Here is a 144,179-nt window from a genome sequence, read left to right on the forward strand (position 1 = left end):
AATGGTATCTACATACCACAGATGCCAATCTCCCCCACTCATTATAGAACTACAATTGCACTGGTATGATTGAGACTGCTCTTGGATATATAGCTGAGGGGGAGAAAACATTCTTGACAAGCGAAGTAATAGATGTGTATGGTTAATTTTAGGATATAAAATATTTGTCTACCGGTACTTTATACTACGCGAGGATAATACAGAATGCTTAAATGAAGTTTTTTTTTAAAACCAAGGACCACTATCTCACCATGCAAATGACTTCAAGTATACACAGATTACCCCTGGTACTGATAGTTTATTACTGTCAAATACCCTGCAAGGATCTACAGTCATTCATACCGCTGACCTAACTCCAGTTATTTTCCACTCATCCTTCCAACGTTCCTGCCATGATCACAGCTTATACACAGCCCCCTACCACCAGCAATGAAAAGTCACAGTTTACTGTCAAATATTCTGAATAATACAGGCTCTTTAGGGTTATGCTTTAATGGTAGAGAGGACATAGATGTCTCTTTGTTTACAGACTAAATTCTAGCACATGATAATATTTGCCTATCTGAGTTTACAAAAGAACAGGGCATGCATCAAGACAGTGAACCTTAAGTCAACTACAGGAATGACATCATAAGGTAGGAATTTAATTCATATTTACATTAAGGACAAACAGAGGATTGATCAGTCATTTCTGTAGTAGCAAGCATAAGTGTCTGCAATAATGTGGTAAAATTATCAAAACCTACATTTGGCATTTTGCTTTTTCGTATCATGAATTACAGACACCAATTAAAATATATGTAGTAACAACATAAGTAAATCAAACCAGTATGTAAGCAATTACCTGAATCAATAAATGATATATATATATATTACATTTGCGAATAAATTTTGAATATTTACATGTTAGATTTGATAATACACAAGTAAATACACATTTCAATGCCAAAAATGTGACATTTACAACAACAAAAATACATTATTCATCAATGTGCCATGTTTAGGTTTTCTGCACTAGACACAAATTTCACAACTGAGTTGAATACTATTCCACGTAAGTTACAAGATTTAAAATAAACATATGTTGTATTATAAACTTTACAGACAAAAGCACTTGCATTACAACCAGTCCTTCACAAATTAAACACACATTTGGCATGCTTTAAAAAATGAAAATAATTACTGATTGCATAAATGCATAGACATTTCTCATGAATACATTGATTTAGCAACTTGTCAACTCAAAATCATTTCTCATTGTGTTTGTGCATCGTAAAATTCTGAATTGGTTTACCTCATTCATTAACTTCCCTTGGAGAAATGACATTTTCCCACTTTTTTTCTCTAAACAATCATCCATGCCAATCGTCACAATTTGTCACTGATAAAAATGTGACCTGACTTTGCAATCTACACTCACTAAACTAAGTTTTGTTGGGTTTTTTTCCATTTCAATGACAAAACATTTATTTGTACCACTTGACTTCTATAACAGTATTACCTACCAAAGAAACTGCAATATGGCTCAGAACTGCCAACTCCTATTCCCCTTTCAGGGGTTTAGCTTATGGTAATATCACTGCAGCCAGGCTATTACATTCATTCAGCAATAATTCAGCCAATTGGGAACATCAAAATCACACATTTTCCACAAAATGTCATCCACATCTATCCACTCTCAACAGCATTTCAGCAAGCATCACAAGGTCAAGTAAACATGCATAAAGTTTAACAGTTGAGACAATAGACATGCGTTATATTATAGCTCAATAAACTATTCCCTTATATTTTGCTCTTTGTGTTGTTAGAGTCAGACAATGTATAAATTTGTTTTACATGGCTACATTAACTGAAGGCAAATTTATCTAATCATACTCTTGCCACACTTTACGAGCTATTCGAACCCCCCTGAAATTACGGGGCACTGAATACCAGAAACTAGACAACACAACGACACAACTTGCAAATATATTCATCAATGAAACAAATTAGAAAACACAACAAAACAACCTGCAAATATATTCATCAATGAAACAACCTTGAGTTTGACTCATTTGGCACAAAGAAATATCTTTAAAAAATATTAAGTTAACATCAATGTCAAATAATTGATTCTTATAAGTGACAAATATCACAAAGAGAGAAAGAGAAAAGAAAAAGAGAAAAGAAATGAATCTTTTCAAGTGCCTCCACTCTAGGCAATCTCTTCTCAATCTGCCAAACAACATTCTTTTCTTTTTTTTTTTCATGAAAACTCCTTTTCATTCTTTTGGATGCTGGTAGTCAATGTATGCAGTCATACACTAGCTATGAAAGGATTATTAACAAAGTCATGAAATGTGTACTCTGGATATCCCTATGATGTTCCCCTGTTTGCAAAGTCTCACCTTCTTTGCTTGGGCTACAATAACACGTACCTACTTGCACTGGCTTGTAATACTGACCTACTTACAAACTACACCATAAACCCACATATTGACATTAAATACTATGTTAAATGCTTCCAGGGCAATATGTCCATCTATGCTAATTTTAATGATGGACATAACCCAAAGGTCTAGGAATAACTGTCAGTATCACACATATTCTTTGCTTCAAAACTGTTTCAGAAGTTATGCTGTGTAGGCACAGTGTTTGAAAGCACTCCCAGACTGTGTATTTAAGTCTCACGCTAGAGGTATTCTTTTCACTGTCAAATGGAAATTATTTTCATGATCAAAGGAAGAATGAAGACATTGATATTGATAGGTTTACTTTGCCATCAATGTTCATAATCATTATGTGACATGGGTATATAAGCATTTACATTGAAGGGGAAGAACAAAGGAAAGCTCTATCACTTGATAGATATTTCTTGAAAATATTTTGTCATGGGTGAGAGAGTTATCTTCTGTATCTTGAAATATGTGGACACTTGTCTTTAATGGACACATATCTTTAAACATTTGACAGGTAACTGTAAATTATGAATTTGAAATTTGCTGTAGGTTAGTTATTCTACAGAAAAGAATATAAGATTTTCTTTTCTTTCTAAAAAAAAAAGTCACAGACATGTACACACAAATATGTGTATGTCTGGTTCCTAAACCTAAGCACTGTTTGCATGTAAGCATTGTCTACATGTCATCAATGTGTGTGTGTGTAGCCTACTATTAAAACATCCCTCTATCTGACTGCCCATAAAGATGAGTCCATGCACATTTCACGGCCTGGAACACCCCTTCATCAGTGGTCATAACACCAACAGGTGATGGGAACCATACCCCATTACCTTAATGGCTTAATGGGTGAATCCTTACGGGGGCAGAGAGCTGGGCATAATCGAAGCAGATACACTGACGATGTGGGAAGTGAAAATAGGGAGAGTCAGGGCGCCACGACAGACGGAGTCTAAGTTGATGGAAACAGGTAAATCACCCCTAACAACTATGCCGGCCTCTGATTATCAGCATAAAATGTTTGGGCACGTGATAATGGTAAATGAAAAACACAGAGGGGTAACAAATATCCAGAAGATGTCATGCTGGTTAAGGAAAATATTTTGGCAAAATTGAAGTCTGTCATTTGCATCCCAGTGTGCAATTATTCAAAGATACTTCTTCTGCTCCTTCTTCTTCTTTTGGGTAATCTGCTCCCTTCAATCCTGAAGAGTATTGCAGATAATTACCAGTAAGTTTTCTTTGTGTGTGTGTGTGTGTGTTTGAGCACTTTACCGGAATTTTACCCTGCTTATTATTATTAGAGAAATGAATTGGGTTCTTTAACATGCATAGAGTGCAGCTCCTCTTACACAAAGGACTAATGGCTGAAAGGCTCCTCCAGGAGACTTTGCAATGAGGATAAAGTGCCTTGCTAAAAAAAGGGTACTACTGCTGGGCTGGGACTCCACCCTCATAATGTGCATGGAAGCCTGCAGTCTTATCCACATGTTCTTCACTCGTCAACCACAAAAGCTCCCTTACTGTGCATCCATAAACATTATATTCCATTTCTAGTACAGCATGGGTAGTTAAAGGATATTTTCTGAGAAAAAGTAAACATCTAAATACTTCTACACAAGTCAAAACGTACGCATGATTTTGACTGCTGGACAGACAAAAAAAGAAAGAAAGAGAACAAAACAAAAACAAAACAAAACAACAGTGACAAAAGGAAAATGAGCTTGAGTGTGAGTGTACATGTAGATATTCTTTTTGTCTGACCACCAGAGCAAACGGTCACCATTGAAACATTGGCTTGTATGCCACCTTTGACCTGTCCAAGACTACTGACCAAAACTGGCACCAGCCCTAAAGAAGCTACATGACTGCTGACACTGTGGGCATCTATAGCCAAAGGTCAAACTTGCATCCATCATTGCGTTGCTTTTCTTTTCCCACAAAACAGGAGATTCTTTGTAATGGTCCCATTCCACTAATGAAACTCTCCCACCACTACAGTTTTTACATTTTCAACTGAAAAAAAGACAAAAGATGCATGGTTCACGTCCAGAATAGTGCAACACATTATGATAAAATATTCATCACATGACCCTTATCAAATCTTCCTGACTTTATTTCCGAAGAGATAGTCAGCGGGTTGGTTCATCCGCTTCAAGATACCTTCACTGCAGAAGTCTCATCCGGTTCCAGGAACAATGAGTTCATATGTGGTTTTTGAAAAAGGCATGTCTGATAAACATCAGAACTAGGAACATTGTCACCTTAGAACAGTTGCTTCTGAAGCAATGTTGAAAAGAAGAAGGGGGAAAAAACAACAACTTCCATTTGACACGGAAATGTTGCAGTCATCACTAAACTATTACATCCAAACAGCCAGATGGTCTGATACTGCAGATCTGCAAATTACTAATTTATGACCCTGCAACCTGTTTCTTACCTTGCATGTTTAAGTCATTTAAGGTAAACTTTTCCATGGAAAGTGGTCGGAAACCAAAAGCGTCACAATATTTTCGCAAACCAGGAAAGAAACCTGACACTTATGAGAGTGTGCCATCTTTTTCTTCCCTCGAGAACCATGGAACATAAACTTGGGAAGCTGGATACTATGTCTAGGTTCCACAGGTGTGAGAAAGATCTGCAGGTTTCATTCTTTGTATTGCCCTGACAAAATTATTTTCTTTTCAGACATGGCACAAACTACAAGTGGTCTGTAAGAACACTGTCAAAAAGACTGCTCAAGCTAAGACTATATCATAACCCAACCTTTTTCTTCTTTTGTTTTTTTCGTGAGAAAGTGAAGTGAAAAGAAAACATACCCGTTCATCTAACAAGATGGTTCGTTTCAGGTGAATATTCTTGGATTAATTTTCCTCTCTATGAAGATAACATTTACTGATCTTTCAGATATGGTTGATCTTGCTGAATAAAGGATTATGATGTGATATTCTAAGCATCACTGTGGTAAAAAAACAAAAAATGTAAAACTCAGGGCTTCTACTGTGTAAATGACCCCGTGACACTGAGCTCTAACTGGGAGCATGACACCTGGTATTTGGCACTTTTCTTTATTACTGGTAATGGTGAGTACGTGACGTGTATTAATGTCAATATCAGAATTTTGATAATGCAATTATGATTAACTTACACTCTACCTTTTTGGCAGTACTTAGATACTTAAGACATTTTCGTAGATATCTCAGGTGAGACTCGTTTAAGCTGTTTACAGAGTTGCCATCTTCACCTGGTAAATCTTGAAGGGTTATGCAAACTACATTCAGGCTGACATACTTCTAAATCTAATCTTTTTTTTTCAACAACTTCAACACAGACAGTGTCAAGGCCATTATCGTAATGTTGTTAGTGAAGTTTGTCATGTTTGAACATCACTCATGACCTGTTTGTATTGTGTGAAATACTACTTCCAACTATCAAAAGACTGTATTCTGCATGGAAAGATTTACCACAAAATCTAGACTCAACACAAGAGTTAATAGGAGGCACTTTTTGTACATAGTGTGTTGGCAGAGAGGGTGACTCAAGACCCACCTCAATAAGCAGGCATACAGCAATGTATAATAATATGAAGAATGCAGTTTAAAGGGACTGTACAGTACTGGTTGAGGTAGGGATTCATGTTTTGAACATTCCTAAATGAGATAATGAAAAGCGTCTTATGAAATATGAAAGAGCATGTAATCTTAAGAAGGATTCAACGTTTATTTGATGAAAATTGGTTTTCAAATGGCTGAGATATAAATAAAAAGTGCTAATAATAAAAGGCGACATGCCCCAACTTCATTAGGATCTCTTTGTTTCACGTTGTTTTTGTATATCTCAGCCATTTCAAAACCGATTTTCATCGAATAAACTTTTGATACCCCTTAGAACTGCATGCTCTTTGACATCTCATAGAGTGGTTTCTGAATATCTCGCAAAATGTTAAAAGCTAAATCTACACCTCGACCAGAACTGTACACACCCTTTAACAACAATGCCATACTAACAATACAAATCTCACAGCTAACTGCTCACTGCTAGACACTGGAGCAATCATTCCCAGATGTAGGCAGTCTGCACTGGACACATATCCATCCAAAAGCAGCTTAGCATTCTCTGTTTATCATCTGGGGATAGCTGCTTGGGTTTAGAGTCAGAACATCAGGGATATATACATCAATGCCAACAAAGCAAAGATCCACATAAATGGAATGACGACTGCTAAAAGCAATTGCACAGTTTATATCATAACAGCCGGTCTGCCCAACTGTCCAATTACAAAGCGACAGACCTCAATAAACAAAAACAAAAAGAAAAGAAAAAGATAATATTTCCCTGATAACAAATAAGTATTGGAGAGCAAAAAGGGCATTTCTTTGGTTTGCAACACCAAAAAAAGTTAATGCCTGTTTGCATCACAAAAAGAGACAAATTCCAAACACGGGGGAACACAAAATGCGCATACATAAAATAAAATGTGTTAGTTTGGCACTAGATGTATGGAGCTGTAGCACAAATTAAAAAATGCCACAAAAGAGTTCTGATTTCATTCTTTGCAGTAAACATATTTTCACCGATTTTTTTCCCCCCTCTATTCCCAGGCAACTGTAATGCCAACAAACTCAGAGAAAAGAAGGTACAATGATCCATGAGGGATTGACTATACAGGTATTGAGTGGGTGAGGCAGAGCATTCACTCCCCTGCAGAGGACCCCCTACATCAATCCTTTGTCAATCTACACAATCACCCATTCACTAACATTTACTGCACAGCAGGACTTGAACACCCATCTACACACCGAGAGTCATACCATTTTCTTTTCTTTTCTTTTTCCTACATCACATCCAGAGAAAAGACAGTGTCATTGCTCTTGATTGTTACATGACTTGACATCATGTCACAATGAAAGTTCAAATCTCAAATTCGTAACTACGCGTTTCACCACCAAAATTTTAGCTGCTGTGCTGGCTGGAAACAGAACAAAAAGCAGAGTGTTTTTAATTTGATTTTTGCATTAGTATAACAGGTTAGTTACATACCTTTACTCCTTCTTAGCAATAATAAATGAGGCAGACATAAGGACAAGACCAAACAGTTTCATGGATTTCAGCTTCATTGTGAACGCAGCTGCACTAAAAAAAAAGTATCATAAGTCATATTCAGGTTTATAGATATACAGGTATCAGATCATGATGGAGCCGTTAATGATGTATTTGGCATCATTCTCTATTAACAGCATTAATATAAAATCATAATAATATTGTCATGGCCCTGTGTAAACAACCAAATCATCTGTTCTCATAAAAACAGAATCATCAAACACAAACTTGTGCATTCTATAAAACAGAATATCAAATAATGACAGTAGCAGTAATAGAAAAAAAAATCAATAAATTCAGACAAAATAAACACATTCCCAAAATGAGGATATGCAAAAAAAAAAAGAAGAAAAAAAGAAGAAAAAAAGAAGAAGAAAGCAGCAATGAGACCGCGCAAATGCATTCAGGCTGCTCATTGTATGGCACATAAAATTCATATCATCTGCTCAAGAGGCAGTGTCTTCGATTGGATTTTGCAAGAAAGCACTCGCCTTCCTCACTAATACTCCATGGTTCTTTGGGGAATATCCTTGGGATATACCGAGCTATTATGCGTCAAAGATATAAAAGCTGTACTACACTATTGCCTTTCCTGTGTTGGCTAAATTTAAAAGAAAAAAATGTTGTACATGACCTTTTACCTGTTACTTATCTTCATTTCTATCACATATTGTTATTAAGCCTGGCAAATATGTTTTATTCACATATTTTGTATTTGATATTTTTGGAAGGCTGCACTTCATTTCTCAGCAATTTGATGTACAAGGTAAACCAGCAATATCAAACCAGTAATACCCGGGTCTCCCATACAAACTTCCTGTACCATAACATGGTATGCATCCTATTTGTTACACCCCCACAGTTAACCTCTGAATGGCTGCTGACGCAAGAAGGAACGCTCCTCTCAAACTGCTCCGTGATGTCACACACTACACTGCTTGGCATCAGCTACCACAATCTCACTTTGACACCCAAACAAGAGTTTTGCCAGTGACCTTTGACCTACTGATCACTCTGCTACATCTGTGGAAGAGAGGAGACAGGTGTCTGTCCGACTCCACCCTGCTAGACTTTGGTCTGGCTGCCCTCCGCCTTGCCACCCTTGCCCTTGTCACGGCCCTGGGGCCTGCGTCTTTCCTCCCACAACTCAGGCTCCCTCATCAGCATCTGGTTGATGGGCGGGGCTGTGGCGATGGTCAGGTCTGGCCCGGACGGGATGGCAATATCCGGCATGATCTCACTCAGCATGGGTACCACCTCGGCAGTGGCAGTGGTCTGCAGTCAAATCAAGCAGATTATCATTTTCATTAGCAGTTATCAAAATAATACACTGAACATTACAATGGTAACCAATGCACATATTGATAGCATGTTTAAAGTTAGAGTACAACCTGTGCAGAGAAATAGTTCAGTTTAACAATCTGAATGAAATGCTACTCTTTGCTACGTCACAGGATACAGTCACATATGAAAGATTCACATGAGGCTAAACATAATGCATTCAAATGATAAGGAAACAAAAATAAAATGCATTTGTATGGTGATGTCATGTGCTTTTCCGGAGTTTACTGCTCAGATTTTACACCAAATTGTATTGGGTTGAATATCAATGCAGCAAAGATCTAGTCATCTTCCTCTATTTGCATGAGCATCAAGAACTGGAGGTACATTAGATATAATTATGTCTGTCTGTCTGTCTCAATATGTGTCTATGTAATCTCAGGACCCTTGCAACTGTTAGATGCAGTTCTTGTATCTCCTAATGCTGCATACATGTAGTGAAAGCCAATCATCAACTAACTTGAATTTCATAAGTATTCAAAGTTACCACTGACTCTTTAAACTTAAAGCCTAGATTCTTTGAAAGCAGGAAATACTTAAACATATAAAAAAAGAAAGAAATAAGATATGTCATACAATACAAGCTCAAGGTATTAATACGCCAGTGTTCCTGTATCAATATTCTATGTATGATCCCTACACAATATCAATTATGGTATGACAACCCTTATCTTTTCCCATTCTGGCCCTACTTCTTCGAAACATAAGCAGGCACGTCAAAGTTATATGGTAAAAAACTAAATGATATCAAAACACTCAATAAAAAAGACATCACTATACACTAGGAGACATACACGTTTTGTATGCATGAAATACATGTGCTTACTTATCTGATTTTTATTTTTGCTCTCCTTTTTTGCCTGTTATATGTACTTGCATATGGGCAGGGTCAATAGTCATATAACATCTATAAGCACTCTGAGATACTGGTTAGACATCAACAAGGCATGATATATTGGTCTATGTAACCTTCAGACACCTCCACATACTCAAAATGCCTAGTGATGCCTGGCTCCCACAAAAACCCTGGCTGTCTCCCTAAGGACTAAGACAGGACAGACACCAACCAAGTTCACAAGGGGGTCAATCTTTCATCACCATGAACGTCGCCATGACACTGGGTCATTGGTCAAGTACATGGGTGACACAAAACCCTCAATATTATTCCAAAACTTAGCACGACCACACTTCATGAGTAAAATGAAAGAAAAACATATCAAACTACATTATTTACAGAATTAACCGCAGAAAATTTGTAACTGCCTCTGTACACAGCTCCCAAGTATCTACACGTTTTAGACTGAACACACACAGTCTAAAATCCAAAGATACATCTGACCCATCTACATGATAATGAGTCACTCATTTTGTTTCCCTCCTGTCATTTAATTCCTCAAGTTGCAATATTTTGAACACATTGTTTGTTGCTATGTCAGGTAATCTGAACACAAATAGGCAAGATTACAATTTGTAAGTGTAGATGGAGTAGAATAACTGTAAAATTCACTTGAATGCTCACAGAAAGTCTGCTACCATCAGAATGACATATCAAAGTGATCAACTTTTTTCCTTGTAGCATCAGATGAAAAAAAAAAATAGATCAATCACCAACTTTTCCTGAAAAGCATCATACAATAGTATACAAATAGTGAATGGTCACTAGAACAATGTACAGGATTTCATACAAAGTAAAAGGTAACAAATATCTATTCAATGAGATAAATCTGAGTAGGGTGATTCTGAGTAGTGCGCCTCATCTTTCACCACGTGCGAAATATTGTTCCATCACATGAGTAAAGACCATACACTATTTGTTTTATACAACATCTTGGATGTCAATGGATGTGGTCCACACCGACTCTTGAATTTCGTACAAAAATGGTAAAAATTTTTATGTGAAAGGGAAATGGGTGGCACTGTACAGTCTGTCTTACGCACAAAAGCAATCAGATGAACTTGTTGACAGTAAAATGAGTGACTGAATGCGTGCTTGTTACTGATTTAGTGTATGCGGCAAAGGTACATTACTGTGATGTCAGAGGCGTGGAATGGTGCAAAAACCTTGAGCTGGTTATGAGTTTAACATGACAGTCAATGTTAACTAGTGACATTAGCCATGCGCTATCCATTTTTGGTGAAAAAAAATTGTACTGCTCAACAGCGACAGCGTACAATGGTACTTTCAACTGTATGTCACGTGATGAGCAATCAGCCAATCAGGTAGGAAGAACCTTTTTAGGTGTTGTATATTTTTGATGAGTAACATATCATCCACATTAGATGTGGGTTTGGTATGACACAGGCAATCATTCTACAATGCACTAAACTATTCCAGTATTAGATAAAACCTGAGACCTGAAAGAAGATAACTCTGGCCCATATCAGACTAAAAACCTCAGAATAGTCACATGGTGTCTTTCTCATAGACTTCCTCCTCATGGTAAAAGGACCATGCCAGTCTCATAAAGTAATAAACTGACATTTAATCTGGGAAGATTATACTGCATGTGGCAGACTACACAGAGCATAGCATGATTTATGATTGTGTTTTCCCCACATCATATCAAATCTTCAATCTTTTAATTGCTTGCATGGCTTGCTATAAGTGAACACTAGGCCTATACACGTACATTTTCTATCAATTACTCCATATCAAGAGTTTCAGAGTGATACAATCTGTAGCATGTGATAAGTGTAAAGGTAAAGTGTGAATGGTAGTGATAAAGCCGATTAAATCTTTGAGGCACAATATACATTGTGTATATTCGATCTTAGCTACAAAAATGTCTTGATCTGACAGAGAATGTTTGAAAACCTCAACAATGAATCACATCTCCTCCTACCCCCTTTGTTTTAGCCAGTGTCAAAGACAAAGATCACGGAAGCCACATTTGGAATTTAATGTACAGAACCTCTCGTCTCTCATCAGTCACTTGACATCACAGTTTATTTGATCCTTGACTCACACTAAATCTTGCTGAATAAGTCATCTGCTTTAGATCCTAGATCTACCACTTGGCATCAGGCATAGGAAAGACCGGTGATACCACATTCACAAAACCAGTTGATAGCATTCTACTAAAATTCTTCAATTACAGCAAAAACGATGTGAAATAGAAAAAAAATAAGATAAACAAAAAATGACTGTATCTTTTTGGCCCTAATCCTCATGAGTTGCCCCAACAAATTGAATTGAATTGCCCTATGATACTGCTGCTGTGTATCGCTTGGGTAACTTTGAGTACAAGTTTCATTGTTGTCGGTTCTTAATGATTTTTGCACAGTCTGGACCCATGGCTCTGAAATTAGTTTGTTTTTCCAACATCTGCAAACAATGAATACATTTATTAGCATCTCACAAAGACAGGAATTAATGGGTCACTGTATGTGACAAGTGGAATTTGAGAAAAATCTTACTTTTTCTGCATGTCACCACAGAGATAATGAGTAAGGGAGACTGTAGTTATGCGGTGTGACATTTGTTGTAAATAGAAACTGAACCTTGGTAATTATTGGTCTAGTCTGACATAGAAATGTAAATAAAGTAGTGGAAAGACATTCACCTCAGTGTTCAAACAGCAAGGGATAAGAGTCTTAAAGGTAGGGGATACCTTTTACAGACCTCCCAAAATGCAGCAAAACATTAAAAATGAACCTCAGGGGACTTGTTTAGGCCACTGCTTAGAAATTTGGAAGTCAACAGTTATCTACAATTTGAATAATGCACAAAACTCAACTACTCAGTAGTTCTGTGTGTCAGCCACACTTACTTAAGCCTTTTTGTTGCAGTCTTCTGTATTTTTTATCTATAAACACAAATCTAAAAGTATAAGAGCTGATGTAATAACATATAGAGTGTGTGGCAAGAATGTATATAGAAATGTTTGTAAGTTTTGATGAACTTTCTTCACAAAATATACATGATGGACACACATGCAGTGCATGGGTCTGCAAAGGTAGCCTAGTAATGTACTGGAATTTATGGTGAGCCCCCACCAAACTTCAATTCAAAATCTAACGGTCAATAAAAATGTACTAAATGTTACCTTCCACTTTCAATACTTTATGGGAGTTTCTAAAATGATACTCTCTTCAACATACCACTGTATTTATACAACTCTTCATTTAAGGCATGCAAATGGATTCCCTGCCTTTAAAAGGTTGTTAAATGCTAATGAGTACAGGAGTTTACTGAGGTAAATGAACAGCAAACAATTATCAAGAAATGCTTTAGTCATATTCACTACATCACCAAACTAAAGTAATAATATCCAGCTGTAAACCACATCAGCTAGGACACAGAAGGGAGTATATTCTACCAACTCTATGCAGAGTCAATTACAATGCCCTCAAAGGAATGGTACAGTTTTGGTTGAGATGGAGCTTCAGGTTTCCAACTTTTTAAAAAGAAATGATAATTCTTTGAGATAATAAGCACAAAGTATGAGGATTTACACCCTCAATCAGTAAATGTTCATTGTGTCCCAGACAAAATTCTGCATCAGCCAGACCAAACTCTGCCCAGTTTCCTAGAATCACTACAGTATGGGAGAGGGCTTCCGTCACTGATATGGAGAGCTTGCTATTCTTTCAACAAACAGATAGACACTGCTTCATGTTGATATTATTTGTTGTTTTGCTTTGTCATGTTTCTTTGCAAGCCTCCCATGGCCAACGGTCAATAAATCGTAAGCTCGACAGACAGACAATGGCTGGGAGGTTGTGGTTGCTGGTTGGGTTACAATGGAAATGAACTACCAACAAATTCAATACAGGTTTCTCTACGCACTCCAGACTTTTACAAATAAACAAGAGGGGAAGTTCCTGCTTTCTGTGGAAACTAGTGATTGACGAGCCCGTATCATGATGGGGTCTGCTCATTTTTCGCTCAGGATGTTAAAGTGCATTCATCTTGGTTCTTATGAAGAACTCAGGGCTAGAATCAGAATTTTTCGCTCATCGTTCAATCACTGGTATCCTCAGACATGACATCAAAGCAATGCCATTGCCAGTATTGTCGCATCAGCCTTTGAAAACAAAAAAACAAAAAATGTGAACGGAAGCCAAAAAACACCATCCGCAGCTAGCGACGGCAGTGTGAATGGAGACGGCCATTGTATGATGAGAATTTTGCACGTAGACACATTGGCGAATCCATTGTACACAGAGGTGACTGTCTGAGCGCTGCTGATTTTCATTTCGTTTCGCACGATGAGTTCAGTTAAAAGTAAAGAAGTCAGAGAATGGAAAAGGACGAAGGCCTTCATGTACAGGAACAAATTTGAGAAGAATGAAAGCAATCTGTTATTTCCTGCATACATCAAAAGTTTCTAGCCAAAAGGGGCCTTACCCATCAAGGATAGGAGACATCCATAATACCCACTATTATCATTATTATATCTTCTTCTTTTTTAAATGAATGGCATACATATGATTTGGGTTGTGTGTTTTTTTCATGCTCATTCCTGAAACGTTTTCCTTCACAATTTACTCATCTTCCTCTTCCTATTAGTGGTGAACAAGATCAAGGCACTGCTTCATCTGCAGCACTTCAAAACACAGGTTAGAGTGAAGTGCATCATTAATCTAGCAATGAATGCTAAAATTGTTTCAAATTCAGTTTATACTGGTACACTTCCTTAAACTGAACCAGAATTAGGGTCCATACTGTATTCTTGATTTACCCAAGTAATTTTTTTTGAATAGATGAAAACAGCAAAATCTCACTCGAAAATTTGAAAATTTTGGTTATACCATCCTCTCTACCAGGCCAACATTCACTTTATATCACTTGGATACCAGCCTCAAAATTTTGTAACAATTTAAAGAGAATGTGCAGAAATATTTAGTAAGTAGACTCTATACCACATGTAGCCTACATGTACATGTATGGAGGCAAGATTATGCTAAGTTTTAATTCAGACAGAGATATTTGAAGCAATAAGGGTCAGCAACTGATAATCACTGCAAGTAATTTATCAAAAAGGTAAAAAATTTGTAAACCTCACCACATATCCTGCAACTCAATCTTTGATTTGGGAGTTATGGGGTTTTGCTTGGCTTATTTTGCTTTGGTTGTTTGTTTTTTAGTGTGTGTAAATATCAGAAAGATGCAGTACAGCTGCGTGAATATGTGGGCTGGTCTGCACACTCAGATTAGGACATGAAAAAAATTTATTCACACCACAGCTAATCAATTCCTTCAAGAGTAAATTTTTGGTCAGTGTTTCTTTAAATGCATTTTTCTTGGGAAAACAACAGCAGGGCCAAGAGTCATTCGCACTAGCTACATCTTGACTTTCTGCCCGAGAAAATCTTCCAAGAAAATTGGTCTGCCAGAGATTGCAGAACTTGAGTAATTGGAAAACCAACCGTGAAAGCAGCTAGTGTGTACCACAGAGAGACCCTGGAGAGGGGTGAGAGACAGCTAGCTGCCATGTTTAGGTCATGATCATAATCACAGTGCATGGCACAGACAAATACAGGTAGAATGACGTATCCTTGCCACAGGCGATACAGCTGAAGACCGACCGTGTACACTTTTGAGTGTGTTTTCACGGAAATGTTTTCCACAGCTGCGCCTCATATAAAGTAAGCGCTCTTTCAAGGGTTGGATCGTTTGTGTTTGTGCATCAAAGTCAGAGCATGAGAAAGAAAGGAATCAGGGGATGCTATCATTGCCTACCACCAGGACAGGAACAGGATGTCAGAAAAAGTGGATCAAATATTCATGTCTGAGGACAGTTACCTCGACTGGGCCAGGAGCTATTAGCTCGAGCCTCTAATTTCCAAACCATTCTCATCAACCACATTGCACTCCAATCATGCCATGTAGCATATCGTAAACATTTATAAGGGTATCCTGCTTCAATGTCATTTGAATACAATGCGGAGGGAACCTTCAATTTCCTTGCCAAAGACAAGCAAACATTCCCATGTTTTATTATTCTCAACAGACATGGTAAATGGTAAAATGTCCTCAAGTAATCAGACAGACAAATTTTTTTTTTCCGAGCCATGGACTGATTTCTGATGAGTATCATTAATGAAATCTGGCATCTTTAGTTACACCATGATGACATCATTTACAACATTGAAAATCATGATAACTTTTTTTTTCTTTGACAGTCATGCAATTTTCTAGACACATGAATTAATGGATGACATAACAAACTGATTAATTCATAATTGATATATTCTGTGTCAATTTTCACTGAATTTCTTTTTAATTTTTATTAAACATAAAATCAATAAGAATAAGACATATCATTTGCATGGAATATTAGTGTAGTCCTGTAATGACTTATAAAAGATGACTTATGGGAAGGAGGTTACACACAGTAGCTGCCTCAACAACCAAAAACACGATTCCAGTTATTAATCTTTTTTTGTTTGTTTATAAATCTCTTCCGATTTGCACGTACATGTGCATATGGTAGTAATATGTAAAACTTGAGAATTCCATAACTTTCTCATCTTTGTCCAACTTTGTCCATCACTCATTACCCATGAAATTCTACTTAAACTTGATGTACAAGTTGGACCTCAAATGCTAGTTGTAAGAGTAGGCCTATAATAAGTTACATACAATGCAGTACCAACAGCACAACCCCTTCTTGGCAGAGACAAGTACTGAAACAACCAAACATGATTGTCCTCAATTGCTCCATAGTCATTTCTCTGTTAGCTTTTTCTTTTTTTTCTTTTTAAACGACACTTTTTGACTATACTTGGGGCATTTTGTTCCATTTTCAGTGACCCCTATCAAGGGTGCAAGACACCCACATCAGGAGTTTGACTACAAATGACATTTACATCATCTCTTCTGGTCTTTGTTTAACAATAAACCCCCAAATCAAACATATTAACAGTCTGATGTTACACCTTCAGGACTCATAAAATTTCACAGCCTAGTTATTTTCCTTCTCTTTTTCAAATACTGCTGAAGAAAAAAAAATATGACTGAGTTGTCACATACATGCTATAAACAATATCATTATACATCCCTTTTGTACTGCAGCCAGTGTCTAAAATGAAGAACATTCCATTCCCTCTGTTTTTCATGATGCCGTTGTAAGCAGAGACGATTTACAAATTCCACCTGAGCTGGGAGGGTGAACTTGGTGTAACCCTTCGCTTTGGCCAGTAAATAAATCAGGCATTATTTCTACCTGAAGGAGAGAAAAAACCTCACTTGTCACATCGCCATGGCGACAGGGAAGAAGGAATCTGGAAGTGGTTCTTGGAGAGAGAGTTTTCAAACAAGCTCTGTTTGGATTACAGACTCCTCTTATCCACGGTGTTTGCTGTAACAGCAAAAGATTTAATGCTATCAATCTCAAGGAAATAAGAAAATGAAATGAGTTGATTGTCACATGTGGGGTAGAGTATATTTATAAGTGGGATGAAATATATACACTGTGACATTTACTCTGCATATCAAGCAGATTGAATATCAAGGGACAACCCTAAAAATATAGGTTCATAAATCTGCAGCAGATTTTGCTCATTTTGGTACTCATTGACGTTATGTTGATACATTTTGCCTGAGGAATATGAGACTGGAATTAAGTTATGGTGTCGGAAGAGATGGATGCATTGCTACTATTGTTACATCTCTGCAAGGTAGATATGGCATTTTATGCTGAAAGAATCATTGGACCATATGCCCACTGCAAGAAGGCTTCAACAGCAATGGTCAAATTAAAGACACAAAATAGTTGAGGGTTCATGAAAATCAGACCTAAAATATGAAAGTTATGGATATTTATTTCAAATTTTGATTTTTTATCAGACAATGATACTAGTAGCAAAAAAATGCACAAATTACTAATAATTGAAATGTTTGTAGGTATACTGTAATATTTTGCAAATTGGGACATGTAAGACATTCATACACAATTTTTTTTTTCAGGTTTTAAAACCATACAAAGTTCCACAGTTATAATATCATGGTACAGTGCACTGTCACTGCATTGTCCATCCACACTGAATTTAAAAAGTACATGTAGCACCATTAAACACATACATGTATATCTTTTCCACCAAAAAATCCTAATGCAGTAACTATGTTGGTTTTTCTCATTTTCCATGTCATTGAAAATGTTCAGAATGTAAAGTCTATAGAAGTGGAGGTAAAAAGGTTAGTATCATGACAGAAAGCCTTCCACCTTTCTTTGACTACATCTTAGAGCAAAGACTTAATATTGTAAAATGTTTTGAGGTCGAGTTACATTTTAAAGTTCATTACTTTTTTTTTCATTTTTTGTTGGGGGGGGGGGGAATCCTTAGAATAACTTACAAACATACAGAATTCAGAGAAGAGAAAAGAAATATGAAATCAAACAATATCTCTACCTGATGTTTGTGAGTGATTGTGAAAGATTTACATTGAGCATTCATGAAATTGATGTAAAACTTGGCAGAAGTTACTTCATCGTGTGTTTTAACATTGATGTGCTCTGTCAATACAATTGTACATCACTCTGTACATCACTAAGACAGGAAAGCAGGCTTAGTGTAATAGTTCCTACCACATCTTCTTGAGGTAAAATTTCAGTATCCATTCCTCATGTGGCACTTAATGTCATCTACTTTTAAACCAGGAGAAAACATGCGTCTGAGTTTCATACCACCAGTATATTTGCACGACTTGCCCATTCAAGCTCCTTGTAATGACTCCGGTAACAGAGAAGACAATGCACAGTATACCTGTCGACTGCGGATCTGGGTCTCAAATTACAGTGATACTCTTCCACAACTGTGTCAAAATGGGATTCAACTAAGGCTGTAATATCATCTACTGCATATGTTGGTTACAAAACACACACACAAACACATACACACAAACGCATACACACAAACACAATATTCTATTGTCAGAGCACCTCAAGTCAGCTAAAACACGTTAAGGAACTTAACTGGATTGGGATTGCTGAAAAAATAGTCAGTTTCACTCAATACTAGACAGAGGCATGCAGTAATCGGACCCCCCCCCCCCCAAAAAAAAAAAAAAAAAAAAAAAAAAAGATTGAAAAAATCTATATGGCTCATGATGCTGTAGCTCATACCAAGGAGTACCTCCTTGTTCACACCCTACATTTAACATTTGCTATATGGGAACAAGTATCTGATAGGAACAAAAAATGTGAAGTCGTCTTTTTACTTTTATTACTGTCATAATTGCCATATTCACAACTGAGGGCCCTGTTTCATAAAGCTGTTCATAAGTTACGAACAACTGGTGATCAGTTCTGATATGCTATACCTATCAGAATTTCCATAATTCAGCACAAGAACTGATCACCAGTCGCTCGTAAGTTGTTCGTAACTTTACAACCAGCTTTATGAAACACCCCCCATTTTTTAGTGTAGTTCTAGGGTCTTTTCTTCTTTTTCTAAATGCTGAAAATGAATCTTTAGATTATTTTTCTACAGGTGTGAAATCTACATCATGTTGAGGGCATCATATGAAAGGTCAGATGAATCGAAAATCCCCATCCTCCTCATTCCCTGACTGCCAGTTCTACATGTACCAAATACAAATTTGTGTGTGTACCTTGTTTCCTTTTACCCTAAATTGGAATGGCTATTATTGATATAAAAAGGAAGGAATTAGAATTCTCTTTTTTCCTGGCCTGGATACCAGGCCTAATCTATCTACGTAGGAGAGGGGAAAAAAAAAAATGATTCCCCTGTGAGGGTTAGATGTCATTCTTTTATAAAGTCCTCCTCCCTTTTAATTCTTCCTACATATATTCTTTTATCATGAAACCACGTCGCAGACTATTTTCCTGGCTGTCCCATGCCAATGAACAGCTGTTGCCAAGCCACTGTGACGTGACACTGATCGGTGCTTTCCAAAGAACACTGGTGCCATTTTGCGATTCCCATCATTATCCACAGGCACAGTCATTCAGTCATTCAACATTTTATGTTAATGGAAAATTTTGCCATATTTTTTACCTCCGCCAAGGGAGGAGGTTATGTTTTCGTTACCGTTTGTTTGTTTGTTTGTTAGTTAGTTAGTTTGTCCGTGTGCAAAATAACTCAAATAGTAGTTAACGGATTTGGATGAAACTTGCATGAGAGGTTTAGAATGATACAAGTAACAAGTGATCAAATTTTGGTTGTGATCTGAGAATTTTGGGGGAATTTATGAAGGATTTTTGATATTTTGGCAGGTAGGGTCAATGAACTTGAGAGTTCAGGCTGCGCGTATTTGAGGTTTGCATGCGCGCACTAAAGTGAGTGCTCTAGTTTCTGCTGGGGTGAGGCGCGCCATGCAGCTGAGGGTCTATGACGTAACAAAGGCTTCTATATTGGGAAATCGGGTGACTTTTAGCACACAATGCTATAAGTACGTATGGGTGGAAATCACTGATATCTCTCTGGAAGAACAAGATCTGCGGTGGAAATGAGCTGCATACTTGGCGGAGGTCTGCACTCTCAGAGTGCTTCTCTAGTTTATTCTTTTATTTTTTTTTTCTTCAGAAATTCAATATCATTTATTGAGAGAAACTAGCCACTACATTTTGGGTACACTCCAAAGAGTTCTTTCACTAGAAGTGAAGGCAGAGGTTTCCAGCTAAGAACACCAATTTGCCTCTTGATGGGGTTCTAAAGATCAAACCACAGTGGATCTCTGTTCAAATAATGCTTCATCAGTAAATGACATGAAATATGTGAAAGTGATCTGAAAAAAAAAATGCACTGTATCACTGGAATCACCTCACATGCCATAAAGTAGTGTGGTCTTGGATTTTAGTGATTACAGGTACAGTGGAAACTCGATATAACGAGATGGTCGGGACCGAGTCATTTTCCTCGTTATAGCCGATATCTCGTTATATCAGTAGGCATAAAAGAAAGCATAACATAAAGACATTAATTTGCACATGTGGGACTACCCATCATCTTTCAATCAATACTGATTACTTGGTGATATGTGTGAGGGAATTACTCACCTTTATGGGTAAGAAGATGTTTTTCGCCAATGAAATCCAATATCAAGAATGTGTTTCTTATCAATTGTAGATGTTTGAATTTGTAAATTTATATAGCTTGCGATTGTGTCAAGATCGTCCGTGGATTGGTATATGGTTATGGTATGGGTGTGTGTTGTGTGTGGAAAGCTTGAATAATGGTCTGCACAATGCTGTGTGTGTATGTGACACATTCTGTGTACAGTACATTATGACTGCATGTGTGTGTGAAGATGGGGAATACCCTACGTAGAAAGCCAATCACAGCATCAGATTGCCTCACACCTGCTAAACGTCACGATGATGTAATGTATACATACGGCCGTCCCACATTTTCTGCATGTATCACATGCGCGCGCACACACACACATACACGTACAACATGCGGTGCTAGCTGGAGTGCACTGAAGAAAATGTGTGTAGAAGACAGTTTTTGGCACATCGAGCTTTACAATCTCGGAACATGATAGCACAGGCGAAGTAAAGCTTTACCCGAAGACATTTTGCTTTACCTCGCTATAACAGGTTTGACTGGCTATGTTTTTCTTTGTTTGGAAATCACAAAATTTATCTCGTTATATGCAGTTATTTCGTTATAGCCAATCTCGCTATAAGAGTAGCATTTTACATAGACTTGTGTGGAAGGAAATTTGGGACCGGGAAAATTTCCTCGTAATAACCGATATCTCGTTATAGCAGTGTTCGTTATACCGAGTTTCCACTGTAGTACCTAACATAAATCACCTCTCTCTCTCTCTCTCTCTCTTCCCTGCCTATCTAGATGTGATTCTCTACAGAATATCCTTCCTCATACTCCATGATCTACACAAAATGCAGTGACGTAATCCAAAAGGGATTTTTTGTGATGACGGAAGCTGCTTCAGAGACAAGCTAAATGTCCTTATGAAATGGAATTCAACACCATCACGCCACCTTCATCAGTTGCCGGAAAATGCAACTACAGCACATCTGCCATCAAAAATTTAGATTTTTATATCTCAGTTAGACGTTATCTTTCAAGGGACTGTACAGTACTGGTTGGGGTGGAGATTCATGTTTTGAACATTCCTAAGTGAGATGATGAGAAACCTCTTATGAAATATGAAAGAACATGTTATTTTAAGAAGGATTCAACATTCATTTGATGAAAATTGGTTTTCAAATGGCTGAGATATCCGAAAAACTGATAATAATAAAAGGCGACAGGCCACAACTTTTATTAGGATTTCTTTGTTTCACCTTGTTTATGGATATCTCAGCCATTTCAAGATCGATATTCATCAGATAAACTTTCGATACCACTTAGAATTGCATGCTCTTTGACATCTCAAAGAGTGGTTTTTGAATATCTCACAAAACGTTGAAAGCTAAATCCTCACCTCAACCAGAACTGTACACACCCTTTAAGGACCACTGGGATTATACTTGATTCCCTTTGCATTACTGGATAGCCAAAATTGATAATGTTGAGAGGATATGGGGGAAAAAAATAAATCGACCTTCATTTCAGTTTTTACTGCAAAGTATCACTGTATTACAACTGGCAGTAGCATTGCATAGATAGCATGTAATGTGGACTTTGAGCAGTGTACATAACCCTTGGACTGATGGTACACACAGGAGACATCTTGGAAGTAAAATCTGTTGGGATTCCCAGGCAAAAACGAAATTTTTTCTTTCACTGTTCACACAAACGAGTCACTAGAAATGGTTTCACATCAGTAGCACTGAATACGGACAACCTCTACAGCTGAGCAAAGAGTTTATAATGTACCATTTTCACATTGTTTCAGAGGTCGTGAAAGGTGAAACTTACTTTCCATACGCCTGCAGAAAGCCCTTTTTTTTTCTCTGAAATGGACATGTGATCAAAAATGTGAGAAAAAATATGCTGATAGTACTGCAATCAGAAAAATATCTGATTGCATTTGCTACATAATATTTTATAATTCAAGTCAAATCATGCAATAGCAGTATCCATCGATCTTGAATATAAGAGTGAATTGCAGACAGCTTGTTAGGAAATTTTATACTACTGCTAAGGCATGATTGATCATCACTTAAAAAGTCCTGTTTACCTTTGGGAACAGTGATTTAAAAAATGTTCAAGATATCACTTCGGATGCATATGTGTAGGTCAGTTGTATCACAAAATATCCTACCATATAAAATGTTTGCAATGAAGCCTAAAATATAAGGAGATATCACTATTTTTCTCATTAAACCATACCTGTAGACGGTTTAGTCTGGAAACATTTGTATAATAACTATTGTCCACATTTTGTATATCTAACAATACTTAACATCCGATTATACCAGTTCAAATGTTTACATTGGTTGTTTCTATTCCTAACTCACATTAGAACTATTTTCAAGCACTAATGCTGGGTTTTTGTTTCATCTGCAAATGGTAAATTATGGATTTAACATTCTACCTACCCACTTCAGAACAGGGAGGTTGCTTCAGGAATACAAGTCTGGTACTTCAATCTAAATCATTTACACTTTTGACCTCAAAATACTCTAAAACAAGTCATTATCCTGGCAAACCACATCAGTCAGACAAGTTTCCTGGTATACTTATTTGATGTATTGCCAGCAAATTCCAAATGGTGGAAATGGAATTTTTAGCCCCTCAAAGTATTTTGTTTTACCTTCAATGATACATTGAATACACATGTACCATCCATACTGTCAGGTCCTCAAATCCAATCTCAAAAACTTGACTGTGTATATCACGAAAGAAACACAATTCAACCTTTAAAAAAAAGTTAAAAAAAACACTAAACAAAACAAAGTCGGAATCCTCAAGTTTGATCAATTCACAGGCGACCATGTATCTCTCATTGCATGCCAGGACATCTGGTATCATTAGAAACCTGACTATTTTTTCTTTACCTTGATACATGAACTGCTGTGATTTGAATAGGATCACAGAATGTGTATCAGGTCGAAACATGGGGCAAAACTGGCATTGAAGCATTGCAAAATGCTGCTTTATTGTCCAACAGTGCACTCTTCTTTCTTTGAAGGAGAGAATGTGATTTCAAAAGACGACTGTAGAGTGATTGTGATTACTGGCAGACATCCAGACAAACATACAATAAACTTTATTTCTCACAAATTCCTCTTTCATAGGACGGAAACAAAGACATCATGTAAAATCTCTATTCAGTGTATTTTTTTCTGAATATATGTCAGTTCATAAAAAAGGGGATTTCCAAATTCAATATTCAATTGTAGGTGGATGATCTGCATGTATGATCTACAACTCTGCATCTCTTCATTTGAATGTTCACAAGTTTTATTGTGTGCTATGATGGAACAGCATGCTTTTCTTTTCTGCAAAATCTTATGCAGGTGTGCTGATGCAGTGGCACTGGTAACTGAGTGTGTGACATGGCCAGGCTAATCCCACATATTGTCCTGAGTGAGGTTATGGTATGGGCTGCACAACCCATCCGAGCAATCCACCCAGAAAACCCATAAATTCATTGTCACAATAGTTAGGTTCACACAATGTTCCTAAACTTTAAGTTTAGGTCAAAAACTTAACTCTCAGTGATTGGCTTGTAGTTAGCACCATGTGGACGCACTCAAAAGTTAGCAATCTGAAAGTTTAGTCGATGATTAGAACCACGAGACATCTTAGGGTTTACGCTCTCTCTCTATGAGCCACGCAGGGTCCCCACTCGTAGCTTCGCTCTGTGTGGACACAATAATCAATGAGCTTGTGAGTTAGCGTGAACCTCGCGTCTCGTTTACTGTGCTGTTTTGTATGGACATGAGGTCATTGAGCAAAGACTCTGCACTTCCGTTGTAATCATCGAGTGGGGCTCGCTTTGTAAGTTGTAACTTAAAGTTTAGGTGTGTGTGTGAACCTGTGTCGTGAATTCACGAGTGGAGCTAACCATTGTCAGTTAAGTTTTCGACCTAAACTTCAAGTTTGGCGACTGCGTTTGAATGTAACTTATGTTAAAGGCCTTCATAATATATGTCAGATCATCTTGACTCTACAGGTTGGGCATCTACATCTTACAGAGTCAAGTCTTGGCCAGATTCTCAAGATGATCTTAGTACTAGAGGCCACATAATTTCATGACTGTATTTGTCAGCTGTCACACTGCTGTTGATGTCAATTGATTCAGACTTGCCTCCAGCTGAGAAGTCCTCGAACACTAAGACTCTTTCTCCTCCTCACTCAGTGCAAGTCAGTTTCATACTCTCCTCCTCGTCCTGGCCAATCTATAGTCTTTCTATCAATATGACTGAGATTTCATCTCGTTGCTGTAGGGCAGTCAGTACTAGCTTCCTTGCTGGCTTCCTTGCAGCCTTACATTGACAAAGATCAGCTGCATACAATTAGTTTCTAGCAGTCTGGTCCCTACTGACTACGTTGGATGGTTGCACAAAATCTCATTTATAGTTCTTGAAGACAGCTAGTTATTCCACAACTCTGAACAAGAAATGAAACCTGTCTTTTTGCATTTTCCCCCCTAATCATTGCTATTTTTTTTTTTCATTCTTCAGTGATTTGTTTTATTTGTGTATAGGGAACCATAGTCCCTCGATTTGTCATTTACATCATCAGTTTTCTGAACTTAACCTTCCATAATAGAGGTCATTGATATGTCATCTGTAAGCTGATCTCTGTCGTAGAGCCAGTGCATGTATCACATACATCTTCACATTAAAAAGATGTACATTTAAATTCTTTTCTGTTTGAAAATAAAAAAAAGGAGAGAAAAATGGAGTTCATGGGTGATTACCTGCAATGACCCTAGCCCTTTAAGTCCTTTTGTGGAATTACTATTTCTACCCTCAAAGAGAATAAGAATGAACACTGCATATATCAACAACATTTCAAAGATTATCACTACTTCCCATGTTCCGATTTTCAGTACTACAGTAAACTGAATATTGCTTTACCACATCATTGTACTAAACTGGATATCATTGAAAAGAATTAAGAATGTATTCACATTTGAACTATTGAATTTGTGACAGAAAAAAAAAAATCCCAGAAAGAAACAACAAAACTGACTTTCCTCGATGTTTTGAGGTATCATACAGCTTTGAAACATGATTCCCTATTTCCATACCCTGCTGTTTAAAGGCCTACATGCACTCAGCCTCTATACGTCACTAACACCTTTTTGTCACAAAGTTATGTGATAAAAAAACATGAGGTACATTCAGGATACAACCTCTCATGGACTCTATTCACTTGGCCTCTAGGGATGAAGAGCCTGCCCATGATGACATTTTTAATTTCCATTACTCATATTCATCATCATCACTGTCATCATGAAAGTCTCTTGTTACCATTGGCAACCACATCAACTTAGAGAACGAGGCAGGGTTTTAGATTTAGTACCAGTCTGTGATGTCTGACGGCCTCCCATCACAAATTAACCATTTGGATGCTAGCCACACTACTGCTGAATGGAACTTGGGTGCGCACGTGGAAAAATTGGGACTTATGGGTATGGCACTTGGGTATTAAGTGAAGAGGGAGATTTCCTGCACATTGAGGTACTACAATTTATGACAATAGCCTAACATCACAGCCTCTACGTCATGGGGTAGCTATGGTAGCTTGTAATCCTTTTTAGAAAAGAAAGAAAGAAGAATGAACTGCTGCCCAAAGGAAAATGTTTACAGATCCTCTTATAACTGCGCTGACAGCAAAATACAGTTCCAATCTATTCTTTTAGAACATGAAACACTGAAGCCCTGGAGATACAGCTTTCTTACTCTTTGTGCTTGTTCGAATTTTTCTGCTAGAACATGAAACATTGAAGCCCAGAAGATGCAGCTTTCTTCTCCTTTGTGCTTGTTTGTGACATAAATAATAAAGGATAATTTTGAATTCTTCAATATAAAACACTAAATAGTGACAATCAAAATTAAAAGATAGAGCACAAAATCACAGAAATTTAGGGAATTCTGGCAATCTTAATAAGTTGTGGATGAAGATACGGGCTAATGTGAGCTAATTCCTAGCTGATGCAAAAAGTTTACTAAAGCTCCCATATTTTTAAAAGAAAGTTTGGCATGAATACATTAATTTGATTATAAGAGAGCAAAACTGTCAAAACAAAATTAGAGAGGCTTTATTAAAATGCTAATATATTAGGTATTATATTTCATCAATCCAATTCCCCATAATATCAATAACACCTCTACCAGGGATCTGCATTCACATCCCTTCTGTAAGTAATTCACTCTTCCTTCACCGTTCTCTTTTACATCATAGCAGTCTTAATATGCCAGACCCCAGAAAGAAGAAGAATAAGAAGAAGAAAAAGAGGAACAGCATAAAGAGTCCAGTGTGCCACAAGCTAGATTTCGAAAGAGCGTCTCACCTCTGTGTGATGGGCCGGTGTATGGCGGTGATGAAGGTCAGGCGGTTCGTTCCACATCCTGCCAAACACTTCCAGGTCACTATCATCCAGCATTGTGGAGCCGTGCCCCTCACAGTCCTCTTCAGGAGGAGTGTCGAATACCTCCACCGCCTCGTCAGGCAAGCCAAATTCTCGCACCACGCGGGTCTGGAGCTCCCGCGAGACGGCCATACTGTCGGTGCAGCGCAAGGAATACGCCCTCTTTGCTGCGGCGGACCGCTGTAGCTCCTTCTCCCTGGCCCTCATAGCTTTCACTGTGTCTTCATCTGGTGCTAAGTGTCAAAGATAACCAAGGGGGAAAGGGATCATGTAATCTCAAGTACTTGAAATTATTCCCTGAGCTTTGTTTGATACTGATCTCACAATATACGACTCTTTTCTACACCACAGGGCCCAGGAATGCTTCATTGTCTGTAACACATAGGTCTTTTCTTGTGCAGAAATTGATATTTTACAATTAATTGATCTGAAGAAGCACTTGATATCACTGAAAAAAGAAAGAATACATTTGTTTTTTTCTGGTACTAGAAATGGGTACTGAATTCACCATGTGTCTCCTGTAAAAAACACTACTGCAATCTTGAAATTCAGTCACCAATTTTCTAAGCTGTTAGACAAGGCAAGTGCCGAATTGTGTCTCCCCCATTCGCGTAGAAGAAATTAATGTTTTTCTAACTCCTGAAAGTTCATTGATCCGCCTATGACCTTTGACCCTGTGGTGACCTTCAACTCCCCGAGGGACTTTACCATCCCAGTTTGGTCACAAATGGACAAAGGGATCAAAAGTTATGAGCCATAATCGAAACGTGCCGTACAGGCTTAACATTGGGCCCTAAAACTTCGTTGACCCCTGTCAGTGACCTTTGATCTTGTTATAACCTTCAACTCCCCAAGGGGCATCTACCATCCAAGTTTGGTCACAAATGGACATAGGGATCAAAAGTTATGAGCCATAATCGAAACACGCCATAAAAACTTAAAGGGGAAGGCTAGTAACTGATCAGTGGGAATCAGTGGAAATGCTGGGAGATGATTGTTCCAATCCTTATGGGATTCATTCAAGAGTTCATTGTATATCTATTGTTGTGTGAAAATGATTTGCTTCAGAATGGTCTCATATTCAAGTAATGTGAAGTTTAATGCTTCCAGGTTAGCGTCCCTGGTCAGTGACGGAGCATTAATCTGCACATTACTTGAATATGAGACCGCTCTGAAGCAAATCATTTTCACACAACAATAGATATACAATGAACTCTTGAATGAATCCCATAAGGATTGGAACAATCATCTCCCAGCATTTCCACTGATTCCCACTGATCAGTTACTAGCCTTCCCCTTTAACATTGGGCCCTGAAAGTTCGTTGACCCCTGTCTGTGACCTTTGACCTTGTGATAACCTTCAAATCCCCAAGGTACATCTACCATCCAAGTTTGGTCACAAACGGACACATACATCAAAAGTTATGAGCCAAAATCGAAACGCGACGTAAATATTTAACATTGGGCCCTAAAGTTCATTGACCTCTGCCTGTGACCTTTGACCTTGAGGTAACCTTTATGTTTGGTAAAATGTGTAACTTTGTATAACCACTCTTCCCTCCAAGTTTGATTGAAATTGAAGTCCTCAGTAGAGAGTTATTCAAGTTTTTGTAGCGTTACGGACGGATGACGGACGGACGGACGACGGACGGACAGACGCCACAGGCGATCCCTTAGTCTCCCCACACCTCCGGTGGGCTCAACAAAAACAACCTCTCTGATATCAGATACAGGATCAGCTTTCTACAGTCAGGTGTAAAGACAATGTCACTGCTGTAAATCATGTTGGCGAATCACGTGTTCCTGCAATATAAAATGTTCTTTTTTAATAGCTTCAATATCAGAGTTTTGTCTTGACCTGTGAACTATTGACCCAATATCTATTCAGACAGTCTTGGTGTGGTTACACATGAACACACAAAGTTTTATCTGGATGCTTCATACAATGTGGTATTTGATACCCTGGGGTACCATCAAAGAATTTGCTATTTTGTTGATTTTTTTTTTCAGTATTGTACCCTGGGTTACCATAAAGTGGGTGACGGTAATTTTTGGTGCTTTTAAAAGTAAGGAGATGCTGTTGTTTTAGTGTCAATGAATGTCTGCCAATACATCAAATAAGCGCCACAATTTAATTACTTAATATTTTTCTTTCTCTGATTACGATACCATTACGACACGAATGTTGTTAAATTCGTGAGTAGCTCCCAACTCATGAAAATAAAAACGTCATGAAATAAATGGCATGTACACTGGTCACAAATATTATTGGAACCTCCCTCTCTTTTATAATTGTCAAGAAGCAAAGTAATTCAAATTTGCATGAACATTACGGGGAAGTCTCCAGCACTTAGCTTTGTGACTCTTACCACTTTAATCAGTAGCTAATCTTGATTAGCAACATCAAATTAGTGTCTTGCCTTTTCCCCAGGCAGTGAAATGTAATTACGGATATTCTATAGTATGTCAGTCTCGCACTGGTGAAATCTCGAGAAGTGTTTATATAATGTATTATCACAGCAAGCACAGATCTCTGTAAAACTGTGTTTTAAACATTTAGTTACATTTCTTGGAATCTTATTCATAGTTAATTAATCAGCATTAACATTGTTTATTGTTGCCCTAGGTCTTTCTGCTGTCATTCTCATCAAAGACAGAAGGGCCTGACAGGGAAAATGACTCCTGTGTTCCCTTTCATATGACATTTGCGATGATCCAAGTTATGATATTCAGATCTGAGTCTTCCAAGGCAAAATCTTGTACCTGTAATATCTCAGTTCATTAGTTGTTGCAAAACTGATGCCATGGTAAAAACAATTATCATGCGATGCCTCGTGAACACAAGGCCTAGGTTTTCAAAAGCAGATGGTGAGAAAAGATAGCTGAAGTCCTGGTTTTTGTCCAAGTCATAACAGGACTGAGAATGAATCTGACATACAAACAAAGCAAACAGACGTAAGAAACGCAGACTGGCATGACACCAAAATTGAAGTTGAGTATATCATTGTGAATGTCATTTGACAGGATGTTAGAAAAAAACAAAACAAAAACAGACATGCTGGTCTCTGATTATCATGACTGCCATGACAGTAAGGTTTATGTTATGACCTACTTCTAGGAATCAGGGTTGGGGGGTGGGGTTGGGGTTAAGGAACATTATGAACCTGACCTGACATAGCAGGGTGAACATTATCCTCCAGCCTCTTCGCTGTTTGACTTTTCGGCAAATCAATCAAGTGAGTCGTGCATCAAGGCACGTACAACATCAAAGCATCAGACATCATCCAGGATGCAGAGTGACTGAGACAAAGGCATGAGGCTCTCTGTCAGCCACAATAGCTTCCCCAATATAAATAAATCAATTCCACATCTTCCCTGCACTCTGTCCTGAAATGATCTTCCAGTAGCTGTTTCTAGTCTCCTCTTTATCTTCAGAGTGCTATCTGACAACTTGTGTTCTTGACAATTATCTGACAGCTCTATTTTGACCCCTTTGTGTTATATACAATGGTCTTTACATAAAAGGAAAGAAAAAGAATGCTAAATTGTCTACTAACCACCACAATCCACATCAATTTCATATTGCTTTTGATTGGCATGCATCGAATGATTAAAAAAATATTTCTGTTCAAAATATATGATGAACTGGATATTACTTGATGTAGCACTTCTGCCTATGATGTACACTTTGTATGTCAAATGTTCTTACACCTTTTAATGTTACAGATCGCATGAACCTGCTTGTATAACTGAGCTCATCAAAAAACAAAACAGGGAAAAATAGCACACAAGACAAGACACAGATACATTCCAGAGGATAGAGTGGTATCACATTTACCCCTGCTCCTACTCCCCCCCCCCCCCCCAATCATTTCATGTTCAATTGGTAACAAGCTGATGTATTTAGAATGAACCAATGCTTACGTCTTTTCAGGGCAGAAGAGGAAATAAATCTTAAAATGTAGATCACTCTGATATTTTCCCTCTTCACCCATGAGGTAAATATCAGTACATTGGTGTTAAATGACCTATACACACGGACTGACAGACAATATCTTACTGATGTTTCAAAGACAATATATCACCTGAGTCTGAACGTTTCAGTCAAAAGTAGAATAGCAAAGCACTCTAACCTACACCCTCTGTGTGTTTACAATCAGATTTTTGGAGGATGGTGTCCTACATAAATTACGGGTATGATTTGGAGAAACCATACCACAACTAATACAAAATTATCAAACTTAGGGTTTCTTCTAATGACTGCAAAAAAAAGAAAAAAGAAAGAAAGAACAAAGAGAAGATACCACTTAATCCTTGAATAATAAAATGACCAAAATTTGGTCAAATTCAACTTACTATCTTTCCAACGTGCCACATCAAACTACTGATTCTATCAACCAATACATGTGCTGGTGCATTTAAGTGTATATTGTCTTCACCTCTCTTTAATTTCTATTCATTTATTTATATATACATATATTCTTCTTTTTTTGCATTCAATGTGATCAAGAATGTTTGGAATTTGTAAATTTTGACATAAAGAACAAAAGTTATCCAGCTTCTTCATTATCATATTCAGATATTTGCCCAAACTTAACTGTGACTGTCAAGTGGAAGTACAGCTAAAGAAAGCTAAGATATTCCAGGGTTCATTGCCAACTTTAAGCAAATTACAAAATGTAATCTCTCACTCTACATATTTTTCCTGTTATCCAAGAACTGGGTACTTAAAAAAAAAAAAAAAAAAAAAAATCCATCTAGAAATTTCTCATAAGATCCCTGGATTACATTCTTTGAAGGTTTAAGTTTAACAGACAGTTCCATGAACCAGGAACTGTGAACTCAAAGATGATAATTCTCAATGCCACCATGTCACCACAAGATCCGAAAGACAAACGTTTTCCACAAATTTTGGAAAGCAAACAGGAAGGAGAGGTTTCATCTTTCAGGATTTCAAAAACATGCTCATGTTTGATGTTCGGAAGACATGCGCACCCATGACAGGATACAGAGCGCTTCTGGCGACTAACGCAAGGTTCCTCTTCCCCAGGACCAGCTGAGTGCACACCACACCTTTGTCTCTCCTGATGGTGAAGGTGAGGCTAAAGACTAACCCATCCAATCCTGGGAGAATTCTTCTACAAATATGATCATCTTGACACCTTTAAATTGGCAACACTGATTTTTTACTGCAGATCCCACATCAGAGAAATAGTTAGATAGTAATATATCATACTGTTGTTAAGCTCATTATTTTAGCACAAAATTAGAAACAAAGATAACATGAGATAGAAACAAGATTTCTTGTTTCCCATTCCAAATTTAGTTCTATATTCTACAATAGAAGGCTTTTCTGCATCTGAAACCATTTCAGATGAACACAAAAGCATTTGAATGAGAGAATTTGTTACTCTCAATTACAAAATATTGACAATGAATCAATAGTTAAAATTATGATTGAAGAAAAAGCACGAAACCAGAGAAATACATTTTTTTTTAACTTGACGGGGTAAGGGCCCTCCACAGACATATTTCTACCATGCCTCCATAGCTCATATGGATTTATCAACATTATTATTAACTTTATTAACTCCATTTATAATCATGATTAACTGCAAAATGTGAAGAAAAAAAAAACAATTTTGCCATGAGCATTTACATCCCATTCGCAAAGCAGATTTGTAAAAAAAAAAAAAGCCTTTACTGCAGTTTCATTGTGCCATATATCATCTTTAAATGACGATCCCAAATAGTGGAGAGGTTAACTTGAGGCCCTTCTAATGTAAAGCATAGCATCACATTTTGAACTTAAACTCCTTCTAGCGCTAACAACAGGAACTAGAAATCTTGTTTACAGGGCCATGAGAAGTTACATAGTTTCTCCAGATGGGGGCGTGTGAAGTACATTGTCAAAACAGATCTGTCTGGAAGGCAGTACTCTTGCTTTCCCACCACGACATTTTCTACCATATCAAGGAATTTAAAACAGAGCAATGTTTGTTGCTCACATTACTTCTATATTCTGGAAAATGAATATCAAAAATTGAATTAAATGATGAAAAGCTGCATCAATGCTGAATGCCATTAAACGGTCAGTGCTTTTTTAATCTTTACTAAAAATTCAAAGGGTGCATTCTTCTCATACATCCTCTATAAATATAATTTTCAGCATCTGTTCCAGACACTGCTACTACTGAACAGTTCTGCAACAATTGTCACCCTACAATGTGCAATGTTTCGATTCCAAAACTTGCGGCTGCCACCATGTGATCCTTAAAAAGAGTCATTAATGGGTGGTTCAGTGATTGGAAGGATGTGTGTATAACTCACAGCTTCAAGTGGTCTTACAAACACAATCATTTCAAAAAACAGACATTATGTACATATCAAAACATGTATGCACATTAGGTTTAGACTACAGTCATCCTACCATGTACAACACACAATATAGCCTGTCCAAAGCTACAATCTCTCTTGTTACCCTATTGAACATCAATTACAAAATACATGAACAAGTGGCATTAAAGTGGCACAAACTGAGCGGACATCACAAGATGAATTGTAGAGGTAGACTTCACGTAGAGATGCACTGTCAAAGATGAATAGTGTCAAAGATGTATAGTTAGTAAACTTTACCAATGTTGTAATTGTACTAGTTGATCTAAGAGGCTCATTTGAAGATAACAGATGGTGGGTATTGTGCCTGTGGCCTAAAGGGATGGTATTGTATTGGTGGAGATGAGAATTGGGCTTCTAACTTTTTGGCAGATACACTGTACCAAGAAACCACTTATGAAATAGTACAGAGCATACCATTCTAAGAGGAATTCTAAGTTTATTTGATGGAAATCAGTTTTGGAATGGCTAAGACATCCAAAAATAAAGTAAAACAAAGCGATCCTAAACCAATTTTCATCAAATAAACATTGAATCCCTCTTAAAATTACATGCCCTTTCACATTTCATAAGAGGTTTTCTCATTCTCTCATCACAAAATGTTACAAACCTGAAGTTAGGTCTTAACCAAAACTAAACTATCCCTTTAATCAAATGTATTGTTGAACAATGTTTCAAGTTTGACAATTTTGAGCTATGTGTTCCCACAAGCTGCCAGTGTCTTTACTGTTGTGTAAAAATGAAGCTACCAAAAATTGCAGCATAAAATAATTGCTAGAGTAAAATCTGTGAGTGATCAAATTTACTGTAATTTTCCAGTAGACAGGAGTGGTAAGATAAACAATATACACAGTCTATCAGCCAGGTGATGTTCACTCTTACATACAACATGTATCTTGAGGGTGATGATATAACTTTTAAAAATTTGCACATATCTGAGTGTTTTTTGATATATTTTGAGTATCATTATACAGCTCAGTCAGCTACATTTGACAACTTTTTCAATTGAGCCACATTTCAGCCCTCAAAAGAATCAGGCACAAATTAGGTTCAGTAGCAATACAAAAGGACATCATACATCCCTCCCAGGCCAGCTGACTGATCTAGAATAATTGTCCACAAAATTTATTCAGGCGGCATATGCCATTAGCTTAGTCCCTCCACAGAGGTAAAGAGAGAGGTCGAGAGAGAGAGGTAGAGAGAAAGTCATCTTGTTTTTGTCCAGTGCAAAGGACATGTAACCCTATCTCACCCAACCACTGAAGTGAGATTCCCAGGCATCCCGAGGCTGTTTTCAGGCCCTTAACACTTCTCTCCGGAAGTGACCGACATATTATGCTGACACACTTGACCCACAAAATATCTTTCTTCTTATCTATAACTCTTGTGTACCTTGTATAAAGGATGAGGCATGAAATACTAAGCAGTAACTAGAAATGTCGCTACAGCGACTGGTTATACCCCCGCCAAACAACATTTCAAAAGCTTTGGTCAAAAAACTGAGGAAGTAGTTAAATCCGCAAGATCTTTCCTTATCTTCTGCCATTAATATGCCGTTACCATGGCAACGTACTTTCGGGTATTGTCGAAAAATGCGTCTTGCACATCTACAACCAAAGGCACACATCTGTACCAAATTTCATGGAAATTGGGCAAAAACTGAGGAAGTAGTTTGCAACACAAAATTTTCCATCATTTTGGCTCATAATATGTGAGCTGTTACCATGGCAACATACTTTTTGTCACTGTCAAGAAATGTGTCATGCTGACCTATATCCTAAGACAAACATTCAATATTAATTCCATGAGAATTGGAAGAACACTGATGAAGCAGTTTTGCCATGAAGCATTTTGCCCTATATTTTACCAATAACATGCCGTTACCATGGCAACGCACTTTTTGCCACTGCGGAAATATGTGTCTTGCACATTAACATATTCAGATGAACATCTGTACCTAATTTCATAAAAATTGATCAAAAACTGTGGGAGGAGTTCGCGACGCAAGATTTGTACCCATTTTTGCCCATAATATGCCGTTACCATGGCAACGTACTTTTGGGTACTGTCAAAAAATACGTCTTGCACATCTACAACCCAAGGCACACATCTGTGCCAAGTTTTATGGGAATCGGTTGAAAACTGAGGAAGTAGTTCGCGACGCAAGATTTGCAACAAACCGACCGCCCGACCGACCGCCCGCCCGACCGACCGCCCGACCGACCGCCCGACCGCCCGACCACCCGACCGACCGCCCGACCGACCGTCCGCTGATTCCTATATACCCCCTTCAAACTTCGTTTGGCGGGGGTATAATGAAACAGGACATGTAACTATTCAGTAATATACCCCCTAACCTGACAGAATTCACTCATCTTAAAGGGAACTCTCCCCTAGAATTTAAATTTGAGAGGTGTGAGAGCATGTCCTCAGAACTCTAGAGAAAATTCTATCCCATCACAAAAAATGCCCAAAACTGTGAAATATTAATTTTAATAAATCAGCACGCACTAGTGTGCACTCCAATAGTAGCCAGATCTGAAAATAGTAGCCGTGCGTAGACCATCGGTGTGTGCATGTTTCCTTCATTCGCCTCTGTCTGCACACAGCTATATCGAATCCTGTCTATCGGTATCGCCTCATCAAGCCATATATGCATCCGCATGAGCAGATGCTGCCGCGGCTGCCTGGTCAGTGGCCCGGCGCGGCACGGCAGCACCAACCTAGATGCGTACGTGGACATCTGCGTGCATTTGCGTGTTTTGAGAGTATCGTAGTACACTGATCGTACAGAAAATCATCGATCTACGCAATCAAATGCAGTCGATAACGCCAGCGACTACTCTTAGATCAAGGCGCATGTAATTTTTGGCATTTTAGAGATTGCTCTATGTCTCTTTATATATTGCTATAGCTCTGTATGTGAGTAACGTTGCACTCTTATATTTCATAGGGATATTACCAGTACAATAACCTACAATGTCAGAACGCTAAATTTCTGTGTACAGAAACACTTTAACCCATTCCCCATGAGATCCTAAAATCTCCATAGATTTTGCACAAGAGGTCATCAGGTTCCATTACACAGTGGGTTACTACTGCGACCACGAGTATATTCAAAATGCTTGGTTTTGATTGTTCACCATCATATAAGTTTGTAGTCATCGCATACTACCTTTACTCCAAACATTCTCCGGAAACTCAAGACACCGGATTGCAAGCATTAATCACAGAATTTTCTCACCTCTGCTTCCCTCAAAATACACATTTCATTGAGTCACAAACCACCAAAGGCTTATCATTCACCATATAAAGGCAAAGAATACTTTGTCAGACAGCAGTTAAAGAGGCATTAGGTCACCAGTGGCAGTATTACACCAGTACAACTTACATGCTCAGAGATAATTACAAATACTTAACATCAATGACTAAGATCAAAATCCGTACTTCCTTGAGGTTACAATTACTGGAAAAATATCAATATTGTGAACATGTATGTCATACCTAGTTACATCCATCAAAGTATCTATACTTTGCTTGCGGCCAGTTGACTCTATTTTGAGAGAGGGAGAGGGAGGGAGGGGAGAGGAAGCTTTAACAGGTAGTTCTAAACTCTTTATCTACTTCATGTGTTGTCCAAATATTGAAGTCACAATTCTTCGTTGGAAATGTCATTCGAAGCTTGTAAAAGGTACTGAAATTTCAACTCCCTTCATCAATTTCTATTTATAATTACAAATGTGATAGTACTGACAGTAGATCTCGCAACGATAATTACAGTACTGATTAGATCAGTGAAAACTCAAATACGGATTTATAAACAGATAAACAGATCACCATATTTTATGCCAAACGAAGAAATAAAATAATATACAGTAATAATAGGTAAGAATAAAAGAATGAATATCTTTATCAAAATAATAAACATTTATTACTTTTTATATTTTTAGATCATTTGGAATGTATCCATCTAGGTGTTTAGTGGTGTGCATGCTTTCTTTCTTTACATCTTTTTTGAGAAGGGGGAATTTCCACTGGGTGGAAGCTCATTAACTGGCTATTGAACCAACCTCTTAAGACGTGGCTATCAGACAAACAAGTCTCTTCCACTCATCTAACTCTGGTGTGCTCATCGTCACTTGCCCATCTCTCAAATGCCAATGACACAGCACAAATTTATGACACGGTCTTGTCGGGAGTGCTACATCGCATCCCCGTCCCCCTTCCCCTTTGGTTGGCTCCTTCGCACAAAAAGGTCACATGATGAAACAAGACTCACAAACAGGTAAGGTTTTCTGCATCTGCTCTGCCTATGCCTACCTGCTTTTCTCTTCTATGTGTGAGCTTTGAGAACACTTGAGATGTGTTTATATTTCTTAAAGGCATTGTTTACCATTGGGAGCAGTGATTTCAAAAATGTTCCGAGTTATCATGTTTGATGCATATGTGTAGGTCAGTTGTATCACAAAACATCCTACCATATAAAGATTTCACAATGAATCCTAAAATATAAGGAGATATCACTATTTTTCTCATTAAACCATAACTGTAGATGGTTTATTCTAGAAACAATTCTATTGTAACTATTGTTCACATTTTGTTTATTCAACAATACTTAACATTGATTATACTGATTAACATTTTTACATTGTTTGTTTATATCCCTTACTCACATTTTAGGACTATTTTGAAGCACAAAAGCTGGGATTTTGTTTCATCTGCAAATGGTAAATAATGCCTTTTAAGGTGAAACATAGTCCTCAAACCCTTGAAGAAACTGTTGGATTCTATTTTAGAATGGAGACATATGTGTAAAATAACGCTGTGATAACAAGACTTCAGCTGGGTATTTACGAAAATGTGAAATATTACCCAAAAAAATTACGCCAGAAGTATTGCAGTCTCAGAGCATACCTGGTCGTGGTTGCTACATGTTTTACACTCAACCAGGCCTGACTCAACTACGTACATCAAGTACATATTAGGCCATAGCAGTATCCATCGCACAAGAGTGAATCACATGCAGGAGCTTGTTAGCTGCCAGCGATTCAATACTTCTGCTTGTGCATGATTTGATGATAATAATAATAATAAAGGACATTCATATTGCGCAGCTCACATGACTAGTAATATTCTACCAACCAACTGCTGAATATTGAGGACATTTCAGGAATAAAAGTGGTGTATTACAATCAAAATTATTTTCCACTTTTGATCCCCAAATACTCCAATTAAAAACTCAGTATCCTAACAAATCATGTCAGCTAGACAGGTTTCTTGGGAGACCCTTTGATATATTGCAAGCAAATTTTAAATGGTGGAAGATGAACTTTGCGCCCTTTTGAGAACGATGTTTTAGCTTTAATTCTATTTATAGTAAAGCAACATAGTGATGCCAAATGGATTAAGGCAGACAGTATTGAGTAGTCTGTATAAAGGCTACACAGGACATAGTAATTTCAAGCATTCAAACAATTACTCTGGATGGAGACAACACTCACAGCACATGATTACTCTACCAGAGCACTACCATCCATCATTCTTAAAATGTTCAAAGAGCATCTAGTCGTGTGTACCATAAGTATGTCATGTCTCCAACATGTGCCATCTCTTAAAATATATATGTCATTCTATGAATCTTTGTTACAATAATTTTATAATCTATATGTGTCTCCTTTCTCCTAAAATCAAGGTATTTGTGTGGAAAATCTGAAAGACAATTGAGTTAAGTGTACAAAATGTCCCGTAGACTACAAAGAAAAATTTAGAAATTTTGCATCTGGACAAACTAACACAGACACACACATAATCAAAAAGCACAAAGAAAAACAACAGGCACTTACACTCTTAAAAACATGTCATAAAGGGAAGGAGAAAACATTTTTTTAAAGGACAAAAGTTCATTATGACATCATCAGACAAAGTCTACCTGGGCATTGGCTGCCTTTTGCTTACATTTTGGTATTGTTTCTTTTTTTCTAAGATGAAAGAGACAGCACAGGGTGTAACAAGACCAATTTGAAGGCAATGCATGAATTTATAGTGGTCGACACATACAAGACAAGAGCATTCCCAGTCTGTTAAAGAAAACCTAGGCCATGCATATAAATGTTTAAATAAAACATGTCTGATAATTACTCTCGTACAAAACTTAAGATTCACCTCTCCTTAATTTTCATGGCTTTCTTGTTCCATGATTGTAATATATAGATTCATTACACTATCCCTGTGTTTGATTTTTTGCTTTATACTTTAAAAACTTTATGCTTTGAATGATTATTTCCCCTAACGAATGATGCCAATTTCTTTAACAGAAAAGAAAAAGACAATTGTTTCAAGCTCACTGATTTATTAGGGAAGAGCAAGACGAGCACAATGGTAGACCATTGACCTTCCACTGAACGTGGCCATTTTAGAGCCAAAAGGGATTTCTCTTGGTATTACACAGATATCTCCCTGATGATAACAATATACAGGTGTGGCAAATAAGACACAAAAAAAGATACCTGTTGACCAGTTCATTTCACACCTTGCCCAGCAAATATTTGATGTACTAGCGTGACCTGGCAAATGGAGATTTTAATCCACAAAATCTTGGGGCGTTTTTTGCCACACAGATTATTATCCTGTCCTTGTTAACTTAGCAATCATAGATTTTATTATGTATATCATATTGAAGAAAAATTAAATGGTAAACACATCAAATCTGAACAAAATTAGATCCAAAAAAAAAAATCAATTTGGGAAGGAATATTAATTTTGATACTCTAAATTGAGCTATCAATGTAATGGTCTATTGAATAAATTCAGTAATTTAGATATTTAGATATGTTGATATTTCTTCAAACAAAGTAAACAACATCACAATAAATGTATGAACAAAACAAAGATCAACTTACAGAGATTTTGTTCCATCTTCTGAAAATAACAAGGCATAGTATATGATATACTAAAACAAGGTAGAACCAAAAAGAAAAAAAAAATCAGTTTCTGAGACTTGATTGGTTAAGTTATATTTCTTGTGTCTAAAAATGTGTGGGCTCAGCTCTGCAGCACCTGAGAAGAGTAAGGCTTTATGGGATATCCCGTACCAGTATCTTTTGGATTTCAGGGTTTTACTGTAGGTGGCATTAGTATATCAGCCTATAACTGGAATGCCCTGGATAACTGAGGTACAGAGTGCATGACATAAAAAAAAAAAGTATCTTTAATTGAAGACATAACTGCTTGTAATAACAATGTAGCCATCATTACTTCAGTTGTAACTCTCATTCTACTAAAGTAAAGGAAATGCATATCATCGCTGTGGTACAGCAGGCCCGTAACGGGAGTCTCCCCCCCAAAAAAAAAACAAACAAACAAACAAACAAACAAACAAACAAAAGAAATATAAAGAAAAAATGAGTCATGGAACCTCTCTCTAGGCAGTAAAATGACCACTAAATACAAGCGCACAAATTGTCCCCTGTCATGATGATATGCGGTTCTGTCAAAGGTAAAATTAAGCTTTGGCAGATATCTGTTTTTGCCGTTAAAATAGTTGCAAATGAATATATGTTAACTGTCCCTTTGCTTTGTCCTACATACGATCCTCAGTGGCAACCGCTACTCCGTTAATTCTTTCTTTGGGGGTTTACGCAGTCTGCTCAAAGCAGCCATAATATTTGCCCAGTTGCTCGGTTGGCACTGAAGCTGAAAATCTGTTCTAGTTTGTCCCATGATTTGTAAGGTTTCTAGCAGTCCCTGGATCCCTCTAGATGTGGTAAACAAGTCGGCAGATGGATTCTTTATCCCGGGGTCAGTGGAACCCCACATAGGGTCACAACATTGCAGCTCACTTCACAAGCCCAGGATGCCAGCGCACCATATTTTTTGGGCCATAGCCAAAAGCTATGGGGGGGGGGGGGGGAGGGGTTAGAGGGGGAGTGGCAATTGACGACAGTAAATGGAACAAGCACTCGCATAGTCTCCAACTCTCGATATACTGGATGGGCTCCCTCTATTGCTAAGTGCAAGCACAGCTTGTGCCATAATCAACAACAGATGGCAGCATTGACAAATCATATCCCAGGTACTTTGAACAATTTCATGAACAGACTTGATGAAGCTGTTACATGGTAGTTTATAGTACAGAATACCCAGGCTGTCACTCACCGTTGAACATTTGAATTAGCACCCTTGGCTTCTCCCTAATTATATGGATTAAACGCAGTGATTTTATCAAATTTTTGGAATATTTTCACCAATATTAGCAATATGCATCATGGAATGCCATTTCTGGTAGCACTAGCAAAAAACAAAAAGTGGGTATACATGTTGTAAATACACTGGAAAGAGAATGGTGCAAGTAGTACATTTAGATACAGTGATATAGTTAGTGAAGTCATGGTAGTAGAAGAAATAGTAGTATACATCCATGTAGTTTATTGTAGCGGTTGTGGTGGTGGTGGTAATAGTAGTGGTAGTGTTGTTATCATCACTGCTATCTTTAGTAGTAGTAGTAGAAATAGTAGTAGTTGTAACAGCAGCAGTAGTATCAGTAGTAGTAGTAGTAGTAGTAGTAGTAGTAGTAGTAGTAGTAGTAGTAGTAGTAGCAGCAGCAGTAGCAGCAGCAGCAGCAGTAGTAGTAGTAGCAGCTGTTATGGTGGTAGTAGTGGTGGTGGTAGCAGTAGTAGTAGTAGCAGCAGTGATTATAGTGGTAGTGGTAACAGTAGTAGCAGAAGTGATAGCAGAGAAGCTTCAGAAATAGTAGTCATGGTAATAAGGGCAAAAACAATAATAGGAGTAATAACAGAAGGAGCAGCTTCTGTTTTGGTGGTTTGGGAGCTGTACCCCTTTAAAATAGACCTTTGTTTATGCTCCCATTTGGGGGTGTGACTTAAGGCCACCGCACACTACACGATCAGACTGGTCTTAAAGTCTTAAGCCAAGCTGGGTCTTAAGACCAGTCGTACGACCAGACACCGCACACTATACGACCCGACTGTAAAGCGCGTGCAGTGCGCACTGCGTGCGCTTGCATTTTACTGCATTGTGAATGGCTGAAAGCTCACGACTGGTCGTAGAAATTCAACATGTCAAATCTCTACGACTGGCGCTAAGACCCAGTCGTACGACTAGAAAATGGCAAGACTGTGACGTCACACTTCTAGTCTTAAGGTCTTAAAGACACTCAGTCGTGGCGAGTGGTTTGTGCGGCACGGAGACGAATGCAACACGCTGCCTCCCCCATTCTGTATCAAATGTAGTGACCCCCGAATGAGAATAGCGCTGGCTCAATGGGTCAGCGAAAATACGGTAGGCTACAAGAGAGCTCCCTGTGCTTATCTCCTAACCCAAAATGGCTGTCCCAGCGAGCCACGAGAGCTTCCGAATGGACGCACACTCTCAGTGCGCATGCGCATGAAGAGAGGCCAAAAGAGCCACGCGTCTTCTGGCCTCTCTCCTCCAATCACCGCAGCTCGCGGTGACAATATTTGTGTATGATGCGTATACACACACGCACACACACACACACACGCCGCAGCGTCTTCTGGCCTCTCTCCTCCAATCACCGCAGCTCGCGGTGACAATGTTTGTGTATGATGCGTACACACACACGCACATACACACACTTGTCTCAGTGGTAGCATTGTCCCACACGTTTATGGATATAGCGCCGAGTCTGGCATTGCGCAATCGAGTGCATGCACAAACTTCGGTCGTTCGGAGTTTACGTACCATTAGGGATGGCGATCGGCTGCCTTTAAGACCGGTGAATCGGGGCAAAATCGTGTAGTGTGCGGCGGGCTTAAGTCTTTGAATACCAATGATACCACAAGTTATTGCACTGAGTATCAATGACATCACTGTCACCTGAGCTACCAGCACATTATCAGTAGGAAAAGAATGACATCCTAAAGTTTTTGTTTCCTCAATATGTGCTTGTTTGCTAACACATATCAAGTATCACTACAGTCCTTGGATCAGTACATAAAATTGCCAATTTGGTTTACAGATCATTAAGATTAACCATTCTTATCAGACATAATAAGCTTGCGCACTGTTTTCATCGTAAACCCTGAGCTCAAGTCCAACAAAAAAATATCAGGTGCAATCACATATGCACCAAAACGTGAGCTTCAGAGCATAAGCATTTGAAAATGCGTTAAAAACATGACTATAAACCTGAACTTAGTGGTGTCTGAACTGCAATCTGAAGGTCAATGTTTTATATGTGCAATAAGACAACACAAGCCATATATCATCAATTCTCCAGGAATAAGCTTGCTGCCTGTCACAAAAGAGTATGTCCATTGATATGAAGCTGTTTCTCTTGCTTTTGATTCTGACGAATCACAAGCACTGAAGTTACCATGAGTACACAATGGTGTTACCTGATGGTATTATAAAATATCTTGTGTCAAGAAACTCGCATTCATTTGAAGAAAAAAAATGCACTAATCTAATACAATTGTAGCTTGGGATATGGTCACAGCTTCCCTAGTAATTATGGTCTTTGGGCTCAACTTGCACATACAATATCAAAAGTAAAGTTTGGAATATATATGCTTGGACAGGCCATATTGGGGATGGGGTGGGGTGGGATCCTGCAACATTGATTATTACGCAGGGGAGGCTGTGAAGGAAATGAGGTACACTCTGGCTGCCTTGTTTTTACTTATTTTGACCTAAGAGACCTCAACTTAAAAAAAAAATAACCAAATACATGTCTCTGGCAACTGCGTATATTGGTGCAGATTGTATTTTTGCTCAAAAGAAAAAATTGTTCATGTGACTTTTGCAGGAAACAGTACATTATGGCATATTGATCTTTGTTTGTTCTTGTTATTGTTTTGTGTCTGTTTGCTTGTTTGTTTTTTAGGAGTAGCACCTTTGATAATCATACCCAGTGTTACTGGACTAATGGTACTTAGATCAAAGATGTGGAATCAGCCTCCTCAGTTACCAAAGTGATTTGTGTTTGTGTGTCTAAATCTTTATTGTCATGACAACTGAAGCTCAAGAAGATAATATAATAAATTCATGAATCCATGCACAGATTTCAAATGTACAGCCATGGCAATATTCATGGAAAGATATACTGTAGGTCTATAATTTTAGTTTAAATGCTATTCTGTATTTTTCAAAGCAACAAAATAAAGAAAAGACTGCTCCTCATAAGTGATTGATAGCTCTGCAAAGTAAAATGACAAGGTTACAGGGTGAATACAGTGTACATGGAGAACTTCCCCTTCCAAAGTCCACTCATATCAGACTTTGGATAGTACTGTCTAATCTACTTTGCAATCTTATCATGAACATGGGATGGGTTATGCTCATTGATGAAACATTAAATGCACCATAAAGCAGTAATACTATGAAGGCAAAGACAAGGTATGCAACATTTTTTTTTTTTCATGGGTGTCAAAATGTATAAAGTATACAAGTTTATTCTTCAAAGGGTGTTTTTACAAGAGGTTACAAATTTCATGGGGAGGGGCAATAAATTCAGAAATTAATTGGAATGACATGACCTTTGTTCATCTATTTCCCTATCTATCAGATATGCAATCTGTTAAAATGACTTGTCTAGTATCGTGGATAATTAAGAGAGAAAACATTCTGTCAGCTGATTGATATCTAGCAAATTTTACAACATGCCTAAGCATTGCCCCCCCCCCAATAACGAATGCAGTGTACTGTAAACGTGGACATTTTCGCATAAGAAGAATTTTTCTCGTTCAGCCAGGTAAGATGAATTTCACGTTTTCAAATTCCAATCAAGATATATATGAAATAACATTACATATAGCAAGCAAATTATTTGCAAGCTTTTATTACCATGCTAGTTTCATGTTTTACAGAATGCATGACAATTTCTACCCCAAAAAAATTTCCACTTTTACAGTATATTGTTCCCGAAGTGGGAACTTTTGATTTCGCTCCTTGAACAAGGGTAATTCCAATTTTTTCACTCCATCATTCTGGTGCCTGATCATAAAGGCCTTATGAGTCCTGACGCATAACCGTTATAGTGATCAATACTAAACACTTAGACCCTATGCCGGATGTTACGCATGTGCATGGGGTACTGAACCATGATAAACTGATTTCACATTATTCCCAAGTGATGACAAGTTTTCATGACAAGTTTTCATGTATCTTTCTTGAATATGTGATTACATCTACCCTGAGGGAACGTGCCATACTTGGGGGGGGGGGGGGGGGGGGGGGGACGACCTTGATGATTTGTTGTTTGATATGCATGAAGGTTCATCTACTCACCAGGGAATGAGCCTGCAATGACTGAGGGAGGGTAGGACCGCACCCGACTGGTCCAGCGCTCTGAGCAGGCCCCTCTCTCATCCAGCATGTAGAGGGCGTCGGGCACATAGGACATCCTGATACCTCGCTGGCTGGAGTCCATGTCAGACACCACTGGCTCCTCTAGGAAACTCTGACGGGTGAAGATTGACACATGGTTAGCGCTCTAGAGTAGAATTCATTGTTTACAGGAATAGGAAATGGCCTCACAGTGTATTGCAAAAACCTCCTACCACCCCCAATATAAACACATCATTCTGAATGAAAGCATGAACTCAACAACAGTAACTTACAAACTCCACTTACAAACTCCACTACAGTCACATCAGTGTCACATAAACAGTGGTCTCAAGTTGTTTTATACTTGAACATTTATTTATCTTTCCTCAAAATAACATATACTTTGTGCCAACAGCATCCTATCGTCACTAGGTTTTCACAGAGGAAGTAAATACCATCATGCGAATGAAAGAAAAATCTTGCTTCTCAAAACTTTGTCCACCATGCATATGAGAAGTGTTATGAAAGACATCAACTTTGTGTGACCAAGACAGCTATTTAGCATTCTAGTGTTGAGATGTGACTTGTTACACTCTCCATATGGCAACACTATATGGTATAGTCCTTAGAAGGACTGTCAGGAGGAAAAAGGATAATTGAATGGAAACTACAGAAGAAGAGGCCATTACTTTGCTATGATTTAAACGAATACACTAGGCTAATGGCATGTTGAAGTCACAATCCTTGGAGTGAACTTTTCATCAGGTTTGAGTGACTGTCACTGAGAAATGTTTGCAACACAAGTTCCCTAGATGATAACAAACTGAATAAAATTAAATGAAAGTTTTCCATCTGTCACTACCTCGCAAGGAAGTGGTTGGACTTAAATACCCCCTGACTACTGGCAACTTGTGTGAATCGAATTGAATGAAATTGAATTTGATTGAATTGAACTGATTTGTTTTACTTGGTTATCAGGGCCAATAAACCTTGTGAGTAAACAACCATAGATCTGATGGCTTGCTTTATATTAGGGTCACAACTGCTGCAGCCAGGGGACTTGAACAAAGGACATTGTGATTGATAGTCTGTGGTCTTATCCACCAAGCCACAAGAGCTCATCAGTTTGTGTACACTGTTAGCACGAGTATGAGGTGGTGGGCCTCAAAGGGTTAAAGAAGTCCCAATCTGATGTCAGTAACCGAATATGGATGACACCTCATGGAGCTGTGGGAGGGTGTGCATGAGCTGCTACCTTCAAATGGCAGGCTTCACACCAGATCTGAGATAAAGTATGGCACGCTCATCGGTGTGTGAATAGCTTTAGTTGTAACTTCAGCCTCATTTTATTCATTAATCTCATTTTTAGATATCCAATGTTCATTACAGTTTACTTATTATTTGGAGAGGATTATTCAAAACGATGTAGTAGCAGCAGCAACAAAGGCCCAAGCAAAAACAAGTGAGGAGGGTCCCTGAAACATTGATATTTTCACTCCTTCAGAGGTAGTTCACTGAGAATAGGTACTGTGTTGAATCCTGATTTAATCTTGTGCTTTTTCTCTCATTTCTCCTTGTCATAATCAATTTACTTATTCTAATTTTTCATTTGAAAGACGAAGAATGCTACACTTGAGCAAATGTGCAACAGTTACTAGGTAGGCTGTGAACATTAATAATTGAATGACATGAAATGTCAAGTGTAAGGGAAGGATGAACACATAAACACCTGTTCCCAGCTGAGCCACCACTTGCATCCATTGAGATGACTTACAGCCATGCCATCAGATCCATCACATGTGTGTCAGCATGTGGCCATCACACTGACATCTACCTCGGACTAGTCTCGTTTCAAGGCTGTCAACTAGTTTATTCCGATCTCCAAGGTGTGCATATGGCAAATGTAATGATTGTAGAAGACGATGGTTCCAACTCACATATCAATGGTTCCAAGAAGGACTCACAGAGTATCAAGGAGGAGAAATGAAGAGGTCAAATACCTGAAAGCTAAACTAATGACATTGTTTGATATAGGAATTGGATTACAAGAGGAGTTTTCTTACTTTGGAGTACTTAGGGACCCGGCTGAAAAGAGCCATCCCCTTCTGAATCACTATCTGGAGTAAGATTGTTGCTAGTCGCAACAATATACATCATATCTCCACAAGCCTCCTTTGGGCACAGAAAGATAACTTGATATAGTGGGAAAGATACAGTAATCGGTGTAAGGTTTATACCTTAGCTTCCTCCACATAGGGTGTAAAGAGCCTGGGCCTGGGGTAGTGACGCCTCCCCTTCCCTCTCACCCATGGGTTGACTCTGGCAAGCTCATCTCCTGACAGCATGTGGGAGGGCGGGGTAGGTATCAGACCCCTCTTCACTGCACCCGTCAGGGCCTGTGTGGAAGGGAGAGACAGACAGGGTTGGCCTGGGTTATCATATGGTTGGAGATGATTTCCACTACCCTTCAAGAGGAATGTGAATCATAAGTTGCTCATCAAAGATATAATGGCAAAACTTATAAAGGACAGCTTTACTCATGATATTGCATGCACAAAAGTGACCTTGCTCATCCTACTTTTCACAGCTTGATTGACCATTTTAGTGAATCAATGCACACACCACAGACATACATAAAGCCTGTTGAAAGACTTTACCATGCTAATTAACAGCTGCAGATGCCTAACTTCTTGCTTCATGATGTTGCAATAGAATAAAGTGTAAAATTCTCATGGAGGACAAATAGTATTTCTCTTGAATCTGAGGATTACAGCACTCAGTGCTCAGAAAATATCACACTACAGTTTATAATCAAAAAGTCCAACTTCTTCAGGCTGTATCTCGTGTGCTTTTGAATTGGCATGCATCTTTTTTACAGTATATTCTACATTCCTTCAGATTCAAAATATTTTCTCTACATTATAGATTAAAATGAAACTAGAAATGTCGCTATGGCGACTGGTATGCCTCCGCCATAATGCATGATTTTCCTAATAGGTCTAGATAGTACATGTGGACAATGTGTGATTACATTTTCACAAAACTGGCAAAATATTGAAATGACAAGTTTGTCACAAATGTGTTGAATGTTCACCTTCCTTGACCTTGGTTTAATTGGATGAATAGGAGAGCATGTATTTGGGGATTTAAGGACTTTAACTTGACTTTGACCCATTCATACATTTATGCATTGAGTAATTTTCATGGTACCGGTATGGAGAAAAAGTGCAATTTCTGTACTGAATAGTAAATTGTTACCATGTTCATCTGGCCTTTGACCCTAAAATTCATAAGATACTAGTAATTACTTTCAGGTAGAACATGCATAAATATGCAGTAAGTTTCACGATAAATTGAGCCACTTCTGAGATATGGAGGAAAAGTTAGTTCAGCACTTTCACTTGATCTTTGACCTTTTGACCTTTGAGGCAAAAAAAAGAAGAAAAAAAAAAAACTCTCCAGAGAATTTCTATTAGGTTACACATGCATACACCAAGTGTAAAAAAAAAAATAATAATCCTGCTGGCATTGCATGAACATGAGGGAAATAGTAAAAATTTGAAGTGTTGCACTTGACCTTTGACCCCTGACCTTTGACCCCATGAACCCTACATTCTCTAGATAATCACTGCCAGTCAGTACATGTATATACTATGTTCCATGAAGATACCTTGAACAATTTTCCAATTTACAGAGAAAAAAAGGAAGTTTTAATACTTTTACTCGACCTTTTGACCTTTGATCTTTGACCTCATGACCCAAACTTTCACCAGAGAATCTAAATTGGGTAATACATGTATACACTAAGTTTCAAGAAAATATCTTCTGGCATTGCGTAGATATGGTGGAAATAGTGAAATTTTATGTATTTGACCTTGACCTTTTGACCTTTGACCTTGAGCATGTGCACCCAAAAGTTGATAGGCACAACTTCACCCCCTAATACACATACATGCCAAGTTTCATTAGGATACCTCAACAGATTTGATAGTTACCTTGTCCACAAAATTCATTACGGACGGACGGAAAGACGGACGGACGGAAGGACGGACGGACGGAAGGACGGACGGACGGACGGACGGACGGACGGAAGGACGGACGGACGGACGGACAACCCGAAAACATAATGCCTCCGGCACCACTTCGTGGCGGAGGCATAAAAAAAAAAGGGTCAAGTGGTAAGGGTTCTCCACTCAACAACATAATTTCGTTCTATCACAAATGTTAAGAATCAAGTTCTGCTCATACATACACCTTCCAACAAACAAAATGAGCTGACATTCAACTAAAAAATTTCAAAGACAATTGTAGGTAATTTCTTATACAGGCCAGGTCACCCTCATGTCAGAACAGACATCAAAGATTGTCTATAAGAAACAAGAATAAACTATGCACACACATACACATGCACACACATTTGATACAGGAAAAAAAAATGTATGCTGTTTATCTATTTCTATCTATTCACTTAGCTTCAACCTCCTTTTAAAGGGATGGTATAGTATTGGTGGAGATGAGAATAGGGCTTTTAACTTTTTTTGCGAGATATCAAGAAACCACTCATGAAGTAGTACAGACCATACCATTCTAAGGGGAATTCGAAGTTTATTCAATGAAAATTGGTTTTGGAATAGCTGAGATATCCAAAAACAAAGTAAAACAAAGTGATCGTAATCATTATGATAGCTCTGTTTTGGATATCTCAGTCATTTCAAGACCAGTTTTAATCAAATCAATATTCTTCTCGGAATCATATGTTCTTTCATATTTCACAAAAGGTTTCTCATTATCTCACCATAAAATGTTAGAAACCTGTAGTTAGGTCTCAAATGAAACTATACGGTCCCTTTAAGTAAAATAGACCAAAACTTTTGACTCTTCCAGGTGTGGCCAGAGAGAAGGAAGGAGTGCATGTCTGTATTCCAGAAGAGGAGAGATGATGATACACCATGTCTCAGACACGGGCCAACAGGTGGTATCTCCTGGAGTCAGCCCAAGACAATAGGTGCAGTGGCTTACCTCATGGTCTCTGGGTATGATATGCTCCAGTCTGACCAGGGGTAGGAGACTGCTGATGATCTCCCTCAGCTCCCCTGTATCCAGGTCCCTTCTCTTGATCCCCTTCCTGCTCACACTATGCTGGGTGTGGCTGACCAGGTTGGGCTCTGAAACGCACATCAATGGTGAACATCAATTACACCATGCTACACAAAGCTAATCACTTCATTCGAAATGCAGCAAAGTGGTTGCAAACACCACCAGTCATACCATCAATTTCAGCCGATCACTTCATTTGAAACAGAGCAGATTATCATTGACAAGTTACAGATCAATTTGACTAGTTATAAGAATATTGCTATACTCATCAACCTACTCTCACTTAGGATGCAATAGTTTGATCACTGCACAATCATGGTAATATCCTCATCATGACTTGAGTTCAAGCATTTATTTATTTATTCATTTATTTATCAATTTATTTATTTATCTATCTATCTGTTCATTTATTTATTGGCTTCTATGCATTTATCTTTTTTCTTTCACTTCTATATGGAAGTAATTTCTGTAACGTTAGCCTAAAAAGTTAGTGTCCTAGCATATTTCGCAATGAAACAACTTTTCAGACTTAACATTAAGCCATCTACAGATTCAAGTTGACAAAGTGCGGGCAATGTCTATGAAGTGGGTTATTTCTCTAGATGAGACAATATAATCAAATCATAAAATACAGCAATCATTGCAAGTTCTTAATGTATATTCAATTTCTTCTGCAGAAAGCTATAAAAAGGCTGCTGCCTGTGAAGTTCATGACAAAAAAAAAAAATCTATTCAGTGTACATGTATCAAATTTGTATGATGAGTTGGGATAATAACATTAATTAAACTAATCATCTTTTTTAATTCACATACTTTAAACCAAAACCAAGAAAATGTGAGTATTTTTGTGATCAAGTCACTGCTTTTGTAAGCAACTGTTTTTTGGGTTTTTTTTTTTGTGGTTTTTTTTTTTCAATGCTTAAAGGAAACTCTGGTCTGTGCTGTTAATCACATTAAGAGGACACAATGCAAAGAAACTAGTTCAGAGACACAGAATATTGAAACGCATGATAGAATTTTTCCAGATAAACAGGCACACGTATTAGATGTGTTATATTACTGCATAAAACTTGAGCGAACTGGGATGAAAAAGTCTGGCAAATACACTGTATGCTGTAGATGAGGTGACAATTTTAGCCTACAGCCCAAGGGATAAAAGAGTAAAAGTCTGGTTTCTCAAACCCTGATATAAATATCTCTAGCAGGGAAAATTGGATATCACTTTTGATAGGGGAAAAATACAATACACAGTGAATATGCACAACAAAGGCCAGAATTGCGCTGCAGTCTCGTATTACTGCACTAACTACTCCCTTGCTACTGCTCATTTACTCACTCCCGTCAGCAGTATAGCACTCTAATGCAGCACGTAACCCAAGGCAAACTAAATATTACATCACTTCATCTCTTCCACCATGTTAATCTTCAGGGGTCTCTGATAGTACAATGAACCCTAACACATATGTTGGCATTTATGCTCCATCATTTGCCAGAGTCAGCGAGAGCTGGGTGCTTATTAAAGTAACATGATATATCCATTACTGCCTAAGCCAAATTATTACTTGAATTTCCCTACAGCAAAGGCTGCCGCCTCCCACAGGTTTTGAGACCACATTTTCTCATATATCTAATTGACAGAATATAACATAGACAAAATTATGGAACAGCCACGCATTTCATCAAACTTCCTGTGAGCAGAAAACACCTAATACAGGCAAAATTTGGCATGAAATACTAGTGAAAACAACAACATTGGAGTTTTGGTTGGTTTTGAAATTGAGTTTGTCACAGAATTGACCAAAGGGTGACACAGAACGTCTTTGGGACATCCTGTGTGGTCAATCCATAATTTTCATTTTTGGACTCCATTTTTGGTTGGGCTTATTAGAGATGTCTGCCATCGTATGACAGAATGGCCACACACACACAAAAAAAGACCCATGAATTGTGAATGATGCATGCCATAGAATTCTCTGGGACAAAATAGATTCAATACTTCACAATACACTGTACCTTTTAAACAATCAGTATGTAAAACCAAATTTTCTGATCAAATGTTTTTGTCCTAGTTAACAGATGACCCCTAGTTCTCTTGTTTACACACAGGAAAAAGCATTGTGGTAGTTTGAAAATAGGAATTCTTAACTTGTTGCCATAGGAAACCTGGTGTACCATGCAGACCAGATACAAAATTACCTCACATCTTGCAAGTATTGATAAAAAGGGGGTAGAAGTTTTACTACATAATGATGGACAGGTGTAGAGAGTCAACTATGAGTAAACTTGCATTGGTATCATTATTTTGATATGATGATGATTACTGTTATCATCAGCACTATCACTAGTGGCAGTATCATTTGCATCATATAATCATTGTTGACTGTGATTTTCAACATTACTGAATCTTTGCATTATCAGAATCAAAAGTATTATCACCATTATCATTATCAATAGTAATGATCATTGTTCAATTCTTATTTCATGCAGTTGAATACAGATTATTATTGATGCATCCGCCAAATGGACTGACACACACGAAATAGTGCATGAAACATTGACTTCCAAAACTCTGAGGATAAATGGAATTTAGTTGAATGCAACTATGAAAAGTATCACTGAGCTGAAGTGTTTTTCAAGTGTATTGATATCAAATATATATTACAATATGGGACCAGCACAAATATCAATTTCTGTTTACAATGAAAATATAGCAATAGTTTAATCCAAGCAAATCTAATATTCCCATGCCCTTATGAAGTTAGGCTGAAATCAGTGCAAAAACTACTGGTAGGAATCTCGCTTTTGTAATAAAGGCAGTCACAAAGTCACCAGTCAATCCAATCAGAATGAGGCAATCCTACTCTACTTGTTATTTTCCCCTTCAAATATCCTGGGGTGATATTACATGTCTGCAATTTCGTTTGGATGGAATATTGCAGAACACTGGATCTATGACTCCAAACATTTTTTTTTTTTTTTTTTGCCATTTACAGAAATATCTCGCATGCAATTTTAAAGTTACTTGTGAGTAAGAAGGTTAAGTTCAGCAATGAATAAGGGAATTCACACACCATTAAGTCTAAAATTGTGTTTTGTGCCTTCAGTTCTTGCACAACAGAGGACAATCCTTTGCCAAAGTCATGGCAAAATAATATGGCAATGTATGAAATATGGACAGGAAAAGGATTAGCTGTCTTTCCTTTTCAATGTTGTAAGCTGTGAAAGAATTCCCCCCACCACAGTCCTGCACAATTGATTTCCTGTAGAAATTTGCGTGCAATTCTACAATGTACAATCTCGTGCATAATCGCAGGATGACATTTCATCCCACTCCATTATCACAGCCAATCCAATCAGGGAAGGACAGGAAGTGTTAGTTAGGCGACAATTTCACTCCCCAGCCCTGATCCAGTCAAAGCCAATGGTGCGTGGGGGCACACTTCGTCAAATGACTAAATCATAGCTCACTCATTGACACTGGCTTGCCAGAAACTGGTGCTGTGACCAAATGTGGACCTCTCATCAACCTAGTCATGTTAATATTACTAGAAAGATATGCATGGAACTCTGTGTCCATATGTTTTCATGTTTCATATCGTATAATGGAAATATAGCCTTTCTTTCTTAAATGAACTCACATGTATGAACTTTAACTGATCTTATGATAGGTGTAATCATAACATGTTTGCTTGTATGCAAAGACATTCAGCTGTGATACGCACTATCATACAATTTTATTTAGCACATACAGCAGAACAGCTGCCAGTTAAGCTGACCACGCTGGCATGCATCCATTTCTGATTTGATGATCTATGATGCTGGTGAATTATAGAGCAACCTCAATCACCCTCTGTTAATATAGTGGTACATAATGAACTAATTTCCCTATAATCCAACAATTCTGAAAACCCAATTCGATGAATTCAAAGCTTCTGACTAACAAAAGCTAAAACCACTTTTTTGCCAAATTTTTTCCTTTCAGGCCCCTCTCATGAGACAAACTCATGAAAATAAAATCCAATTCAATGTCAAACACAAGAGTATTTTCACAGCTCTGTAATTGATAGCACATGTGATTCAGGAAATAAACAGCTTTTTACAATGTCAACAGCGTTTTTCATTGCCAACACAATACAGCGTCTTCAAGGCTACTTCTGAAGTGCTTTGTCTTTTCCACTTCTTCCTTTGTAGGGATGAGTGGTGATACATCATGAAAAGTCTGAGAATCCAGACTTCATTAGGTTTTAAACTCAATAGCTGTATCATAAGAGGAAAATATACATCTCTTTTACAAGGACCATTCATACTGATGGTGAAAAAATTACATTAGAAAACTATTCCCATTAAAGAGACTGTAAAGTACTGGTTGAGGTGGGGATTCATGTTTTGAACATTCCTAAGTGAGATAATGAGAAACCTCTTATGAAAGATGAAAGAGCATGTAATTTTAAGAAGGATTCAATGTTTATTTGATGAAAATTGGCTTTCAAATGGCTGAGATATCCCAAAAAGTGATAATAATAAAAGGTGACAGGCCACGCCTTTTAATAGGATCTCTTTATTTCACCTGTTTTTAGATATCTCAGCCATTTCAAAACCGATTTTCATCAAATAAACTTTGGATACCCCTTCGAATTGCATGCTCTTTGACATCTCATAAAGTGGTTTCTGAATATCTCGCAAAACGTTAAAAACTAAATCCTCACCTCAGCCAGAACGGTACACACCCTTTAAAGCTGTTAATCTACTGAGCGAAATACTAACTGAAACATTGCCAGAAATGTCACATGTTCCGCAGTACCAAGTGTGCTTTTGTGATTTGCAGTGAGATCCCCTATCACAGAAAATTTGCTTGTGACTTCCATTCAATACTTTTTTTCATGGTCATATGGAAACAGCCAGGCAGCCAGGTAGACTATGCATGCAGGAAAGAGCAGCGAAGAATTTCCAAGTATTTCTCAAGCGCAGTAAGATCCCTACAATGTACTTTTCAATGCAGTGTGCATTGGAGAGATCAAACATGGCAAATCTGAAAGTTGCGATGTTTTGCAGTGAGAATGGGCCTTTAGATATAACACACTGTTTGGGGCAAACCAATCGAGACTTACCTCTTTCTTCCATCCTCTTGATCAACTGGTACTCTCCCCACCTCACCACTGCCTTCAAGATGTCCGCCTCTGCCACCTAATCAAGACAAAGATTCAAAGAGGTAAAACAACTTGTTATAATGAAGGATGCTGAATGCAGGCATTTTGTTTTCAAGAATTGTGACTTTTCCATGACAAATAATTGTGAATATACAGTTGAACCTCTATTATCCGGCCTCCCTTTATCCGGATCTCTCTATTATACGGACGCAATCTCGCCGTGATTTTTTTTTTTTTGGTATTATAATTACGGGAGGAAAGGGGGATTCCCAACTCCATGAGAACTCCTACACAAACACAAATGAATTACATATACTTGATACATTTCTTAATAATCATTTATGTAAATCATCCCAAGAATTTATAAAAGAAAATGATTTCATTCTTGCAAACACAAACCTCTATTTTGGGGTCTGTTACTGAGTGTAACAATGAAAAGGTTGCAGTATACACATTAACACATGTGGTACTACAATGGGCTACATCAGTACATGTGTATGTATATGTACATGTATAAAGCATTGAGTCTCCCATATCCGGCCAAATCCCTTATCCGGATGAGCCCAGGTCCCGACTTGTCCGGATACGAGAGGTTCAACTGTAATCACAGAAACAAAACAGAGACATTGAAATGCATGTAAACTAGATAATTACATGGAAGGTATGACTGTAACTTTTATCTGTTCAGTTAATCCTTGCATGGAATCTGTGATTGTTGTGTTACCCGGACTTCTGTATCAAAATCATTTTATGTGTAAGTTTTCAATCTTTCTCCTTCAAACTTTCTCCATGAAATTCTCCTCAAGAAACATAAAAGTCAAATTTTTACACCTACAAGATAAATCATGAATCTATCCATAAAAATACAAGAAAAGTACAATTTTGGACAAATGATTTCTATACCAATTCCTTCATTTAATGTGATTTTTTCTTTATTCACTGTATATCTAATTTGAAAATTCAGAGAAAATTCCCCTTTAACATACATAAAGTGTAATGGACTACATAAAGAGTACAAGACAGCCTGCCTAAACCAAGCAGGTAACAGGTAACTTGTTGGGGGTAGGACAACAAAAACTCTGAAGGCATTTATGGCTTAGAGCAGTTAAAGGACAAGTTCACCTTCACAAACATAAGGATCGAGAAAATGTAGCAATATTAGTAGAACACATTATTGAAAGTTTGAGGAAAATCGGACAATCCGTTCAAAAGTTATGAATTTTTGAAGTTTTTGTGCAGTAACCGCTGGATGGGAAGACTACTGCAGTGTACGATGTCACATGCGTACAACAATATAAGGAAAATATAAAGAGAATTTCACAAAATTGCATCTTTTGAAAAAAATACACATTCCCTTGACTCGTTACCGACATATGTCATGGGTAATATTATTCCCCCTACCTTTAGAAAGAGGCAAGTCAAATGCTCTTTTATTATGCGAAAAAAATGAAAATATGTTGAATTTTCTTTACATTTTCTTTATACTGTTGTACGCATATGACTCACAAGCTGTAGTAGTCTCCTCGTCCAGCAGTTCCAACACAAAAATTTAAAAAATTCATAACTTTTGCATCGATTGTCCAATTTTCCTCAAACTTTCACTGATGTGTTCTACTAATATTGCTGCATTTTCTCAATCCTTATGTTTATAAAGGTGAACTTGTCCTTTAATTTGTAATATGAGCATGTAATCCTTACATGCACAGTTAACAAAAATTAGAGTTTATCTTTCAATTGCCACAAAGCTGTGAAGCACTGTTTTTCATCTTTTCTTTTCTTTTTTAAGATGAAAGTCTGGCAGTGATGGATACTTCCCTTAAATGGCAAACAGGGAATAAGTCACTGACATCACTGTCAAAGACAAAAATAGAAGTGACCGTAAAACAGATTATACATCAAATTTCTCTGAAAGCAGCACACACTTAATCTACCTTTATGAATCATCAAAGGAATTGATGATTTGGCACACCGGAAAAAAAAAAATACACAGTGCACACAATGAATGACAGCAAGCTCAGGTGAAAGTATCAATAGATGAACACAGACTCTACATTATACATTAATAAAGAAGAGAGAAGAAATTGAAACAAACGAGGAATGGGAATATACGACGTATCTGTGACTTTATCAGGAGCTCTTTGACAAGCACTGCAAGAAGTTGTCGTGAACACAAGATGTGGCCAGTGAAATGCAAACATTCAATCAACCCACAACCCACGCGGGACTAAAGCAATCCTCAGATTGAGCGGTGGTGACAGCACTATCATACTTGGATAGCAAGATGGGTACAGCACAAGGAGGGTTATCAACAAAGAATGATACATCAAACATTGATTGCAAAATCAGTCATGTACCACTTTACCAAAAAGAAATAGGGAAGATGGATCTTCAAGATTTTGTATTCAAAGAATATCTTGGTTCAATAAAACATTACATGCTCTGAACTATGATTCTATAAAGGGCTTTTTACACTTGTAAATTTTTGCTTAGTCCCGTACCAACGGTGGGGCTAAGGGGGGGGGGGGGCCTTAGCCCCACCGTTGGTACGGGACTATTCTTAGCCCACTTTCTGTTTACACTCGTTTTTGCCAAAGTGGGCTAGCCCCACCGATAGTCCGGTACTATCTGGCCCTGCAAAATAGCAGGGTTAGCACCGCAATTGCGGTGCCAAGCAAGTGAGTGTAAACAGAACGAAAAAATAATCCTGGGCTAAGCGACGGAGACGAAGTCCGACCCTCACTGACCAATCAGAAATGAGGTAATCAAGTGCTGCTGGTGTGTGCGTGTACGTGTACAGTACACAGCGTAATCATGAATATTCATGTGGTTTGGAAAGTCCGGGGCTAAGAAATACGAGTGTAAAAAGGTCAGTTTTCTCCTCAGCCCCGGACAAGAGATAGTACGGGACTAATTGGCGAGTGTAAAAAGCTGAAAAAATTGGTACGGGACTAACGATAGTCCTGGGTCAGAAAAAGTCCGGGGCTAAGAAACACAAGTGTAAAAAGGGCTTAAGAAAAGGGGGATACACAAAGCTAATCTCCAAACACTTTTTTTTTGCCATAAATAAAAAACAACAGTCATACACAAAATCAATATTTTCAAATTCGTGCTGTTATTGATTTCAGAGGAATTGATGGTAACACATTGTTGATTCCCTTCAAAGACGACTAGGAATGCAAATGATAAACAAGTTTAATATTACCTGTCCCTTCTACGAGCTCTTCATTCCATCAAAACATGAGCTGCTCACTCAATATTCATTCTCTGCCTCACAGATAAAAGTTTACAGTGCACTAACAAGACGGACTCAGGACAGTGACTGCCTTGCATTTTTTTTTTCATATCCTAATTGTCTAATTTCAAGTGTGGCACAGGTTCTTTCAAAGGTTATTGCACATTCATCATTTCAAGGACATTCAAATGCATGATATATACAAAGGAGTCACTTGCCTCCAAGTTTTCATGAGAAAGCAAATGGGCTGATCTTCAAAGAAGAACCGAATCAAATCAATTCTACCTCAATACTTCTTAATCAAATGTAGAATTGGAAGTGACTGCCGCAGAATCAGCAATCAACAGAAGAACGCTTGCTCAAGACTCTCCCTCTGTCTCTCTTTTTCTTTATGACCTCTCTCTCTCCCTCTCTCTCTCTACTGAAATTTTGTTTAACCATTTGAAGATGAATGTCATGAACAAACATCTTCACTTGATTAACTTACCTGGTGTATTTGGTTAACATTCATACCTAACTTTTTAATTTAAATGTCATCACTGCTTTATAAATCTGAATGAAATTTGGAGTATTAGTATCTATTACATGAAAGACGTCAGTTATTACAATCAACATATAAGCCCTGAGATATATTACTTCTTCCTCTCTGGGAGTATCCTCATTATTTGGTAAAATTTTTCAGAATAACAACAACAATGTATTTACGTCACGAACTAAATGACAACACAAATACACTGTATGTACTGAAGGTTTTGCTTTAAGAAAAAATGCAAGCCTCAATACATTTCATCAGTTTTCACTGCTACACTGTGTACATGCTTGACTGATTTACTAAATTTTCTGCTACTGTTCCTACATGAACACCTCAAGAAATATTTTGCTATTCTGCCATATTTTCAAACACACATGGCCTTTAATGTTGAATGTGGTCAACATTCGAAAAAGAGATTCTCTTTTCAATATCAAAAATGACTGGTTAATGCGTAAATTGAAACTGCAGTTTAGACAAAAATGCTGCTCTGAATCAAATGATTTATATCTAAACAACCCTAAACGTTGTTGTTGTTGTTGTTGTTGTTGTTGTTGTTGTTGTTGTTGTTGTTGTCGTTGTTGTTGTTGTTGTTGTTGCTGCTGCTGCTGCTGCTGCTGTTGTGGTGGTGGTGGGGTTTTTTTGTTAGATAATGAAGACTTGTTTTGTTCAGCATTACAAAATTCCTGCCAATCAAAGCAACCAATACAGGTTACAGAGTAACGTGTTTTCACCAGCAGTTTACAACTTTGATATTTTGCCTTTTATCTGAAACAAATATTTGTGTTTCATTGCCTGGAATGGGCACAGTGATACAAGATATTATAGTGTTAAATACATGTGTTTTTTTTTTCCAAATATTGAACTTTATTCAACCATGTAGAGGAAATTTGTTCACTCTATTTTGCAACTATTCAGTGTTCTCGCAACCAATTAATTTCCTTCAAGGTTGGTACGCCTAATTTGATAATGTTCAAGCTAATGGTCCTTGACTTGGATAGAATTAACTTGAATTCATGTCTAATTGTTGCTAATTTGACAAACATTTCAAAGTGAATGCTGAGAGAGAAAAAATAGAAGAAATGATTCCTCTCTCTCCTGTCTTAAAAAAATATTATTTCAGGACTCAGTAATGACTTACACTTGTATCACTCTCAGCACAGAACATCAGAACATAATCAGGGGATAAACAGTTCATCACACAGGCTCTGATAAAGTTTCACAGAAAACACTTTGATGTTTGAATTGAACTAACCACTAGTTTTTATGTCATCTCAAACTGATTCAGATATATCTTAAATCTTTCTGGAGAATAAAGCAGAATGTGTGATTTGTTCTTCTGAGACTATGAGACCAATTTTTGAATGCATATTGCCTTTTAGGTTTGTGATCTACTTGGAAGTATAAAAGGAACATCTTTAAACTACAAGCTGCATCAAATTTTTGAGAACAAGGAGTTTTGAGGTAAAGTCAGCAGAGACTGAACTCGCTGGATTTCCATCTAAACAAAGTGCTCCGTTGAACCCTGGGATACCACTTGAAACCTTCCTGGGCCTTTCCTTCCACCACACATCCCGTGCCAAGGCGAAAGGAGAGACTGACACATCCTGCTTCAAGGAAGGTGAAGTCTCCTGCTGACCTCTAGATCTCACCATCTTGAGAAAAATCTTTGGAGGGCAACTTTCTGTCATCTTGAATTTGTCTTCAATGCCATGAGGGACATTGAAATGGGGGAGCTGCCAATACAGTGAAGTCTATCTCAGCTAATGATCTGCCACGGACTTCCCTATAACTAAAGACACATGCCAACACTTTACAAAATCTAACAAAGCAGATGAGTTCAACCAACTCTTGTGCCATGAGACCATGAAAAACTTACTAAAAGGGTACCTTGCAACAATATCTACTACCACATCAACAGACTATCAGATTTTTAGAACTCAACAGATCATTTTTTCCCCTTTTTAGCTGCTGGATACTGCATGTAGCTATTATTGTATGGGTGCAAATGCAGTGAGGCCCAAGAGGAACTTCTTGATACTTCTGTAAGGAGACAATTCAGATACCACCACAAACTCTCTCCTTTCTCTCTCTGTCACTTTCTCCCCATCTCTCCAAAAACATTACCTTTTACTTTAAATCAAGACATAGTCAATCGGCAAATAATGCAGGATATTTCCATGACAATACTAAGTTGTCAGTCACAGACTTCTGATGATTATTCATATTGCCAGCATAGGGCACAAACTGTTCTCTTGACAGAACTTATGGGTATGAAGAGCACAACCAGTGGACTGATCAATGGGGGTTCACCTTGTGCTTACCAAAATACCACTGGCTTCAGAATGACAATACAAATACTAGCATTCAAAACTCCTAGAACTTACTCTTATGACATAATCTTTATTCCATTTTATCTGACAGTTTAATCAATTAATTAAGAAATAAGGTTTATTTTCCAGCTTTCATTTTCAAATAATATTTGCAATAGTAAATATTTACTTATGTTCACTAATAAAACAAGAAAATGCCATACATCAAGACTCTTTTACTACAATTTTTTTTTCATTTATATTCTCATTTTCATGAAAATCTTTCTGTGATCACATCTTAAATACTACTCATAAATGCTGTGAAGATTACTAACAGCCACTTCAAACAATACAAATCCTAATTCCGAAATATTGGTAAATCACATACCTGCATGTATTGTAATCATACAGACTTATGCACTGACCCATATCAAATTTAACTGCAGAAGACCATGTGTGGCAAAGTGTACTGACAAAGACAAAAGCACGTAAAACCAAAACATTTTTCATCTCAAAATGTTCAGTAGACACCTGCAATGTAAGAGTAAATCCTGCCCTCTCTGAGCAATAGCACAGTCTAAAATCTACAAGCACATGTATAACACTGTATTTCTGTGAAAAAAACAGAAAAGACATCATTTGAGCATGGTGTAAGAATATTCTCTGACTGATCTTCAAAACCTAGGTGTAAGTCAATTGCAGATTTGATTCCTGTAGAACACTCCAATAATTTATGTTTGATTAGAAGGAACCACCCAATACTGTATACAACAAATATTTCGCGAGGTTTTTATTTTCACGAATTTTGTGAGTCAGGTGCTATTCGCGAAATTAAAGACACGCAAAAATATTGACTCTGATCCACATGTGAATGTGACATACGCGTATAATACACTTCTCCGTTCAGTACAGGACTCCACGATCGCGAATTTAACCGCTCGCAAAATCGTTGGGAATTCCTGATTTCCAAAAATTCAGACTCGTGAAATATATGGCGTATACAGTAGTCTAATCTAGAATATATCTTGCCATCATGTAAATTGCTGTATCTAGAGGTTGAATTTTCTTGATGCATCACTACAAGCAACACATGAACTTGTGATAATTCAGTACGGGAGATTCTACTATAAAACATGCTGCTCTGAAAATGCCACATGTATCTTCATTTTCACTTCAAAGATTGATAGATAAGCTTTAAAAATATCATCTTCTCTGTTAAACAGGATACCTAAAAATATTTTGAACAACAGCATAAACAACAAATTATGACTCATTCATTTCTGCTATAAATACTGCACATGGAGTACCCATAGTTTTGTTTTGGGTACTTTAAACAGCATTCGAGTGTAGCCTGGAGGTGAGTTATGATGGCCCATCAGTGGTCTCATACAATTAGCCATACTCCTGTGTGGTCAACCACAGAAGAATGTAGTGGACAATAGCAGCTAAGAATAGAGCATGGAAAGTCATTTGATCCCAACAAGACACCTTTCAGCACTGGGCATTATTATTGCAGCTACGTACATATTCACAAGCACACTACTTGTTTATGTAGAAATGCAAATATGTGTAAACATGTTTTGAGGGGGCCGCTGCACAATAATACAATTTATAAAATGGGTTCAAGAATGTAGCCAATAGGAAGCGCTGAAATGAGACACACCTCCTTCCTTTACTTCAGTACAATTGCACTGCCTGTAATCCTATGGTAGATTGCCGATCGTCTGTGCGCGCGGCGGCTCCTTTGATGAATTGCATGCATACGCGCTGTCAATCCTGTAAACAACTTCTAGTTCGGGCTGCCAGCCGGCCGGCCTGTCTTCCCTTGTGCATAACATGTGTGGCGTACGTACGTATACTCTACTATACGTACACTTTGTACAGTACAGTAGACCAAGCGTTATGGGACCGGACGCGTACATGGAGTCACTTTGAAGAGCAAATCCAACGATTTAGCAGGTTAATTCTCACGCCGTTTTCAGAGTATGTTGTCTAGTAGGCCTATATGAGGAGTCTATATCAAGTCTTTAAGGTAAAGGGTGCATATTCTATGTAAAATAAGTAAGTTTTCATGCGGGAACTTAAGTGTCCGGAAACCCAACCCCCCATTATACTTATACTGTATGTGCGGGACTTCCGCGAGTGCGACGTGCGTAAATGTTTGGGACGAACATCCTCGGACGTCTTGACCCACAAAGGTACGTGAAAAACGCTGAAAAATGATGTTAGTTTTCGAATTTTCGACCCATTTTATAAAACAAATGATGCACAGGATTATTTCGTGGCGTTAGTGGAGGCGTAGCTCACTCTCGGGTATTTACAATGTAGTGCAACATGCACTCGGCTTCGCCTCGTGCATGTTTCACAATTGTAAATACCCTCGAGTGCACCACGCCTACACTAACACACTCTATCCTGTGCATCATTTGTATAACAGTGCAAACATGTGATGTACATTATGACTACCCTAGATCAAACCCAACTTTGACCTTTTCTTTTTCTTTAGCAAGATCATGAATAGGGACTTAACTGAAATGGATTCCATTAATCAATAAGTGAAAAACAAAACAAAACAAAACAAAACAATACCACTATTCTGCCTTTACATGCACGCCTTGTAGCATTTTCAGAGTGACAGTGTGCTATTATCATTCATCATGCAAACAAGTTGGGAACACCAGTCCTGAGCATGAGGAGAATTGATAGTTGCAGTCTTAGAATAATAGCATATATATCTAGGGTTCATGTCCTTTTTGTCGTCCTGAGCAGCCCTGAAAGTTTGTCCGAACGTGGTTATCAGCACAGTGGGGGAAGGAGGGGGAGGGAGGGAAGAGGAGAAGGAAGAGGAGAGGAAACTGGATGGGGAAGTAGAGGGAAGGAGATGGGGAGGAGATGGGAGGAGATGGGGAGGAGATGGGGAGGAGAGGGTGAGGAGATGGGGAGGAGAGGGTGAGGAGATGGGGAGGAGATGGTGAGGAGGAGTGTATAGATGATGGAGGAAGAGGACACTGAGGAGGAGGAAGACAAGACCTACCTGGAGGAAATCTGACTTGAGAGCCATGATGAGTTGTGACTCCCGGAGCTCAAAGAGGACCGGTGAAGCTGCCACGGCACAGAACTCCTCTTGGAGGTACTGCTGGGCCTGACGATGGACCCAGTGGGAACCATGAGGCTCTAGGCTCCACGTCAGGATGGACACTAGGTTCTCTGTGGTGATGCTTCGGGCAATGATGTCTTCACATGCTGGTAATAAGAAGAAAAGAGAAAGGGATCGAACTAGGATGTCAACGTACTGGCCTGGACACGACTAATTCTTATGGAGCAGGTAGATTAACAATGAAATATTAACTTCTGGATATAACTACCTGGATAATCTTTGTATGAACAGAAAAAAAGAAAAAGACTAATTCTTATGGAGCAGGTAAATTAACAATGAAATATTAACTTCTGGATATATAAACTACCTGGATAATCTTTGTATGCACAGAAAAAAGAAAAAAAGACTCATTCTTATGGAGCAGGTAAATTAACAATGAAATATTAACTTCTGGATATATAAACTACCTGGATAATCTTTGTATGAACAGAAAAAGAACAGTACAATTATTATGTCAAGGGTATTGCTTGCATTTTGAATACATTTACTATAGATGCACTTGGTTCAAAGATGTGAGATCTGTTCTTGTGAAAACAAATATGAATGAATAATCTACATGTATGACTTCACTTTGTAACAAATATTAATGGTAATGTATTGTACTTTGCTATAAACATGTATACACAAGCTTATGAATCATCAGTGTGACTTCAGTTTAATACACACACATTTTTAACAAATGAAGGTTATGCACAGTAACTGAAAAACCATATCATACATGGACGTTTCAATACCTTGAGCCATTGTTGTGAAGTCCAAGAATCTGGCGATCTGGTATAGCTCCATGGCCTGTTCCACTTTAGTTAGGGGTGTTCTCCCTGAAGCCATGGCTTGAGCTTCACCAAGGCTTCCAACACTTGGGCTGTCTGGCAAGACTAGGCTAAGATCCACTGTATCCTGGTATAGAGCAAACAGCAACACATGGACATACTTCTTGGGTATGACAGATTCATCTAGCACAATTCTGGTAATACTTGGTAACGTTCTTACGCTTGAGTCACTGCTCGATTGCTGCCGTCGTTGCAACACGCTATGAAAGAATGGTGATCTGGCAGCAAGAATTGCTTTATGGCACTTGACAGAACTCCCTACTACTGTTCTTGCAGTTTCCGAAGCATGCACACCTGATGATTCTGCATCACAAGAAAACACAAGGGCTGCATCTCCGTAATGACCCGTTTCTAGCAACATTCTTAGGTCCTGTTCAAGAGCATTTGGGGTTCCAAATCGCTCTCCAAGTCTTATCAACACATCAAGGTTCTCCAGTTCTGAATCTTGAGTGTTGAACTCACCCGTGTACAGGTATCTCAGCAATGCAGCAAACATATTTACTGTCACCCCTGACCAACCGAGGTCCACCTGCACTTCAGCTCCAACAGTCGGATTCCTTCGCAAGAGTTCCCTGAAGAAACTGCACCTTGCAGAAAGGATGGCACGATGACCAGGGAACACAGTCCCTTTGAAGATAAGGTTGACATCTGCACAGAGTCTACTATTGAACAACTGCAGCAGGTCATTTTTGAGAGGCAGTGCTGATGGTCTGGCCAAGTCTGTTTGGATGGTGACTTCTTTCAAAGCTGCAAGGGCATCGTATTCCTCGATGAGCGAGCACACATCTAGAGGATTCCATGTCGCTATCAAGTCTCGCATTGATCGCGCATGGTCCTGAAATTTCCCTGCAGTTTTCCTGCGCACAATCTTTCGCTTTAGAGAGGAGAAACTCGGTGGCTTCTTCTTCTTGACTTTGTCAATCTTGGAGGGAGATGGCAGGGTCTGGCGAGGAGTCTCAAGGACCTCATCCCCTAGAGGACCATGATGGCTGGAGGGGAGCATCGTGCCTGCATGCTCTCTTGATGATGTCCTTGGTTCATCACCAGGGGACTCGGGGGAGTCCCTCTGACTAGATGGGTTACTACCCATTCTTCACCTCTTGTCGCTCCTCAACTTTCAAAATCTTACATTTTTCTGCCAAATTCACCACAAACTGGTTGACTATGGGGTGGCTTGCTGTTGCAGATAAAACTCGACCACAAGCACACAGTGTTGAACAGCACAAGATCTTGAGGAGACTGGGATGAGAAATGCTACCAAACTGTCAGCGATGGGTAATAAAGCTGTCTAGATCATACATTAATTACATCCTTCCCTGATCCAGGTCATAATTTGCAAACACGCATGGGGTAGCCATGCTTCATTAGCAGTCTGAAAAGGTTTCGCGTGCTCTGCAGGCAGGCATACCGGTAGCTTGATGACTTAATGTCCTGCCGTATCTAAACCTCAGCAATCTTCCCAATCTAGCCAGGGAGGCTGACGGATGATCAAGATCATGTCCAACCCACTTTGCTGTGACTCATCGGATATCTGCACAAAGAGGCAACAAAAAAGTGAAATACAATCAATTATCTCGTTGGCTGATTAGAATCGCGTAAGTGGTGAAATGAATAATGCATCTACAGTGATAAAAAGAGGTATGTTAAGTTTGACAAAATAAAGCATACAACTGCACCTCCTTTAGATACACATAGAGGTCTTCTTTTGTTTAAATAGCAGCAGAGATTTGTTCAGGGCAGTTGAAGGTACTCTAAATGTGCATATGGTATTAGTAAAAGTACTTTGCCATGGACAAATATTGCCAGCTGGATATGGCAGAAACTGTCAAAAAGCACATTACAACATACAGTGTAAGGCAATGGTTAGCTCAGCTCACTTCATGTGTCTGTTGTCATGGTAATAAAAGCCTTGCAATTTTTTTTTTTTTTGGAATTTTTTTTTTCACCCCAAAACCTTTAAAGAAGACACATTTCCTGTCATCATTACTATTCATTCAGCAAAAGGAGACGTAACAGAGGAGAATATTTCTAACTGTAACAATAACATACAACCCTGAATGTAGAAGCCATTAAGAAATCAATATCATACCATTAGTGCAGTACTTACACACATAACTTTGAGACATTCTTCTGAAGGAGCTTGTGCATTAGTGACTGAACATGGTGACCCGACACCATTCTGAACATGATTGATTTTTAATCAAATATTTGTCAATCAATTCAAAAAAATTCAAGAGGTGAGACATTTCCTAAAAACCTGTTTTTAAAGTGGTTGGCATTTGCTGTACTGAATATCTCAACACAACATGGCATTTTCACAAATAAGTGCATGACTTATCACAGAAAAAGAAAACACAATGTCCTTGTTACCTTCCAGCATTAACAATTTAACCTTGCATTTTCCAGTTTTTGCCTACTAATCATGACAAATATTCTACGTGCACTGTATTATAGCCTTGAACAAATGTTATACAATGAAAATTATATCTTATATACCCTGGGTCTGACAACAAATTGTAACCCTCATCTGTATCAAATGACCATACGTAAGCCTACCAGCACAAGTTAACAACACTTAATCATCAACCTTGCAAGACCTGAAAATGAGCAAGTGTTACATCATAATGAACACTGGTTGTACCCGTAACACTGGTTGTACCCGTTACTTCATCAGCTCCTGAAAGACAAGTAGTGGACTGCCACTCCTCAAATGGTGTCCTTTGAGACCGATGGACCTGGCTAAATTGATGACTAATACTTCAGGTCACTCTCAGCAAAGCACTGACAATACATGTATTTGTCGCTGTGGCAGATAAATTAGCGCAGAGACCCTTTCCCCTTCATTTGGGCTGATTTAGTAACACAAGGCGATCCCACAATACAAAGAACATTACAATTCTCAATTATATACTGCTATTGTTAGTTATTTCAAATTTTCTTCATCATTTTACCACCACTACAAAAGAATAGAGATAGTTACATCAGTTATAAAATGTAAATCAGTCAGAGCTAAAAAACCAAACGATCGTAATCACAAGAATGACCAATATCCCAATGTCCTTACCCTTATATTCATGTATTTTCCTTAATCACACACATTTGGTTTCTAGCCTTTTGTCTATCAAAGTGGGTATTAACAATGGGTCAGAACTCACACAACCTATCTAATCACAAAGTTTGTTTTCTATCTGTTCAGGGTACAAATAATGTGTCCTGATCTCTATTCATTGTATGAGTCTATGTTCACCACTATGTCACAGTGAATAAGGTGAGTGATTTACATGAAGGCACCATTACTGCTTTATTTTTGCCTGAAAAAAAAAATTACCTCGTAATTAAAGCTAAGAGTTACATATCATTTCATTATGGATCCTCGTCATGATACAAAACTTCTACTTTAAACACTATGTGCATTTACTAGCAAGCAAACTAAAATTCCCAGGCTTTTGAAAGCAACAATTGTGAAAACATGGAGAGGACAAAATTGCACAAAATTGAGGAGGTCGACTAGCAAGGAAGGATGAGTAAGGTGGATGAAAAAGAGTGAGCAGTCTGATGGAAGAAAGAGATGGGTGGGATGCTGAAAGGAAAGCCTACATTATCATAAACAAGCAGGCGGCAGACGATGGCAAAGACAGGTTGATAGATAGAAAAACAGCGAGAGTAGGTAGCAAAGTGGTAGCACCAGAATGAACTCTGGCATTATGGAGAAAAAAAAAGAGAAGAAAAAAAGATTATACACTGTTTGCATGGTTGCTGGGAGGGATGGTGCACCAGACTAGATAACATCCATTATTCGCATGCCACTCGCCTGGTCCAAGACTGCCGTTTTGATTAGGATGGCACAGGCAATGTTCGTATAAATAATCGCGCAGAAAGACCATATGAGAAAGTGATAGGGTAGAATGATATTAAAACTCTTGGTCTATGCAGCAGGTATGGTAAAGTGAGAGGGGGTTTCAGACTTACAAACAAGTTTGTTTATAATCACATTTCGTAAAAGTGTTTGTAGTGCGTGTGAAATCAGTCTCCCTATACATGGGTGTAGCCACTACAAATGATATTCCATGTGACAGCTGTGTCTCAATCTCTAGCTCGTCAATCAAAAAAGCAACCGGTGATACAATTACACGAAGCAGTGTAAAGTAGGCCTATGTATAATGTGCACATCATGGCTGAAGTGAATACAAAGTCAAGAAAAGTTTAATTGAAAACACCTCAAGACCGCAAATTTGAACACATGGCCTGAGAAATATGTTTGAAACACCTACAGACCTACAAACAAAATGTATGACTTGATTAACATTAAACATGTTATATTCACAACCACATGCACAAAAGCGATCTTTTCCAAGTCTGAACCCCACCCCCAAGTTCTTCATGTTCAAAGAGAACACTTAGACAACCATAAAGAAACTTGTGATCTGATAAACAAGGTGCATACACACACCCAGTATACAGCTTAACATGATTAACTCACTATGAGCACACTTTTAAAGAAGATTCGGTTTTTATATGGAATGAGGAGAATGGGTACAGAGCAACCTTTCAGACATCTCACATACACATACAGTACACATATTTTGAATAACAGACGTACATTGTATGGTATGATTTAAAAAAAAAAAAGATTAATGTGCCTACAATGTATGTAACAAAACACAAGTGCATTAAAAGTCACCTAACCTATGTTTAGAAGAATAGTCCTACATGTCAGTGGAGCTGTGGGGTGTGCTAATTGGCACTTTGTGTTACCACTCCCCCCCCCCCCCCAAACACACACACACATGCACACAATAAATACTATACACACATGGAAACTCAATTAAAGGGTTATTTTAATAATAATCAAGGACAGAGAGCAGTTCACAGAAGAGAAAAATCTAAATTCCATCTAGAGAGAGGGTGACAGCCATGTCTAATTAGAAGTCTCCTACAATGGAGAAATTCAAAGAAAGGATGATTTAGGCTTTAGTAACCTTTTGAACACACCCTGCCCAAAGTCACAGGATACAACTCTCAGCGTGACAGTCTTCCTTTTTTTCCCTGTATTGTGATTTCTGGCTTACATGAATCATGAACCATGTGAAATACTCCTGTGCTGTTTTATCACTGCTTCCCTTTTCTCTGTCACAACCACCACACATGTGTCAACGGGGAATGAGCAAAAAGTGATACCTTTGTCAGCGATATGATATTCCCTCAGGAAATTGTCAGATTAATGGTAAGTGGTAATGCTGGAGATTCCACAAACTCCAATGATCCACAGTGTTCCTCTACTCCCGGCTTTCTCTCCTCTTTCTATTTGTCTTCTTCTGACAACTTTTCTCATCCTGTCTAGTTGTGTTACATCTTGATGCCATGCTCTTTACTTCTCTACTCTGTATCTCTCCCACTACTGAAAACAATTGACAAGTCTATTAAAGGACAAGTTCACCTTTATATACATAAGGATTGAGAGAATGCAGCAATATTAGTAGAACACATCAGTGACAGTTTGAGGAAAATTAGACAATCCGTTCAAAAGTTACGAATATTTTAATTACCTGCGCAGTCACTGCTGGAAGAGAAGACTACTACAGTGTATGATGTCACATGCGTACAACTATATAAGGAAAATAAAAAGAGAATTTCACAAAACTTTACTTTTTGAATAAAGTGCACATTTCTTCGACTTGCTACTGACGTATGTTAAGGGTAATATTATTCCCCCTGCGTTCTGAAAGAGAGAAGTCGAGTGTTCTTTTGTTATGCGAGAAAAATGGAAATATGTTGAATTTTCTTTATTCTTTCTTTATATCGTTGTACTCATGTGACATCACAAGCTATAGTAGTCTTTTCATCCAGCCGTGACTGAGCAGAAACTTCAAAAATTCATAACTTTTGAACGGATTGTCCGATTTTGCTCAAACTCTCACTGATGTGTTCTACTAATATCGCTGCATTCACTCAACCCACATGTCTGTGAAGGTGAACTTGTCCTTTAAAAAACAAGGAAAAGTAGAAATTACGCGGTGCGTAATATATGTCCCCGCCGGAAGTAGCATTTTGTAGCAAAATGTGCAATATAGGTAAAAAATCAAGGTCAAAGGTCAAAGAAGTCAAAGGTCAAAATTCTGTGTAAAAGTTTTGAAGCCCTCACCTAGTGCCATCACATAAAGCAAACGGAATCGAAATCGGGTTAGAAATGGCGAAGGAGTAGCATTTTATAGCCAATGTACAATACAGGTCAAAAATCAAGGTCAAAGGTCAAAGAAGTCAAAGGTCAAAATTCTGTGTAAAGTTTTGAAGCCCTCACCTAGTGCCATCACATAAAGCAAACGGAATCGAAATCGGGTTAGAAATGGCGAAGGAGTAGCATTTTGTAGCCAATGTATAATACAGGTCAAAAATCAAGGTCAAAGGTCAAAGAAGGCAAAGGTCAAAATTCTGTGTAGAAGTTTTGAAGCCCTCACCTAGTGCCATCACATAAAGCAAACGGAATCGAAATCGGGTTAGAAATGGCGAAGGAGTAGCATTTTGTAGCAAAATGTACAATATAGGTCAAAAATCAAGGTCAAAGGTCAAAGAAGGCAAAGGTCAAAATTCTGTGTAGAAGTTTTGAAGCCCTCACCTAGTGCCATCACATAAAGCAAACGGAATCGAAATCGGGTTAGAAATGGCGAAGGAGTAGCATTTTGTAGCAAAATGTACAATATAGGACAAAAAATCAAGGTCAAAGGTCAAAGAAGGCAAAGGTCAAAATTCTGTGTAGAAGTTTTGAAGCCCTCACCTAGTGCCATCACATAAAGCAAACGGAATCGAAATCGGGTTAGAAATGGCGAAGGAGTAGCATTTTGTAGCAAAATGTACAATATAGGTCAAAAATCAAGGTCAAAGGTCAAAGAAGTCAAAGGTCAAAATTCTGTGTAGAAGTTTTGAAGCCCTCACCTAGTGCCATCATATAAAGCAAACGGAATCGAAATCGGGTTAGAAATGGCGAAGGAGTAGCATTTTGTAGCAAAATGTACAATATAGGTCAAAGGTCAAGGTCAAAGGTCACGACTGAAATTCTGTGTAGAAGTTTCAAAGCTCCCATGTAGTGCTATCATATAAAGCAAACAGAATCAAAATTGGCTCATAAATGACAGAGAAGTAGCAAATTGAAGATTTTGATCACACACGGACGCACACACGGACACACGGACACACGGACGGACGGACGGACACACGGACGGACGGACACACAGACACACACACGTACGGAGCCCGTTTCATAGTCCCCTGCTCGAACTCGTTCGGCGGGGACAACAACCTTAAACAGTACCCTACCTCTCTCCATTCTATCTGAACTAGAATGAGGGCTGATGCTTGGTGAAAATAAGTAGAGCACTGGCTTCATTTGATTCAAGTACACAATACAAAATTTATCATTTATCAGTATTAGTAGCCTCTACCCCCCCCCCCCCAAAAAAAAAAAAAAAAAGAGAAAAAAAAAGTTGGTGACTTTCAAAATATTGTTATGCTTGTTTATCATCAGTACAACAGTGACTACTGCCAAAGCTGATATAGAGGACTTAAAAAGGAAACTGAGTCCATAGAACAAATATGAAATCATAATTTGAAGAATTGACTGTTTTGAGAGTTTCCTACAATACCACAAATATTGTACTAGAGAACATCTTTTAAATGGTAAATTGGCTAGCATTCTAACTAAATACTACTGATCTTCCCTTCCTCATTATCTTAAAGGTCACTCCAGACCAGTTAAAAGTTAGTCTGAAAAAAGAATAAATTTTACAAGCATAACAGTACAAATCTGATTAAAGTTAGATAAATATTAGGGATGTTATGAAATTGTGAACTTTTGCTTATTTTCACAAAACAGTTCAATACAAATTTGTAAACAGTCAATAAGAGTATGCACACAGCAAGTTGATAATGCCATTGCCCATCACTTGCTAGTTATAGTTTCCACATAAAATCACACAATTTCCAGATTTTTTGTTTCAACACAATTATGCCCCAGTCTAATATACTAGAATCTGACAGATCATTTACTATTTTGAAGTTGTTCAGCCGGGAATACATGTAACATTATGTTTTATACTTCTATTGCAGAAGAATTAAATCTTCATCATTCTTTGGCACACGATTTGTGGGAAATTCTGAGGTGATGACTTCATCAGCTTACTCACTTGCATATTCATACCATCTGTTTGAGATCTGCTAAGCAAAAATCAGCGAATCTTTCAAATTTCATAACCCGCTTACTTTGAATCCCATTTAGATAAAATTTTCACTGTCGTGCTAGTAAAATATTACTCTTTTTTTTTCAGACTAACTTCTAGCTATTTCAAAATCCCCCAGTCAGGATTCTGTTGAGGACGAGTCCCGAGTGTACTCGGGCAGGCGTCTATGGGAAATACGTGTTGTAGCAAATCAGTCCGTCCTCAACAGGTTAAACAGCTAGTCAAAGAAAAGGGAGACTTCATACAAAGCAACCCACAAGCCGTTAGGTGAAACCCTTCCATTGCCGTCTGTTCCCATCTTTCCTGGTAGCAACCAAAAGTCTCCACTCCCTCTCTTCCATACTTCCCTTCTATCTAGCAGCAACAAGAGGGCCTTGGGGTTAGGCCTTTCACCGTATCTACGTATTGCTGCTTTTTTCTTCTTTTTTCTTTCAGGCTGTGCTCTCTCAACACTGCTAGCAATTTCATCTTGATGTAACCATGGTGATGCGCATCTTTACAAAATGTCTTGATTCTCTAATCTGACTGAAATCAACTGCCAAGGTGATTGCAGTAATAATACTAACAAAGGCATATTTCTGGCAACAGGCACTGAAAAGGCATCTTTCTTCAGAGACTAAGGAACCATGTACAATGTACCTACCCATTAGATATTATTCTGCCTAGTTTCTTATATTTTCATCAAGCTTCTCCTCTGAGAAAAACATAATAAGTAATACAGCTTTGCAAATTGAGAGGTTGAGAAATACCATTTCTCTTTCATAAAGTACTACATGATACCTGAAATGATAAATACCTGAAATAATAAACTAAATCAATGTCTACCAGGGTGGTCCACGAGCAGTTTCATAATGTCACTGCAACATGCTCAAATTCTTGTGCAACATCCTCAAAAGCCTGCACCATGCTTATGCAACATCCACAAGAATTTGCACCAAGGTCGAAATAAAATGTATTCAAACATGTGAAAAACATGTGCAAAACATACAAGCAACATCAAACTGCCTAGTACATTTGTCTGCAAAACATGAGAGAGAACATTGAATGTAAGCAGCACAAAGAGAGGTAAGCTGCAAAATATTGCATACTACGTGCTCGTGATGTGCTCTAGGCACACACACAATTTCTGCAATATTCTCAGATTCTGAGCTTGCAACATGCTCAAATTTCATGTTGTGGACCACCCTGGTCTACTAGCAATCAATATTTCTTTTCAAAATCTTAACAGCAAAAGATATCATGTGAATATATTTTCACTGATCATATGCTATGAAAAGTGCTCACTCAAATTTCAGATTCAACAGTGGGACATTATTTTGAAATGTGGTACTATTTGACAATGATGATCTATCACACAACAAATGTGATCTAGAAAACAAAATTTTACAAATGAAACCTTGTCTACTTCATTTAACAGAAATGTTTCTCTGAATAGTACAGAGCATGGATTTTATAGGTCTATTATACAAATGAAAATTTCCTTTCTCAGAGATATGTTGACCCTAAAACAAGTGGAAAAGTGCATGGTGTAACTTATGTTCTGCTGCAATCCTAAAATTTGTAGGGTTGGGTTTCCCACTTTTACGCTCAGCTCAAGGGTCCTCGAAGCCAGACTAGACATTCAAATTAAATACTGCCTGTATGTTATGAATCTACAGTGAAACAGATGTAGACCCTCTACATATGTCTGAACACATTTCCAGCCTCCCAGTGGGATTAAATTTGTAGAGGAACTACCCTTCATCAAACCAGCTGAGTATTTATTATGACAGTCACATGGTTTCCCCAAAAGTTTGTAGTACTTCCAGTACGGTTCAATGCTGGGACCCAGAAAAAAGTCCACCGTATCTACAGGTGTGGGACCTGCAATGTCACTGCACTTGGGAAAATTTTCTGATCCCATCAGACCCTCTGCTGAAAAGGATGGGAAAATGCACGTACACATAAAACAAGTTCACCTACAGACACTTCCCGATATAAAAAGTGTTTGAGTAGAGACACACACACAATGCTGCTGTACTCATGTTCATGCCTTGTTCTCCTCGTGACTTACAACATCTTACAAAATTTTACGAATCATCTCATCAGCTAATGAGCATCTTCACACAAAATTGTCAATGACCAGTCAGATCCTTGACAAGGTTATCCAATGAGAGCCTTAAATCTTGGCCATATACCAGAGATACAGTGTATTACCTGTGCTATATCCATGCATCATTTATCTTGTGCATATTCTGACTTATCATGCCATCAAAAGCAACATCTGTTTTTACGTCTCAGTTCAAGAATACCATGAACATTGTTTTCACTATATCTTTTACAAGATTCAGTCTTGAAAATTCTACGAAATTCATGTTTTCAAGATGAAATTTTAAAAAAGGTATCATGATTAAAAAAAAAAAATACTGCATTTTGAGGTATACAGAGTCAAATACTAAATTGAAAGGTTCCCCTTTTCCAGAACTCCTTTAGACAAGACAAATGCTCGCTATCGCCAATGACGTAAAAAAACTCCTGCGCACGCTGAAGAGCTCTGTCACAGGTGCACTGTGGGATTCCTCGGTCCCTTGTTCGCTTCCGGTTGTCTCACGCAAGTCGCAGTTCCCATACAATTCAATGGAGTTCTTTGTCTGTTTTCCGTTGTTAGCCCTTTTTTTCTTGGCTATAATTCAGCTTAAAAGCGTTGAAAGTGTCTAAGCTTTAATGATTTGCGGTCACTAGAGTCATGGTTCACTACTGCAAGGCTTCAATGTGCTGGTCACATGATGGAAAGCGAAGAAATCTTGAACAAAAAAATACCTCTTTATAAAAGACAGAGCGTGATGTAAGTGCATGTGCAGCCAAAACAGGGGCAAGTTTGTCCCATGAGCTATCCCATAATGCATCTAAGACACTGCTCTGTGCACGGCACCTAGGTATTGGCAATACCCTCAATTGCCAGACATTTCAAATGGTTCTACCTCTCCCAGAACTGGTGACATTCTGCATAAATTTCCCTTAACCTACTGCTTTTCTCTCTCTCTCTCTTAAAAAAATAAAACAAACAAACTAAAAGCAGCTTCTTCTTCGCAAAGAAGCCCTTGATCATTACATCTATTACTCTGATGCAGGACATTTCTTTCCATCATGCTGTCATTACTCACTGATATCTAAACCTCTCCAATACGAGTCATGTACTCTAAAATCACACATTTGGATCTTGACCCCAGCTCTTCCTGTCACATTTCCACATCTTGGATCCCTTCCTGTCATCTCTCTGCTTGCTACTGTCTACTGTCTTCATGAGTTCAGAAGGGTTAATCATATCAGGAGAGCAAGAAAGCCTGCCTGGGTTCAAGGTCTGAGGAGCTGACCGGATTGAAGGGATGTACGCTCCTTTCAAACGGGTCTTTGCACAAGATTACACCCCTTCACCCCACATGTACACCCACGTTTGAAGGATTGCCTTGGTTAGGCCGGTGTCCACGCCGCTGGCTCTGTACAGGACGCGTGCCAACCATTAGGCTTGAGGCTTTACCTACAAACCTCAGATTATGCCAGAGATGACTTTGAATCACAGCATGTAAGTGGATTTATCAGCTCTAGTGTACCTCAGTGCGAAGGACCAAAGGCTTTAGGGTGATGTACCACCAACTGGTCACTGTATTATAAACATGATACAGAAGACGTGTGCTATTCATGATCAGCAGTCAAGTAAAGCATCTTTACTTTGCATGTTTACCACACTAGATCACTGAGTTTTTTTCTTCTCCATTACAGCCGAGTATAAAAGGAAACTGAATATTATAAAAATGTGTATAGTTAGTATGGATTTTATTCATATTCAATTTCAGTGAATATTCATGATAAGTATTGCTCAGAGTATTTTAAATGCATTTACTGCTGCATATTCTTGGTCTTACTCTTAATGCTCCTAGATAATCTGGATAATATTAATGTGCAATGAATTTAGTTTCTAGTAACAAAATATATTAAAACACACACACACACACACACACACACACACACACACACACACACACAGATACAAAAAAAAATTGGAATTGCAACAATGCAGAAAATGCTTGTTCTTAATTTTTGTGTTCTGAATTCTGTTCTGAATGATGTATCAGCTATGTTTCTCAAAAGACAAAAGATAGCCCTTCCCTTTTGCATTCCTTCCCAAATAGCACAGAACATGATATATTCTACCAGAATGACAAGACTATTGTAAATCTATAACATTTATGTGATATTAGAAGGTTGTTAGCTGTTAAAATTCAAATAATGCACCAAACGCTCACCGTATCGTATTATGTGTACTAGGCACAGCTGCATACATCAATCCTCCTGTGGTTGTAATAATTATACTTATACTTCGAACAAAAGATATATGGTATGCATATTAAAGCTGTCAGCTAGAAATGAAGAATTCACTAGCTTGTCTTACTTTGTTGTCGATAGCAAAAAACAACACACCACTTACATGAACTACACGTGCAACTAAGTGCATCACACAGGTATGTAAAACTAGACTAGTAGTTTAGATTTGTAATTTTTGTGCAGTACGAAAAAAATATTCAAATCTTAACGGTCAATTTACTAAACAAATAAAGACCTTCTTGAGTTCAAAATTTACAGGAGGTTTCCAAATAATGTTTTCTTCAATACCTAAGTGTTCTCACCAATTTTTCAAAAATTTGCACGTAAAAGGGATTGGCTGTCTTTAAAGGACAATTTCACCTTCATAAATATAAGGATTGAGAGAATGTAGCAATATTAGTAGAATACATCATTGAAAGTTTGAGGAAAATCAGACAATCCGTTCAAAAGTTATGAATTCTTGAAGTTTTTGTGCAGTACCCGCTGGATGAGAAGACTACTGCAGTGTATGAATAACTTAGATGTCACATGCGTACAACAATATAAGGAAAATATAAAGAGAATTTCACAAAATTCCATCTGTTGAAAAAAGTATACATTCCCCTGACTCGTTACCGACAAATGTTATGGGTAATATTATTCCCCCTGCCTTTAGAAAGAGGCAAGTCAAGTGCTCTTTTATTATGCGAAAAAAGTGAAAATATGTTGAATTTTCTTTTACATTTTCTTTATACTGTTGTACGCATATGACTCACAAGCTGTAGTAGTCTCCTCATCCAGCGGTTCCAAGACAAAAATTTAAAAAATTCATAACTTTTGTATCGATTGTCCAATTTTCCTCAAACTTTCACTGATGCGTTCTACTAACATTGTTGCATTTTCTCAATCCTTATGTTTATGAAGGTGAACTTGTCCTTTAAGATGAAAGCTGTCCCACTCCATGATCCACTCCAGAAAATTTCAGAGTACATGAAAACACTTCCAATCTTCAGAGAAGGGAACAATTCGACCTAGACTTAAATCTGATGCTGAATGCTGCCCATGGGGTGAATCTTCTGGATTTGTATGATGATGTGCATCTGAGGATTTATCCTCTGATGCAAGACTATGGACTGATCTGATCCTTGTTGTTATACCAGCAGCTCTAATGCACTGCTGCCATAAAATGTGATTGCACTATAAACTCAAGTAATGCACATCTCTTTTTTTAAATTTGTCTTGAGTTTAGAAATCACTCCAGTCCTCTGGCAGCGCTATTTATTTACTGCATTTTAAAAGGCCTTCCGAACAAATATTGCAAAATGTCACAGATGTTCACCTCAAGACAGCTGTAAGGGTTAGTGCTTTCAGGATTCTCAGCACACATGCCTCTACCCTATCAGAAATGAATCTGAAATTGGATTTTTCATTTCATTTCCCGTCTCCCCTTGCAGTCAGCTGCCAAAAGCGCTCCAATCGGGTCCTGCAGGAAAGCTTGCAAATGGATTTTCCTCATGAGGCTCGGCTAGAGCCACACGGTGGTGAATATGTCTGGTATGTCGGAGTGTGCTACAAATTTCTCCCCTATTTTTCCTCATAGAGCTGACAGAAAGGCCATTCTACCTTGCAAAACAAGATGAATAAATAAAATATTCAATGTCGATACAGCTCAGGATCTCTGGTCCTCATTTGCAAGATCTCTCAATTTCTATCAAATGTCATCCAAAGCTGGCACTTTGTGTCAAAAACAAACAAGTGCCAAATTTGAGCTCCAAATGCACTTCAAACAGAAATTTGTCAAGAATTTCTGATTACATTTCAATGAATACTATGCAAATCTCAATTAAGTGACCTTCAACAGACCATGGATTCTGAGTTTTCAATTTGAAGACCCATCTCCCGACCCTCTCTACCTCCATCCCACTAAAAAAGGAATAATCTGCAAATGAGGGCCACTGATGTCAAGAGTAAGAGAGGAGGAGGGAAGGAGGGAGAGAAAAGACCATGAGCCCCTAACCTAGGTGAAGGTAAGAAAATGGTGAGGAGAGAGATTATCACAAATAATGGGTGAAATGAAATAATGGATTACTGAATGCTACATGATTCAAATCACCCTGGTATCAGGCTACCTTAATGTGTCTTGAACATGGACTACAACAGTACAAGTCTCTCAAGCGACAGACGAGTCCCATATCTAGCAAAGCATCGTAACATGGCTTGCTGGAAGGTAGTATGCTCACTGTCTCTGAAATTGTATTTGCAACTACGGTGTGCAGTTTTGTTACAAGATTGACAATCCTATTCATGTCCTCATTTTGCTCAGGGCCTGGAATATTTTTTGAAAATCAAACAAAAATCAGAGGAAATCAGTTTAACTTCCAGGCTGTACATATATTTGAGTATGCCTGTATGTAGAAAAGCTTACATTGCTTGAGAAAAAAATGAGTAAAAAATACAAATAAATAAATAAATAAATAAATAAATATATAAATAAATATATATAATATATATAAACAAATAAAAATGAATAAATATGAAAGAGAGCTTTGGAGAAAACCTTTGTGAGAAGATTAGGAGTATGATTATTTTTGTGGTTATACACATCAGTTGGGTTTGATATCATCACATATGTTCTATGTGAAATGCATTATCAAATACACTGCTTTTATAGGAAAGGGGAAAACACAAAAGACATTATCTTTGCCATATTTTAGTGTTGTTTCCCCTTTTCATATACTGGAGCCTGGAATGGCTTCTTTGGAACAGAGAGTCAGTATTCATTACACATGCCCTAGTGTTTACTGCTTTGCAGTGCGACTGCTTGTGAAATTGGCAACAAACACATAATTGTAAACAATCTGTGCTAACAGACTGAGAATGCAAACAAAGGGAAAGGGGCAGGGGGGCAGAAGACGAGGAATGTAGGCTTGTTTATCTGTGTCAGGCATAATACCGTAATTTGTGAAAGACTGTGTGAATGAATGACCATGTTAAATAGGGAAACAAGAGGGGGGAAGTCAGCTGCAGATAATGCCTCCACTTGCCTCATTATTAGGTCACAAAGCATCCTTACTGCCTCACTGTACACACACAGTGAGTTGGTGAGTACATACATACTGTAAAACATGATATATTCGCGGCATGAATTTTTCGCGAATTGGAGCCGACAGCCTTTTTCGTGGCATGAAATTTTCACGAAGCGCCACTGGCGTGCAATGCATATAGTGTAAACAAGGACTTTCGCGTGCATTTTAATTTCGCGAATCTTGGCGCTCGCGAAATTCGCGAAATTATAGTGCACACGAAAATTCCTTGTTTTACAGTAGTATGGCAATGGATAAATCAAAATTAGCAAAAAAGTAGGTTGGTGAACACAATGGGATAACCACAAAAAGAAAAAATCACAAAATAGTACTCAGGAGGGGCAAGAGATGATTCATACACAAAACAGTCTAGCCATGATAAATCAAAACTAACAACTGAATTTATGTAAATTTCTACCTTTGCCTTGGTGTACATGGTATTTTCAACCAAGATAACCTCAAGAATACACTATGTACACCTTCATCATATTTGGCCAAATTGCTCAGTAAACTGCTCAATGATACAAGTTTATTCAAATGGCACTTCTTGTTGAGTTACAACTTTACTGGTTCTCATAATGGATGAACTGTGACATGTTGGATTTTTAAACTTTGGAATTTCAATTTTGGATCATTTACTTCACAGTAAAACTTAATATTTAGACTTTGACATAACTCCTTCACCAGGTCGTCATCTTGAGCCAGTTTAGTGTATGTCACGATTCATCCAGCAGATGGTTAAGACACCATACCTTTACACATGCTGAACACTGTCTCAACCAAGAAATGTTAGAATGTGATCTGGTTTACCTGACCCAATGACCTACTACTAAACTTTTACCACAACTGAATTTCTTGATTACCTTCTCATATTCCATCCTTTTATATCATCTCATGAAATTGAACACTATGTAGTTACTATGCATGCATTAAATCAAGGTATTACGGGAGCAAAAAAATCCTACGCATGCAGCTTCCATGTTTGTTGCTCACGCATAGTAAATAAGTTCATGTTAAAGATGCAATATCAAAGGGACTGTACAGTTCTGGTCGAGGTGAGGATTTAGCTTTTAATGTTTTGTGAGATATTCAGAAACCACTCTATGAGATGTCAAAGGGCATGCAATTCTAAGGGGAAAAAAAAAAAGTTTATTTGATCAAAATCGGTTTTCAAATGGCTGAGATATCCCAAAACAAGGTGAAACAAAGAGATCATAATAAAAGGCGTGGCCTGTCGCCTTTTATTATTATCACTTTTTTGGATATCTCAGCCATTCGAAAACCAATTTTCATCAAATAAACGTTGAATCCTTCTTAAAATTACATGCTCTTTCCTATTTCATTAGAGGTTTCTAATTATCTTACTTAGAATGTTATAAACCTAAATCCTCACCTCAACCAGTACTATACAGTCCCTTTAACCTCCTCTTTCCCTTCCCCAATTATCTTATCTCCAGATTGAACAAAAAACAAAAAAACAAAACCAACAAACAAAAGAAAGAGAACTTCCCCTGCTGAAGCAATACCTCAACTCCCTGTCCATCCATTATACGGTAACAAGGCAAGTCATATTTTATCTGTTGAATATTTCATCAGAAGTGAAATCTTCTTCTGCAATATCATCATCCTTCAAGGTAATAAAATGACCTATCAAAGGTGAACATTAAAAAAAAAAAGAATTCTTCCATTATGAATGGTCACTTCCTCTGGCTGATGGCACAGAGTTCAAAAAATATAAAATGACATATGATATTTAGGCCCTAATATAAAGTAAGATCACACACTCTACAAAGATAGATTGCCAGTATACAGGGAAAAAGCTGAAGGAAATGGCTGCTAACATCCTTGGTGCAAATAAAAGGCTCCACGCGGAGAAAACACATCACCCATGGCTATCCCAGGTGAGAAGGGCAAATATGGGAAAATAAGTATGCTGTAGAAATATGATTACAGCATGCATCAACCACCTTCATCACTTTGTCCATCTGCTGGTTGAGTTTGCTGACCCTCACACATAATGAGCTTCAGTAGTTGTCCAGTAATGGACAGTACTACCCATGACTCAGCCGCTTTAAGAGCATGCCACCCCACCCCAAGATCTTAACCACTCTTGTAAATTAATTTGGATTTCTGGCAAGGTTGCAGTATCGATGGAATATTCCTTTGGTATGGCGTTTAGTTCTCAACCCTTATTTTCACACACACTTTGGAAAAATATTGACTTTTCATCTCTTTCCAATATATTGACATCCCAGTAACACAACTTGAGGGAGAAAGTGTATTTTACTTCACTGTAGCTGAGTGACCCATCCTCAAGAACTGAGTGATGCTAAATGAGTTAACATGATTTCTGTAGGGCCTATATTGATAAAACCCTGGGTTAAATGTTTGTTCAATCAGAGTTAACAATGAGCAAAGTACCACTTTCACTAAACAATAATCTAAAAGGAGACATGGTGTACATACTGTATATTTCACTTTTTTTTTCTTTTGTGAGCTTTGTAAGTCAGGTGTACTAGAAGCAACAAGTATTTGTGAGTTTTTTAAATATGCATGAAATTATCAACACTGACATTGATATGAATGTGATGTGCACGCGAATAACATGTGGCTCCCTTCATTACTGTGCTCCACAATCACAAATTCAACCACTCGCAAAAATTGTTGCAAAATCCTAATTTACGAATAAAATAGACTCGCTAAAGCCATAATAGTGATTTTGCCAGAAGGGGTTTAGAATTATTTCTTTCAGCAATCTTTCGGTTAAATCTACATTTTTCTACAAATGTGTGAAAGCAGTAGTCCCAATACAAATGTATGATGTTAGTATGTGTTGATAGCTCTTCAAACATCCCTATAGTCTCCACCACATTACTGCTAATCCTGTTACCAAGGATACTGTTGTATGATTAACCACTCAAAACAAACTTTAGACAGCTTCTCCGCACATGCTGTGGTGTAACTTACCTTGGTGACTTGCTTTATTAATTTAGATGCTTTATCAGCACTTGTCCACTGATAAATTTAAAAACAAAAAATAGAAACTCCAAATTACTCTATGACTTTTACAAACCACAATACTCCAAATTTTAACTAATAACTCCAAATTTTATTGTCCGAAAATGGAAATTCTTTTTTGCCCAATTGATCGTGGGCCCGGCAGCCACTGAGCAGCCCCAGATCGACGTTGCTCTAACCTTTTCAACTGCTGAACGGCAAACAAGGTAGCAGCAACTCCCATCTTTTAACGTCTTTTGGTATGACGCGGCCGGTGTTCGAACCCACGACCTCCCGACTGTGAGGCAGCCGCTCTACTTACTGAGCCAACACATCGGTAACCTTAAAGGACAAGTCCACCTTCATATACATAAGGATTGAGAGAATGCAGCAATATTAGTAGAACACATCAGTGAAAGTTTGAGGAAAATTGGACAATCCGTTAAAAAGTTATGAATATTTTAAGTATCTGCGCTGTCACTGCTGGAAGAGAAGACTACTACAGTGTATGATGTCACATGCGTACAACTATACAAGGAAAATAAAAAGAGAATTTCACAAAACTTTACTTTTTGAATAAAGTGTACATTTCTTCGACTTGCTACTGACGTATGTTAAGGGTAATATTATTCCCCCTGCATTCTGAAAGAGAGAAGTCAAGTGTTCTTTTGTTACGCGAGAAAAATGGAAATATGTTGAATTTTCTTTATTCTTTCTTTATATCGTTGTACTCATGTGACATCACAAGCTGTAGTAGTCTTTTCATCCAGCCTTGACTGAGCAGAAACTTCAAAAATTCATAACTTTTTAACGGATTGTCCGATTTTCTTCAAACTCTCACTGATGTGTTCTACTAAATATTGCTGCATTCACTCAACTTACATGTCTATGAAGGTGAACTTGTCCTTTAAGACTTAAAAAGTGTTGGAAGACAATATTTACACATTACACATGCAAATGAAAAAAAAATATCCACTGCAAAGCAATGACTACAAATTCAAATAGTTCTTATCTTCTACAAATACTCTTGTCAGCTAAGTTTTTTTTTTTCCATTCTTATCTAGTATCTTCAATCCAACAGAAATATGATGCATAAGGGAAGCCTTCAACATGCTCTTGCCCTTTCAGGTGTCAATGAAAAGCACACTGTGTAGCCAAAAATGCATCCATACTCCTGCACAAACAACCACTCACACATTCTAAACACCTGTTGCTGTTGCCAAGGCAACCATAAAGCTGTTAAGACTGCTGCATGACTGTACGTATTAATTATGAAATGCAAGAAAGAGATTCTGAGGACACTTTCCACAGTCAAACGGGTATAATGCCATTATATCATAAATCACACAATTCTCATGCCCTTTGAAACCCTCAAATGTGACACTCTATAAGCATAAATAACTCAGCAATGTGTAATATGAGCACCAGGCTCTGCTGTTCAGTTTTGCGGTCTGGACTCAACTTGGCAATATCAGATTCTACCACCACCTCACTTCTGTGTAAGACAAGATCACTCTACTACACACACTACACTAGGATAATGCTCTTATGCAGTGGTTTCACACCAGATGTTGATATAAGTCTCATATCTTCTTTCCTAACAACAACAAAAAAGAAAAAAAAAAGAAAAAGAAAAAAAGAAAACATTCTTTTAAGTCCATGATCATATGCAGACACCACCATTTTCTATAATCCATGGTGTGCACTTATTCATGCAACATTACACAGACGAGTTACTGTAGTTAAGCTGTACAAGAAATATCCACCTTCAAATGTGTTGTCATGGCAATGTGGAAGTGATATTCGCATACTTGGAAAATTTGTGATGAAAGATTGGCCACAGGAGCCCTGACATGATGTCTCCAACAAGAGGCATTGGCTGAGACGGAGATCCTCCTTTTCTCTGAGTCTCCCATCTTTGCAAATACTCCTTCGCAGGACTGGCTTTTAAGACGCATGACTCATTCATTTTGTCAGTCAGTGCTGAGTGGGAAGCCAACATAGCTTTTGTTGTGATCTTTGTCAAGCTTTATTTCATCTGCCAAACAATGGTGGCCTCGTCATCTCAGCTGGCCTAAGGAGAGCGGATCACACGTCTCATTGCAAATACTTCGTCTTGGTGAAATGGCTTAGCTTTTATCAGGCTTCGCCTTACTTCATGTCTCCTTAACTCACAGCTCTACACACCAACTATCAATTTGATGATAGCTGTTGGGACTGAAACAATGAATTCATGACCATTAAAGGATAAGTTTAAGGACCCACTTGATCATCCCTGTATTCATATGAATTCCAAATTGTCTACAAGGTGTATATTCTTAGATTGCAAAATATAGATCTTTTATTGTATGATGGCGTGGGGAGGAGTTTGCAAACATAACGCTTTCTCTTGAGTTATCACACCTAATCTTGCCTCAATCTCAAGTCAATCTTCCCATAATCCCTGCTACACTTCTTGAAAATAAATACAAACTGTTATATACTGTATACTGTTCAAAGAACATTCTTGCAAGTACATTCATAGATAACTTGTAGAATTATAACATTGTCCAAAAAAAATTATTCTCGGCAAAAAATGCATAATATTAAAAAAGCAAAAGGAGTTAAAAAAAGAACTAAATGTCTAAAAATGTCCACATTTGTTGTATTCTACTTACATATACACCGTGTACATACAAAACATAGTAAACCTAAAAGAATTTCCAAATAAACTGTCTTCCGCTGACAACAAAGATGGAATCCAGAGCCCAGAAGAAGGCAATCATCTCCCTTGTCAAGATCTATAATCTTCATTTAACCAAATAGAAAACAGGGCAATACTAACAAATTGAACAGCCTCCTCCTCCTGCATAATCGTCCAATCTAGGGAGCACTTAATGAGTGAAGGTTGCCATGCCACTACAGAATGAGTCACTCAGCTCCCATTGTACACTCGGTGGATGATACAGGTAATAATGCCCCTCTCCCTACCTCCCTCGGGGTACCCTCACGAACTGGGCCAGTGTGGAAGTGTGCTCTGTCTGTTTTCACGCATGGTTCTCATCTCATCTCCTCCCTGATTTGCCAGTTTATGGATTCAATTTGTTTCTGGTTGGATTGCCCATGTTGTAATGGCCTGTATCTGTCTCTGTTTCAACTAGAATGAGCATGCCACTCTCTAGAGACGGGACGGCTGTAGTCTCAGTCATCAGCTCAATGTCAGTGGCAGAACCAATACTCTTACACCATAAACATTATGACACAACAACAGCACAGTACAGGATATCATGACCGATTCCAATCAAAATACTGAAAGAGATGGTCACAGGCAGTATTTGGTCAGATGAGTGTAAAGGAAACTCTTCGTTCACAACAATTTGGCTTTGGACCTTTGCACATATACCTGATTGTAACACTGTAATACTACATTATGCATAGTAAATCAATGGTCAAGGGTGTTGATAATAGAAAGGTTAATGGCATTACTCCTATCACTTTACATCAAGCCTTTGAAACTGTTCACTGCAGGATACTTTTCTAAAGCTAACCCAGGACAGGTGCTTTCACAACAACCTACAGTGGTTTACTTGGCTGTCATAAAGAGTAATATGTAGGCCCTATCTCTCCACTCACTCAACTCAAGGCTGTAAGCAATCTCCAACAATTTTCTTCCGTGAAAAGAAATGAAGTGCAATGCTTTCAGTGACAAATTGATATGAAAATGGCTCTTCCACATACTGCAAAGCAATTTCATTATAATGCTATGTATTCACACAGATATAGTACCCTCGCGTTCAAATGTTCATAGTCATACACATTGTACATACAAGGCTGAGGTGTATGATGCAGAGCCTACAATTGACCTTATCAGGCTTGCCCAAAGACAGACTAAATACTGTCAAAGTGGACATTTTTGCAGCGACGAATTTTTCACGCATTTCGCAAAACCAGAAACTACCACGAAAGATAAAAGCAAGCAAATATTTTTGCTTCAGATATGTTCCAGTAGTTGAGGTCTCAACTCCGCCGAATTAAAAACACGCAAAAGTCTTCTCACCTGGCCAAGCATGAAAAATAACTCACACAAAAATATCCACTTTTACAGTAATTCTACAGATGAATTATAAATGGTTACATACCATCCTGCACTTTATTTTTTGTGTGTTTCACTAGCACATACCACCACACACGGAAAGTCCTGCGGCCAAATTTGTTCATACATACAGATCAAACATGGCTTCATCAAACTGCTCAATGTAACTACTACAGGTGCCTTGAGTGGGGCCTCAAGCCTGGAATACCCTCAAAATTGACTTCTACCCTAATCAAAGTGCCGAGAAAGAATTCAACAATTTCGTTGGGCCTACATTGTATACGTTACTTTCCACAATCCAAATTTTATGAATACTTTCATCATAAATGTTGTTTGGCCGACAGTTAGGCAATTTGCCCGAGCTTGCCTGTCTTTAGCTACATGTGAATATGCATGCATTGCCTACTTGATTCAGAATGTGAATTAAAATTGTTCATTCACATGATATAATCTCAGGGAAAGCTGTGCATTTATCATTTAAATACAGTAGTAAACTAGCCTATCAATGACTAGACACTCATTTTCAGACAAGTCTCTCACAGTTCACACTCAGGAGAGTAAGATTATTATATTGAATACCTGCAGCTGATGCTTTTGAATCCTACCATCATCAGGAAAGCCTGATAATTATTAGCCATTTACAAGTGTATACCTCAGGTTCATTAAAGGACAAGTCCACCTTCATATACATAAGGATTGAGAAAATGCAGCATTATTAGTAGAACACATCAGTGAAAGTTTGAGGAAAATTAGACAATCCGTTCAAAAGTTACGAATAATTTAAGTATCTGCGCAGTCACTGCTGGAAGAGAAGACTACTACAGTGTATGATGTCACATGCGTACAACTATATAACGAAAATAAAAAGAGAATTTCACAAAACTTTACCTTTTGAATAAAGTGCACATTTCTTCGACTTGCTACTGACGTATGTTAAGGGTAATATTATTCCCCCTGCCTTCAGAAAGAGAGAAGTCGAGTGTTCTTTTGTTACGCGAGAAAAATAGAAATATGTTGAATTTTCTTTATTCTTTCTTTATATTTTTGTACTCATGTGACATCACAAGCTATAGTAGTCTTTTCATCCAGCTGTGACTGAGCAGAAACTTCAAAAATTCATAACTTTTTAATGGATTGTCCGATTTTGCTCAAGCTCTCACTGATGTGTTCTACTAATATTGCTGCATTCACTCAACCCACATGTCTATGAAGGTGAACTTGTCCTTTAATGTTTGCAAAACAACATTATACCCACCTTGATCAACATCTGTCAGGCATGGTACATGAGCACACTTGTGTAGACAGTGTTGAATTGTGGCTGCTCTCTGCCATTAGCACACCATTTCAGGCTCTGCAAGAATAACAGTGAACACATTACAATTGCAACCCTAGATCTTTAGGCCTATTCAGCATAAACACACAATGTACCGTTAAGAAAACAAAGCAACCTTTATCTTTATTTCTTCCCTATCATATCATGTCAGGCCTTTGTTGATCACTCTTTTTTATGTAAGATATCTATGAAAACGAACAACAGCACAAGACATGAATTGGAAATGGCCCATACAATCCAAGAAAAAAGCTAGACAATGGACTATTCCACTACTAAGTAGTCTTATCTTTCAGAAACCATCGTTGACAAGTATCAAACATCAGTATAACTCCGAACAGATCCTGACTACTCGCTAAACACCACCATTATAGTATATCAATCTTGTATGTTGGATGTTCCTCTGTTCTGTATATCCCTAGGGCTCAATGACTTTGCTACCTTATGTACTTGACGGAGTATAGAGCTGAGGGATTAGCAGGTAATGAAAACTGGTGCAAAGGTTAATGATTGAGCATGAATACAATATACAAACTTGTAGATTGGAACAGATAATTCTCAGTGTGCACATACAGTAGTATACAATGTTTGTGTGCTGTTCATCTCTTGAATGATCAATGTGGAAGTAAGAGCAGGTGTTTGTACAATGTACATTCTTGCATGCCTTTAGCATTAAAGTGACACTGAAGAAATGCAGAGCCCATCGCTCCCAACATCCCGTCATCACATCTGTGCAATTATAAAAACATTCACATCAGAAGGTGAAATTGTGTATCTGTTGCCCATGAAGAAAAGCAGTGAGACATTTGATTATATAGATCTGTGAAAATTTGTGAGGAATAGGCTGAAGAAGAAGCAACAACCGAAAGCTTTAACCATCTAAATGTCAGTATATCATCACACATTACATCTTCATGAGCATCTAAAATAGACATCCTGGTCATATGACTCCTTAAACTCACTGGATTTTCCCACAGTAAATCCCAAACAATACCTGTTGAAATTAATGTTTGAGGAATATGTTATCATAATCTCTGTGATATTATGGAGATAGTATAGAAAGATAGACACTTCTACAACTACACTTGCCATTGTTCTACTTTAAATGAATATTACTCTTCACTCGATGTTCCAAGAGTTCTGATAAATTAACTGTTTTGAGATATTCATAGGATGCAATGTTAAATGATTTCCTTTAAACATACTATCTGACTTCACTAAAACCTGGGCAGATTTTATTCAAAATACAATGTGTAACCTTCCCATACAAAACATTCTCCTTCAAATGTATGAATGGAAACCATTTCTTGAATTCCTTCACAATGTATCTGCCATCAAAATAACCTGAAGTTTGATTCACTCTGCTCTCGGTTTTCAAGGACAAAATAGAACATCAATTAATGAGATACACATATTCGGGTGTGGGTTTCTTTTTCATAATACCAGTAGTTCCACATCTGAAATACTTGCGCAATATTTCTGACATTCTAATTATGTCTTTTTTTTTTTCAACTAATCTTTTAGTTTCAACAAACTAAATTAATGCTTAAAAAGAATTGAAAGCAATGTAGCACACTACAAATGATTAGCCCAGCTTATATCGTTCTCAAAATAACATCATAAACAAATAACACACAATTCAATGCAAGTCTTTAAAAGACATGTTGTTCTATTCATTGATATCCAAGAACAGATTATAATAAACATAATAAAATCATGTGTCATAAAAAAAACTATTGCCAAAGCTCAATACCAAGTTCATGGTCAACTGATCATTTTATAGTATCATAAAAAAGTTGCAACATAAATTCTAAAGTCACATGTTTCCTGCGTCCTCTAATTTGATCACAGGTCCATATCTCTGGCACATAAAGCAAATGGTAAAAACCAGCTTTGTGGTCTTTACTGAGATTGCCAAGCAATCCTCATGCCAGTATTTATTACCATGAATTAACCAGGACTGACCCAATTTACAAATGGATCTCCATTCTTGCTCACTGTTTAAACTGTAATAAGTGCTGCACAGCTGTTTCCTAAACTAATTACAGGTAGATAAGTTACCAATCTTTCTTAAAAAGGTATGACGGTATGTTATCTGTGTGAACTCTCTGAAAGCCTAGAATACATAGCCTTCTAAATGCGTTCTCCAGGCTCATATGAACCAAAATAAATCTTCAAATCTGTACATATTATGCTGGGCGTACATGCATTTTGCACAATTCCCCAGCAAACTTATGACATTTCTGGACAACAAGCGAGTGCTGCAATCGTTTTGATTTGGCATGCAACACTTTCCTTAAAATCTCAGCATCCTAAACCTCCTCCCATGAGCATTGTGTATAGCTCTTGCGACAGATGTATAATGACATTATCACATGACTAACATTTGTACTAGCTGTGGTACTTCATCTACAAGCCTCAGTCGAGAAGCAAATCATCATACGATGATTGCACAATTATCCTATGTGTTTGTTTGGGGGGTTTTTTCTGACTGTAGACTGTGATTGTCAACCTTGGACGTTCATGTCCCTTGTAGATGTGAATTTAAATATCTTTAGAAAGTACAATGTGCCATGTTGTGGTACCTAACAACTTATACATGTAGTACGGTAGCTCAATTTAGTGTACTAGTCCTATATCCTACATTACATAGGCTTGAATACAGTAAGCCATGGAGCTATACATAATTGTAGCTCCATGAATAAGCACATAAATCTTGTCCATCAGAAGAATCATGATCCGTGCTTTTTCACTGGCCAAGATACATCATTAAAATGATAGAGCCATTTAATGTTCTTTCTTTTTTTTTACATAAAATAAATCCACATTCAGGGTGTTATGACAGAACTTACTACTCAAAATCACAACATACTTTGACCAGATTCTCTCCATGCCTGAAAGCTTGTTTCAAGACCATGCTACAGTATATGTATTTTTCTGAAGGTCTGCAACTTAAGTAGCCGTTTTTTTTTTAAAACCTACATTATATGAGTGAAGCTAGGTGAAGCCGAGCACATCAATGAGAGCCCCTTTTGATATCTGTGAATATGATCAATATGAATGACTATGTGAAAGCTTAACCTACGAACCAATGGAACTGCAAGATTTGCCCACTAGCCATCAGTGTGAAATGCATGCATTAGCTCTTTGGCACAGAGCTCTGTTGCTTGGTTGTGAATTTTGCTACCAAATGCTGATAGCAAAATTCTGTAACTTTACAGGTGTAAAATATAACAATAATAATAAAAAAAGTGGACAGGTCTTCAAAAGCTCTCTTACTGGCGCTTGCATTTCATTAGGCCTGTCTTCGTCACACTGAATTTTCAAAACAGCACGGTATTTTGTGGTTAAGAAATTAGCGTGATGTCAAATTAATCCGCTATTTATGCAATGAAGATGCAAATAGCATACTATTTGATCAGGAAAATTTTCCCCCAAATTTTGGTCCAGTTTTGTGAAATAGCACGCTATTTGGGTTGAGTCCCCATCAGCCTTTCTCGATCCTATCATTCAAACCACGTGCTAAGCCCACAGGACTCTACATAGAGTTCTTTGGCTGAGCAAGTCGAGCCGAATAATGATGCAAAGTACCATACATATATGCGTCAACTTCTAGCTAATTCCGAGTCGATGAAGGTACACATTCATAACATCCGGCTATTTTCCTACACCGCAACATAGCCCTCTAATTTGAACTTTGGTGTGATGAAGACACGCCTATTGTCTGCATGACAACCCTCTGCTTGCTTCTCTTGCAATTACTACAGCAAGAGGGCCTTTGAGGGAGGCTACCACTTGTGCTACTGTACTTCATGTGTACATTGCCATTCTGGATTTGCACAACACTGATTAGTGTACAGCCAGCAGTCCAATTGGGCATTCAGTGTGAACAAAGATTGGGGCTCATATCAGCCATACAATGGATTTGTGTAGGAATACATGATGACAGCTACCAGACAGATCTTTACGTGACATTTGAATTTCTCTCTTTCATGACGCACTGTGACTGCTGTACCCTATCTACAACTGTGCAGTGATTTGTGAGTTGTGGGATCTTGTGTGAAAATGTTGAAACTCATCAAGGCACATGCCAAACAACAGTTTCATACTCCGGTTGGTCTTCAACCAGTTTTGGTAGGAACTCCTATCAATGTCCAACAAAATACTGAACATGATTTGAAAATCAGTTGTAAATTCATATTCATATTCCATGCAATTTGGTCTTCATACAATGTACAATTGTAGATTAATAAATCATGACATTTGTTTTGTTTTGTTTTGTTTTGTTTCCTTTCTTTTCAGTGCATGATTGCAGATAAATAAATCATGACATTTGTTTCTTTTCTTTTTTTGTTTCCTTGCATGAATATCTCACTATGCCCTCTTTATTGATCAGCACTTCTGGTGGGCTATCTTTGCTGATCAGCACAGATGTTCAAAAACTTGCCATCAGTGAATGGGATTGAGTAATCCTCTTAATCTCTATTGTATCATAGTGGCTTATTGTGCAGGTCTCCCACATCGTTTCACATGAGTGGGTTTTTTGTTATTGTTGTGGTTGTTGTTGTTGTTTTTTGCCTCTGATACATAACGGCCAAGTTTGGGTGGAATTACAAATTGAACATTGTTTGGCATACATGTATTACATCTACACCCATGGGCACATACAGAGTTAATATATATGAAGAGATACAAGTATAAATATGCAGTCACACTGACTCCCTATCCAGGGAGGTGGGACCACCTCCCTGCCCTATCACAGACCATACAACTTTAACTAGCTATGTTCACACAGTTCAAATGGCTCCTATCATTCATCATTTATATGAATGAAAATTTGGGTCTTGAAAACCATACAAAAAGACTGTCAACCACGTAAACAGAATCACAGTGAGAAGATGAATGCATCCACAGTCAGCATGGCTTACATACTGTAAACATAGTGCTCAGCATAAGCCAATTAAGTGCTGTGCAATATTTATCACAATCAGCCAGAATCCAAGTGCGGCCACAGGGACAACAACATTCATTCACAGTCACACAATATATAAACTATCACCTTCCCACAGGATCCAATCTAACAGTACTTTGAACCTGAATCCCTGCACTATTTGTCAGTACAACAGCCAATCTGCCCAACACATCCCCTCCTGGTCTACAGACTGATTAGAAATTTAGAATTCATTTATGGGTATACCAACAGCCTGCTGAAATCAGTGATGCAGGAGATAACTTGCTCCATGCTTCAACCTCCCATTCCTGTGTCCAAGCCACTGAACTGTCAGACAAAATCCCTGCACTCTAACCCACAGAATTCTCCCCCAAATAAACATGTCTTCCAACCCCTATCCCTGTCCCACAACTGCAACAGATTACCATGCCTCTGTACCCTAAGTCCTGCAACTGGTGAGGGTGCTGCCTTCCTGAACTTTATAAAGTCTAAAATGATCCTTCAAGCCACATGCTAAAAGGTCACTTTCAGCACTGCACCTTCCTATTCTTTCAGCCTGGGCCTGCCCCTTCCTTCCAACCTGTTGAGTGGCCATATTACTTTGACCTCTCCACACAAGGTCACTGGGTTCATTGGGGCCACTGACAGCCAGTCCCACTAATAGTAAATAATGAAGAAATCTAATATTTTCTTTCCCCTCAGTCAAGTTAAGTCAGGAATTCCTTCTCAGCTTGGTTTCACTTGCCCCTTAGGGTAAGGGCTGTCGTCATTATGTCAGAAATCTCACCATGGCTATTACACGTTTAATACTAGCTTCCAGTTGCATGCCTCAGCATTCTAAACTGTTCCAGACTGAGAGGTATGTGCAAAACTTGGTTGAAATGTGTATAAGTTCATAAACTAAAGGGTTAATAAGTTGACAAGGATCTGGAATTTTGACAGGCAGGGTCAAATGACTGCACAGTTTTTATATTTGCTTTTTACCTGGTGAATCAGTTGTATGCTCTCAGCAAATTCAAGCATTCTACTCAGTATCAATGGCTAAGTCACTACAATGCTAACATTTACTGTACAGGCCTGGCGGTATGGTGCAATTAACTCTGCAATAAGAGGCGAAAGTTTTTAAATTTGCATTGATCATCGAAGCACTGTGCGAAGCGCATCTTGAAAGTTCACCTCCTTGTAACTCCCTTATTTCACCACCAAATCCCTTGAAACTTCACATATCTGATATCATGGATATATTATCCTCCAAATGAACTTTGGGTGAAAATGCTGATGTATCTTTCGAGATATTAGTATTTTTCTGTTTGAGTGGATCGTGGGAAAGGGTTAGGATTATTTCCCAACACAAGTCTGCCACAGCATGAATATGCATTTGATTAACATCATCCTTAGTCTGTTTACCCCAGACTCATTATCTGTGAAGTTTCGTGTTTGCGCAATTAGTAGTTAGGTCAAAATCAGAGCAAATGGACCACCAAGTTTATGAGAAAACACTGGACATGAACAACTAGATTATCCTTTTGTGCATGCATTCTCTACTGGTCAGCACATGCAATAGTAATAGCCAATCAGCGATGTCAGGTTTATAGGTGACACGGTTCGGTCTCACTGTTCGGTCCACAGGGCAGAGGGCACAAACCCTGCAAAGTGCTTCAACAGTTGGATGCAGCATGGAAAATAATACATTGGACTGTGTAACACTTACGCTATATAAGTTTTATGATGGGCCACAAGTGACGGTGATCTCAATTTTTTCCCCGACATTACCGTGCGACATACATTACAGAAAAGATATTTGGAACAGAGTATAGACATACTACCACAAGCCATATACTGTATACGCTATATATTTCGCGGGGGTTTTATTTTCGCGAATTTCGCGAGTCGGGAGCTATTCGCGAAATTAACAACACGCGAAAATATTACCTTCCAAAATGAATCCCTTGCCTTGATGATACGAACATTTCAGTACTAGTATCCATGTCACGGCTTACCGAACAGACCATACTGGCTATGCGCTAAGCTTGTTTACGCACGTCCACGTCTACTTACGAATACTGTAGAGAGCCAATCCATTATCGCAAGGGGACCACTCGTCAGAAATCTAGCGCGATGGACTTAACCACTTCAAAAATGTTGAATTCTAACTTCCTAGTTCGCAGAGTTTGGTAAGTTTTTTTTTTTCATGCAGTGTATAACTAGTATCATTCTTATTTGCTAGTAAGTTGAAAATTCACACTTTCTTTGCCACTTCATATTTTCTCTGGTCCCCCAATCGCGAATTTAACCACTCGCGAAAATGTGTGATAGCGGCAATTCGCGAAAATTTATGTACGCGAAAATTATAGCGTATACAGTACTGTAAAACACAATATATTCGCGGCATAACAATTTCGCGAATTGCTGCTGGCATCCAATGCATATAGTGTAGGCAAAAACTTTCACGTGCATTTTAATTTCGTGAATTTTGGCGCTCGCGAAATTCGCGAAATGAAAATGCACGCGAACATTCCTCGTTTTACAGCACTGAAGTTCCATTCTTGGGCAATAAAATAAATGTGAGAAAATAACACTTTTTTAAAGACCAAATTGTCTTTTTTGGAAGCTAAGTTTCGCCATTTTTGGAAGCTAAGTTTTCTCAGGTTTACCCTCAATATAATCCCAAATAACTAGCATAGCAAGTTAGAGAATAGTTTCTCCTTCCATTTGCTGTATAGATTTTATACTGATAGTAGATGGCTTCTGAGGCGAGATATTGCGATTGTCCTGCAACACTTCCCCAGTGGTTTTGTGTAAACATGTTGTTTACCTTATGCAAATTAGGTAGCGAGGGCGAAAGCTTTTGGCAAGTTACGATTGTAATTGCACCATATCGCCAAGCCTGTTTATGGCTGTCCTTTCCTGAAAATTTAATAATCAATTAGATACTATTTTCAATGCTTTCTACTTACAGTTGAACCTCTCGTATCCGGACAAGTCGGGACCGGGGCTCATCCGGATAAGGGATTTGGCCGGATACGGGAGACTCAATGCTTTATACATGTACATACATACACATGTACTGATGACGCCCATTGTAGTACCACATGTAGTAATGTGTATACTGCAACCTTTTCATTGTTACATTTGGGGATGTTTGGGGATGTTAAAATGTCTGAAGGTAAGCAATTTGGAAGGAAATTTGATGTAATGTATGTTAATCATGTTGGAAGTAATGGGTAAGTCATGTGTGTTTGTGTAGGAGTTCTCAAGGAGTTGGGAATCCCCCTTTCCTCCCGTAATTATTAAAAAAAAAATTACGACGAGATTGCGTCCGTATAATAGAGAGATCCGGATAAAGGGAGGCCGGATAAGAGAGGTTCAACTGTACTTTTATTAAGTTGTATACCGTACATATTAAATCAAACCCTGGGAGTCCATTTTGCAAGCATTAGTTGATCCTGGATTACTAAGCCCGTCTACCTTCTAATACTGTTAAGAGAACATTTTTGTGCAACATGAAACCAGTATGAAAATATAAGCATTTAAATTTTTACCTGTTAGGGTCCTAAATGTGATACTATTTTAGAATTTGTTCCTGGAGATTAAAGACACCAATGAAATTTATCTTACCATGCAGAGCATGAAAAATTACTCACATGAAAATTTCCACTTTTAAAGTATGGTACTTCACTCACTTAGAACTTCTCTTTGCAAAACTCAAGCCACCATTTATGCCAACTGTTATATGGTTTAGAAACTGAAGCAAGATTCACTGAAAGTTAAAATGATAACTTGTCCTATTTAAAGAATAATAATAATACTAGAAATGTCGCTATGGCGACTGGTATGCCTCCGCCATAATGCATGATTCTCCTAATAGGTCTATAGTACATGTGGACAATGTGTGATTACATTTTCACAAAATTGGCAAAATATTAAAATGACATGTTTGTCACAAATGTATTGAATGTTTACCTTCCTTGACCTATGTTTAATTGGATGAATAGGAGAGCATGTATTTGGGGATTTAAGAACTTTAACTTGACATTGACCATTTCATAAGTTTATGCACTGAGTAATTTTCAAGGTATGGAGAAAAAGCGCAATTTCTGTATTGAACAGTAAATTGTTATCATTTTCATCTGGCCTTTGATTTATAAGAGAATCACTGTCAGGCAGAACATACATAAATTCAGCATGTAATACTTGTAGGTTTCAAGATAACTTGAGCCACTTCTGAGATATGGAGAAAGAAGTAAGTTCAGCACTTTCACTTGATCTTTGACCTTTTGACCTTTGACGTTCTTGGCAAAAAAAAAAAAATCCCAGAGAATCTCTATTGGGTTATACATGCATACATCGAGTTAAAAAAAAAAAATCCTGCTGGCATTGCATAAATATAAGGAAAATAGTAAAATTTCAAAGTATTGCCCTTGACCTTTGACCCCTGACCTTTGACCCCATGAACACTAAATTCCCTAGATAACCACTGCCAGTCAGTAGATGCATATATACTATGTTCCATGAAGATACCTTGAACAATTTCCAAGATACAGAGAAAAAAGTAAAATTTTAACATTTTGCTTGACCTTTTGACCTTTGACCTTTTGACCTCATGACCCCAAACTTTCACCAGAGAATCTTAATTGGGTAGTACATGTATACACTAAGTTTCAAGAAAATATCTTCAGGCATTGCATAGATATGGGGGAAATAGTAAAATTTTAAGCATTTGACCTTGACCTTTTGACCTTTGACCTTGAGCATGTGCACCCAAAAGTTGATAGGCACAACTTCACCCCCTAATACACATACATGCCAAGTTTCATTAGGATACCTCAAAAGGTTTTGGTAGTTACCCTGTCCACAAAATTCATTACGGACGGACGGAAGGACGGACGGACGGACGGACGGAAAGACGGACGGACGGACGGACGGACGGACGGACGGACGGACGGACAACCCGAAAACATAATGCCTCCGGCACCACTTCGTGGCGGAGGCATAAAAACTGAAAACTTTATTCACTTCTTCTAGAATAACATGGGACACAAACTAGAACTACTTTGTATAGCTAAATTTGCAGTCTATATGCTGAGGTAAATCTTTTTTAACTTCAAAGTTTCACTTTCATTTAAACAAAGTTCAGGATGCAGAAAATGGGCACAGGAGCTTTGCCATCAGTTAGTCAGGTCACATGGATTCATCACAAATAAGAAGACGATTTGCAAATGGCAGCTGAAACTTTTTTTTCTCTCTGAGACATTACTCAACAGCAATAGAGGAAAACCCTTGATATCATATAACACATAAACAACACTGTAATCTCATCTGTTGGGCAGAGGCAATCATGCTGACAATGCACAGAATGTATGTAACCAATGGGTAGTAGGATTTCTGTCAAAGTCCATGTTAATCCAAACAGCTATTGAAGAGTGTGCTGACAAGTGAACACTTTCCACTGAGGAAGTCACACGCTTGTATTTCCATATGAGAATGCGATACAGGATGTGCATCAGATAATATCAGTTGTGTTTATCGATGTGGCACCAAGCTTTAAATGAAATAAATATCCAATATCCTTGAAACCAAATACCTTAATGACAGTGAAAAGGCAAGTGTGATTCTCTGTCGACTACAAACGTCTGTACACTGTCATCAAAGTGTAGTTATTGTAGAGAGTGAATGCATTAAGTTGATGAAATACTTATTTCAAGTGCTAAATATATCTACAGCAACCATCAACCACAAATAGAACTTGTCCTGAACATTAGACAAAGTGAAAGCACAGAATATAACACAAGAAATAGGACAACTCCTGGGGTTCAGACTACTCTAGAAAGCCCTAGACAGCTGCCTGTTTAAAGCATCTCTCAGCTTCCATGGAAGGAACTGCGCCTGAAATATGGATAGCGAGACACACAAAACAGACCCAGGAAGGAAACACCATCGAAAAGATCGTCCTAACATTGACAGGACATGCATTTCTGTACAGGATATACATTCTAGTAGGCTGACAAGAACAAAACAAACCAAACCATGCATTACATTCACCCAAACTTAGATGCTGGTTTTCCCAAAGAATGCCTACAACAAACTTGCAGGACTGGAGTAAAATTGTTTACTACAGACCTTACAGCATTTACGGTAACTGAAACCAACAATAATGTGTACTGCATCTTACAATCTTGCTCAATGTAACATCTAGGCCTACACATAATGTACTATGGAAGGTAGAGTATGCTATGGAAAGTAATAACAAGTACTTGTACCAAGGTACATTTTCAAATTAAAAGTGTAGATATGTTTTATTGTACAATGATGTTTGAACGATGTACTTTTGTAATTGACATCATACTACAATGCACTGACACACTATCAAAGCATTCAACATAATGCACATGACATCATCATGTGATGCTTGAGCTCATACTTCCAATTTCCTGAACTTCATCCTGTGCTATAAAGAACAAAAACACAAAAACACAAAAAGCACATAGGCCTACACCCCCCCCCCCCCCCCCACACTTCATATCGACCTCGGGCAGGTACACATACATGTACATTGTACCAGTACTTGTACGTATATCTATACTGTACTTTAATACTTTATCATGTTTGAGCCACAGAATGGGCCTTTGAATAGCCAGTAAAGTGGGGATGCATGTTACTATGGATATGAATGTACACTTTTGAATGGTAACACTTATAAAAGTGAATATCATCACACACAAAGCAGGCATTTACATCAAGACGAGCAAGAGACTGAAAGCCGGCTGCTCATGAATGTGCTGATAAGAGGGGCAGACTTTCACTTCTCGGCTGATACTCATCCAGGGGTTGATCAGGTTACAGAGTCAACAGATGGGAGTATGCTGACAGAACCACAAGACGGTGTCTATACACCCCCTGCTTATTAACTTCTCCACAAGCTTAATGCATTTCCTTCTTAAAAGGTATGAATTCTGTTTCCATAAGAATCGATATGAAATTTTGAGGAAACATCCATGCATTTAATGAAATCATTCAAGCCCTGTTTGGCTGTGCTTGACAGGCAAGATGTGATACTGACTTCAGCAAAGACTAGAATTTGATGGTTACATTTTCCTACACGTCCCTCGCTGTTTAATTTAGGCATACCCTCAGGATATCTCCAAACTGAACTGCTTGTAGCAAAGATAGATCTGACCAAGGAGGTATGAGAGTTCTCTCATACCTCCTTGATCTGACAAAAGAAGTATGAGTACTCGGCTTGCCCATAAACTCTAATACTAACAAACCTTCAGGCTTGTATGGGAGGGAAATGAGGGAAAAAGTGTACATGCAAATAACTGATCTACACAGCATACAATAAACTGACCACATACACTGTCCGAAAGAGTGGCAGCATTTGAAAAATCATAAGCCTTATTCATAGTACACAAAATGCATGCTATCAAGTTAAAAGAGACTTTCATAAGATTTACTATATGTACTGAGACAGCAGTTTTTGTATACAGACATAAGAAAAGCAAAATCAATGGAACTTTATCATTTTTTTTCATGAGCTGTGCAAGGTAACAATAAGCATTACAGATGATCTGGCAAACATTGTGATCTCTACATGTATTTTTCTGCATTTAGAGTTTTTGATACAGTTATGTAGTTGCACAACTACAATCCATAAACCTGAGAGGTACAAACTGTATAACCTAAAATCTTACAGTGTATATCCAGTGTCTGTTCACTCCATTACAATGATACATTACATGTACACTAAATTTTACAAGGATCAGCTGATTTTTGACCTACAAAATGATGTACAAAGAATCATCTAGAACAAAAATGCTACATCTGATGTACATTGTATTCAACTGCCAGCTGAACTTCTCTCTTATCAGTCACATATTTTTATTTGAATGCATAATACAAATTCTGTGAAAGAGCAAAATGAAGTAAATCACACAATACACTTTCAAAATTTAGGGATCACAGCTGTGCGTACAAATTTTAGATGTTTTGGCAGAATTCTGATAGAGTACCTAAGGATAAGAGACACACGTTAGAGTACTTATATTTGAATATCACTTGGACCCCGTTTACAGTGCGGGGCTGGGCCGAGCCTGGCCTCAATTGCGGGGCCGAGCCCCGCAATTCTGTCTGTTTACAGTGCTGGGCTCGGCCCTGGCTTTTAATTCAAACACTTCAATATTTTGTCGTAGTGGCGCTCTGCTTGTAAACAAACGCAATTTGGTAGAGTCTGGTTTCCAGACCCTTTACCAACTGGATTCCGTGGCGACAAAGTCGCCGTTCGGTAAAGGCCTTTGCCGAGGGAAAAATCCTTTGCAGGACAAAACCACCTTAAACTATACTAGTTTTCGACGTTGAGGGGGTTAATATCCTGAATAGCGAATAAGTACGGGTAGAGGGTCTGGAAGCCAGACTAAATTTGGTACCGCATTTGGCCCAGTTTGCGTGTACACTGAGAAAAGGCCGGGCTCGGCCGTGGCCGAGACCACCTCCAGAGCGTGGCCAAATGCGCGGCCAATTTTGGCCCCGCATTTGGCCTTTCGCGCGTTTATACTGAAATGAAGGCCGGGCTCGGCTGTGGCCGAGCCCGGCCTTTTTGCTCACTGTAAACGGGGGTCTAAGACTACTCAGGGTGCTTCAAACCTGTTCCCCCCCCCCCCCCCCCCCCCCCCCCGATAATACAGACCAAGTCTTTTTTCAGTGCTGCTGTCTTACCCATGCTATTATCGGCAATACATCTGCACAGGTGGCTGGTAAGCAAAGACAATTTGCACATGGACATTTTGCTCCTTGAGTCTTAAAGCCTCCTTCACTCAAACACTTAGCCTCCAATATGAAACTTGTCAAACAGGGCAGTTGACATTTGGGGCTTGGGTAGGCACACTTCTTCAAAATTTTGTGTTTTCATAAAGAGAGCAATATTGCATGCTTTCTCACAATAGCATGTTGAATTACAACATTTTTATTCACAAGAAAGGTATCTGGAAAACTAAAGAAACACAAGGATGAACACTTAGTTTTGAAGGTTTCATCAAATCTCATCAATCATCAGTTCATGTCAGTGCTTAGTGAGTCAACTCTGTGGGCAGACATCATGGCTGAGGGAATTGCCCATATCTGCAAGCCCGATTTGCCGAAATGTCACATCTGCGAACTGAATACTCTGGATCCAAGAGAAAATCATGCAAGATGCCACGCAGTATATCATAATAAAAAACTGCCTTGCTGAGACAGCCAACCTATGCACCTTAGAGTAACACACCAGACAACATCTTTTTCTTCTCTCTATGCTTGGATGAAAATTGATGACTTTGATCAAGTTCTGAACCATGTCGCTGCAAGCAAGATCCCTTGCACACCCTCGTATCACAGATAACCATAATGACCCCATGGCATGGCTAGAGGTATCCGGGTGATTTACATTGCATAATTGGCACTTTGGTGCTGCAAAACGTCAGCTTTCTCCCAATCCACATGACAGTGAAATTGATCTTCCTGTCCAGAATCCAGGCCTGTCAGATAATCCCAACAAGACTGAAAGCATCACGTATAGAAATGGAAGCTTTTCACATGCAACACCTCTTCAGGAATTCTTTCTTCCCTTCAGCACTTGGAAAATGGACACGATTTCCAGGACAAAGACAACCACTGTTCCTGATTTTACTTACATTGTATACACACACACAAACATACACACACACACACACACACAAACAAACACACAATCCCAAATGTGGATACCCATTCTCCAAAGATATTTTATCTTCACAAACATTGACGAATTGCTTTGAAAATTTTCATCTCAACTTGAGACCACAAGCCAGCAATACTTTGTGTCTTCTTAAGCAGTACATGCTATCATTTTCTCCTCCATTTACTTCAGTGATGTCATCATGTACGAATACCTGGATGTAGGAAAGATCCACGTCCATTAAAGAGAATTTTTTTGGGGAAAAAAATATTCAAATTTGTGTACATTTCAATTATTAAATGGGAATGTTATGAATACAAATTGAATTGTACAACATTCATTTGAATGATTATAATTCACACTTTTGTACTTCACAAGGAGTCCCAACAGATGACTAAATTTGGACTCAGGCCATTCTCATTCAGGTATCCATAAACTACTAGTGTACTTTAATAATTGACATCTCATGCTTAGCGCATGATGAGAATACTGCTGAAAAACATACAAAAGTGTAGCAGACTTATCATTGTGCGCACTCATTAAAATGGGGAGACAACTGCTACACAAATTATAACACATCATGTGAGAATCCTGTTAAAGGCATTATTCTATTACGAAACGGCACACTAATGAGAGAAGAAAGGTCCTACCGTTTGGCAACACACTCCTTAAACTTTGATCTGAATGTCTTTGTACAGCCGTACAAAAAACAAAACAAGAAGCAATAGAAGTTATCCTACAGGAATGTAGATTGTTAATAATCACCATTCTGGTCATATCAAACCACTTCTTTTTGCTCTAATTCAGTCTAAATGGGGACAATGCCAAGTATACTCTACAATGTGGCAACAAACTACTACCTGCCTATTAACATAGAAAGGAAAATCTGATGATTGTAATCAACATCACAGATTTATTCTAACAGTAAAATCAAATTCCCCCCTGCTGAAAACGCTTCGGTGGCAATGAATCGAACAAAGACTTAAATACCAGCAATGTATAATGGTTTACAAGATTTTAAATGACAGAGTGCCGGCTTATCTAAAACCACTCATTAGCATTAGACCAGGTATACTACCACACCAGATACGCAGTCAACAGCCCCCTAAAATACATGCTAACGTCCTTTTCTTACCAGGGAAGTGCAATATTCAACACTTAACCAGTATTCTTACAAACTTGCCCCTCTTTTGAAAAATTTAGAAAATTATGCCGTCAGTTGAGTTATACGTTTTAAATAAATAGTTATCATGATACAATGGTTATTCATTTATTGTTTATGTCGTTTTTAATTACTTTTCTTTTTGGTTCCACTAACCCCTTTTATGGTATTTTAAACTCAGTTTTTATTTTTGGTGTGTCATAACAGTAATTACCGTATGTCCCGAAAAAAATTACAACGGGGCCCTACGCAATGATATCTTTAAAAATATTGCATCAATCTACATACAAATTCAGGGTATGAAACTATAACTCATTGCCCACATCTTACAGAAAACACCATTCGATTTGCTTCAGTGGTCAAAGAGAAATGAGGAATTTTGTAGAGGATGTCGAGAATCTCTTTTGTCCAAGTTCTGTCTATTGTTCACACACAAAATCATCGAAGTGCTAAACTTGGAAGAATCAGACTCATGACATGCTTTACTACAATCCCCATTTCTCTGTGACCGCTTAACCAAATCGAATGGGGATTTCTGCAAAATGGAGCTAAGATGTTATATTTTAAGACCCTGACGCAGCATTGAAAAAAATAATCATATTGGATGCTATCAATGCGAAAATCTTATTGTAATTTTTGTGGGACATACTGCAGTATGTCCCTCAAAAATTACAATCAAATTTTCGAATTGATAACATCCAAAATGATCGACCTGTCTAAGTGCTACGTCGGGGCCTTAAAATATAACATCTTAGCTCTATTTTGCAGAAAACCTCATTCAATTTGGTTAAGCAGTCACAGAGAAATGTAGATTGTTGTAAAGCATGTCATGAGTCTAATTTTTCCAATTTTGGCAATTCAATGCTCTAGTGCCTGAATAAAAGACAGAACTTGGACAAAAGAGATTCTCGACATCCTCTACAAAATTCCTCATTTCTCTTTGACCACTGAAGCAAATCGAATGGGGTTTTCTGCAAGATGTGGGCAATGAGTTATAGTTTCATACCCTGAATTTGTATTTGGATCGATTCACTATTTTTAAAGATATCATTGCGGGGGGTCCCGTTGTAATTTTTTTTGGGAAATACTGTACAGGTTTTTTTTTTTAATAATACACTTTGTCTATGCTGAATTTAGTATATATTTTATGTCAGTCTCCATGATCTAGTATCTTTTTAAGCATGTATTGTTCTGTGTATATGTGTTTGTATGTGATTTTTTATGAAGTTTATTGTAATCCAGTGTTTTATCATGTATATACAGTACACAGGGCTCCCCTGGAAAGCAGTTGAGAAACTGAGGGGACTACCCTGTTTAAACATGATGGAATAAATAATACATGAATAATAAATCAAATCTGTTTGTTATGTAACACATTGTATCTGAAAGGTATTATGAGGCTATGCAACATGAAATAGGCAATGAATGTGAGTAATGAATTTAATGGACTCAACAATAAGCATGTCCACAGTTTTCAATGGAAAGAAAAAATAGTGGGTAAAAAGAGGACAAGAGCTACAGAACTGACTTGTAGCACAAGAACATATACATTGTATTGTACGAGCTGAAATTTTCGCGTACAGATATTTTCGCGAATTGCTACTTGGAGGACATTTTCATGTGTTGTTAATTTCGCGATTGCGAGGGTCTAACTGAACTTAGTTATCTACGCATTATTTTCGCGGTTCAAAGGCGATTCGCGAAATTTGCGAAAATAAAACCACCGTGAAAATTTCAGCTCGTACAGTATACTATACCCGCTGAACCTGCAATGATTATCTTTGTCAGGTGTATTACATTTGCCTTTGAACATGTAATGCACTTGTATACAACTTGCAAAATGTGGAAACTTTATCCAATAAAGCCATACCAGTATGTAGAGAAATAACAAAGTGGCAACATCAAGTCCACATACAGACTGTAAATGCACATATAATACGATGGTGTTCAAATTTCAAGAGACCATCACATTAGATTCAATCACACATAGCTGTGATATCAAGACAATTAGCAATACTGGGAAAAAGCATGTAAATTGCCAACACAAAAGGCGGAGCTTGGTTCAGCAGACAACGTTCAACACCGGGCCCAACACCACCTACCGGAAATATGTCATAATTTTTGGGTCAACCTCCGACAAAACAGCAATACCGACTGATTTCAGGTTCAGTCTTATTGCCGGTACTAGTGCTGAGATAGCACTAACTGTAAGCACTAGCAACGATAAACTTGAAATCACCCATTATACATTTACTATACCTTCATGGTGGAGCACCATTTAACTTTACAACTATACTGTTATCCTTTGCGCTAGTGCAGTTTTGCACCAGGTGCCTAAATTCCAGTTTTATGGCAAAAAATTCAATCTTCAATGTGTGAACACCTTTTCCCGTCTCTCTCTGAGGTTGTCGTCTCTTTGAATCCTCAAAATGACGAATTTTCACGTCAAAATCAATGCTGACAATGGTACACATTCCACGCGATACAGTCTGTGGTTGGATCTGACTGCAGCGATCTCAAATCGATCACAGCGAGTTTTTCTATGGTATCTTTAGAAGATAATTTTGTTTCCACTCTCCGTCAGCCGATACCTTACCTGCTCCAAATCTTGCAGTAGAGTGGTTGTATTATCAGCATGATTAGGCCTCCAGAGCAGTTACGAGTATGCCTTGGGTTCTGTTTTTTTAATTTGATATTTGCATGTGTGTTAGTATACAAGTACATGTTGTGTGTGTGTGTGTGCTAATATTAAATGAAATTTAAAGATCATAAGAAAGTGTGTTTGTGTGTGTGTGTGTGTGTGTGTGTGTGTGTGTGTGTGCATTCTCGTATCTTTCTATCTTCTTTCATTTTCAAGTACTATCTTTCTTTTTCCTTTCTATTTTTAGACTTTTTCTTTCCTCCCAACTTTTCTTCATTTCTTTTTCAATGTTATTTTCTTCTTCTGTCATTTGTTTCCTTGCTTTAATACATATTTCCCTTCCACTACATTTAGTTTCTATCCTCTCCAACCAACCAATATTTTTGTTTCCTTTTGACAAAGTCCTTCTATCAATAAGTATCTTTTTTCTTTCCTTTTTGTACAATACAATTCTGTTTTCCTTCTATATTCATTAGGGTGTTTGTTTGTTTTTTTGTAATTAGTTTTTGATGTACATGTATCTCTCTTTCTCTCTTCTTCTACATTCAATTTGATTTGTCATTTCCTCCCTTCATTTTTAACCCATTTGTCTCTTCTTTCTTTCCTTCCTCTTTTTCTAGTTGCATTTCAAGGTTATTTCTATCTTTAAAATCTTTTTTACTTTCCTTTTAATTTTTTTTTTTTTTTTTTTTGGGGGGGGGGGGGAAGGGGGGCTTTTCAGTGCTATATCTTTGCATTCATGTATTTTCTTTTGCCCCTTTTCCCATCCTTTCTCTTTATCTGCCCCCCCCCCCCCCCCCCCCCCCCCCCCCCCCCCGCGTCTGTTCTCTCCTCTTTGGCTCTGTCTCCTGTCTTCCCTCTCTTTCTCTTTAATTTCCAATCAACCAAATTCTATAATTCCCTATTTCCAAGATCAACATAAAATCACATTTTTCATTCTTATTTCATTAAAACACACACATACACACACACACACATACACACAGGCACATGCTACACAGAACACTCAACACCTCAATCAACCACTTTGTAAACAAACAATACCGTAAATCTTATGAAAAGCTGGTTGAGGGAAAGGGAAAAAAAGTACTGTAGTACATTGATATGGGTAACTCAGCCACTTGTACAGTATTAATTAGTAGTGAGGGCGCTAGCTAGTGGCCGAGTTCACCCATAGTCTATACAAATACGGTGTATCTTTTTTAAAGATACCATAGAAAAACTCGCAGTGATTGCTACATTCAGATCCAATGATCAACTGTACTGCGCGCTGCCGTGAAAACATGTATCATGGATTTTGATGTGAAATTTTATCATTTTTAGGATTTTAAGTGACAAGCCCAAAGAGAGACGGAAAAAGGGTTTCACATATGTACAAAAGTTACAGATTGAATTTTGAATTCAGGCACAAGGTGCAAAACTGCACTAGCACCATTAAGCGTTATCCTTTACAACCAACGTTAAAAGTCCTAAAATCATCAAGTGCAAGACTTGGCTGTACCGGTAACAATCACTTTGTAAATTGTATGCAAACTAAAACCAGTGCTAACCGCACCAGCAACAGACCCCAACACATTCGTGTTACTATACTGTTACTGGTTACAGCGAACCAGAGTTAATGCACAACATGACATGGATCCACTGCTGGCTGCTATCCACCAGTACCAGTCGAGGTGGGCTAACGTGTAGAATCTACCTCCTCCTAGCTCCTTGGACTGGCTTGGTATCCCGTACCACTACTGGAGGTTCACAAGTACTACACAGCACAGACAGACAGGGCATGGGCGGTAGACGAGCAGCTCGCTGCAGTAGTCGTCGCCTCGTAGGACTATTTTAGTAGTAGACTATACTGACTAGACCATGTCGACACATTCACACGGCGGCGGATAGTCACTGACAGTCGCCTTTACCTGCCGAGCTTGTGACGCATTGTTTCGCTGCATGAAAGGGAAAATTCAAATTTTACCTTGTCTAGCTTAAAATTCATTAATCTACTAAATGAAATGGAAAACTTACCAATAAATTTAGACGACAGAACAAATTCAGTGAGAGATAATCATACGCATCCGAACGCCATTGACAACAGCACATAACTCTTCGCGAGTCAAGTGAGAGTATGCCCTCTGCGGCGATATTGCATGCAGCCGGCTGAGAGCTCTCGCTGGATCGCTAGTCCAGCCGTTGCAAGCCGCCGTAGCCGTGGGTGCTTCATGCGACTCGTGAGTGACGAGTGCTTATTCGGGTGGGTGTACGCGTCTACGTACCCGTAGGTCACGTCGATCCAGTCCGTAAACCGTTCCGTGCGTGGAAATCGAAATCCCGCGGGAGAGATTTGAATGGCTGAAAACTTCCCGAACACCTATCGTGGTGAGTTTGATTTGAAACTTATCTTAACCCTACTCATACCTCTCTTACAAATCCTTGAAGCCAGGGTAGAATCTAACACCTTATAACTTCTTCGTCGTGTTTCATCCAGACCATCTAGAGTCTAGATAAGGTAGACCACATCTATCTAGAATAGGATCTTTGCTGGTAGGATCTTTGCAACTGCTTTGTGGTTGGGGGTGGGTGCCGGGTGTAACATGTTAGGAGTTTACTTGCGTGACTTGTGACGTGTTGTTGATGGTTTAGATCTATATTGTGGCATTGTATGTAGGTCACACTGGTGGAGTCTTGACCGAAAGATCAGTCTGTATCTGGTCATCGGGGAAATGTTCCGCGGAGACTGCGTCTGGCTTCACGGATCCCCTCCTGAGGAGAGCGATAACGTCAAAAAAATAGGAGACTCCTCCGGACAGACGGATCTTTCTGTCTAGACAGGTGGAGTCGTGCTATTCATCATTGCACTTGAAAAATTATCATATACCGTAGTTATGGGTAAACTCGGCCTAGCAGGTAAAGTCGGCCCCCAGCGCGCGCAGTACAACTACTTGTACTGCGCGCGCTGGGGGCCGACTTTACCCGCTAGGCCGAGTTTACCCATAACTACGGTATATATCATGTATATATATATATATATTATAAGAACATGTTTTTGTCACTTGCCGTAGATCTTCTTCTTCAGTGGTATTGTCCAACGTCAATCAATTTAAGATCATAAATGTTAAAAATACCACTAACGTTAGCTGCCTACACTGCACTAGTACTAGTACCACAGTAGTAATTAACATTAGTAATTTATATACAAGCATGGTAAACCGGACACCATGGTTTTAGCTACCGGACATGCACATTTTTGCGTACTAATGACATTCTGTACGAGACTTCGTAGATTAGCCTCACAGAACTTTGTCTTGTGTGGACCGAAATCGCAAAAAACGCGACATAAAAATGTAAAAACACGAAGAAATTCACATTTTACCTCAAATTTTATATACCGGTAGTTGAGTGACCCGCACCTCGTCATAGCTAATATTTATGCATGTTTGAATCACATTTCGTGACTGAAATTCTATGAAATCCCACTCACATTTATACAGGAAAAATGCTGAAGATTCCAAGGTGCAGAACCATGGCACAAGTTCACTGATCAATATCGGAAATTTGTAGCTATCGTCCTCAAACGCGAACGATGCGGAATAGTTGTGCGCTAAAAGGGGCCCGTAACTCGTCACCCGCGCATGCAGCTCCCATAGACAAAGCGCATATTGACGTAAGATAGAAGTTGTTGATGTCTCACAAGGTTTTATTGCGTGAACTGTTCGAAATGTTCAAGACAGACATTTTACCGTAAAATACGAAATTTGAGCTTCATTTGCCAATTTTTTTCTTTGTCATCTGCCCGGTGAGAATGTGTTCGGTGATTTGTGGCATGAATTGTGATTCTGGTGCAAGGACTAGGTGCAAAAGACCTCGATTATTCCATTACGAAAATCGTGTCCGGTTATACAATGCGATTTTTGCACCGCACAAAAAGACAACTTTTTAAAGAGGGTATGTTTGAAGCAAATTTTCTAAAAACTGGAGCGAACAATTGACATAAGTTGGCTGAATTTCCACGAGTCTGAATAATATAAGTGGTGTTATTTTTAGCCGAAATTTCATCCTCTGAGTACAGAATTCAAAGCCACGAAAAAAAAAGCGTCCGGTGATTGGATCTACTATCCTACTAGTACAGTAGTAGGGGCCCGTGGGTGGTTGCCTGAAAGGCAGTGTAAATATAAACTTAGATCTTCAACCACACATGTGTGTCTTTATCATCCAGCCACACGAGTGTGGTTGTGACTTTTAGCCATGGCCCGAGACGCTGGATACAGCCACACACAAGCCTGTACTGTACATAGAACTCTATCCACACACAATGAGAAGCTGGATATCGCCATGCGTTTGGGGCCGCCGCACCGTTACCAAGCCCCATGAACACCACACAACCAGCTTCCTCACAAAAGTGATTAAAGTAGGATAGGGACCTAACCTTTTTTTTTTTTTTGCTCCATTCTCATCGTATTTTTATGATACGATGGGTTTAAAATCAATAGCAAGTTACAACTGTCTCTAAATTGGGAGACTTTGGAATTGACATCGCTTGTAGTGCTTGTGGTAAAAAATAGTCATTGTGACTTGTAAAAATCTGTCTTTTGTTCTCATTATTATAATGAAAGAGCACTTGTAGAACCTACATGGATTACAAATTTTTCATTATGGGAATTTTTATGCCTCTCACATGAAGTGTCCCCAGGGGCATGATTTCGGGCTCTCCTCCTTCCAACCGTCCTTCCGTCTTTCCGTCTGTCTGTAATGAATTTTGTAGACGGCATAGCTTCAAAACCATTCGAGGTATCCTGAAGAAATTTGGTATATCATGTATGTATGGGTGGACAAAGTTTTGCCTAGATCAACTTTTTTGAGCCAGATATTAAACTGGTTCAGAATAAAGAAAAATAGTTTGAACTGCAAGGCAGTGTGCTCATATTACATTTTTTTGTGGTAATAAACGTTGATACTGGTATCTTTTTTTCCCCCAGGAATTTGACTGGTTACGCAAAGCATCTGGCATCATGAGGCTTCCATGTGACGTGGAAATCCAAAATAGAATGCTGCCCTCTCATGGCGTGGCCAAGAGAGGCAGGACAACGAGAGCTTCCTTGGTGATAGGACGAAGGCCAATGACGAGCAACAAAGAGGGCAGCATATTTCTCGCTGTATGTACAGCAAAGGATAGAGATGGTGCTAAATACTCTGTAAGTTGAATCATGAAATCCTCTGCTTCGCTTAACCTGTTGAGGATGGGCTGATTTTGCTGCAACACGCATTTCCCATAGACACCTGCCCGAGTATACTCAGGACTCGTCCTCAACGGGTTAAGATTGTGCGTACTATGTAAGTCAGAAGAAAAGTGCTGTTCATAACAATGTTTCTTGCCATAAGCTCCACTGTACACAACCTTTTCCTCATTACTACTGAAATCCTTGAAATGTTTCTAGAATGCATTGATAAACAAAGGGTAATGTTTTCATGTTAACCTCACATGTTTTTAGTCATGATTATGAACGTTGGACTCCTTGTGATCATTGTCATTGGGCGTAAATGTCATTGAAAAACTACACATAGTTTATTTACTTGGGTCGAAGTCACAATATTTATGATAAAATAAAAAACATAATACATCAATTTAGTCACAGAAACAGCAGAAAAGGGGGGGCATATTATCCTGGGGAATTTAACAGATTTCAACATCTCCAGGAATGTTATCAAAGTATTCATAAAGTAGTTACTCATTTATAATGTATTGTCATTCAATGTATATATGTTTCTTTGTACAGTGCATGTACATGGTGCCCAGGTTTCATGTTTGGATGTAGTTGTTAAGTATTGCTCACTTTGAATATATATATAGCAGTCATACTGTTTTTTGTGATATATTGATTGTCTTTCCACCGTTTACTTTCAGTTGAAAGGAAATGTGGAGAAGATCTTTGCTCGATTTGCTCAGGAGGGGAAAGCAACTCTTCGCTTGCAAGAGCCAGCACAAGACGTGTGCATCAGCAAGGTATACGTCAAGAGCCAAGAACAGTGGACAGATTTGTTTGTGATTATTATATGAGAGCTTACAGTGGCATACTGAAGACAACCAGCTGGTTCTGAATGGGTCACATGCATGTGCTGAGTGGAATTCGTGCAAAACAAATTTAAAGCTTGTTAAGTGATGTGTATGAATGAAGATTCAGAAAGCAACATTATTGTTGTGATGGAAGGTCAGTGTAAAAGTGGTAACCTTGCCTACACTGGTAATCTTTTTAAGAAAAAAAGAAAATGAACAACATTTAGTCAAACATTATTCTTTGCTATAGATTCTTTTGATAAGAGGAAAAATGGGATGTCTTGGCCATTTTGTCAATGTAAAAATGACATTGTGCTTGCTTTGCTTTTTCTTCTATCTCGCTGATGCTAAAAAGCATTTAGTCTCTGAAGTATAAGTGGTATTCAACAACAATGAGTTCTCAAGATAACTTGTTGGATTGTACCACTGAAAGAGAGACACATTGCCTGGCATTGCCCTATTGATTCTTTCAAACCCATGCTATAGGCTGACCCCCTGCAGTTGAAAGCATTCCTCACAGCAGTGAACATGGCTCACAGAGACAAGTCCATCCCCAACGTCCAGCTGTCCAGTCTAGTTCCAGCCAAGCAGTCCCAGGTTGAGCGTCCTAAGACCAGTGTGGTGGTTCGATGCCCCAGGGACTACCCAATCACAACTAGCTTTCCAAAGACTATGGAGAACCTACAAGTCAATGGTGAATTATATCTTTCCTTGAGTTCCAGATTGAGACTAATGGCAATATTAGCCTCATCAATTTTAAATTTCACTCAAGTGTTCTTCCTACATAATGACATATTGACTCTACCTCAAGTTCATTTCCCACAACAGTCTCATCTGACACTGAAATTTGTTTCGTAGACTACTGTCACATGGGCGGACTTAAATGATAACTCGATCACACTCGTGCCATTCACTTTAAAGTACACTTTATTAAAACAATTTGTGAAGTATTTACAAAACCGAAATCAAGGGGTTGTGACTAACACAAAATACAAAGCCAAATTTCTGTATGAGATTGATTAAATTGTAACACCACCTATGTTTCACAACTGTGTGAACAGGACCCTGACTTGGTCCGGTTTCACCTGTGATTTCGACTTATCACTGTATTCCGAATAACTATAACGACTTCACTATCAAATCACCATTGCTATCAATATCACTATCAAACGCAGCACTATTATATTCACATCACCGTAGTGCTGATCCTGAGGTGACCAGCCTGCACGCACAACGGTTTACTGAGTTATAGCATTCGTCTTCAACTACACCACTTCCGTTAACATCAGGGTTCTGTACTAACCCACAATTATCATTGATTATGGAAGTACCAATATTCGAACTGTGTTCACATTACATTCACCTTGGAATCTCAAACCACATCTTCACATCATTCTAAATCATGTCTATGGAGTGTCATACACTCGCGCTGTTCATCTCTCACCTGCGTCGTCCAAAAAGTCACAAATTAATTGTTACCAATTTCTAGCTTCCAGCACATAACCTCGTGGGTAGGCTATCCGTGGATTTTGAAGTTGAGGTGGAACGCACTCTCTCTGTTCCAACTCCAAAATGTCGCGAGGGACCCGCGTTCTGTAGTTACTGGCGTCAAAGGGCTCTCCCTAGCTAGGGGCGGACACAGTCGCTCTGCTTGGAATGCGTCTGCCTAGGAGTAGACTCGACCTCGGTGCCATATACAAAATTATCTAAATGCGTCATATACCAATGGGGTGTGTTCTAATCATACACACACAAAAGGTTGTCAGCGTAGAATCCTGACATCACAGTGAAAATTGAGAACTGCGCTATTATCCATTTGACATACAAAATTCACATAATGAAATGTTGCAGGAATTATAAATATAACAGTGCATACCTTGTTAAACATCACCGCTTCATTGTCGAAAGCTATGCACCATTATGATATACTTTATCACTTATTTACAGGGTTCTCCGGGGCTACATGTGGTGCCCTGAAGTACATTCACACCTTTATACACGACAAAAATTTCAAACCACAATTAGCTTACCGAGGACCGGTGTAAATATGAACAAAATGCCTCTTCACCTTGTCTGCTGTAAAGCTGCAAAGGCTGTTGGAGTATGGCTTCTGGCCGTGAACGAAATTGAGCTCCGGTTAAACTGTATAAAGGCTGAAGGTAAGGTGGACGGCTCCTGGCCGCAAACGAAATTGAGCTCCGGTTGAAATATCGTGCCAACTGGCGCCTGAGTGTGGCAGGTGGATTTTCTGCCACAAAGCTAAATGAGTGTGCTCCCGACAAAACCTAAATGATATCTGCCACAAAAGGATCATACTCCACAGTAAAATTGCCTACTCAGCCACGGCACTCCTTTTAAAGGCATTTTAAGTATTTGATACAAATAAAAAGACATCTATACAGCACACTCTCGGCACTGGAGCTATTTTCTGTCTTTTCTTTATACACCTAGCTATTAATTCACATGCAAAAAAGTAAACTGATCCCGGTCGTTGATGGCACGGCTTGCATAACATTGACACCTGTCTTAGCACTGTCTCTCTCTCTCGCTTTCTCTCTCGCTCACTCACTCTCTCTGTCTCATTGTCCCTGCACATAAACATGCTTGCCTAGTTGAATGACCGATATGGATAAAATACATGAAACAGCGTGGAAATGCATTTTCAATGTGACAACTACAAGATACAACAACCCGACATGTCACATGCTGCTGTTTGTTTGAAACTGTGATGATTTGATGTCCATTTTTCCTCCTCAGAAGAAAGTGCTTTGTATACCCTGTACCTGTGACATCTACATTTCTGATTTGTCTATGACCAGTGCTAATTGCCTGTGTATAAAGAGTTAATTGTAACTTAGGTTGCTTGGATTTGTCTTCACAGATTGCAGACTGAAGAAAGTGGATAGTAGAATACTGCTGGCAAAGCACCTAAGATCGCTGGACCTGAGTTCTAACATCATCCACACCCTCCCTGACACACTGAACCAGCTGCCACACCTCTCTGAGATCAACTTCTCCCACAACCAGCTACAGCACTTCCCTGTGAGTCTGTGCCAGGGCCACTTGATGAGAACTCTGCAGTATGTCAACGTCTCACACAATTACCTCAAAAGACTGCCCCACCAAATCACCAACCTGGCTAGTCTCGTACGACTAGATGTCTCACACAATGGCATGGGGTCCCTGCCTGAGAACTTTGGTCGTCTACGTCAACTCAGATTCCTGAATGCCAGCCACAACAGACTGAGCTTTGTTCCCTTCTCGTTTATGGAGCTACGAATGGATGAGATTGACTTGTCCCGGAATGAATTTGATGCCAATGCCACACAGATGTGCATATTCAGGACTACAGAGCATTGTGGACCTGTGCCTAGCTTGCTTGAGTTGGTTGGAAGGACCATTGTCACCAAAAAGTGAGTAGTTCTCCATCCATTGGTGTATCTTGTTGATGAATTGTTGGGGTACCTCAGTGGCAATCTTGTTTACTGTGAGTTTATCTCATTTCATTATTTCACAGGCTAAAATTTGTGCTTTGATAACAGAATGCAGATGACATGGCTTTGAAGATGACATCATTGCTTTTTATCAAGAATGTTAAATTCTCACTTTGTAAATCATGGTGCTGCCATGGCTATAGGCAAGGGACGTATCACCTTCCCCAGAATAGCATTTCAAACCCTACGGTTAGGCCAGTCTGTATATTCCTCACTGCAAAATTAGCATGTTGTATCATGTGGGTTACTCAGAGAAAGCATACCTTAAATGTGAATCTTCCATGGTAACCTTTTTTGCAGCAGCATCAACAAGCCCAATGCGTACATAGCACAGTTTTTGTACTTCATGGTCACAGTGTCTAACCAGTTTATCTGGCACAGCTTCACAAAATCACATTTCTCCATGCATTATAATCATCTGTTCAGTGTTCAGTTTTGCATAAATACAGCAAATTTATTCTATCAATCATGCTCAAAATGTTTTGTCATATGGTATTTATTCATCCTTTATTTTCACACACACACACAAAAATAAATGAATAGATAAATATATATATACATTGTATATATAATCATGTGTTATCATCATAACACATTCCTTGTGTTAGAAACATTACAACTGGTCCACTATCACACTATTAGGACTATCAAGTCACTATCTGGTATTTTACCAACCCATGAAATATTGAGGAATTGTTATTCTGGTTGAAAGAATATGTTAGTGCCCTTGTTGAAGTTTGGTATGCTTGCAGTCCTTCGCACATGTCATCTAGGAATCTTTTACTGCCCATGTTGAAATTCTGCTTGCATTCCTTTGTACGTGTCATCTAAGCGGTTAACCACATGAGTTTTGGAAGGGACCATGATTCTAGCTGTCTCTCTCTCTTTCTTTCAGGCTACCCTTCCAGGAAGGTGAGATTCCTGTCACTTTGTGCTTCTACCTCTCCCCATCCCAATGGCACTGGTGCTATCATGGGTCACCAATAAGCATTGAGCGGGAACCTCACGGCACATTCTCCAAACCCCTGGACCTATCCCGGGTGGCGCACTCCGTGACCTCGTCGGACTTTGGGCGTCGTTCCTCGCTGGTGCCTATGAGAGGTTACCTGTGTTCTCGTGACTGTCAGCTGGACTTCATGAAGAATAGTAGATACATTTGATTTGCATCTCAGACGATACAAGAAGGTCAATAAGGAAGATTGTATTATTTTTGTACTGTCGATCTGTGGGACTATTGGGACCGGTGCAGTTGAGAAAAGCCCCTCTCCCTTCAAAATCTTGCCAGGAAAGATGTCTTGGAACCACACCAATCACGTTGCACAGTTGTTTGCTAAGAGTGAGCTATTACGGATGAATGTAACAAGAGCTAAGCAATGTATTAGTAACAGTTTGAGTAACATTCAGTGTGAGTGCAATCAGGCATAGAGCCATGACGTGGTGGATGTTTTGTATGGAAGGTACTGTATACGCTATATATTTCGTGGGGGTTTTATTTTCGCGAATTTCGCGAGTCGGGAGCTATTCGCGAAATTAATAACACGCGAAAATATTACCTTCCAAAATGAATCCCTTGCCTTGATTATACAAACATTTCAGTACTGGTATACCATGTCATGGCTTACCGAACAGACCATACAGTGTACTGGCTATGCTTGTTTACGTACATATAGCACGCACACGTCCACGTCTACTTACGAACACTGTACTAGAGAGCCAATCCATTATCGCAAGGGGACCACTCGTCAGAAGTCTAACGCAATGGACTTAACCGCTTCAAAAATGTTGAATTCTAACTTACTAGTTTGCAGAGTTTGGTAAGTTTTTTTCATGCAGTGTATAACTACACTGTAGTATCATTCTTATTTGCTAGTAAGTTGAAAATTCACACTTTCTTTGCCACTTCATATTTTCTCTGGTCCCCCAATCACGAATTTAACCACTCGCGAAAATGTGTGACAGCGGCAATTCGCGAAAATTTATGTACACGAAAATTATAGCGTATACAGTATTGGTTTTGGTTTGCTGTGGGAACATCTTAGCTATGTTGTGTCAAATTTGTTTAAGTAAAACCAGAAATATTTGTGTGCATCTTGATTTTGCGAGAGCCAAGATTTGCAAAATTAAAATGCATGCGAAAAGTTGTCAACACCATATGCATTGAATGCCAGTGACAATTTGCAAAAATTTCATGCCACGAATAAGGCCATCGCTTCCAATTCATGAAAATTTCATGACGTGAAAATATCTCCGTAGAGGTATTCAGACCTCGTGGTATTATGCTTTTAACATTTCACATTTCTTATCGTAGATTTTCACATTCCTTGTGTGTTTGCTGGAAACCTGCTTGGGATACTAAATGAAATGTGTTATATTTTCATACCATGGTATAGGAAATTGGTCAGTTCTCCACACTTGTTGAAGGAAAACTGTATATCGTGTTCAAAGTGAATAACGACTGAATAGTCGTGCAATACCATTGTAGTCATGTAGAATGGCAAAAAGTGCAGTTTATCCATTATGGAGTTGCTATTTACTACAAACTTTGATCAACCTGCCTGCACCAAAGCAACTAACCCAGTTCAGAGGGACACTGCTTAATTCAAGCAGCGTAGTGTGGCCATTAACTTAACTGTTTGAACAGTGAACTTAATCAGTTTTTGTACAGTATACAGTTTACATGTTTTCTTTGTATTGTTATGGTATGTGATAAAAGTATTGTCAGCGATTATAGAAAAAGATCTGTTATAATATGTTCTAGTTTCTTGTGTGACAGGGTCAAAGGCTGAAGTGTACTTTTTGATATGTTTGCAAGTGAAATTCAACTTAGGATCCCCTGCGTATGGCGATTACCTTACAGAATAACTGTGTAGATGTGGAGTTAAGATCACTTAAAAACAACAAGAGGCCTTCATGTCTAGTGCTCACTTTAGCAGTATACAGTACTTTGCCTTCATGGCACTCTGCCTGAAGCAAAGTACATATCTTGAAGTCTGGGGATGGCTGCAGGCCCCTTGGGCAACCCCTTCCTAATTTGGGATATGTCGGTCCCATCCAAAGGGTCCCCTGGGGCCCTACCACCATTTGTACAGACTGTGAGATCTTCCCCCACTGATAATTCCTGCAGCTGAATATGGCTATCCAGCCACCTTGTCAGATGGAAAATGCAAACAGACAAACCAAGTTTGGTCAAATTCCACTCGCTCATCTTCAAAAAGATGAAAACGTCAATAGTTATTAAAATTAGCTTAAAGATAATATAAAGTTTTGGTACCTCAAAAGTTTCCCTGAGTTTCCTTGTCTTAGTTTGTGTTTCAGGTTAAAGTACCTTTCATATAACTAACACTGTGAGACTTACTCGCCCCAAAGTGCTCTCATGTCATAGTAATCATGCAATAATGGTTTCGTACAATACGTGTATATCGATTGTCGCGGTACCGCGTCGAGTCAAACTAACGGCTCGTTCAGATTTTTCAGAGCCCACTCTGCTCTGGTACGAAACCATTATTGCATGATTACTAAGACATGAGAGCACTTTGGGGCGAGTAAGTCTCACAGTGTTAGTTATATGAAAGGTACTTTAACCTGAAACACAAACTAAGACAAGGAAACTCAGGGAAACTTTTGAGGTACCAAAACTTTATATTATCTTTAATTGGAGTATGTGAACCTTACCCTTGAGGCTACCCAGTGGGGCACCACCACCCCATTTGTACAAGCTAGAATTCCCTCTCCCAATCGCTAAATCCAGGAAAGTTTGGTCACAATTCAGCCACCCGTTTTTCAAGCTGTTATGTCAAAAATTATAAAACGATGCTACTGTAATTTGGGTGTACGGGCTCAACCCAAGGGCCCATTTAGGGCACCACCACCATTTGTACAAACTATGATTCCCTATCTCGTTTATGATTCCTGCCAAGTTTGGTCAAATTCCACTCTCTTGTATTCAAGAAGATGAAAGTGTCAAAAAAAAAATTTTTTTTTTAAAGGTTATTTGGAATATTTGACCATACCCTAGAGACCCCCAGGGGGCACCTCCATTTGTACAAACTGTGATTCCCTCCCTTGCTTGATGATTCCTGCCAAGTTTAGTCAGAATCGCTGGTTTCCCACGGAGAAAAAAAAAAATGTGAAAGAGTTCACACATGGTGCACGGTGGATGACATAAACCACATGATTGCAATAGCTTACTTGAGCCAGTTGGTTCAGGAGATTGAAGTACAGTCACCATCATTTGATATGGACCTGGATAAACTGGAACACAGGATAAAATCTCTAGCATTTCGAAATCAATTTCTGACCTCTGAAAGAAAGTTGCCCAATGACAAGGGTTTCTACTGCCAATGCATGTGCCATCTTCAATGAGGCAGTAGTGACTAATTACAAAACAGAAGTATTACCTACCTTTAGAAAACATTCATTGTAGCCCACTGAACAAAACCTTAATTGTATGGGTAGCAAGGCATCCTACTATACTGGAAAAGCAGATGAAAATGAAGCCTTCAGTATGTTACAGGCTAATCAGCCATTGAAAGTAAGATGGAATTTTGGGGGAAGTCACACTTAATGCTAGCGCATGTTCCCCTGTCAAGTTACTCACTCTAAAGACTAGTGAAATGTTACTCCCTCTATTGCCTGATGACTTTAATCTCTTCGTAACAGATCTGCAAATAAGTAAAGGTACTGTATACGCCATATATTTAGCAAGTCTAAATTTTTGCGAATAGGGACATCCCAACGATTTCACGAGTGGTTAAATTCGCGATCGTGGAGTAGTGTACTGAACAGAGAAATGTTTACGTGTGCGTCACATTCATAGCCCAGTCAGTCATTATTTTCACATGTCTTTAATTTCGCGAATAGTGCCAGACTCTTGAAATTCGCAAAATATTTGTCGTATACAGTTAAGTATCACCCGATGTGCAGAACTGTGTGGTTACCTTTACCTTTCCATCACGTAGGAGATATGCATTCTACGATATCATCTTTAATCTACGAGGTGATTAATCTTTGTACAATAAAGTGAGACATGTCTGTACATGGCTCTCATGAAGGAAGGAGCTGGAAAGCTTTGGTGCTAACTTCTTGTATCCATGCAACAGTGTCTCTCATTGGCCATCCTCAGTCCAACCTATGATTACATAAGCTGCTTTCACAGCGTGGAAATTTGCATGAATTTTTGCACCCAACTGAACTATCACAAAACTTGGTATTCAGTTTATCAGGAGACAATTTTGAGTACAAAGTGTTCTTATCTAGGAGCAAAGTTTGCTGACATTTGCCTTGTGCAGAAAAGAAACTAGGGAAGTGCAACTTTCACAGTGGCTGAATCCGTAGCATTCTCAGGACATTTCTGATTATGATGATATCAACACTGATTTTGTAAATTTACCAATAAATGACAAAGAAGAAATGCAAAAGAAAGCCCTGTCTTCATTGCATGTTTTAAGAATTGTTTTATTTATCTGCCTGTACATGTGACATATGTTTCAGAAGTATACATCATTTCTCAACTTAGAGAAACATCGAATGAGCAGCTTGGCTCGCTGCGTGATTTTCCTTTCAATGGTTGATATGTTTCACAAATATTTAAACACACGAGTCTAAAAGTCATCATCTGGACATATACTCTATTTCTGATCCTGTACAGATAGAAGTTCATAGATTATAAACAAGTGTTTAGTATCACTCCCGTGATTGCCTCTTCCATTGCAATATCTCTCACGCAATAACTCATATATATATATTTCTTATCTCTCAAGATTCACTCAGTGTCTTGACAGTTTCCCATGTGCAATACAATAATAGAAGACATCTATGCAGGATACAAGCACTGCAGCATTTCCAACATGCTGCACACAGGTGGACAAAATACAACCAAAAATCATTTGCATAAGAAAACAACATACATACACACAAGTACATAATCCTCGATAGTGCAATAGCTTCTACATGATGAACAGATTTGGTACAGTAACTAGCAACTTCATTTCCTGTTATGTAACACAAATACAGAAATACACATAAAAAATAATAATAATAATAATAAAGTAGGTGTCTTACATGCATTTGCAAGATAACAGATTTTTTCTTTCAATATTCTCCATTTGTCTATGTCTCAAGACATTTACAAGTAAACCTTGTGCTCAAGAACCGTGTGCACAGTAACTCTCATGTAGACATCGTCAATTGTGACACACAAGGCCGGAATTCTAGACTTTGCACTCAATTAATGACCTTCTGAGTTACACAGAAGTCATATCTGCAACGTTTGGCATGAGACCTAGCGAACAACATATTGTTACATACTTGTTCTCGGATATATTTGTAATATTATTTGGGACAACCCACTGTTTTTAACCCACAATGTGTGCAGCACAATGCATCATGCACAGAATGTCTCATGTGACATCCACTTCTATTCTAGGACATGTTAAAAACATCTTTCTGACAAAGTGAGAATGTTGCCTTGCATGTTCAGTATTCAAACACACACATACGCACATACACACATACAATCAAGCGAGTGCACCCTGTTGTACACAAGAGCCATTATCTGCTACAGCTTCTATGCTGATCAGCAGTCTAGAATAGATGTAGTAAACTACTAATCTGGTTCTGGTTGAAGAGACTTCCAAATCTGGCCTCTGCATAAAACACAAGCAAGCTAACAAAAGGAAACTCATTAAATAGCTCCTCACTATCCCTCTAGTTTTATAATCAAGAAGCATGAGTGTATCAAATGAATTATAGGTGGTTTTATAGACCATTCAAATCATGTACGCTGCTATATGAAATGTAGTATCAACTCAAATGAGTCAGTTAATGCACACATATTATTTCCAAAAAGAACTATCAATGATTAGACCAGTTAACTACATCAATAAAAAGAAACTACATGAGCAGGAATTCCAACATGAATTCCGCTATAGAGGACATTGCGTGAAGACATTAACAATTCAAGAACAATTGCAGTAACTTAAAATTTTCATCATCATAAACAACATTTCTTTTATATAGGACCTACAGTTACATCATCAGCCCTTTATGTGCCAAGGCACTAAGCTAAACATGCCAAGTTTCTTTAGTTTAAGCCATTTGAACTCGACTTGGTTGTACATTTTACAAGCCCACTCGGGTGACTCAATGTGTCTCAATCTAATAGAATGGTCACGGTGATACCATAAGGAATAGGGGGTTAGATGGTCTCCATTCATTGACAGTTATTTACCAGACATTTGAGCAAAGCAGAGAAGAAAGCATTCCAGCATACATGTCAACCAGTGAACAATGCACTGTATTAAGGGTTAAGCAATTCTGTCTCTCAATATGCCACATCCACTCTTTCTTTTCTGTCAGTTTACATCACATGACATTTCTTTACAATTACTTCCTTCTGTTAAAAACAATCTTTGTCTTACACTGGCCATACCTTTAACCCTGATCTACACGAGATGATTTCACTTGACAATACAAGCATAACATATTGCAAATAGCATTACGTAAAATGTTATAGTTTGCTAAGCTACAAAGATATTCAGTAAACATCGTCACAAATTTGTCCCTTCGCAATGAAGATAATGTGCCAAATTAAATGTCTAGTATAAGTAGCCACCCACATAAAACAACGATAGTAATACAAAAGAAAATGAATACAAGGAAACTGAAGAATGAGCATTTGGGGCTTTTTTGCCTCCATCTTCAGTTTGTGTTCTTGCACATATTTGGCATCAAAGTTTTCAACACATATGATAGATTCTGGGCTGGTCACTTTGGAATCTCACTGGTTTAGCTCAGTCACACCTGATACACCACACCACTCACATCTCATACCTACAAACACCATCAGGAAAATCATTCATGTCAGAGTCATACACTCTTCCATACAAGAGAATAGGACATGAAGAAGATAGAAGTTAAGAGTCAAGACAAGAGTACAGTACTGCAGTGGTTTGTAATACTTCAACTCCTCTCTCTCTCTCCCGATAGAAAGACTCACAGCAAATGTCTTCCAAGTCTTACCAGGTTCTCTCTAGATATCTATACACACCAGCTGCCTGTGCGTTTGACACCATTCACATGTCGAGTATATTTCTGATTTTGTCCAACACTATTTGCCAGTAGCGTTCTGATATTTTATCACTAAAATTATACATCAATCAATACGCATGAAACTATCGCACCTTGTATGAAAGTAGATATGAGCATTACGATGCATGCTAATGAGGTTATTTTTGCTTTATCAAAGATTGCATTACCTTACACACACACAGGATTGTGTATGCATAAGTGTCATCGAACATAATTTCGAAATTGCATGCCTTACAATAAAAGTTTACATATATAGCTCTTAACATACTCTGAATAAAATTTGATAAAGCATACAGGTATATTCACATCTACACATTCAAATTAGTACAGACTGCTCTGAACACAAATATTCATATGATGACAGCTCTAAATACACACAATCATCACCACGTAGCATCACTTTAAAACCAAAAGAAGTAGTTCACATAGGTCACAAACAGTTCAAGAATATAGTTAGTCAAATACTTGGATTACAAACTTTCCCAGGGACAATGAAAGATAGAGTCACTGGCAGCCTTTAAGTCTGCCCATCACTAAGCCACAGATATGGCACAATACCTTCTGTCATTGCATGGCCCACTGGTATGTGGCAAAATTAACATCTTGTAAAGGTTCACTCTTTGATATTGTGGACATGAAAATGCACACATTGCAGCTGCAGAACAATTGGTGCAGTTCTAATCATGATATTTCCAGAGTTTATCTTCATTTCATTACACGCTGTCTATCACAATGTCATACAAGAAAGACTGGGGAACCTGTATCTCACTCCCACAGACATACATCCACTGCACATCAGAGGGTGGGTCAAAACAGTCCAGCCTCATCCTCCCCACCCCCTGCTGCCATCTCCAGCAGGCTGACAGGCTCGGCAATCTGGCTGTCTGCTGTCGACGTCTCCGCCGTCGTGATCTCCTGCGACGAGGACGAGGACCCGCTGTGCTCTGCATCGTTCTCGCTGCTCTTGTCCGCATCCTCTGACATGGAGGCAGAGCCGATGTCGTTGGTGATGTCAGAGGAGAGAGGGGGTAGGACCACGCCCGAAGCAAACTCAGTAGTGGTCTGAGAGCCCTCCAGCTCCAACTGATCTCTCAGGAAGTCTGGTGGTTGTAACTTACTCAGCTCCTCACGCAGTTTGGCTGTGTGTTTCTGAGGAGGGAGGTACATAGAATTGAAACCTATTGAAAGCACTGTGGGTCGGTAAATGGCGACTCTCACTTGCTCACATCATATCAATACCTTTGCCAAAAATACAACGGATGGTTTTGTATCCCCACATACATCTTCATTTCATTGCCATGTTAAAATATAATCATTGTGATCATAAACAACCATGTCAACAAATTCTGTGCCAGAGGCGATACATTTTGCTTTGCTCTGTGTCGAAATATTATACATTGCACATCCTATTACAGATCCATAAAAATCACATAAGAAGCGATCCCCCTCAACTCTTAGATCCAAGTTGTAATAATTGCAGTCACTCTGGGTGCGTTCGAGCGCTCTAAAGTGAACCAAAGTGAACTGAACTAAAGCGTACCTTACCATAATGTGCCAGTTTTGGAGCGTTCGAGTGCTCTGTAGAGAAAGCGTACCTCATGAGTTATTTTTAGAAGAGGTAGCAAAAGGGTCATTCACCTGGCGCGCTTGAACTACTTACGGATGCCCCTAACAAAGAAAATGATGTCTTTGCATTATGACATAGGCATATGATATGCACATTCTCACATGCAAACTTTGGGTACCCTTTTGAGCACATCAGGAAGTGGTCCACTTTGGGCTCAGTTCAGTACAGTACGGTACATTTTAGGAGTGTTCCGAGTGCTCCTCTGGCGCAGTTACGGTACGGTACAGTATACAAATGATGCACAGGACAGAGTGGATCGCTGAAAATTGGATGCGTGAGTTTAGCTTTGGAACTGTTTAAACCCACTAGTGCAGCGAGTGGGTTTTGAACTATTTCAAAGTTAAACGAGAGCATCCAATTCTCACTGATCCACGAAATCGACCTGTGCATCATTTGTGTTATAAAATGGGCCCGTAAATTCATGAAAAACAACCATTTTCCCCATCATGCATCCGGTACACCTACAACACTATACAAGACTTGAGCCATGCATTCAGATTTTACCGGACGCATGGCTCAGTGTGGATCAGTAAAAATCAATGCATGACAATTGACCAATCAGATTGCAGAGATTCTAAAGCCCATTTTATAATTCGCTTTAGGAGAACGCTCAAACACACCCTCTGACAAGACTACCACTGGCCAAAGTCTGTCCCCAGAACTCACCTTGAGGTTCTTCCAGTGGTGCAGCATACTGCGTCCCACTCTCTTGTCATTGCAGTACTGTCCCACCTGAGCTATCCACTCCTCGCACTGTGCCATCACTTCGGTCTTCTTCAGGTAGAAGTGGGTTTGGATTACCTGCAAGCCAAGCCAAGCCAAGCCAATTCAACCATATGGATATCAGTGCGGCATTTACACATATCAATGCATTAACATCAACGTAGACATCAATTAGAAATACAGGCTATACATGGTACAGATACCAAAAAGAACAATGATTATAATTCAATTCAAATCAAGTTTTTTCTCTCAACACAGCATATCACTGGATGGAAAGCTATGAGTCATGATCCCTGATGGGGAGAAGGCTTTGCCAGGACTGCTATCATTTATGTATCAGAATAGAAAGGCTCCAAAGAGCCAGTTATGGAGATCTTAGGCAAACTACATCTCACTGGGTGAAGATTATTCCTAAAATATTTCCAGAGAGCTTTCTGCAGAGTGAGGAAGACTTGGTAGCTATGCTAAACTCACATCTTTGAAAACTGGAGGAGGGTTCCTGATCATGTCCAGCATGCCCCATTCCACGGTTGCCTGCATGATGTTAGCATCATACTCTCTGGAGCTCCAGGTACCAGCCTGGGTGCCACGGGAACGCTCATAGCCTGGCTCATTGAAGTAGGGCTCAGATACCAGGATGAGTGACTGGATGGAGACTAACACCTGACAGGGAGAGACAATAGGAAGGACTTTATAAACACCTAGATTTGTTACGCATTTATGGAGTCAGCGTGGAAAGGCCTACCAAAAAGCTAAACTGACAGCTGTCAACTTCTGCAAATCATAGAACAGACTGCACACATAGTAAAATGCACACTTTGAAGGCAAAAATCATGCTTTCATCTAAAGTGTTGAAACTGCCCACATCAAATTGATAAGCATAATCAAATTTCAGAACACAAATATATCAAATTTAAAAAAAAAAATATTGACTTATTTTGATGCAAACATGCTTACTATAAAACATACCTGATTTGGTAGTTCTGTAAACCCATCAAATCATCAACTCACAAAGGAAAAAATGTCATCAAGTGGTCATACAGACCTACATACGTTAAAAAAAAACAGCTTTAACAAAGCATAAGTTGTCTGAAGACTCCATCTAATACCTAATTTCATATGCCATTTGAGCTAAGGGTGCAAATACAATTCTGCTCCTTACTTTAGTATGTCTACCACATTCCAGTTGCAAGTACATGGTTCACCTGGTTCTGCTACAGAATGTCTTTTGGTGAGATTCAAGGAACAATATGAGTTTGCTCAAACATTCTCTCTGCTCAAAACAATAACACACACACATGAAAGACTATTTCCTTTAGAAAGTGAGGGAATGTTAGTGACTTTACCTGCAGAAAACTGGATGTCTGTGCATTCCACTTTTCCTCTGGTCTTCCATGCCAAGTATTCAGCACACTTAAGCACACCTGAAGAGACAGTTAATTTTCATTACTCTCTATGTGTCATGACTGCATATTTCTAGAGATAGCTGGCATCATTCTTATTGTAGTTATACATTTGCATAGTTTCTCACATCATGCAAAGGAAATAAAGAATATTTTATCATGTTATTCATATATAAAGCTGCTACCAGTGTTGCACATTCTTGTACAATGTAGCACTACACAATCTCAACTATCAAGTTAAATCTTACCGCATTAAACTGATCAAGTAAATGATGAATATCTCATCATTTGGAGATTTAATAGTACAATTTAAATTGAACATATGTATCATATGTCATGAATTACAAATGAAAATATATTGAGCCTTTCTATCTGTGGATCAAAGTTAAAGGGATAGTACAGTATTGGTGGAGATGAGAATTGGGCTTTAAACTTTTTGCGAGATACCAAGACATGCCGTCAATCCCTCATTTGAGGCGAGACCCTACTTCCACGAAGCTGATGGGGTGCTATACCTCGCTAAAGATTTTTCGTTTGGGAGTTGGGAGTCGAAGTATTTGTCCATTGCAAATTAACTTTCCGCTCAGGCGTGACAAACCTGGAGGCCAAGCCAGGGTTTAATGACTCCAGCAGCTGTTGTATTACGTAAGAGCATGATAAGGATATCTGCCTGTGGCAGACCATTCAAAGTGAACTCAATTTTCTCTATCCTTTCTATGGTCATCCATTTTACATTTCGAACGAAAAAAATTGACCCGTAAATAACGAAAATACAGGAATAAGAAGGAGAGCATTGCCAGTTTGCCAGTGCTGACAATGTGTAATGCACACGTACACACACGTACACACACACGCACTATGGAACTACATAGCCCATGCCAAAACCAAGACAATCTCCTCCACTCGCGGTGCCCCCCCCCCCCCCCCCCCCCCCCCCCCCCCGTGGGGCTGTGGCGATGACTGATGCTTAGATTAGGCCAGGGTCAAGAAACAGGTGTTTTATATCTTTGGTTTTTAAGTCATTGATTGCCAAGATATACACTGGCATTATTTACGGGGGTGTAGCCTCTTCAAACGAGAGATTTGCGTCATGAAACACTTATGATACAGTACAGAGCATACGATTTTAAGAGGAATTCAAAGTTTATTTGATGAAAATCGGGTTTGGAATGACTGAAACATCCAAAAACAAAGTAAAACAAAGCGATCGTAATAAAGTGTGGGTCCCACACTTTATCAGAATCGCTCTTTTTTGGATATCTCAGCCATTTCAAAACCAATTTTCATCAAATAAACGTTGAATTCCTAATAGAATTACATGCTCTGTCATATTTCATAAAAGGTTTCTCATTATCTCACCAAAAATGTTAGAAACCTGAAATTAGGTCTCAACCAAAACTATACGATCCCTTTAACAATGTTGGAAGCATGGAAAACTTTATTTGTCTAATACCATCTTACCACTTTCACAGGAAGAGTTTGGTATAGATGAAAAATCATTACATCAACATGATCTGAGGCAGACACTAGCTCTTATATATCATTAGGGCCCTTTCACCAGAAAGATATCTCTTTCTTAGTCCCATCTATGAATGTCAAAAGAAAGGCATCAATCTAAGCAATATGAAGCCCTCTTCATCTTTATCAGTGAGTGTCAAGGACTTCTTACCTTGCCGTCATTGTAGAGGTTTGGGTTGAATCGCACAGAGTGCTGTCCTGTGGTCTCTAGATTGACCAGCATGGGTGAGTTGGGGTAGTCCGCTGGGAAGTAGACATCAAACTCAAAGCAGCCATTGGAGTAGGGTGTGTCTGATGGACCTGTGATGAGCACCTGTGTAGAGCAAACAGTGGAGTGATGTTTATTTTAGCCCGAGTGAAGGAAAGCTGGTAGCAATTTACTTAACCTTTAATTTCATTCTTATTTCAATTCATCTTCCCTTTTTATTTTTATGAACTTGTTAAGATTGTTTCATTATTACTTTATTTCAGCAAAATATTATTTTTACTTGTTTCTCACTGTTATGCTTCTCACATCACTAGTCACAAGAACAATGCATTTGTGTAGCAGAAACTCAATAAATTGACTCACTTTTGAAGGAGAACTGCCATTTGAAAGAATGGCTAGCAATTTTTCAAACTACAACAGATCAATATAAAGTTCTCCCCTTTCATTCTAGCAAGACAAAGTTTACAGAAATACATGTTGAAGATGGAAAGTATTAACATGCACTGCAGCATTTTGATATTCTTTGCCATTCCATGCTGCTCACGCATCCCCAAGCACAGATTTAAGAACAGGTAGAGAGAAATTTAAAGGCAACACTTCACAGACATTTCTCTGCTGATCCTTGTAGATGCACGATGAATGTACATGAGGGATTGTTTACATACTATGCTGAGATGGAGTAAGGGCTTCTTACCTTCATAATGTCCAGTCTCTCCTCATCACACCGCACAAAGACACTGGACGAGGCGGACAGTGGGAGTGAAGTGGACAGAGTCACAGCTTCCTGGGCCAGACGCCTTGCTCTGGACGCATTGGTCACATTGCCAACGGACTTGGCATTGGATGCGTAGTGGTGTGGAACGTTGAACTGAATCTTGCCCTTAGAATCCTCTGACACCATTTGGAAAGTGTCTGCCGGCAAAGAAAACAAAGAGAAGAATATATCCGAAAAGTAGCAATGATAACTTTATATGAAAGAAAGATATTATTCAGAGGCATGAAGGTTCAGGTGTGAGTTTCTTCAATTTGTCTCCCTCTACAAATTAAACTTGTTAAGATCGCAACTGCTGATCTGTAGATTAACAAATAACTTTAGAATTGATTTTACTGGACTCTCAAATGCAGCATATAGACAGAAAGAAAGATAAGATAAGAAGACAGGAAAAAAGACAGTGAGACATATGGATAGATAGACAAGCAGACTGATTTGGAAATGTGTTAGCTCAGTCTGTTTATCAACGGTGTGAATGATATTACTACCATTTCAACTTACAATCTTATAATCTGGCAAAATTCTATGCTTTCTCTGTTAGAATTGAAGGCAACGTCATTGCCTACTGTAGATGAAGTATGTGTCACACAGCAAAGACTAAATATACATCACAATAAAAAAAACAAGACTTCTGTACACAATATCTAGACAGTCACAAATATCCAAGAAAGTCTATTGTAGAGGCCAAGTATTAGTTTGTTCATGCACCTCCACATTATGGTTAAACAAGGAATTCCTCAATTTGTTCTATTGAACTGTTCACTCACCAAATCTCATTTCACTCATGACAGCGATGTACTTCTCATCAGCTGTCTGTGACTGGGAAGCCTTCTGGTTACTGGCTGCACTAGCTGACATAGCTCCCCCATCTGGGTCATTGACCTCTCCTGTGAGTAGCACATGACAGGGCCAAGAATACCTCATCATTATCTTTTATTTGATGATGTCACAGTGCAGCACATGGAAATAGATTCATAGTGAAGTCACACAGTATATGACGTCATGCAGCAACCAGGCTTTTAACATGTACAACAGACTTTGTCACTGCTTGTGCAGTTAGGGAGGCATTTAGGTTCAACACTAGATATCTTTCCCTTTTTTTTTGGGGGGGGGGGGGAGGCAAAGAACGAACTATCACATTTTTTTTTTTTTTTTTGTCCTCGGTCCTGGCAGAAATATGCTACACATGATTCCAGCTTCATCATAAACTGCCCATCACACATTTATCTTAGTGAATGGTCATAGTATATCATTTTGATGACTACTACCATTGCGAACACCCCATTACTTGGAAGAAGATTCCTTGAAGGATCTCTAGCCATGCACATGTGGTTGCGATTAATGATAGCATAATAAAGACTCAATACAGGCATACACTGCAAACCGTCACTCTTGACAGTACCTTGTTTCTGTGCCAGTAACTTGCTGGTCAGTCTCTTGACCAACTCCACGGTCCTCTGGATCTCAGGCACCAGCTGTGTCAGTCCCTCAGCCTCCGCCTCCTCCTCTTTCGATGTCGACGACGCCGACGATGATGACTCCTTGGAGGAGCTGTGTCTGAGGCTAGACTTCTTGCCTGTCTTGCCGAGTCTGAAGGGGGACAGATAGAGCACTCCTCCGTTAGGAATCGCCTACCATAAGGAAACAATATCCTCTACACAACTTTAATCAGACATCTTACATACATACTTCAGAATCATCTCCCTGATTTTATTTTACTGTGTCATGATAATCGTGACACTCTGTATCAATTAAACGCAAACATTCCATGGTATGGTATGCATGTCAACCAAATATTCATGTAGCTTCCTTTTTGAGCATGTTCTGAGTGAGGGAAAGTTAGGTGTGGAGGCAGGTGACTTACTTCAGCTTGGATGTGTAGGTGTCAACGCATGCCTTCATATTCTCCAGGAGCCTGATGAGAGACTTGTCGCTATCTTGGCCCTGAGGGAGCAGTAAGTGCACTAGGAGGGGGCAGAGCGCCAAGGCACGGAGGTTCTCCAAGAGGGCACAGTAGAGAGGGACGTGCCTAGACATGTCCAGCACTGCAAAAAAAAAAAAAAACCCATCACAGGAGAACATCCATAATCACTGGTCAGTGCTCCATTGTTGTCATTACTATATCAGCATGACGTTTTGAAGAACATCTCACCTGGTTTGGCTTGTCACTTCCGTAAAATGTCACGAGAATGCATTATTTCGGCATTTGATTGGCAATCACCTTTCAAAACCACCAAAAATTCTGACTAAAAACAATACATTTGCCTCAATGGAAGTCGTACCTTGACAATATGCACTCATGGTGCTGCTGAAGGTAAACCTCTCAACACTATTAGTGCTTCAAAGGGCTTTTAACATTCTTAGTACTTCAAATGGCTTTAAACACTCTTAGTACTTCAAATGGCTTTTACCACTTTAAAATGTATCTCTACACATAGTTTTGTTAACAGTGTCATTCTGCAACCTGCAGATTTTCAAAAAGCAACACATGCATTCGTAATCTATGTACTTTTAAGATCAAACAAAATTTATTTATCCAAAACCTCAGATTCAGATACTACACTGTTTTGACATTCTGTTCTTTCAAAACCTACCCTTCACCCCAAACATGGAGAAAAACATCTAAGCTGGTTCAATCGATTTGTATAGCCTACTCCTCCCTTCACTGAGAACAATTCAACCCTAAAAACTCTGACAGGAGTCTGCTTAAAGAAAGATTAATGAGGTTTCCTCACCAGAGTCATTCCTGAGATAGGAGGACATGGCTGGAATGAGGCAGGACTGGGTCAATAGCTCCACAAAGACTGGAGGGAAGATACTGGTCAGCTGATCCTCACTCAGGTCACTGGTTGGGTGTTCACTGGACCCTGCCTGCTCACCGGTGGGACAGTCACCCATGCTGCCTGCCGGGTTGATGTAACTTGAGAGAACCTACAGCAACAGAAAGCACAGAAACAGTAATGAGGTGCTTATAGTGTCATGCACAAAGAAGTAAAGCTTTGTCATACTTCATGTCTGTGTTGTAATATAACAAACATCCACTTAGACTGAACAATGTCAAATACAATTTTGCATGCTGTCTTCACTTGACATTCATTAGCCTTTCAAAATAAAAGAGAACAAGCATAGCTTCTCTCTTCTTACTGGTAATTATAAAGCTACTGAAAGAATTTAATACATGACTGACCAAAGAAATGGAGAGAGAGAAAAAAAATGTATGACACATTTCTGCTGGTATTTTCTAATTTTCTAAAAGATAATTCATACAACATAAATGTGATCTGGGTTCCACAATCTAAGGACATATTAACTTGCACATGGAATGTGTCCTCTACCACATACCATCTCTTCAAACAGTGGTAGAGCACCATCTAATACAAGCATACAAAGAATCCTTACCTTTAACAGGCAAGTCACATGTTCCTCTTCAGCTTTCTGTCTCACGAGGGCCTCCTCCACATTCCATCCAGAGGTCGTTGACCCTGTGCCAAAGCCTGTACCTTTGGCCCAGTAGCTCTGGTTTTTATCTACACCAGCTGTGGCAGGGGCACCATTGTTTCCCTGTTAGATCAGGGGAAGAGTCAAGAATCAACATATGAATCTTGATCAACTTTCAGCAATGGCATCAAAATACTTAACATTTCCTATAGTGTCCAATTTATGCCTTCATTGGCCACATAGATACTAATCAATAATGTGACTCATACTCTAAATGTACTGAAGGAAGCTAAAAAAATGGCCTCTTGAATGGAGGAACCAAATTCTCACCACTAAAGCTGAACATCATCACTATCATCCCTCTTGAATTCTTAATGAGTAAAGAGAATCAGCTCATACTTGGGTGATGAATATCATTCTTCAACATCAATATGAAATAAATTAGATGCTACAGCAAACAACAAGATATACTTGCCGCCACTATCTTATAATTCCTCTTGCACTATTTAAGGCAAAGTTACACAAATATACAAGGCACAAGACTAAAAAAGGGGCAGAAGACATTTCTGTACCTCTCCTTGATTGGCCGATGCACTTCCCCTGGGTCCATGGTGGCTGAGCACCGACAGACAGGCAAGCACCAGATGAATGGCACCGATATCAAGTGTCATGCGGCGCAGCAGAACACCATCATCGGTGGTGAGCGGGGTGGAGTCAAACAGACTGACGAGGACAGTGAAGGGAAGGGTGGGTAGGGATGCAGCCAGAGGGGATGATAGTATCTGGCCTGGTGGGGGCAAACAGAACAGACAAATGGTAATATCTGGTACTTTAACCATTTCTTACACATGGATTACCCATCATCAGTGCTGTATAATCATCTCCATAATGTCGGTCACAAGTGATTTTGCCAATGCTCTTTACATTTCAGGTACGACATCCAAACGCAACTGTATATAGTTCATACCCACACTTCTAATATTCACAAACTCAGTATTATATGGAATAAATCTACATCATGTATACAGCTGTTGTAGGATGCAAAACTGTGCTTTGTTTTCTATTATCAATAATACATTAGCATGCTTAATTTCTGTACGCCTGGTATTCACACCTGGCAAGCATGTTTCTAGTATGCTCTTCCCGTCATCTTGCATTACACTTCATGAATTAGAGCAGATATTCAGACTACAAACCTCCATCTCCATCATCAGTGACACCCAGCATCAGACGCAGCAAGAACTGTGCCTTCTTCTGCTCCTTCAGCAGCACCTCAGCATACCCTGGCAGGCGCAGAAATAGGCCAAAGGCAGCCAGAGAGTGGGGAGGAATGGCCGCTGCCGAGCTCCCCATGCTGGGCCCTGACGTTGAGCCTTGAGGGGCGCAGGTGGAGGACGAGGAGGAGGAGGTTACCGTGGGAACCTGGGGAATGTTGGAGAGGTACGCCGATGGGAGCTGACTGGATCCACCAATCTGGACATTAGGTGCATTGGAGGTGGTAGTGAGGGTACTGCCTCCCACTGAGGTGATGGTGGTGTTGGGTGGAGCCTCCATGATGACAGGATACTGTAGACAACAGGAAGCAGCCATCAGTCATTCACTCTTAACACCTCATATTTTGTTTTGAAACATTGCCCTTGCACACATGCCCCTTCCTATTGTGATAGCTTCAGTTCTTTGTGTTCTTAGAACTATTCTATAGGAGTAAACAATTGTTTACCAATCAGCAGTGCTTTATCACACGACTTAAATGTACGAAATCCACATTTAATGGCCTTCACATTATATCGTATATACATAGTGTATAAATGATTTGGCCAAAAACCACAAATTTAACTCATTAAGAATATGCAAGATAGCTCTCAGCAATGAAACTATTGTTCCCCATACATGTGCTTACTGTAAGAAAGAGCCATGCTCCTGGTAAATCATGCATCTATTTGCGAAATGAAACATCATTAGTACTGTCATGCAACAAAAGTTATTGCAGGGCTCACCTCAAAGTCCTCAAACTCTCCCCAGTCCTTGAAACCTAGATCTGAGCTGTACTTCCACCAGTTGGAGGATGAGGCTGAGGACGCTCCTCCAAGCTTCTCTGAGGCACTCCCACCGTTGGTGCCTGCTGCGCCATTCTTGGCTTGCTGCTGGGCGAGAGGGGCTTCCTGGTAGAGCTGTGGCAGGTGCTCCGCAATCAGGGCCAAGCCTCCAAGGCGGGCAAAAACCTCCAGGAAGGAGGAAATGGGAGGTGTGTCCAGGAGCACCTGGTCTGGGATGTGATCAGATTCTCCAGAACTAGCCATTGCACTTGCTTCACTGCGACCTACAGAGCAGAAGAGAATTCATTTAGGAGGCAAGGAACTTTTCTGCAGCTTTTCTTGATTAAAAGACAAAATTTAAAGAAAAAAATTAAAGCAGGGCAGAAAATATCATAGAATAAGAATATTCTGCTGACTACTCTAGTCTGGACAAACAGGAACCCTTGTTTGTTGGTCAAAACAGCAAATATAAATCTATAATGGTAGCATTAAATTCAAGTAAGAGCACATGGCAATGATTGTAACAGCGCCAAGATATCAGTGTCAACTGTGAATGTCAATTGCAAATCCTAAACAGCTGTACATAGATAAGTCAGAGAGATAATGACCTTCTTGTGCTTCCTGTGTCTTGGAGCTGTCAGTCTTGGACACACCTAGGAGGGAGGAGCTCATCTTGATCTTCATCTCCAGGGTTGGACATCCCTCTGGGAGACCACGCCCCTGCAGGATGGTAATCACCTGACCAATGGTCAGCTGACCAGGGAAGTTCTGGCTGGCCATCAGCTCATGGGAGAGGACCAGGCCAGGCATGCTGAAGGAGTTACCGGCAGAGTTTGGGTTGGGGAAGGAGGAACCCGAGAAGAATGGAGGCCACTGATCCATGGACTTGGAGAGGAGATCAGCAGGGAGGGATGAGACTAAGGAAGAAGGCAGAGTGTTTCCTGGGAAGGAGACTGCCAACTTCTCCACGTATTTGCTGGCAAAGCTGGCTGAGGCTGTGGCTCCTGCATTGGTTGACGAGGACTGGGGAATGGTGGAGAAGATACCACCCAGGTTTGGAAACTGCGATGGCGATGGTGACGAGGATGTTGATAGCTTTGCCGCACCTGCCTGCTGAGATTCCGAGCTGGTCTTGGGCTTTATGTCTGCAAATGTCAGAAAAGAGATTCATACATATGGTTACACAGCACCTAAATAATATTACAAACCTCCTCACCGTCTCATATTCTTAACCAAGTAGACACATTTTACATCATTGCACTGGAGTTCAGAACATCCAGTCACTTGCAAGTCTGGGTAGCAGAAGATATCATTCAAGTCTGAAGGCTGAATTCAACGAGAAATAAACATCTGATACTACTCACTACTATGAGTATAATAAGATTTGATTAAAGTTTGATGACTAGATTCATTGGTGAATGAGTGATAATATCTTACCGATGGAGTTGCCCATGTTTCCATTGATTTCCGTTTCTGTGACATCCAGCTTGTCTGGAGACAGGTTGACCATGACAAATGACTGTTTGTCAGTCTTGTTGTTATCACTGCTAGACTTGGTCTTCTTGTCTCCCTGGATGCTCTTGATGCCCAGTGTATCTATTGAGAGACAAAATTATCATGCAGAGTCGTCAGATCTAGGGCATATACATAATATATCATCCCTCGGGTAACAAGACCTTGTATCTCAATTCTCATATATCAAAAAACCTTCTACTCAAATTCTAAATATCAAAGATACTGATTTCAGTTTTAAAACAAAATTATTAATGTAATCCTTAACAATTTCTTTTACATTATGTGAGGCCAACACTGTTGCTACTGTTGTACAAAATGTCTCTTTTTTTTCCTTGTAATTTTCTCCTTCATCTAACCACATATCTAACACTTATGACTAGAGTTGTACTCATGTCAATTCAATTTATCTGAACAGTTAACTGAAAGATGTTTCCAAACAGCTTTGACAGAAATCTTTATAGCATGAAACTTGTTCAATTAATCCTCAAAGACACTCACCATTAAGGTCTGAAATGAGCTGAGAACATGTCGTGGTCAGTTTGGTTTCCAGCAGGACATTCTTGTGCCCTACCCCATGGCTGGGATGGACAATGTGGCCTGTCCAGGACTGTGGTCCCTTGACCAGCTGGCAGACAGAGCTGATGGCGATAGCAACACTCTCGTCTTCCAGCATCAGCTGCAGGATGAGGCGGCGCATGAAGCCAGAGATGACGAAGGGCGATCCCATCTGGAGATCCTGCCCACAGATGACATCGCAGATGACCTGTGCCAGCAGTTTCTGGTTGCTAGGATGACAGGAAGTGCAGCTGGAGAAAAATGCGATGCTCGCATCCTCAAGAGCTGTCCTCTGTGCTGCACTCAGCAGGTGCTGTCGTCGTGGGGCACCACCAAAGCTGGGCATGGCACTCAGAAGAATGGTGGCTGTGTTGGATGTGCATAGAAGAGTCAAGAGTGGGGCCCAGAAGATGACACCATCGGGTGACGCCAACCAGTCCTTGATTTCACTCTGGGATGACAGGTCTTTGAAGAAGTGTAGGACTGGAGCAACAAGATCTGCTGTGAGAACAACCAAGGCATCGGTCTGGAGAGAGTCTGTGCTGCTCCTACGGGATGCTCCTCGAGGTGAACGTGGTGATTGGACGCGAGAGCCAGATGCCTTCAGCTTTGAAGCATCAGTCAATGGGTCACTGGAACCATTCAGTGTCTCACCTCGCATTAATTCCTTAGGAGGAAAAAAAACAAAAACAAAATAAGCAATACACGAAAAAGTTGCTGATGATGAAATAATAACCATTTCTTTATCAGGTGTGTCTCATAAAGAAATGTCAGAGAGAAAATGAGAAAGACTGCAAGGGATCTCACCTGTGCACAGAACTCCGATAGAGCTTCGGCCAAAAGGACCAGGAACTGAGAATCCAAGAGCTTCTTGGTGGCCACCTTGGACTGGCATGCCAGTGCCAACAATGACAGGTGGGCCTCGTCAATGATCACATGACTGAACTCCTGCCTGGTGATTGGCTGGTTGATGGACTGTGGGGGAATTTGTGGCGACACAGACTGGTGGAGCTGTTGTCGATTGGCTCCTTTGGTATCATCAGTGAGGGAGGCATTCATTTCGCTGCCTTTGCTGTCATCTGTGGTAGACATATAAAGAAAATGGTTGCAGACATGCACTGTGCTTGGAAGGAAATGAAAGTAAGAAGTATACTGCTCTAACCAAAACACTGTCAAGAACACTGACTTGCAACATCAATTACTATCCTTGAACCAGCAAATTTATCCTTTGAAACATTTTTACATGGTATGATAGAAGCCACTGTTGGTTGATTAAAGAACTTTTAAGGCAGGCCCCTGCTTAGTTGTAAGATTGCAATACATCAGTGTGAGTGTTGCAATACATCAGTATGGGATCTTAATTTTGCCATGAACATGTACAGTCTAGTATGTTTGTGATAGTACATCTCTTCGCTATTCAACAAACCATAGCACATTTACCAATTGATATCTCATTGACCCAAGTCATTCCTATTGGTTGTCATAATGTTGGTTCAAACATTTTGTTCTGTTTTATGTCAGTTGACAGATTTCACATTGGTTTCTTTCCATTGTGAAACCACAGTGTCTGCTCAGCCTATACCTTTGCTAGTGGTTGCTGAACTATACTAGGACATTAGCAAGCTCACAAACAGCTTTGACCTGAACAACTCACCAGTCCTGAGATAAACATTTCTGCATAAACTGCATAAAAAGTCACCAACAGCCCACAATTTCATCCGATAAAGAAATGGACACAAACCTGTGAGCGGTGCATCTGTCTCCATGGCCCCTCCCACTATCACACCCATCCACTGCAGTAAGGAGTCAAAGTGTGCTGGCTGATCATACACATGGCACACAGCACAAAGTCAGCTGATCTCTTGAGGGCTGAGCTCACAGGGAGGACAGTGGACCACTCGTAGATGGAACTGTAGGGAAAACACACACCAAGATTTAAAGGGATCGCACCATTTTGGCTTAGATGAAGCTGCAGGTTTCAACTTTTTTGTGTGTCTGTTTGTGAGATAATGAGAAACCTTCCTATGACATATGAAAGGACATGTAATTGTTACAGGAATTCAAAGTCAATTTGATGAAAATTGATCTTGAAATGGCCGAGATATCCAAACAAAGCCATCCCTAATAAAATGCGACAGGCCACCAATGTTATTAGGATCACTTTGTTTTACATTGATTCTGGATATCTCAGTCATTTCAATTTCAAAACCAATTTTCATCAAATGAACTTAGAATTGTATGCTCTCTAACATTTTATTGAGAGGTTTCTAATATCTTGCCAAATGTTAAAAGCTGAATCCTCACCTCAACCAATACTATGCCATCTCTTTAAATAAAAACTCACACTGCTGATTTGTAGATGATTGAATAATGTCCATTTACATGTTGACATGATCTCAGATTGGACTGTCTTTACTAGAATACATTATCACACATCCATATTAGGTTGTACAGACAAAAACAGGTACATATTAGCTCACATCACAAGTAGAAAGATATGAACACATAAATCTAAAAATCATCATAGATTTGATGTCCTGAAGGATTTAAGAGTGACAATATCAGCACTGCTTCTACATGTACCTATCTTACACTCTTTACCGATGACCATGAGATCAGATGTGTAATTCACATTATACCATGGTCATCACAATGAGACAAATGAATTTAACAGAAACTGTTGTGAGGGATTTCTGACTAATCCATGCTTCTTACCTGAAGAGCTCTGTAGTGATCATATTGACCATGTTATGGATAGTGCTCTGTGTGAAAGTGGCCCACAGGACGGCTGCCACACAGTGGACATGGATTGGTGCTGGATGCAGCAGCCCAGACTCGACCGGCGAAAAGGTGTGAGGGGCTCGCATGTAGCTGCTGTGCATATGGAGTGCCACCCTAGCTGTATCTCCAAGCCAGTCCAGTAAAGTTTGCAGTCTGTATGGTGATATGTTGGAATTAGAGACATATTATTTCTCATAATGGTTACTTGGCAAAGTAGTGACACTGACACTGTAAACACTTGAATAAGAGAAGACATTGCTTGACCAAAGGCAAGAAAATTGTATGCAATGTCCATTTTCCTCTTACCTAAAATTTAAACCATAACTTCATAGCAGGCACTGTTCTTGTAAATAGGCTATAAATTGTCAAGTAATGAACACTCCACTCACATGACTAAACTTCACATATTCTCTGACTATACCAGATGCACAGCTACCAATAGATAGTGAAAGAGACAAAAATATCACATGACATCCCTATTATTCAGATATATAAATTGAGTCATAGTTCGAACACATATATCATCGATACAAAGACAAAGATATCTTTGAGATACACACCTGTCTCTAGTCCCTGAATCTGAGCCTGTTCCCAGTTGGTAGATGATGTCTACACTGGAGTCTGAAGCCAGACAAGATGGGCGTCCCAACAGGAACATGCCGGATTCTGACAGAAACAGAAAGAACAATCTGTCAACTCTCACAAAGTTACCTTGAAGAATCCTCAATGCCTTTACATTCTAGACTGCTTCTATAAACACCCTTTAAATGACATAAAACATATGATGTGGGGCTATCATTAGCTTTCATTAGCTTTCATCAGCTTTTCCTTTCTTTTCTTTTCTTTTCTTTTCTTTTCTTTTTTTTTTTTTGTCTACAAGGGATCTAACATTTTTTTTAAAATGTTGATTCAATAACTATGAATTATTTTCTTCCTCACTATGTAAGATACAAGTATATTGTACATGGCAAATTACGATTTAAAATCATAACAATAATCATCAATGGCTTTACTACTCTGCACAAATGCATATGGGTGTTTTATTCAAAGAGTTCCAAAATAGCTTCTCACCTTGTTCCCCATGACTAAATGTGTAGTTGTTGCGTAGGAACATGTCCATGAGGGCTAGGCCCACCTCAGTCCTGGACCTGCTCAGCTGAAGGAGCAAGG

At 38.8% G+C, this 144,179-nt stretch overlaps 3 protein-coding genes across 4 annotated transcripts in view; 1 reads left to right on the plus strand and 2 right to left on the minus strand.

The window, feature by feature from the left end:
• Positions 1-7,963: 7,963 nt before the first annotated feature.
• LOC139718065 (BTB/POZ domain-containing protein 7-like) lies at positions 7,964-110,911 on the minus strand. Of its 2 annotated transcripts, XM_071629560.1 has the most exons (10): positions 110,828-110,911; positions 90,295-90,390; positions 66,220-67,846; positions 65,363-65,571; positions 56,217-56,292; positions 51,031-51,176; positions 48,249-48,407; positions 45,973-46,144; positions 27,232-27,542; positions 7,964-8,813 (listed from the first exon to the last, which is right to left on the minus strand). In XM_071629560.1, exons 3-10 carry the CDS (start codon positions 67,403-67,405, stop codon positions 8,604-8,606), a joined length of 2,469 nt encoding a protein of 822 aa, XP_071485661.1. In that variant the 5' UTR covers positions 67,406-67,846; positions 90,295-90,390; positions 110,828-110,911; the 3' UTR covers positions 7,964-8,603. The 2 variants fall into 2 exon arrangements, with proteins under 2 accessions (XP_071485661.1, XP_071485663.1); XM_071629562.1 differs by lacking the exon at positions 110,828-110,911 and having other exon boundaries at positions 90,295-90,591.
• A 151-nt stretch (positions 110,912-111,062) lies between these two features.
• Positions 111,063-119,505, plus strand: LOC139718048 (leucine-rich repeat protein 1-like). Its single transcript, XM_071629537.1, has 6 exons — positions 111,063-111,178; positions 113,776-113,991; positions 114,702-114,800; positions 115,338-115,545; positions 117,733-118,264; positions 119,241-119,505. The coding sequence occupies exons 2-6, from the start codon at positions 113,809-113,811 to the stop codon at positions 119,503-119,505; spliced, it is 1,287 nt and encodes a 428-aa protein (XP_071485638.1). The 5' UTR covers positions 111,063-111,178; positions 113,776-113,808.
• Positions 119,506-123,786: 4,281 nt separating this feature from the next.
• LOC139718066 (dual E2 ubiquitin-conjugating enzyme/E3 ubiquitin-protein ligase BIRC6-like) overlaps positions 123,787-144,179 on the minus strand; it is a 79,429-nt gene continuing 59,036 nt past the window's right edge. The window contains 23 exon segments of the mRNA XM_071629563.1: positions 123,787-127,582; positions 128,727-128,861; positions 129,258-129,446; positions 130,130-130,207; positions 131,856-132,017; positions 132,607-132,824; positions 133,452-133,571; positions 134,087-134,274; positions 134,549-134,729; positions 135,420-135,615; positions 136,084-136,245; positions 136,695-136,909; positions 137,319-137,688; positions 138,120-138,442; positions 138,767-139,303; positions 139,596-139,754; positions 140,172-140,895; positions 141,036-141,307; positions 141,970-142,053; positions 142,056-142,138; positions 142,944-143,162; positions 143,570-143,675; positions 144,081-144,179. The exon segment at positions 144,081-144,179 is cut by the window's right edge and continues 164 nt beyond it. Of these exon segments, the coding sequence (XP_071485664.1) occupies positions 127,241-127,582; positions 128,727-128,861; positions 129,258-129,446; positions 130,130-130,207; positions 131,856-132,017; positions 132,607-132,824; positions 133,452-133,571; positions 134,087-134,274; positions 134,549-134,729; positions 135,420-135,615; positions 136,084-136,245; positions 136,695-136,909; positions 137,319-137,688; positions 138,120-138,442; positions 138,767-139,303; positions 139,596-139,754; positions 140,172-140,895; positions 141,036-141,307; positions 141,970-142,053; positions 142,056-142,138; positions 142,944-143,162; positions 143,570-143,675; positions 144,081-144,179 (5,162 nt within the window). The 3' untranslated portion in view covers positions 123,787-127,240.

Source organism: Diadema antillarum, unplaced genomic scaffold (genome assembly GCF_040938485.1).
Source record: "Diadema antillarum isolate AM-2024a unplaced genomic scaffold, OU_Dant_1.0 scf00000087, whole genome shotgun sequence".
Lineage (NCBI taxonomy): Eukaryota > Metazoa > Echinodermata > Echinoidea > Diadematoida > Diadematidae > Diadema > Diadema antillarum.

Excerpts from the sequence above, each read along its gene's own strand:
- LOC139718065 (XM_071629560.1), bottom strand. The coding sequence starts at position 67,405 with ATGGGTAGTAACCCATCTAGTCAGAGGGACTCCCCCGAGTCCCCTGGT. Across the intron at positions 46,145-48,248 it reads CCTATGTGGAGGAAGCTAAG|AGTTTCCTAGAGGAGCCAGT; the intron begins GTATAAACCTTA and ends TTCACCCGTCAG. Across the intron at positions 27,543-45,972 it reads CATTGCAGGCTCATTCCCTG|CACCAGATGAAGACACAGTG; the intron begins GTGAGTAGATGA and ends TTTGACACTTAG.
- LOC139718048 (XM_071629537.1), top strand. The coding sequence starts at position 113,809 with ATGAGGCTTCCATGTGACGTGGAAATCCAAAATAGAATGCTGCCCTCT. Across the intron at positions 113,992-114,701 it reads GAGATGGTGCTAAATACTCT|TTGAAAGGAAATGTGGAGAA; the intron begins GTAAGTTGAATC and ends GTTTACTTTCAG. Across the intron at positions 118,265-119,240 it reads AGGACCATTGTCACCAAAAA|GCTACCCTTCCAGGAAGGTG; the intron begins GTGAGTAGTTCT and ends TCTTTCTTTCAG.